We start from the raw sequence: 125,316 nt of genomic DNA on the forward strand, positions 1-125,316 counted from the left end.
ATACATGTTTTATATTTGTATATGATTCAAACAATTTTTAAATTAACAATTGTATAAAGAAACGAAAAAATATCCCGACCGGGCGACGTGCTTTTCATTTTTGTTAAAAATGATGGTTGTCAAATGTAAACATTACCTCTGTGCCTATGTTCGTCCTACGATCGAGTCTTTGGGATGGACGGGCGTGAGACCCTCTGATAGAGGTCAGTTATAAACATATCCTCTTGTTTTTGTTCTTTGAGAATTTAATCGTGTGTATTATAAAACATGCACCGCTAATAATCCACGTGTTGACAGTTACGCGTCACCACAAATACATTGTACATATCCATCGAACACAAGTGAATTTGTTTCATCTATCGATGGCGATATGGATCTAAGCGTAGATTATATAATCACATGGCTCCCAAGGATGTAATATCGTCAAGTCAGACGACATCTCAAACACATTGAGCTACTTGAAAAATCGGTGTTTTTGCCAACTTCGGCAAACTCAAGTGTGTAAGCGTGCGTCAGCTTCGCCTCGCTGCACAATAACGGTCACCGAGTTCACACATGTGGCCGTGTACAAATTCTTTATGTTATTACGCTATATATTAACTTTTAGCAAAATAAAAAAATGAATATATATTTAAAGTTCTGATCTGATTAAATAAAATTATCTCTGAAATTTACTTTGTTTGTCATGTTTATTTTACACTAAAACAAGGATTTATAAGTCTCATATACGTCCTTGACTAAAATATTGAACTTTTTTGTCTTCGCGGATGAATAATTCTACCTTACGTGAAGCGTCATCATTCGCTGTTCAATTGAGTAAGCTCCTCCCACTTTTTACCGACTTTTATTGAATAATTACGTCACTTTCAAATGACGATTTTATTGCATAAAATATAAATATAAAGTCGTGTGAGTGTAAATATAGGGATTGGATTTCGTTTTTATGTTAACCATGCTTGTATGGAGTAATTCTATAAGAATATTATTCAATATGGGCGCTAAGCCCCATAGAATATATTCTTAGAGGAATTGCTCCATACAAGCATGGTTAACATAAAAACGAAATCCAATCCCTATATATAATGTAATACGTACGATGTCACAGCATTTTATAGAATCAAATGCCTGTCGTATACATTCTATTAGTCTGATAATAATAATATTTGTTAATGTAATGTATATAAGAATTGACTGTTTGATTCCAAGTATGTGAAATTTCAATGAATTCTCTTGGACTATTTATAAATAAGAACAAAGACAGATTTTGAAGGTTTATTCTGAGGTTTTAGACTTTCGAAAACAGCACATATAAAGTTTTAATGAGTTGTTTTCGTCAAACACATAAAATTCAAAGTGTAACATAAGAAAATAGATTTATATGTACAGTATTATACCTACATGTACATTTTAAATACTCAGAAAGAATGCTCAAAAGTGAATATGATTTTACGGGCATTCTGTTAATTCCTTTGTCAAGACACGAGAAAAAGAATTCTACTGGTGACACGTAGTAAGAAATAAATTAATAAAATAGTTTACTTAAAGTTACAACATTGCCACTCCAGGGTATAAATTTAAACTTAGTTTATTAAAGTGCTTGGAGCGACAAAAATACCCTACCGATATCACGCGACTGCGCGATATAACAAACATGTCGCTCTGTCACATAAGCGAGGAAATAAAATTTGTCGCACTAAATTCCAAGCTGTAACGTAAGAAAATTATCTCATATTATATGCATATATTTCTACAACACAAATTACAATGCACCATACATTACATCAAATGTGTATTACAACAGGAACGCGCAGAGCGATTTTGTGAGGCCACCATATATTTTTCCTATTTCATAAAAAAACTCAACACTAGAGATTAATGCAGTATGAGGCAATTTCTTATATTTGTTCTTTTGGAATAAAACAGCATACACGTACGTGTATATCATATAGAGAATGGGGAGGGTAGGGGGTGTGTTCATTTTCCAAAAGGCGAAACAACAAAATGACATTAGCCAGTCACGGTATCCTATTAATATTAAACTCTAATGATTGATGAATTTGAGCTAAATTTCTTATCGACAATATCGCTTTTTTTCCCCAAATACAAATTAAATAATGAACTCTGCCATTACTATCTGAATAACAATCACTCATTTATTACCAAACACAGACAACCACGCACATGTGTCGACTATTAAATTCATTCATGTCTTTATTCCTCCAAAATTTGAAGAGTTACAATGAACGTATTATATTATGATGAACAGGAAAACAACAGAAACTTTAGGTAAATAAGGAGAACATTGGTACAGTGCAGAACAATCAAAATAATAAGTGATAACTATAAAATATGACAAAAAAAAACACCCACAAAAAAGGGAAAAAATACAGAGTGTAGGATGCATTGAGACATACTCTTACTAGTTAAACGTTAGCTGTGAAGCTTTTTCAGAATAAATGCAGCATTCTTTAGCAAATGACGCAAAGCATCGGTCCTCGTCAATAAAAATATCTTTCAATGTGGCTGGTGGACTGCCGAGGAGCATTGAGATTTGAACTTCCCTTGAGGAGTTGGTTAAAAAGGTGTAAACTTGTACTGGGTAGTCATTGACTATCTTCGTGAAAAAAACGTCACGGAGAGATAGCAATGCGCGACTACGACAGTCTAGCAAAGAATGTGCCACTGCATCGTATACATAATCATTGCACTGGGCACAAGAGAGTTCGCAATTTGGTGAAATGCACCATAGCTTAGCAACATTTTTAAACGTTCTATCAAGATATGGGTAACATTTAGATAAGAACCATATCGGCGAAGGACGCATATCACACTGGAGGTTTTTAAACCTCTCAAACTCTTCACAGACAGTGAGGCGTTCACTCCACTGTGAGGTGTACTCGCCAAGAAGGACAGCCTTAATGAGATGTTTCCAATAATGCTTCACTGGGAAAATCCCATCTTGCAAGAATTGGTACAAGAAGTCTTGCAATTCATATTTGTGAAAAATGTTCCAAATGTCGACAGCAAAACCATTTTCGCTACAGTAGGTACCAAAATATACATGAAAGAGACGTAGTATGAAGAGTCTCTTCGCAGTAAAGCGTATATCTGCTCTGCATAATGCAGAAAAGAAAAGTATGTTTCCGAAGTTTCGAAAGTTCAACATTTAACCGTCATGGATGTTAACCCAAGCATACTTAGGACAATATCTGATCTGGTGCGCCTTGGGAAAACCTTGAATAAGCTTAGCACACAAATGGTGTGAACTGTTTCAAGGCGGTTCCATTCAGTTTCAGATAGTGATGAGAACCAGAGTTCACATCCAAAAAAGGCTACCTGGCATAACTGAGTAACTACCGTCTTGTACAACTTTAGCAGCGGTCAATGGATTACTTCCAATACCAAATAAATTACAGTTTAACAAAGCAAAAATTGACTACGAAGCTTGTTAACTGTCTCATTGACGTCTGGACAACCTGGTTTGAATTTATTTAGAAATATACCGACATGCTTGGTATTTATAGATTCTGAGACAGTATCATTGCCGAGTTTCCACAGACGTTTTGCTTTCGAAAATTAACTTTTGCTTTCGTTAAAAACAATCACAGAAGACTTAGATGCATTGTAACTAAATCTCCATTTACAACTGTAATTGTAACAGATATCCATAAGACAGTCCAAACCACGTTTACAAAAAGACAGAAGGGTAATATCATCAGCTTGCGTTGGACAAGTTACATTTATATCTTGTATGATAAGAGAGTACTGAGATGAACATAAATCATTAAGTAGGTCATTAATGAAAACTGTGTACAGCCACGGAGAAATAATACTTCCCTGGCGTGTACCTTGGTGTATCTTGAACCAATTTGATACCAAACCTTGGTGCAATACAGCACTATACATGTTCGAATATAGAGAAACAATAATATTGATATACTTTGATTTAAAACCTAAGTTTTGAAGTTTGTAAAAAAGACCATTGTGCCAAACACAATCAAACGCTTTAGCAGCATCGAGAAAACATGTAAAAAGTTTGCTGTTATTTTCTTTTGCAAATGTAATAGATTCATTAACCAGAAATGACGTCATTGTACTACTGACGTGCTTTTGAAAGCCATTCTGTAGAGGATTTGGAATAAACAAATTTGTTTCTTCAAGTCTACCAAGCAAAATTTTTTCAAAAACTTTCAAAATTACTGGTAAAAGAGATATGGCACGATAACTGTTAGGGTCAGTTTTTGGCTTGTTGTGACCTTTATACAGTATACAAATCAGCCCCTTTGTAAGTACAGGAGGGACATATTCTACTCTAACGAAAGCATTAAAAAGAGCATGAAGACAGTTGTACAAGTTATCGTTGGCAAAAATCAAATGTTCGTACACAATGTTATCGTATCCAGCTGTTTTACCACGTGGTAAACATCTACATACCCTTTTAACAACCTGCAGTGGAATTTCATCAAAATCTTGAGACTTTACCGAATGACTGGCTAAAGTATTGGTAACCGATTTATTGATTTCGGCTTCGAAATTTGAATCAAAATGATCACATGTTGACAGAGAGTAAATGTTCTCAAAATACTGACCCCAGCAGGTGGTTAAAAGAGCAGGGTCTCTTACGACTGACCCATTAAAGTTCATTTCTGCACCGACAGCACCCGATGATGATTTACAGCGACGTTTAACCAAAGACCAAAATGAACTTTGACTAACGTCCGCACATTTTTCTATTTCGTTATTCAGGTCTATAACATGATCTTCTGAAATATGGCGATGTATTTTTCTAAATAAACACTTTGCATTTTTTGTAGAGTCTAAATGTAGCAGAGGAAGGATCGCGGGGTCGTCCTGCAGCTATCCATTCCTTACGCAGACGCCACATATTCCGATGGAGGTCCTTAAGGTGCTCGTTCCAATACGGTTTTAGGAACTTGCAGAATTTCCGTTTCACCAGAGATCTTTCAGACGTACTCTGTATACAGGTAACGAGTTCGTCAGTAAACTTATCAATGTCATCCTCACACGTAAGTTCTCGCGTGTTTGCTAATGTTGATTGCTCGATGGCTTCTTCTAAGCTTTCCCGATAAGCGGATACGTTCTCAGAAGTTCCAGTAGTAATCCACTTGTAAGAAAATCGCATCATCTTACTACAATGATGATCCATACGTTCCGGAAGAGGAATGCGTAGCTCACATAACAAAGGTCTGTGGTTTGAGACATCGAGGAATCCGTGTTCTAGTACAGCGCAATCACAAACAAGATCAACCTTAGACGAGTTGATGATGATATGATCTATAAGGGACGACGATCCATTATCCGACTGGACATACGAGAATAATGGGCCTCTACATACATCAGAGGTTGACAAAGCGCAAAGCTGATGCCGGTCCATGAGTCTCTGGAGCAACTGGCCACGATGATTTACATAATTAGGTACGCGTGGGCCACTCAACCGAGCATTAAAATCTCCCATAAGGATTACGGATCCATTAAGAGAAAAGTTTGTACATATATCATCGAGTTTCGAAATGTAATCCGTGAAGATATCTGCACCGTACCGAGATGTAGGAAGGTAAACTTGGATAAAATACCAAATATCAGTCCCTGTAACAAGTTTAACAATGGCGATCCTGTCATCGTCTGAATCAACAACGGATATCATATCACTGAGTTTTCTGTGCCACATTATAGCAACACCACCTTTACGACAGCGTTGATCCGCAAGCGTATGGAGAGAAAAGTCTGAAATGACGACTGCCTCGTAATCTTTGTGAATGCTATAGAACAGATGCCTGTTCTCCTCATAGAGCCAGTGCTCAGATATTCCACAGATATCGATGTGCTCTCTGTTCAAAGCCTCGTGTAGATGAGATGCAGCCGACATAATACCGGTTACATTCCATGACATAAACCGGATGTTCATCAACATGGCTAAAATGAGGCACAACAGGTAAACTATGTAAATAACCTTATACATTATCATTATTGTCAGATCGCGAGTTGTCATTGTAACCATAGAACTGATTATTTGAAATCCACTTGCGACACCGAATGCCTTTTGGCCAGAACCCAGACTCCTTTATCTTTGACATGTCGGCCGATATTACGTTGACACGAGCAGACACGGTAAATTTTCGTTTGCTTTTGAGCAGCCGAACAAATGTAACGCTCACATTACGAGACTCGAGGTATGTTCTAATATCATCTACGGAACAAAAGGCGAGTCGTTTTTTCTTCCGAGTCACTGCCACAAACCCACTTGAATCGACACTGCTGACCTTGTCAAATGGTTGTTTTGCAGGAAGCGAGAATGACGATCCAGATTTAGCACCGTGATCTTTACAAACTATTCCACGTGATGCTTCAGCATCTACATTCTCGTGGATAGGCAGATGTGATTCGACAGGATGAATGTTTGCACAATTAGCACTAATGACCGAGCGCCGAGGAGCTAGCTTAGATGTATCATCGTGACGCGATGGGGTTCCACAATCGGGAATATCCTTCTGGGGTTCGATGTGATTAGCGATAGAAGGGATATCGCTACATGGGACAGAAGTATTGTCAGAGGTCACAGGTGGAACATTGACCATTGAAGAAGTTTGAGTATTAAGAATTACAAATTGTTCCATCTCAGATAACTGAGTGCTGAGTTCCTGCGCGAATGCTTTCACCGCTATATCTGTAGTTTCTTTGGTCTTGTTAGAGACAGCTTTAACATCAGACTCAACTTGTCGTATACGTGACTTCAGCGAAGAAACACTGTCAACTACCGAGGAAGTGTTGTGCTTAACATGACTAATGTCGTTTTCTAGCACTGTCATTTTCTCTTTAGTAGCCTTGATATCACCGTGGATGGCCAAAGAACTTCCAAAACTTTTATCATTCAAGCGTGATAACCCAAGACTATTGTCCTCCAATGACTTGGAAATATCGGAAATCTCCTTAGTAACCGAATTCCTCGATTTCTCTAGATTTGTGACTTTAGAGGCGATGACACCAAGCTTTCCAGGAAAATCTTCAGATGAGGATATACTAAAGTGATCTGTGCCAAAGACATTGGCAATAGCATCACATGCCTTGCGAAGATCAGATTTAATGCTGGATATATCATGAGTCAAGCCCTTCTGAGTTTCTAAAATAGAATCAATTCTGGTGTTTGAAGTTTCTCTACACTCATGCAGCGATGAACGAAGACTAGCTAATTCAGCCTTTAACGAGTCGATGTCACTACGATTCACTGGGAGACACTCCTCGGTGTTATTCATGGTAACATTCAAAACAGAGATGTCAGGTTGACTAACGGACTGACGATTCATTTTCTGAGATGAGGAGAATACATCAGATAATTCGGATGCTGAGTCTCCATCGAGAAATTGTTGAAGAACATAGCAGTCTTTCGCATCCTTCTCCTGGGCTTGTCCCTTGTTAGTAGTTTTGCGGGTGACCAGTTTAGACGACGATGGACATCCGTCAATATCCTTAGCACGGTCATAAAGAATGGCCCGATACCAGGAGATCTTGCTTTCAGAATAGGAGATTTCAGAAAAGATGGCGATGACGTCACACAAAGGTACATCCGGGCGCTCAAAGGTACAACTCCGTATAGCCACACATAAACATAGAGGGAAAACAGCCGCTTGCGATGATTGTTTACATTTTATTGTAATAAATTGTACGACAATCCGAGAACTATTGCGTTATTTTAATTATAAAAAGGGTAAATAAATATATTTAACAATAATATTTAGATATAAACATCTGGTATTTATATATTTTACTCTGTTTATACTCCATTTTCTACCGCCACGAGAAAAAAAACACGGTCGCCATTAGACCTACGTATAAACATTGACAGAAGTTACAAAATTGACAACTGCAAATTAAATTCCAAGTTTCCCCAAATATTATACTGATATTTCAATAAGCAATTACTGTTTTCTAAGTCTTACTTGGTAAAACACCTACGATGTGTGATTATGACCAAATTAAAATTTGCCTTCGTAGATACCCCAAGCGCACTGCAGCCATTACATACAGTACTGCCGAGATCCCGAATTTCGTCATTTTTCATAGTCACAAAATTATGTATTCTGGTTAACTTTTTCGTCAGAAATTTTGGAATTTAGTTTATAACATTCAAATGAGTCATTTTATAGTTACTTTTTATCATATTTTTAAACAAAACTTCGAGTATTTTAGGATTCTCGAAGCCGTGCGCAATGTGTCCTGGTCGGCATTTATAGTAATTACGATCTGCATTGTAGCTATATTCATAAATCTAAATGTAGTCTATCTAACATGTATTCAAATTATTTAAAAGTAATATCACCTCAATTTGGGACTTCACATAACGGCACATGGAATAAAAGTGATTAAAAATAAAAAAAAAAATAAACTCATGAAATTGAACGATTTCACTATTTTATTTTTCGAGATATCGGCAGCCATACTGTACGTCTACGTACACATACATGTATATCTTCATTTATGTGTAACGGTGGTTTATACCATTCATTTAAAATAATATATACATGGGAAATAACGAAATATATATATTTTACAAGTACTTATTGAGATATGTGTTGGTAATGACGTATAAATATTATTAATTTCCCAACTATCGGCTGTTGCCCGAGGTGATCTACCAGCGAAGCCATGCACGAGCGGCCGTGGTCTGGCCAGGTAGTTCACATTTCGTTATATTTATATTAAATAGTGTTATGAACAGATTTTTCGTGTATAACAAAAATATGATACATTGAAATCATTTATCTATTCATAACTTTTTCACAACATGGATTTCTACGTGTGAACAAAAAGCGGGTACGTGTGACGGCCCGGCACCGCTTCGCAAGCTAGCTTCAACACTAAATCTAAACAAATATATTTAGCAATAAACAATTGTAAATATAAATGTCTGTAACCTCTGAAACAATAAGAAACTATTTTGAAATCAAAATTTGCAAGTATGAAAGTGTATACTTTTGTCAAAGTATCGATTGTGTAGCAGGGATGTACGTATCTGTTATTGTTTTTGTTAGTCGCCATACCGTGTTTGTACCTTTGAGGACCCGGATGTAAACTTTCTGTGACGTCACGCCATCTTTTCTGAAATCTCCTATAAGCCGCAATCTCTATTAACTTCGAGATGTATTCACTTTTAGGGAGGTGGAGTAAAGCACTGTCAAAATACGTAGCGGATGGGACCAAGTCCCGATTGGGATCATTCAACGATGACATGATAGTGTAAATGTCAAAAATGAGGAACAAAGTTTGTCAAAGGTGCCAATTTCATCAATAATTTCATTGTCCAAAGAACAGTTCAATAATTAGATATAGATATTCTCCACCGTACGACAACACTATATATACAACCGCTATCAGAGCGACGAATTAGTAGAGCGTGACGAAAATTTGGCGATTACCGTAGTCTATTTATAGTGACGCGGTACACATCAATATACAACGCAGGTATATATATATATTATATCAGTATATAGAACGTCAGCAAACAGGTAGTCAAAAGTTCATATTGCAAACACCATATCACTAGATCAGTTCAATATTCTTACCGAATCAGAAGAGGTTCGAAAAATGAAAACATGTCTCTTACTGCTCCTGACTCTCACGAAGAAAATATTCTCGGAGGTGATCACTGGAATTCAAAAATCCGCCATTCCGTTTTTTTCCGTTAATTTCTTATCGACAATATCGCTTTTTTCCCCAAATACAAATTAAATAATGAACTCTGCCATTACTATCTGAATAACAATCACTCATTTATTACCAAACACAGACAACCACGCACATGTGTCGACTATTAAATTGCTTTTAATATGTCAAATATGAAAGTTGTAAACGTACAAGTAGAAGTATTTTACTTACTCGTGCTAACGGTAAGATTAGCGTAATTAATGTTTTTACCCAAATTAGAATATCATGCTATTTATTAGATCAACTTAAATTCAGTCTTTGATTTGTTTGATGCATAAATCAAAATGTTACTAAAGCTCTGAAGAAATGTCCGTCATGATGGAATACGCCGGTTATGCTTGTTTTGCCTGCAGGTCGCCCGGTCGTCGCCCGGTCACGTGAACGAATCGAGCAGGGGTCTAGGTAATCCTAGTACTATACATGTATACTACATATATACGTATTCGTAGATCTACAATTTGAGTATTAATTCGAGTAAATGGTTATTCTGGATTTATGATTAGACATTTTCAGTTTCAAAACATTCCATTTACACCATTTCAAACATTCAAACAAGCATATATCTAACTTTGGATTAGATCATCAGTCAAAATGTTCGGATCAGTCTGGATTGAGATTTAGATAGTATATCTGGTCTGAATAAGGACCGAACGCAGCTGATTTCTTTCACAGAAACACTATCTTTTTACGATTAAAATCACAAAATAAGCATGAATATATCTAGAATGCGGTTTTTTATTTCAAACTTCTGCCAGAACGACACAAACACGGCACAGTTTTTGAGTAAAAATAAAATGTGGACGGTTGTCAGTGAGTAAAAATAAAATATGGACGGTTGTCAGTTATGTGATAATGGAGTTACAGTACCGAACTTATACCGAAAATAACATGTATATCTATATTGTTGCCTTTGAAACTTTATCCATAACGTTTACTAAAAAGCAGAAATACATCAATAATATTTCTGATATATATGTTTTTAAATTACAGTATAAGTGTAGGTTTAAAAAAAATTGTTATTTCAAAATTATACTAAATCCTTAAAATAGCCTATTCATTGTCCATCCTTTTGTATATAATACCGAGATTAAATAGTGTGATATAAGAACATACTTAATGATATTTAAATAAGTATATTTAGTGTGGTAATGCTGTAACCCTTCTTGTATGACTATACATGTATATTCGAAACGGTGAAAATACATGCTTAGAATTCTTACTAATATTACGGAAAATTGCTATATGCAGGGATTCCGTTATTACAGTACTTGACTGGAATAATTTTTAAGGTTAAACCTTTACTTGAAATAGTTCTTAGAACCATTTTTGTTTCTGAATAAGTCAACTTCCATTATTGTTTTACATGTGTACGACATATATATATGTAAGATATATTCCTAGGTATGATCAGGGATATTTTATTCCCATTTGCTTTTACATCTTCATTTCAAAAATAGAGGTGACAATAAAAAACCTAGAGCATAAATGTACGGGGTTTCCATAATTCAAATCACAATCCAATTAACGGATGTCCTAACCTGATTGACAGTAAGACAATACCAGATCTTCAGATTTTATTTCACTCTCAGACACACAAGTATGTAACAGGAGGTCACTATACATAATATAAACATGAAAGCATATTGGGCCCATAGCGTAACAGTGCATTACAATATGTATTAGTGATGTACATGCTCAATCAATAGTTTTTCATTTTTTTCAAAAACTTACATATATTTGTCAGAACAGTAATGTTACATATAGTAAACAGGCCTTTCATTTTGATAACACTATGGTTTCTATAATAGTAACTTGGTATATACATTTCTCGTAAAAGTTTCACCACATCATTACTGCGTTGAAACAAATAATGATATTCGTTTCCAATATTAGTAAAACATATAGATTACAAGTTCTATTTTAGTCCATCTTCCAGTTTCTATAGGTAAGTGCATGTTCAAGATTCTGAATTTTATGATGTTTTGTCCATCTATTGGCTTTAGTTTCACAAGATATTTTTCAAATTTAAAATTACTTTTAAAAATAGAATAAGTACGACCTCTTGATGAATTCTCTATATCATTAAACCATTTTTGTACAAATTGATCTTGTAATATTCTCTGTTTTATGTACATACATTCTGGAAGTCCCATATATAATTCAAACCAGTTTCTTCAAAAATATTTTTAACATTATGCATCCATTTGAATTCCATGATATTATTTGTTTGCAAGTTTAACATCAACTTATATATATTACTTGAAAGATTATCTGTAGTAATCAATTCGTGCCAGGACATAATAATTCTGTTTTTATCCTCTACATAGTGAGGGAATCTCCCTAAATACCCGATATTGTCCACCGAATAGCAAATTGCCCGCGGCAAGGTAATTACTGGTGAGTTCGATGAATGGCGTTGTGTACAGGTACACAACATCCTGATCCAGGTATTTCATCACAATCAAAACAAAGGCATGGCTAATTATATATCTATCTCAATGTTTCAATTTGAAAGCGACCACACGGTCTGAAAAAAAATGGTTACCGAAAAAAAAGTTTGCTTGTTCTTTTAATATCTCAATATCTCAATTATGTTATTTTCATAATATTTGATCCAGGCAACAGAAAAAAGGAAAATTCTCATTAATCTGCAGTGGTATATCATACTCATGTATTAGTCAATTTGTTTAATTTGTTATGAAATATATCGGCAGTATCCTCCGCCATCTTGAAACATAACAATGATTATTGTATTTATGTATTGGTTAAACCTATATGCTGTATTGCATTTGGAAAATAAAAAAAAAACTTAAAACTTGTCGGAAACCCATGGGTGATCGCACTACACTACGCTATACATACCACCCGTGATAAGTACAGCGTAGTGTAGTGCGATCACCCGTGGGTCTCCGACGATGCTTTTCCTATATAAACGTCGATGTAAGTGATAGCACACTAGGGCCGTTTTCGTTTATTCGGAACAACCGGTTCGACGTTTGTAAAAGTCTTTATTTCAAGTATAAATACTGACGGACTTGCAGTTTATGATACAGGCCTGTAATTAAAGGACTTTGTCAAGGCTCGTCTGAAAACAATATAGAATCACCAGGTCCGTCTTTTATTCATAAACGAGCAATACGGTCCAACCAGTCGAACCGCATAATCGAAAACGGCCCAGGTTATTCCGGTCGCGCGGAATACGGAGAGGTTAAGACGAAAAGTCAGTTAGAAGGTGATATCTTTTTCGCTACAACAGTAGCTAACTTTAACACGTGCCTATATTAATTAAGCGCGGTATTTAGGACGACGGCGGGAAAACATATAAGACGACCCGCGTTTTGAAAATTAACATTTTACTTATTTTAATCAAATTACTTAGACGGTAATGGTATGTGTAGTGTTACCGGTAAGTTAATAACTTTTGTGACTGTACAAAATTATCGATCTCATTTTACATTCCCACTGTATGACATTTACTGGTTGTGGTACCGTACATGTAAAAGTTATTGTCTGTGTGGTAGTTACTGGCCATTGTACCGTACATGTAAAAGTTACTAATCAAAATATATTTAAAATATTTTGTATAAAAAAAATCACTTTTCCTGTTTTGTCTTGCATATACACACTTATTGCCTCTTGGCGCTCTTTGTCCGAATCAAACGGTCTCGCACTTCGGAAATATTTTACGTGTGCCTTTATGTAACGACGCTTTTCATTGGTTGAAATAAAAATCCATTCGGATGTATGGATGTGTTGGCTGGATTTGTGTCGAGGTGTGCTAGTAAATTTAAATTAGACTTTTTGTGGGAGAATCGCTACAGAAAGCCACATACCACAGTAAGTTTAAATGTTCTTTGATCTTTTCTGATATATTTCTCCCCATAATTCAGCAAAATATAGTTCTAAATTTGGAACATAAGTGACGCTTGACCTGTTGCCTATTTTGACCCGCCATTTTGAATACACAATACACACATATGCACGAGTTATTATTTTACGTTTGATGTACGTTTCTAGTCCGAATCGAATGGATATTTGTTCTACGACTCAAAATTGGTTCCAACAAGTAACATATCTGTTTAGTTTATTGAGAAGTATGTCTGTTCCCTCGGCTCCTGATGATGCTGGGAATGTTGATGCTGTTTGTTCTCGATTAATCTACATTGAATTAATATGTTACTTCGTAACTGGTTAATAGCTACTGTTGTGAATCTGGAAAGCATGATTACACCTGATTTGCTGGTCATGAAATAAGATATAAGACATGACCAACGTAAGGAAGTGAAGAAAAGAGGCCGGTTCACTTATAGGCTATATAATCCCTATACAGGGTTTTTTGAGATTCCAAAACAACGTGGGTAAAGTAAATTTTACCGTCAATTAGTCCCACATTCCGGTAATTATAAGGTCATGAAACTCACGTCAAATGATGTCATAATCACCGGATGGTGGAACTAATTGATGGTAAATTGTACTTTACCCACGTCATTTTGGGATCTTAAAACCGATGTATTGGAATAACTTAAATTTGGTCGCTTGATAGATGTCTCTTGTTGGAATCAGTACTCACACCTTCTAAACTTCATTATGAAAAATCAAATTAGGTTGACCTACCTTTTGTATTTAGGTACTGAAATACACTGACTGCAGTAGTTTCCATATACTCCAGGCACACGTTGCTAGTGGAGATATTTTTACATACATTATTTAGTAACATCATTACTGGCAGGCGACCAGCATGGATTAAAACAAAATGTTTAATTTACAACCGATAATTGACCGTCACCGATCAAATAGCAGACGAAACCTCAACACTAAACCGAGTACACAACATGCCAACCATACAAAGATGGTTGCATTGGTATTTGGATATATATATGTAATATAATAATACATATGTACATCTTACAATTTAGATGCCAAGGTCGACGAGGAGACGGAACAGGTCTCGAAGCAGAGACTCTTCCTTTGAGTATAAACGAAGACGTGGTGATTATTACGAGGAGTCGAGACATCGTCGGTCTAGGAGCAGGAGTAGAAGGTAAAGCTCATTTTTATCAAAGTCCTGGCCCTGATTTCTCAAAACAAATTTAAGTAAAAAAAAAAACTTAAGTCATGAATTTTCAGATAAGTTCCATAAGGAGAGAAACTAAGTTTTGAAATCTGCACTTTTGTTTGGAGAAATCAGAGCCAATACAGTACTGCCAAAAATAATTTTTGCTTTTTTTTTGTATTTTGTAAAATTAATACTATTTGTATTTGTAAAATTAATACTAAGGCATTGAAAGAACTGCAATTGTCAAAATGTTAGTAGCGCTTGGTTGTGAATAACATATTAAATGCTTTTCTCGATTGGTGCGTATGAAAAATATGGCACATATAACTTAAGACGTGGATATGTCAAATTTTTTTTCTTGTTTTAGCCCACCATCATCAGATGGTGGGCTATTCAAATCGCTTTTTGTCCGTGGTCCGTCCGTCCGTCCGTTAACATTTCTTGTTACTGCTATTTCTCAGAAAGCACTGAAGGGATCTTTCTCAAATTTCATATGTAGGTTCCCCTAGGGCCCTAGTTGTGCATATTGCATTTTAGAACCGATCGCTTAACAAGATGGCCGCCAGGCCACCATCTTGGATTTTGATAGTTAAAGTTTGTTACCGCTATTTCTCAGAAAGAACTGAAGGGATCTCTCTCAAATTTCACATGTAGGTTCTTCTAGGGCTGTAGTTGTGCATATTGCATTTTGGGACGGATCGGTCAACAAGATGGCAGCCAGGCCGCCATCTTGGATTTTGGTAGGTTAAGTTTGTTACTGCTATTTCTCAGAAAGTACTGAAGGGATCTCTCTCAAATTTCACATGTAGGTTGTCCTAGAGGGCCGTGGAAAAACTTTGAAATGTACTCGTCCCTCGGACAAGTGCTTCATTAAAATCTACTCGTCCGAAAGACATTTTCACTTGCCCGCAATATTTTTCAGATAAATAAGTATATGTGACTATATATTATCATGTACTGTTTAAATGTAACCAATTGATTGTCAGGAATTATGTTGATACAGAAATAAAGATGGAATTCTGAAAATGTTTGTTTTATCATTTATTTTCATTTTAATTTACTCGTTCTCCACATCATCATCATCATCATCATCATCATCACTAGCCCTAGTAGGTAACTGTGGGAGTTGGAGATTGGTTCCACTTGCCACCTCCAAAAAAGTGTTTTAACAGTTTTTGAACTTGGTCCTGCTCTTGGTTTTTTGATTATATGTCACTTGTTTTGGATTGCATCATCCAATGTGCAATGGCTGGATCAGGATCAAAATCTGTCAAAGACACTTCTGAACTTCTAAGCCTCATAATGCTGGTAAGAGATCTTTGGTTTAATGTACATCTATGTACAGTTTTGATTTGTCTCATACTTAAAAACTACGTTCACATTTAGCAGAGGTTGGTGAAATAGTCAGCATGATTTGAATCAGTAACAAAATATTTGAGAGTGATTCTGGTTTTGACTGAAGAAGAGAGGAGTACAACTCAGTTGGATGTACAGACCTGACAGGTGACACACGAACCTTCAGTTCTAGCCATTCTTTCTTTGCTAACTCTTTCTCTTCTTCTGTCAAAACTGCAGAGAAAAACTCAACCAAACCTGACACTTCATCATCACCTAAATCAACAAGTTCTGTTCGGTTTGTAGGCCAGTGCCTGTAGTCAAATATACCAAACTCCTTCATAGGAGTTTCATCAAGAGACTTAAATCTCTTTTGAATCATAGCAACAGCTTTGTCAATGAACTCTCTAAAGTGCTTTGGAAAATTCATGGAAGATTTGGAGACTTCACATTGAAACTCGCTCTTTCCGCATGTGAGAATTGATTGTTCGGCATCAAAATTTGCTTTATATTTTGCCAAGAAATCCCCATCTCTCGTCTTCAGACTTTCCAATTTCAGCAAGCATGCTTCAATCTTTACCCTAACATCATTGATTGTCAAAAGGTCTGATTGAAACTGTTTGCTAAGATTGGAAATTTCTGACAGTACATCACACAAAAAATGTGCAAAGTTTAAAAATCTGCTTGACTTTATCTCCTTTAGCCGGCCCTTCACTTTTGCAGCCTCTTCGCCCTTCCCATTTGAAGCATTCTCAAAATGTGTAATTATAGTTGGTAGGCTGTTTATTACAGCATTCACAGCTCGAAAACGGGAAGCTATCCATCTGGTTTTCTGCAAATCTGTTTGCATAATTGGACTTTCATCCAATATGTCTGCTACTTCTTTCATTTCCCTTCTCCTTTTAGGAGAGTAGTGATAGAATTTATATATTTGATATATTGTATCTTGAAATTTGGTAATGTAGTCAACTGTTTTCACAGCATCTAACAAACCAAGCTCAAGGTTGTGAGCTACACAGTGTATTTTTTAAGTTTTGTTGCTCAACCTTATTTTTCAAGTTTTGTTGCAACGCCATTCTTTTTCCCCATCATAACGGATGCGCCATCAAAGTTGCACCCAATCAATTTAGATTTTAATTCATTCTCACCTATTCCTACAGATTCCAAACCTCTCACAACACCATCTAACACACCATTCGCATCTGCACTTTCAAGTGGTACTTTATCAACAAAATCAGTGGTTGGAATTCCATCAGAGATATATCTTACAAACACAGTCTCTTGTTCAATAACAGCACTATCAGTCGAGCCATCGGACAAAACACACATAAACCTACTATCATTCAAATTATCTTGTATCTTTTTTGTCTTAACATCTGCAATTGTGTCGATAAATTCCTTACATTTGTCTCTGTTTTTATACTGATTACCAAGGTCAACACCATTTTTTTCTTTCAGCTGGCATAAATGTTCGAATTTAGAGAATGTGTCTTGTTTTCCAACATATAAGGCGGTGTTAAAAAGGTTTCTCATTCGTCTCTGTGAGGCATCATCAAGTCTTTTTGTCATGTCTACAATTAATTTTGGTAGCGGCCGTGGTGTTTCAGCGGTTGCATTCTGGTTTTCCCATGTATCACTACACCTCCTGTGCATCTTCGATATTGCATGTGTTTTTAACGAGTCTTCGCGATATCGACCGTTCGATCCACAGCCAACATATAAGTTTGATTTCACATCTGCAACATTTGGAAAACTTCTACAGTACTTGCAGTACATGTTATCATTGATTTCATCATGGACAACCCATGGATAAAACTTGACCCATGATTTTTGAAATGTTCTGACACGTTTTTCGTCATACTTTTTGTTCTTGATTTTTACATGATCAGTGTCGTCATCGTCTCTTTCTCGTTTTCTATTTGTCATACATGATGTAGCATTCGTTTCTTTTTCAGGGACAGGAGCTGAGCCTGTATAAAGAACATAATGTATAATAATTAATTTGCGTGTGCATCGGAATTATTAAATTACCGATTCAGAATAACACGAGTAGCAGACGGTTTTACAAAAAAGCCAACATAAAATTATAATTACAAAATAATTATGTATGAAAGTGTTGTAAAAAAAGACATATTTTAAAAGGTCGGTATTTTAACTTACTTTCAAGTTTAGCAGGTGTTTTATTTTTAGCACCATTGTCTTCGTGTGAGCTTTTTTTTGCGCCGGACGTCAAAAAAAACTGCAGAAGATTTAGCTGCGACATCTTGTTATTCGATTTACCTCTAGATTCTTCATTACAGTATCAAGAGACCTCGGATTTTTTCATGTTACAATTCTGTACACACGCATGCGCATTGAAAACGAAAGTCTGGGATTTCCAAGAATGATGCAGAAAGCGAAAGCCTATCATTGCTTCGTCGTATTTCTAAGAAACTGTTACGAAAGTCAGACCTATATAAATAGCGAGAAACGATATACAGATTGCAGTTATATAATTAAGATGTAGGTCATAGTCGGTGTCAGATGTTTTACTCGTCCGACGGACAAGCGTGCTGTCAAAATTCACTCGTCCGATGGCGAAATCCACTCGTCTAGACGAGCGGACGAGTACATTTCACATGTAGGTTGTCCTAGAGCCCTAGTTGTGCATATTTCATTTTGGGACCAATCGGTCGACAAGATGGCTGTCAGGCCGCCATCTTGGATTTTGATTGTTAAAGTTTGTTACCGCTATTTCTCAGAAAGTAAAAGTTTGTTACCGCTATTTATCAGAAAGTACTGAAGGGGTCTATCTCAAATTTCACATGTAGGTTCCCCTAGGACCCTAGTTGTGCATATTGCATTTTGGGACAGATCGGTCAACAAGATAGCCGCCAGGGCGCCATCTTGGGTTTTGATAGTTGAAGTTTGTTACCGCTATTTTTCAGAAAGTACTGAAGGGATATGTTTCAAATTTCATGTGCAGGTTCCCTTAGGTCCCTAGTTATGCATGTTACATTTTGGGAACGATCGGTCAACAAGATGGCCGACAGGCCACCATTTTGAATTTTGATAATTGAAGTTTGTTAACGCTTTTTCTCAGAAAGTACTGAGGTGATCTGTCTCAAATTTTATATGTATGTTCTCCTAGGACCTGCATATTGCATTTTGGGACCGATCGGTCTACAAGATGGCCAACAGGTAGCCATCTTGGATTTTGATAATTGAAGTTTGTTAGTGGTATATATCTCAGAAAGTACTGAAAAGATCTTTCTCAAATTTCATATGTAGTAATATGTAGTAAAAGTTTGAAAGCAGAGAAAAGATCCCTCTTTCTATTGTCAGACGTAGATCAATCTTTGGTGGGCGCCAAGATCCCTCTGGGATCTCTTGTTTTCTTTGAAGAGATATTAATAAAATCGGTAATTTTAGTAATTGATATATGATTACAGAAGTTATTAATGAGTGTAAAGAAATCAGTGTTCCAGCTCATTTTTTCAATTAGGGGTTTTGGTACCCCTATAGCTTGCAAAATGGGGGTACAGTGCCATTTTAAGGGGTACACTATATTTGCATATTTTCTGACATGTGTATTTTGCCAACGGGAAAACTCCAATTAAAAACAGTGTTAGATATATATCTCTATTTATTTTAAACAACATTGCTGCTTCTTAAATTTGTGTGCAAGTTATTCTGTCAGATAAAATTTGAACAGACGACGTGCGATACATGTCTGCTGTGTTTTGTCAATTTCTTTACTTAAAAAACATGTTCTCAATATGCATCAAGTCCATCTTAAATTGCAATCAATTTACAAATTCATTTTGAAAGCAATTTTGAAAATATTTTGTATAGATCTACGGATTTTTCACCCTCCCAATCCTTGAATGTGCCGATCCTAAAAGGCATGTAAATATATCGCTGTATTATAGCTGATTATTGTAATGATTGGTATCACAAACACTTTTCTTGTTCAAAGAACCATATGGATTTGACGTTTGTTTTCATACTTTATGATAGTGCTAGACATACACAACTCTAGTTGTTATCACACGATTAAAAAATCTGCATTGTAAATTGCTTCCCGTAACACATGCAGGTATCGCAAAACACGTTTGGACACACTTACGATTTCTTCAATCAAAATCAGAGATGATAAAAACGATTATTACCAAATAATGGAAAATATTTAAGCGTGAATGCACGTGCAGGTTGTCAAATTTATGCATGCAATAACGCAAATTGTATGTGATTCACGCACGTTTTTGCCCTATCGGGAACACTGAGAAATGGCACTTAGAATCTAGAAATGATTAATTAGTTTTTAAAAAATGGCAACTCCGATTCTTTCCAGATTGATTGGTGTTGAAATTGTTATTTCAGAAATAAGAAATTTTAAATCAATATTCAGTTACCCCGGGGAAAAAAAGTTATTCAACTTATTGTCCTTGAATCAACTTTAAATAAAAAAAAAAATTCTTTTGTTTAATGCCAAAATTCAACATTGTATGTATATACTAGAACAGAAAAAAGGCGTATCCATGTTTAGTGTAACTGATTAATGAACAGAAAAGTTTTCAAATATGGCCGACATTTTCACCCACAACTTACATTTTAGTTCATTAATAAGTGCACCCTTTGTGATCTATTTAAGCACCCTGGGTGCTGATTACAGCAAATTCAGTAAATGTGGATATAAGTCCTGATGTCACACAGTTAATGTAAGTGTGAAAATAATTGCGAGTGTTAAAAATTGCAGACATCGTGAGAGTTGAACAAAATGGCTTGACATTCAGACCGGCAAGGACTGTGAGTGAGCCGGACCAAACAAGATTTTGCCAGGCCGAACATTAATGTGAATTTTTGAAGTAAACATAATTTCCTACTATTAGTATCCAGACAGCTGTTTTCATGATTATCTTATAGAGTTTACATTTTTGTCAGGTGTGGCACCTGCATAAAACTTCAGAGACACCATTTCTACCGGCTTCCGTTACTCAATAAGTGCCGAACGGTCGGTCCGGACCGGATTTCAAAATAAATGGACCAAGCCAAATTTTGCCAGACATGTCCGTCTCACCACCAAATTTCGCGATGTCTGATATTGTGAATTACATGTGTGAACACTTTGTGATGTTAATGGGAGCTTAGAAAGGCCTATGAAAGGGAATAATCATAAAGAATCCGTTTATATACAGACATTTAAAGCAAACGGTTATTGAACTGACATAACCAAATGTAAGTGATTATATCCTAAAGTAAAAAATCATAAAAAAAACTGTATGTGGCTAGTTTAATACTGAGGTTATCTTGTAGTATCAAGGTTTTTTAGCGATACAGGCCCCATGGGCCTCTTGTTAAATATTCATAATATTGAAAATCCTTCTTAGTGAATTTTTGAAATAATAAAATGTCATGATGAAATGAGCTTCAAAATTAGAGTTACTTCCCCTTAACTGTGGAAGCCATCTTCATGGGTGTAATTTGCTAGCATGAATCATATATCAAAGAACAGAAGGTAACCTGGTTTGGATAAATTTTCAGACCATACATTCTGTTAATATATAGGTTGATATTTATTTTATAATTTATATATAAAAACTATGAATAAACTTTAAAGAATTTCTAACTAAAGTTGATAGTTAAATTTGACTAAGGTCATACAAACATTTTTTGTGTTTCCAGTAACCCGACCAACGCTATAAAATCAGTGCCTACTCATAAACTTTTTATCAGATTTGTCCTGGAGCAAACAAATAAAAACCTAAATTTTGTTTGGTTTTGCACAAAATCATGAATTTTGGTAAAAATTCTATAAATTTAAGACACCAATAATCGCTTGGGATTCAAATCCATGTTTTATATAAGGTTGATTAAAGTGTATTTCAGTTTTTCACTGCAAGAAACTGGTGGAGGACTAGTTGTATAGTAGTGTCACTGTGGTCCAGAGGTGGAGGACTAGTTGTATAGTAGTGTCACTGTGGTCCAGAGGTGGAGGACTAGTTGTATAGTAGTGTCACTGAGGATCAGAGGTGGAGGACTAGTTGTATAGTAGTGTGACTGTGGCCCAGAGGTGGAGGACTAGTTGTATAGTAGTGTCACTGTGGATCAGAGGTGGAGGACTAGTTGTATAGTAGTGTCACTGTGGCCCAGAGGTGGAGGACTAGTTGTATAGTAGTGTCACTGTGGCCCAGAGGTGGAGGACTAGTTGTATAGTAGTGTCACTGTGGCCCAGAGGTGGAGGACTAGTTGTATAGTAGTGTCACTGTGGTCCAGAGGTGGAGGACTAGTTGTATAGTAGTGTCACTGTGGCCCAGAGGTGGAGGACTAGTTGTATAGTAGTGTCACTGTGGCCCAGAGGTGGAGGACTAGTTGTATAGTAGTGTCACTGTGGCCCAGAGGTGGAGGACTAGTTGTATAGTAGTGTCACTGTGACCCTGAGGTGGAGGACTAGTTGTATATAGTAGTGTCACTGTGGCCCAGAGGTGGAGGACTAGTTGTATAGTAGTGTCACTGTGGTCCAGAGGTGGAGGACTAGTTGTATAGTAGTGTCACTGTGGCCCAGAGGTGGAGGACTAGTTGTATAGTAGTGTCACTGTGGCCCAGAGGTGGAGGACTAGTTGTATAGTAGTGTCACTGTGGTCCAGAGGTGGAGGACTAGTTGTATAGTAGTGTCACTGTGGCCCAGAGGTGGAGGACTAGTTGTATAGTAGTGTCACTGTGGACCAGAGGTGGAGGACTAGTTGTATAGTAGTGTCACTGTGGCCCAGAGGTGGAGGACTAGTTGTATAGTAGTGTCACTGTGGCCAGAGGTGGAGGACTAGTTGTATAGTAGTGTCACTGTGGCCCAGAGGTGGAGGACTAGTTGTATAGTAGTGTCACTGTGGCCCAGAGGTGGAGGACTAGTTGTATAGTAGTGTCACTGTGGTCCAGAGGTGGAGGACTAGTTGTATAGTAGTGTCACTGTGGCCCAGAGGTGGAGGACTAGTTGTATAGTAGTGTCACTGTGGCCCAGAGGTGGAGGACTAGTTGTATAGTAGTGTCACTGTGGCCCAGAGGTGGAGGACTAGTTGTATAGTAGTGTCACTGTGGCCCAGAGGTGGAGGACTAGTTGTATAGTAGTGTCACTGTGGCCCAGAGGTGGAGGACTAGTTGTATAGTAGTGTCACTGTGGCCCAGAGGTGGAGGACTAGTTGTATAGTAGTGTACTGTGGCCCAGAGGTGGAGGACTAGTTGTATAGTAGTGTCACTGTGGCCCAGAGGTGGAGGACTAGTTGTATAGTAGTGTCACTGTGGCCCAGAGGTGGAGGACTAGTTGTATAGTAGTGTCACTGTGGCCCAGAGGTGGAGGACTAGTTGTATAGTAGTGTCACTGTGGCCCAGAGGTGGAGGACTAGTTGTATAGTAGTGTCACTGTGGCCCAGAGGTGGAGGACTAGTTGTATAGTAGTGTCACTGTGGCCCAGAGGTGGAGGACTAGTTGTATAGTAGTGTCACTGTGGCCCAGAGGTGGAGGACTAGTTGTATAGTAGTGTCACTGTGGTCCAGAGGTGGAGGACTAGTTGTATAGTAGTGTCACTGTGGCCCAGAGGTGGAGGACTAGTTGTATAGTAGTGTCACTGTGGCCCAGAGGTGGAGGACTAGTTGTATAGTAGTGTCACTGTGGCCCAGAGGTGGAGGACTAGTTGTATATAGTAGTGTCACTGTGGCCCAGAGGTGGAGGACTAGTTGTATAGTAGTGTCACTGTGGCCCAGAGGTGGAGGACTAGTTGTATAGTAGTGTCACTGTGGCCCAGAGGTGGAGGACTAGTTGTATAGTAGTGTCACTGTGGCCCAGAGGTGGAGGACTAGTTGTATAGTAGTGTCACTGTGGCCCAGAGGTGGAGGACTAGTTGTATAGTAGTGTCACTGTGGCCCAGAGGTGGAGGACTAGTTGTATAGTAGTGTCACTGTGGCCCAGAGGTGGAGGACTAGTTGTATAGTAGTGTGACTGTGGCCCAGAGGTGGAGGACTAGTTGTATAGTAGTGTGACTGTGGCCCAGAGGTGGAGGACTAGTTGTATAGTAGTGTCACTGTGGCCCAGAGGTGGAGGACTAGTTGTATAGTAGTGTCACTGTGGCCCAGAGGTGGAGGACTAGTTGTATAGTAGTGTCACTGTGGCCCAGAGGTGGAGGACTAGTTGTATAGTAGTGTCACTGTGGCCCAGAGGTGGAGGACTAGTTGTATAGTAGTGTGACTGTGGCCCAGAGGTGGAGGACTAGTTGTATAGTAGTGTCACTGTGGCCCAGAGGTGGAGGACTAGTTGTATAGTAGTGTCACTGTGGCCCAGAGGTGGAGGACTAGTTGTATAGTAGTGTCACTGTGGCCCAGAGGTGGAGGACTAGTTGTATAGTAGTGTCACTGTGGCCCAGAGGTGGAGGACTAGTTGTATAGTAGTGTCACTGTGGCCCAGAGGTGGAGGACTAGTTGTATAGTAGTGTCACTGTGGCCCAGAGGTGGAGGACTAGTTGTATAGTAGTGTCACTGTGGCCCAGAGGTGGAGGACTAGTTGTATAGTAGTGTCACTGTGGCCCAGAGGTGGAGGACTAGTTGTATAGTAGTGTCACTGTGGCCCAGAGGTGGAGGACTAGTTGTATAGTAGTGTCACTGTGGCCCAGAGGTGGAGGACTAGTTGTATAGTAGTGTCACTGTGGCCCAGAGGTGGAGGACTAGTTGTATAGTAGTAGTGTCACTGTGGCCCAGAGGTGGAGGACTAGTTGTATAGTAGTGTGACTGTGGCCCAGAGGTGGAGGACTAGTTGTATAGTAGTGTCACTGTGGTCCAGAGGTGGAGGACTAGTTGTATAGTAGTGTCACTGTGGCCCAGAGGTGGAGGACTAGTTGTATAGTAGTGTCACTGTGGCCCAGAGGTGGAGGACTAGTTGTATAGTAGTGTCACTGTGGCCCAGAGGTGGAGGACTAGTTGTATAGTAGTGTCACTGTGGCCCAGAGGTGGAGGACTAGTTGTATAGTAGTGTCACTGTGGCCCAGAGGTGGAGGACTAGTTGTATAGTAGTGTCACTGTGGCCCAGAGGTGGAGGACTATGTAGTTGTATAGTAGTGTCACTGTGGCCCAGAGGTGGAGGACTAGTTGTATAGTAGTGTCACTGTGGCCCAGAGGTGGAGGACTAGTTGTATAGTAGTGTGACTGTGGCCCAGAGGTGGAGGACTAGTTGTATAGTAGTGTCACTGTGGCCCAGAGGTGGAGGACTAGTTGTATAGTAGTGTGACTGTGGCCCAGAGGTGGAGGACTAGTTGTATAGTAGTGTCACTGTGGCCCAGAGGTGGAGGACTAGTTGTATAGTAGTGTCACTGTGGCCCAGAGGTGGCAGAGTGGAGGACTAGTTGTATAGTAGTGTCACTGTGGCCCAGAGGTGGAGGACTAGTTGTATAGTAGTGTCACTGTGGCCCAGAGGTGGAGGACTAGTTGTATAGTAGTGTCACTGTGGCCCAGAGGTGGAGGACTAGTTGTATAGTAGTGTGACTGTGGATCAGAGGTGGAGGACTAGTTGTATAGTAGTGTCACTGTGGCCCTGAGGTGGAGGACTAGTTGTATAGTAGTGTCACTGTGGCCCAGAGGTGGAGGACTAGTTGTATAGTAGTGTTACCATGGCCCAGAGGTGGAGGACTAGTTGTATAGTAGTGTGACTGTGGCCCAGAGGTGGAGGACTAGTTGTATAGTAGTGTCACTGTGGCCCAGAGGTGGAGGACTAGTTGTATAGTAGTGTGTCACTGTGGCCCAGAGGTGGAGGACTAGTTGTATAGTAGTGTGACTGTGGCCCAGAGGTGGAGGACTAGTTGTATAGTAGTGTCACTGTGGCCCAGAGGTGGAGGACTAGTTGTATAGTAGTGTCACTGTGGCCCAGAGGTGGAGGACTAGTTGTATAGTAGTGTCACTGTGGCCCAGACTGGTGGAGGACTAGTTGTATAGTAGTGTCACTGTGGCCCAGAGGTGGAGGACTAGTTGTATAGTAGTGTGACTGTGGCCCAGAGGTGGAGGACTAGTTGTATAGTAGTGTCACTGTGGCCCAGAGGTGGAGGACTAGTTGTATAGTAGTGTCACTGTGGCCCAGAGGTGGAGGACTAGTTGTATAGTAGTGTCACTGTGGCCCAGAGGTGGAGGACTAGTTGTATAGTAGTGTCACTGTGGCCAGAGGTGGAGGACTAGTTGTATAGTAGTGTCACTGTGGCCCAGAGGTGGAGGACTAGTTGTATAGTAGTGTCACTGTGGTCCAGAGGTGGAGGACTAGTTGTATAGTAGTGTCACTGTGGCCCAGAGGTGGAGGACTAGTTGTATAGTAGTGTCACTGTGGCCCAGAGGTGGAGGACTAGTTGTATAGTAGTGTCACTGTGGCCCAGAGGTGGAGGACTAGTTGTATAGTAGTGTCACTGTGGCCCAGAGGTGGAGGACTAGTTGTATAGTAGTGTCACTGTGGCCCAGAGGTGGAGGACTAGTTGTATAGTAGTGGACTGTGGCCCAGAGGTGGAGGACTAGTTGTATAGTAGTGTCACTGTGGCCCAGAGGTGGAGGACTAGTTGTATAGTAGTGTCACTGTGGCCCAGAGGTGGAGGACTAGTTGTATAGTAGTGTCACTGTGGCCCAGAGGTGGAGGACTAGTTGTATAGTAGTGTCACTGTGACCCAGAGGTGGAGGACTAGTTGTATAGTAGTGTCACTGTGGCCCAGAGGTGGAGGACTAGTTGTATAGTAGTGTCACTGTGGCCCAGAGGTGGAGGACTAGTTGTATAGTAGTGTCACTGTGGCCCAGAGGTGGAGGACTAGTTGTATAGTAGTGTCACTGTGGCCCAGAGGTGGAGGACTAGTTGTATAGTAGTGTCACTGTGGCCCAGAGGTGGAGGACTAGTTGTATAGTAGTGTCACTGTGGCCCAGAGGTGGAGGACTAGTTGTATAGTAGTGTCACTGTGGCCCAGAGGTGGAGGACTAGTTGTATAGTAGTGTCACTGTGGTCCAGAGGTGGAGGACTAGTTGTATAGTAGTGTCACTGTGGCCAGAGGTGGAGGACTAGTTGTATAGTAGTGTCACTGTGGCCCAGAGGTGGAGGACTAGTTGTATAGTAGTGTCACTGTGGCCCAGAGGTGGAGGACTAGTTGTATAGTAGTGTGACTGTGGCCCAGAGGTGGAGGACTAGTTGTATAGTAGTGTCACTGTGGCCCAGAGGTGGAGGACTAGTTGTATAGTAGTGTCACTGTGGCCCAGAGGTGGAGGACTAGTTGTATAGTAGTGTCACTGTGGCCCAGAGGTGGAGGACTAGTTGTATAGTAGTGTCACTGTGGCCCAGAGGTGGAGGACTAGTTGTATAGTAGTGTCACTGTGGCCCAGAGGTGGAGGACTAGTTGTATAGTAGTGTCACTGTGGCCCAGAGGTGGAGGACTAGTTGTATAGTAGTGTCACTGTGGCCCAGAGGTGGAGGACTAGTTGTATAGTAGTGTCACTGTGGCCCAGAGGTGGAGGACTAGTTGTATAGTAGTGTCACTGTGGCCCAGAGGTGGAGGACTAGTTGTATAGTAGTGTCACTGTGGCCCAGAGGTGGAGGACTAGTTGTATAGTAGTGTCACTGTGGCCCAGAGGTGGAGGACTAGTTGTATAGTAGTGTCACTGTGACCCAGAGGTGGAGGACTAGTTGTATAGTAGTGTTCACTGTGGCCCAGAGGTGGAGGACTAGTTGTATAGTAGTGTTGTGGCCATAGTGGGGACTAGTTGTATAGTAGTGTCCTGTGGCCAGAGGTGGAGGACTAGTTGTATAGTAGTGTCACTGTGGCCCAGAGGTGGAGGACTAGTTGTATAGTAGTGTCACTGTGGCCCAGAGGTGGAGGACTAGTTGTATAGTAGTGTCACTGTGGCCCAGAGGTGGAGGACTAGTTGTATAGTAGTGTCACTGTGGCCCAGAGGTGGAGGACTAGTTGTATAGTAGTGTCACTGTGGCCCAGAGGTGGAGGACTAGTTGTATAGTAGTGTCACTGTGGCCCAGAGGTGGAGGACTAGTTGTATAGTAGTGTCACTGTGGCCCAGAGGTGGAGGACTAGTTGTATAGTAGTGTCACTGTGGCCCAGAGGTGGAGGACTAGTTGTATAGTAGTGTCACTGTGGTCCCAGAGGTGGAGGACTAGTTGTATAGTAGTGTCACTGTGGCCCAGAGGTGGAGGACTAGTTGTATAGTAGTGTCACTGTGGCCCAGAGGTGGAGGACTAGTTGTATAGTAGTGTCACTGTGGCCCAGAGGTGGAGGACTAGTTGTATAGTAGTGTCACTGTGGCCCAGAGGTGGAGGACTAGTTGTATAGTAGTGTCACTGTGGCCCAGAGGTGGAGGACTAGTTGTATAGTAGTGTCACTGTGGCCCAGAGGTGGAGGACTAGTTGTATAGTAGTGTCACTGTGGCCCAGAGGTGGAGGACTAGTTGTATAGTAGTGTCACTGTGGCCCAGAGGTGGAGGACTAGTTGTATAGTAGTGTCACTGTGGCCCAGAGGTGGAGGACTAGTTGTATAGTAGTGTCACACTGTGTGCCCAGAGGTGGAGGACTAGTTGTATAGTAGTGTCACTGTGGCCCAGAGGTGGAGGACTAGTTGTATAGTAGTGTCACTGTGGCCCAGAGGTGGAGGACTAGTTGTATAGTAGTGTCACTGTGGCCCAGAGGTGGAGGACTAGTTGTATAGTAGTGTCACTGTGGCCCAGAGGTGGAGGACTAGTTGTATAGTAGTGTCACTGTGGCCCAGAGGTGGAGGACTAGTTGTATAGTAGTGTCACTGTGGTCCAGAGGTGGAGGACTAGTTGTATAGTAGTGTCACTGTGGCCCAGAGGTGGAGGACTAGTTGTATAGTAGTGTCACTGTGGCCCAGAGGTGGAGGACTAGTTGTATAGTAGTGTCACTGTGGCCAGAGGTGGAGGACTAGTTGTATAGTAGTGTCACTGTGGCCAGAGGTGGAGGACTAGTTGTATAGTAGTGTCACTGTGGCCCAGAGGTGGAGGACTAGTTGTATAGTAGTGTCACTGTGGCCCAGAGGTGGAGGACTAGTTGTATAGTAGTGTCACTGTGGCCCAGAGGTGGAGGACTAGTTGTATAGTAGTGTGACTGTGGCCCAGAGGTGGAGGACTAGTTGTATAGTAGTGTCACTGTGGCCCAGAGGTGGAGGACTAGTTGTATAGTAGTGTCACTGTGGCCCAGAGGTGGAGGACTAGTTGTATAGTAGTGTACTGTGGCCCAGAGTGTGGAGGACTAGTTGTATAGTAGTGTCACTGTGGCCCAGAGGTGGAGGACTAGTTGTATAGTAGTGTCACTGTGGTCCAGAGGTGGAGGACTAGTTGTATAGTAGTGTCACTGTGGCCCAGAGGTGGAGGACTAGTTGTATAGTAGTGTCACTGTGGCCCAGAGGTGGAGGACTAGTTGTATAGTAGTGTCACTGTGGTCCAGAGGTGGAGGACTAGTTGTATAGTAGTGTCACTGTGGCCCAGAGGTGGAGGACTAGTTGTATAGTAGTGTCACTGTGGCCCAGAGGTGGAGGACTAGTTGTATAGTAGTGTCACTGTGGCCCAGAGGTGGAGGACTAGTTGTATAGTAGTGTCACTGTGGCCCAGAGGTGGAGGACTAGTTGTATAGTAGTGTGTCACTGTGGTCCAGAGGTGGAGGACTAGTTGTATAGTAGTGTCACTGTGGCCCAGAGGTGGAGGACTAGTTGTATAGTAGTGTCACTGTGGCCCAGAGGTGGAGGACTAGTTGTATAGTAGTGTCACTGTGGTCCAGAGGTGGAGGACTAGTTGTATAGTAGTGTCACTGTGGCCCAGAGGTGGAGGACTAGTTGTATAGTAGTGTCACTGTGGCCCAGAGGTGGAGGACTAGTTGTATAGTAGTGTCACTGTGGCCCAGAGGTGGAGGACTAGTTGTATAGTAGTGTGACTGTGGCCCAGAGGTGGAGGACTAGTTGTATAGTAGTGTCACTGTGGCCCAGAGGTGGAGGACTAGTTGTATAGTAGTGTCACTGTGACCCAGAGGTGGAGGACTAGTTGTATAGTAGTGTCACTGTGGATCAGAGGTGGAGGACTAGTTGTATAGTAGTGTCACTGTGGCCCTGAGGTAGAGGACTAGTTGTATAGTAGTGTCACTGTGGCCCAGAGGTGGAGGACTAGTTGTATAGTAGTGTCACTGTGGCCCAGAGGTGGAGGACTAGTTGTATAGTAGTGTGACTGTGGCCCAGAGGTGGAGGACTAGTTGTATAGTAGTGTCACTGTGGCCCAGAGGTGGAGGACTAGTTGTATAGTAGTGTCACTGTGGATCAGAGGTGGAGGACTAGTTGTATAGTAGTGTCACTGTGGTCAGAGGTGGAGGACTAGTTGTATAGTAGTGTCACTGTGGTCCAGAGGTGGAGGACTAGTTGTATAGTAGTGTCACTGTGGCCCAGAGGTGTAGGGAGGACTAGTTGTATAGTAGTGTCACTGTGGCCCAGAGGTGGAGGACTAGTTGTATAGTAGTGTCACTGTGGCCCAGAGGTGGAGGACTAGTTGTATAGTAGTGTCACTGTGGCCCAGAGGTGGAGGACTAGTTGTATAGTAGTGTCACTGTGGCCCAGAGGTGGAGGACTAGTTGTATATAGTAGTGTGTCACTGTGGCCCAGAGGTGGAGGACTAGTTGTATAGTAGTGTCACTGTGGTCCAGAGGTGGAGGACTAGTTGTATAGTAGTGTCACTGTGGTCCAGAGGTGGAGGACTAGTTGTATAGTAGTGTCACTGTGGTCCAGAGGTGGAGGACTAGTTGTATAGTAGTGTCACTGTGGTCCAGAGGTGGAGGACTAGTTGTATAGTAGTGTCACTGTGGTCCAGAGGTGGAGGACTAGTTGTATAGTAGTGTCACTGTGGCCCAGAGGTGGAGGACTAGTTGTATAGTAGTGTGACTGTGGCCCAGAGGTGGAGGACTAGTTGTATAGTAGTGTGACTGTGGCCCAGAGGTGGAGGACTAGTTGTATAGTAGTGTCACTGTGGCCCAGAGGTGGAGGACTAGTTGTATAGTAGTGTGACTGTGGCCCAGAGGTGGAGGACTAGTTGTATAGTAGTGTGACTGTGGCCCAGAGGTGGAGGACTAGTTGTATAGTAGTGTCACTGTGGCCCAGAGGTGGAGGACTAGTTGTATAGTAGTGTCACTGTGGCCCAGAGGTGGAGGACTAGTTGTATAGTAGTGTGACTGTGGCCCAGAGGTGGAGGACTAGTTGTATAGTAGTGTGACTGTGGCCCAGAGGTGGAGGACTAGTTGTATAGTAGTGTACTGTGGCCAGAGGTGGAGGACTAGTTGTATAGTAGTGTCACTGTGGCCAGAGGTGGAGGACTAGTTGTAGTAGTAGTATTGTCACTGTGGCCCAGAGGTGGAGGACTAGTTGTATAGTAGTGTCACTGTGGCCCAGAGGTGGAGGACTAGTTGTATAGTGTGTCAGATGTGTCCAGAGTGTAGTATACTAGGTTGATAGTAGTCACAGATGTAGTCACAGAGGTATGATATGATAACAGATGTAGTCACAGAGGTCTGATATGATAACAGATGTAGTCACAGGTCTGATTTGATTAACAGATGTAGTCACAGATTTGATAGTGATAACAGATGTAGTCACAGAGGTCTGATATGATAACAGATGTAGTCACAGAGGTCTGATATGATTACAGATGTAGTTCACAGAGGTCTGATATGATAACAGATGTAGTCACAGAGGTTTGATACGATAACAGATGTAGTCACAGAGGTCTGATACGATAACAGATGTAGTCACAGAGGTCTGATACAATAACAGATGTAGTCACAGAGGTCTGATACGATAAGAGATGTAGTCACAGAAGTTTGTTATGATAACAGATGTAGTCACAGAGGTCTGGACGATAACAGATGTAGTCACAGAGGTCTGAAAGATAACAGATGTAGTCACAGAGTCTGAAGATAACAGATGTAGTCACAGAGGTTTGATTGATAACAGATGTAGTCACAGAGGTCTGACACGATAACAGATGTAGTCACAGAGGTCTGATACGATAAGAGATGTAGTCACAGAAGTTTGTTATGATAACAGATGTAGTCATAGAGGTTTGATATGATAACAGATGTAGTCACAGAGATTTGATAAGATAACAGATGTAGTCACAGAGGTTTGATATGATAACAGATGTAGTCACAGAGGTCTGATATGATAACAGATGTAGTCACAGAAGTTTGATATGATAACAGATGTAGTCATAGAGGTTTGATATGATAACAGATGTAGTCACAGAGATTTGATAAGATAACAGATGTAGTCACAGAGGTTTGATATGATAACAGATGTAGTCACAGAAGTTTGATATGATAACAGATGTAGTCATAGAGGTTTGATATGATAACAGATGTAGTCACAGAGATTTGATAAGATAACAGATGTAGTCACAGAGGTCTGACACAAAAACAGATGTAGTCACAGAGATTTGATAAGATAACAGATTATAATGTTTAGCTAACAGTCATGATAAATGTTAATTTTTACATTCTATTCAATGAAAAAAAAAAAAACTTTTTAGACATTGATCATGATCATGATCTTCACTGCAGTAGATGTAAGACATGGTGGTCAATTTATGAACTAGATTTAATACAGTCCAGAACGCAATACTATTGCAGAATTAAAGCCATTTAAATCTCCAATAGATAAAATGGAATGCAAATACTATTGCAATTTTAGTCTGCAGTAGTTTTTCCCCAAGCGATAGTACTGCAATGATTAGAATTGTAGGTGATTGTTACCCCGGTAGTTTTGTGTTTGGGATATTGTAACAATTACTAGAAGTTATTATTAAACGATGTCGCAGAGATGTCCTGTTTTCCTATCGTCATATCAACTTATCATCAATCTTGACATGTTGCTGTATAAAGTTTGAATTGTTTTAATGTTACAGTGGGGACAGGCGACGAAGGGAGCGTGACCATTATCATGACTACCAAGACAGTTACCGTGACCGCTCCTATACCCCGGAGAGAGATCGCTGGGACTATCACAGCCGCAGTCGCATCAGTCGTCACTACGATGAATCAGATCAAGGCAGCCACTACCGTTCCCGTGACAACAGTCATCACACTCGTAACCGCCCTAATCGTCGCCACAGAAGGCGGAGTTATCGCCATCGTAGACATACCACCTTCAGTTCTGACTCCAGCAAGGTAGGAGTTGTTCTATACCTGTTTAGGCCTTAACCCACCATAGCACAGGCAGAGTTAGGCTCTCACCACACAGTTACCTCCCCTTGACCACATAAAAACTTTTAACAGAGCAGCCCTCTTTACCTTACCAGGTAATGTTACAGTTGCACCAGAAATATTTTTCTTGGTATAAATTTATCATTTGCATGCATTAGATTTATTGTATGTTATACACAAGTTTGGCCCGACTTGTTGAAGGGAGGTAACTGCTGTTGTGACCATTATATAGATCTAGAACCTATATGAATCCCCTTACATAACACCTTATCAAATAAATGTGTACACTAAGCTTGTTATCAATTAAAACAATGTCAGGTTTTATTCTTGGCCAGCTCTTTTACAAGGATTTTTGTTTAAATTTCTTACTTAATTATTAACTCAAAAAGAACTAGCTATTATAGCTCTAAAGCTCCAAAATTGTTTTTGTTTATGTAGGAAAATTTTTATAATTATTAATTTTGCATCAATACGTTTGATTTTTTTTTTTTTTTTTTTTTTTAACTTTTCGGATTATAAAAAAATAAACTAGAAATATTGTCAGTGAAAATTATTATTTGATTTGTTCATGTTAAAACCTTCTCAAAGAGAGTCATTCATCATTAGATATGTTTTAATAATGGCAAGAAAATTAGAGAATGTATCTGTCAGCTATACATTGATAAGTGTGTCCCTGTTAGAACTTGCCCCGTCCCTATGTGCATGGTTTTCCCTGTATGTTGTTTCTCACAGCTGGACCTTGAGAGGTAAGTCAAACCTGTACTTGTGTCAGAATGTCAAATTTAGCGTAAGTTGTCTACTCTTTCATGATTGATTACAGTAGGCAGGTGTGTTACTATTAAGAAATGATAAGTGATCTTGTTAATGTGTAATTTTTAGGTGATGTAAGGATTCAGTGCCAGTGCACAGAATAACATGGGTGTGAGCTCCTACGGGAGACGTGTCAGTTGATCGTACATAAACAAGACATTGGCCAGAAAGTTATACAGGATATAAGGATCTCAGCTTATTTTTTGTTTCAATAGCTATAGATTAATAACACATTTAAAAATATAATAAGACATTTGATAGTATGATATATTAATTATTGATGGTGTGTATGTAAACAAGAAATTGACTGGGTTCACCATTTAACAAATTTTGATTGATTAAAGGTGATTTTTATTTTTTGCTTAAAGAGATTTGTATCAAATACATATATTATTCCGTGATATTTAAAAAACAAAAGAAAGAATCATTGTCTAATAGAGAGAAAATGTAAAATCTTTAATCATCATTAATTAAAATCTGACTGAATACTAAAACAGATTTATATCAAATAAAGCATTGATGACACAAAGGGGAAAAACCTTGATATATCAGAGAGCTATATATAGTTCTGCTTTACTATGGCTTATGGGTAGTTTTCTCTCCAGGAATGTAAAGTTGATTTTTGAATCCTGTTTTGAAGATAAAAATAAAGAGTTTTGGTAGCAAACGTCTCTGGCATATTTTTCATCATCTTCAACAACATTTTGATTGAAATTTTTTTAATTTATCAATAAACTATGGCATATTGTATGATAAACTAAAATTTGTAATTTTTGAGCTGAAGATATAGGCCTATAACACTTTATACATTTTTGGACCAAAATAAGAACAGTCCTTATTCTCCAAAATCTATATCCAACTTTTCCTCTATTTTTAGAGGTAGTTTCCCAAACAACCTACACTTATCTCCATACATTTATTAATAATTGAAGAAATAACTGCAAAATGTATATGATTATGTAAAATAAAAGATTATTATGATCCATAAATATTCAGTCTTACAAAACATTAAGACATGTGTCATGTGGTATTCTGGTGAAATTTTGGTGATCTAGTTCTTTTTCAATTATTATTTTGGATTTCATTATTTGCTGGGACACTATATTAAATTTATAAACTTTAGGCTTGCAAACCTAAAATTAGAAGTTTGTGGTTTTAGTTTTTTTTTTTTTTTTTTTTTGAGATTGTTGGTTGTTTTTTTTTTTTTTGGGGGGGGGGGGGGAAAGAAAGAGACATTGATGAAAGGAGAAAGATTATTGATTAAAATTGCCTGGCATTTGCCTGCTGAATCAGCACATAGTAAATCATGTGCTGTGAGGAGAAGTTTTTAGGGTGTAAAGTAGCGTAATTATCTGTGATTATTCTGGAAAATTTAAACACAATGTCAAATGGACGACAATCTGTCGTTACACTTTTTAGACCAAAAATGGAGGCCGTCATTACACGGCATCCCGTGATTACGAGAGGCTGGACCTCTTATTGATTATTTGTGCCTGGTAGACTGACGGTTCAGACATGTCTGTAATAAGTCCAGGGCTTTAGAGTTGGCGCACACATGTGCTTCATCTTGTATTCCAAAAACTTCATTATTTTCACTTTCCGAGATCAATACTGGGAGAGAGGAACTGTCAAGGTTATCTAGAGTAGGTCTCAGGGTTCAACTTTCATGTATTTTTGACGATTCTAATTCACTTCACTGACATTAAAGTCAGGGATATTGTTGGGACGAGCAGGACTTGATGAAAGTTTGTCGAGCTGTCCTATTGTCTGGGTGTCGACTAGACCGGAGGTTCCAGTAGTACAAAACTTGGTGTTCTGTACCCAGATATTATAACAGACAGTATCTGAGCCTTCTCAAATTGTTAATTATGACCTTGTGATGAAAGACAGTTGCAGAACTTGGACTTTGTTTATGAACAGTATGTTTGATATGGAATCTGTTGTTTCCATTCAAGAAAGGAACTTGTATTTGCTATATGGTGAAGGTTATCATAAGACTGCACAGTTTGTATGAAAAATAAAACTGACATATCATCGAGTGTCGTAGAAGACGGATGTGAAGATGTACACAGATAAAAACATTGCTGAACGAAGTTGAAAAAGTTTTAGCCTAAAGTCATAACCGTCATTCAGTGAAATCGCAAGTGATTTCTGAGCAATACTCAAGCATCTGATGAAATCAGCTACAGCATCACGGAGTGGAAACTATCAAGCATGTGAAATCAGTCAAGCATATGAAATCAGTCAAGCATGTGAAATCAGTCAAGCATCACATTGAATATACTGACATATCACAGTGGAATCTGTGGGTAGATTTAAACATTAGAATGAGACAACTTACTGAACTTCAAAGAATAAGACCAATTTGTAAGTGGTGTTTTAATACTGCTATGTTTGGTATCAAAGGTGACTGGTATCCAACAAAATCTGGAGGGATGTTGAGAATCAATGTCTTAGCGTAGTTATTGATTTTGTTATAGGAAAAAAAGATAAGTTTGGAGAGAAGCGAGGAAGAAAAGATAAACACACGATTCTGATGGCGACATTGGGCTAAAGTTACATTTAATAACGTAAACAAGTTCGATCATAATCAAATCATCTCAAGAAAAGGAATATATTCACCTGGGAATAGATGGAGGCTTATCGATTCGGTTGATATTGAGGATTTTCAGACTTTTAAAGAATTTCTACAGGCAGCAGAATATGAAGCAAATTATATCGACTAAAAACTAAAATTATAGAAGATAATTACAAAACAGATCTACAAGTACAGTTTCCTGTATGTCAACAGAATTTAATTTGTGGAAGGAGAATATAATTCGATTAACTCGACAGAATTCTACTGTGTGGAAGAAAAAACTTGAAATGGCAGCCATGTACATGACGGCGCAGTGATGTTTCTGTTAATGTTCTAGAAGATTATTGTTAACGTAGAAGTGACTTCAAGAATGAGTTTTCTGAGTAGTTATCGCATGACTCTCTAATGAACTACCTAAGGAAAGTAAACAAAATTGTCACCGCATGATTCTCTAATGAACTACCTAAGGAAAGTAAACAAAATTGTCATCGCATAATTCTCTAATGAACTACCTAAGGAAAGTAAACAAAATTGCCATCACATAATTCTCTAATGAACTACCTAAGAAAAGTAAACAAAATTGTCATCGCATAATTCTCTAATGAATTACCTAAGAAAAGTAAACAAGATTGTCATTGTGGTATTCAAACAAATAGAGGTATAGCTATACATTCAGAGAACAAATAATTAGTGTCGTGTTAAGAGATAGGGTTTATTTAGAGGGGGTGACAGTTATAACGTAGTAATGTACTTTGTAGATGAGGGGGAGGTAGAGGATGATACAATTTTGATATATATATATAAACCGGTCACATTGTATTTGGTAGATGAGTGGGAGTTAATGGAGTACCTCTCATCAATGGCCAGCTCTGTAGGTACTGAGCTAGTCACAAGCCATTGTTTACACACTTAGGCTAAGTCATTGTGTGGTTGCCATGGTTTCCTGGTTGTGGTTTGGAGGCATTCTTTAGTTTACTCTGACTCGACTGTAGAAATATTTGGCTGGCTGGCTGATCCTACCTTTGATATGCGTCTGTATTGCGTTTTAACTTCTCAAGTTGTGCCAGAAGTTATGACTGAGGAAGATACTTTTGACAAGTTTGGTAGATTGTTATGACTATAGATGATAAGGCTTTTATATCTCATCATATGGAATAAGTAGTTTTTGTATCTGAATCATATGGTGAGAAAACACATTAAAAGTCAACAGAACAAGTTTTTAGGAAAACCTAGAATTTTTATTCTGTGATGTAAAGAGAATTAACTTGATTCAGTAGATTGTTGGTCAGACTGGCTTTAGAATGTTTGCCTATTCCATGTCATAAAGCTCATAGAACCACATGGCATCCTTGATTCCAAAAAAGTGGCAACGAAAAAATTATCATTTCTAGGATTCCATCAAACGATTTAACTTGTGAAACTGAAACTACGTTAAGATACCATGAGACAGTCTTAGATAATGTGTATCTCTTGATTTTTTATCTATTTTTGGTTATATTTTCCCCGTTTTAGATAATGTGTATATAGATCTATCTTATATTTTTGTCCTCCTGGTTTAACTTTATGAGTTTGTGTCTATATCTTGGTCCATATGTCCAGAGTTGTACCCCTATTGACCCCCCTGTGATCCCCTTTCCTCCCCCTCCCCACCCCCAGTGTAGATAGACTGATGGGGAATGCCAGGAGGATGTCCCCCTCCCCAATACTAGGATTACACACCCAGATATCTCCTGGGACTGTTTTATAGGTAACAGCTACTTGGAGCTGGTCCAGGGGGCTCCTGAAGGGGAACTGACACAGGTATCCAGATATATAGGGGCTCCCAGTGGGGTTTACAGAGGCAAATGTCTAAAAATGAGATAGAACCATGGAGTAGTAATTTTGATATGGTTATCTGCTGATTTGATTTCATTAATTGCGACATAAAGCTTGATTCCAATGAATGAAGGATTGAAATTAAATAGCGGATTCACAGAAGGAAAGTGATCATGTACATGTAAATATGGGAAGGGGTATCAGGGTTATTGAATAGAGGCATATTTTATGATATATCCATGATACCTGAACTATTTATAAGTAAAGATAGACTTTGTGTACCAGTGTTACAGTAGACTGAATACTCTGTACTGGAATCAAGGACTAAAATAATGGTTATACAGATACTGTAGGATATGGTGTAGTGTGAGGGAGCCTGCCTACAGGAGCTTACTGTAGATACCAGGGAGATTACACAATTAACTGATCACTATGACCTTATCCCTGGTGTAATGTAACACTAGTCCTGATCTCCTGGTAATCAGTTACAGGGATCCCCTGGGAGTCCTCCCCTCACCTCCCTACCAACACCCCATGGGGAGCCTCAGGGGAGCCGTGGCAACCAGTAGCACTGATGATGCTGAAGTGGTGCAGAGATAGGGAGTGTTCTATTTATAGCCGGGGATGTTGAGGAGAGAATTACATACTTTATTTTCTCTGGGGCCAACATCCTCCCACTAAACACTGGAGGACTTATATCATTTGGGATCATCCTGGGATCATCCTTCTACATTTCGTAACTTTCTGGCCAGTAACTTTGGAACTTTCTACAAGCTTCCCCAGCGAGCTTTCCTAACTTTAGTGGAGTTTGTTTCGTCCTCAGCACCAGCTCTGTGTGGATGGTCTGACAGCACAGCCTGTTAAACACCGCTAACTTTTCCAGTTTTCTCTGATTGGATCTAGCTGTGATTGTGTTAACTTGGATTACTGTTTCCTGTCCTCTTTACTCTCCTCCATATTGGATTAACTTGACTGAGGGATTAACTTGAAGGAGGATTAATTTGACTGAGGATTTTCTCCTTTTATATATATATTTTTTTTTTCACATTTGTTTTATGTTGAGAAGTTGTTGTCTATATTTGTGGTAAGCTGTTAGAGGTTGTATCAGTACTAGAACTGATGTTGTTTCTGAGATGCGAGTAGATGGCCCTGGTCATGCGAGTATAAGGGAATGGGCCGTCATGCCTACCACACAAACCCTGTCAGCTGCGTCCAGTTCCTCTGGGTTTAATGGGTCGCTCACCAATAATTACGCTTACTACAAACATGACAATGACTACCAGACGTTCCCGGTAAGTCACAATCATAGCCACGCCGCCATTCTCTCTATACATTATGATTCACATGTTCTTTATCCTATCTGGACCAATCAGTCTAATTTGAGACTAGAGTTATCTCCCGTCTCGGTCGTTTACCATAACTGGTTATTCTGGTTCTCCATCTCGATGTTTGAGAAAATTATCATAAACAAAGCAGAAGGTGTAAAATTAATTTATGTTCTTGTATTTAAAAAAAAACCAAAACGATTTATACCTTATATGCTTTTAAAACATCAAACACCCCACTTCGAGCTTATCAGATTTTCTTCGATGACTGATTGGTCTGAATTTGCAATTTGAAATTCTGGTGCAGGATGGTAAAGTCTTTATTGATTGTTTGTTTAGTGTTATCAGTAAACACAGAAATCTCATTGTTTAACGCAATTTTGAGGCATATATATGTATTTTATCTGTCTTAGTTTTGTTTGGATTATTCTTTCTACTCAGTCATTTTGTCGTCTTGGATGTTTTTTGAAACCACATGGAATTAATTGTGGCAATAGGCTTTATATATATAACAAAGCAATTCTGGCTACATTCCACATTTCTGAGGTCATTGAGTGCTGTTTAAAGTTGATAAGATTCAGGTCACTTTGTCTTACATTCGCGTTAATGATCGTTTCCTGACCTACTTATAGGTGCTGTCAGGGATAAACAGGACTATAAGGAAGTTAGTAGTCCTTCTCCTGAATGGTTATCTCCCTTGTGTAAGATACCTGTACTTTGTCATTGTATATTATTGGCCATTTCTGATACAGAGTAGTCTCCCTTGTGTATGTAAGATTTAATTAGATTAGAAGGGAAGGACATACACAGTGGAAAAACCCAAAGGTGTTCTGGAATGTAGTGTTATCTTACCTATATAGCTGATGGGTTCCAGAAGGCTCATGTAGAGAACTTGTGGAGAAATGCTGGTCATAATAGTGAATGCAAATGATTTAGATCAAATGGTACTCGGTATGAATCTATGAAACCAGAAAATACAAGTGTTTAGATAAGGTAATAGTTCAGCAATGAAAGTTTGTAACTGTGTACCTTCTTTTATTCATCACCATGGAAACTCATTTCATAAGCGATGGCTTCTTATAAATTCAAGTTAAAGCTAACAATCATGGAATTGAAATTTCCAAAATGATGTTTTGAATTCAGTAAAAAGAATGATGTTTGTGTTAATATTTTATGGTATTGATTTTATAAGTTACATCAGAAAGTTGAACATTTCCTTTAATGTGTTGTGGAATATTACACTTTGTGTGTTATAGCTGAAGATAGCTTTTCACCATCGGCCTGTATTGTATCTACAGGGATTTCAGTAGAATTGGAAGGTGTCAACACTATTCACATGCACACATATTTTAACTACAAAATACTAATTAATCCACCACAACTAGGCCAAGTTTTAATAGGTTTTAAATGAAGTTTACCCCCCAGACCCTTATTTACATGTAAAATGAAATGTTCCATGTGTTTATCTAGACTTAGAAGAGTTCATTTATGGGGTTTGAAGGATTAATTTAAATACATTTGTTTTCGCTATACTTTCAATTTTGATAATTTACATGTGATGTATTTGGGTTTATCTGCATGTCTTAGGCTGTAGGAAGAAAATCAAAACCATATAACATCCTTATTGATCTTAGCAACATCAGAAACCCAGAATAACGAGTCAGTGTTGTGGCTTTAGCGGAGATTGTTGTCTAAATACAACTAAAAGAGAAAATGGTGCAAGATGACATCTAAACATTGGCAATACCATACATATGTTAAGATTGTGGTATATTTTGTTTGTTCTGTAGTGAAATTCAGTTGATACATTATAATCTTTTCATGAAGTTGCAGGGTTGTCAGATTTGTACAGTTGAATATTTTTTCTGCTTTGTTAGGTAATGTTTACAAACTGTTGGACAGGGTTGAATATTTTTCAGTTTCTTTGTCAATTCCAGAGAGACTTAGCTATCTTGTGGAGAAATGCTGGTCATAATAGTGAATGCAAATGATTTAGATCAAATGGTACTCGGTATGAATCTATGAAACCAGAAAATACAAGTGTTTAGATAAGGTAATATTGTTAGACGGAAAAAGTTTTGTCTGAAATTTCCAAAATGATGTTTTGAATTTTAAAAAGAATGAATTTAATATTTTATGGTATTGATTTTATAAGTTACATCAGAAAGTTGAACATTTCCTTTAATGTGTTGTGGAATATTACACTTTGTGTGTTATAGCTGAAGATAGCTTTTCACCATCGGCCTGTATTGTATCTACAGGGATTTCAGTAGAATTGGAAGGTGTCAACACTATTCACATGCACACATATTTTAACTACAAAATACTAATTAATCCACCACAACTAGGCCAAGTTTTAATAGGTTTTAAATGAAGTTTACCCCCCAGACCCTTATTTACATGTAAAATGAAATGTTCCATGTGTTTATCTAGACTTAGAAGAGTTCATTTATGGGGTTTGAAGGATTAATTTAAATACATTTGTTTTCGCTATACTTTCAATTTTGATAATTTACATGTGATGTATTTGGGTTTATCTGCATGTCTTAGGCTGTAGGAAGAAAATCAAAACCATATAACATCCTTATTGATCTTAGCAACATCAGAAACCCAGAATAACGAGTCAGTGTTGTGGCTTTAGCGGAGATTGTTGTCTAAATACAACTAAAAGAGAAAATGGTGCAAGATGACATCTAAACATTGGCAATACCATACATATGTTAAGATTGTGGTATATTTTGTTTGTTCTGTAGTGAAATTCAGTTGATACATTATAATCTTTTCATGAAGTTGCAGGGTTGTCAGATTTGTACAGTTGAATATTTTTTCTGCTTTGTTAGGTAATGTTTACAAACTGTTGGACAGGGTTGAATATTTTTCAGTTTCTTTGTCAATTCCAGAGACTTAGCTATCATATTGTTAGACGGAAAAAGTTTTGTCTGCTTTATTTGTTGAGTTCACAGACTATTGAACCAGTTTGAATAGTTTCCCGATATATACGTCGAGCTGACAAACTCTTGAATCTGTTTGACTTACTTTGAGCTGACAGTTGAGATGACAGACTGTTTGACAATGTTTGACTTACTTTGACCTATTTGGTTTAGATGTCGGTTTGACAATGTTTGACTTACTTTAACATGTTAGGTTGAGATGTCGGTTTGACAATGTTTGACTTACTTTAACATGTTAGGTTGAGATGTCGGTTTGACAATGTTTGACTTACTTTGACCTGCTAGGTTGAGATGTCGGTTTGACAATGTTTGACTTACTTTGACCTGCTAGGTTGAGATGTTGGTTTGACAATGTTTGACTTACTTTGACCTGCTAGATTTAGATGTGGGTTTGACAATGTCTGACTTACTTTGACATGTATGGTTTAGATGTCAGTTTGACAATGTTTGACTTACTTTGACATGTTAGGTTGAGATGTCGGTTTGACAATGTTTGACTTACTTTGACATGTTAGGTTGAGATGTCGGGTTTGACATGTTAGGTTGAGATGTCGGTTTGACAATGTTTGACTTACTTTGACATGTTAGGTTGAGATGTCGGTTTGACAATGTTTGACTTACTTTGACATGTTAGGTTGAGATGTCGGTTTGACAATGTTTGACTTACTTTGACCTGCTAGGTTGAGATGTTGGTTTGACAATGTTTGACTTACTTTGACTTGCTAGGTTGAGATGTCGGTTTGACAATGTTTGCCTTAGGCTTACTTTGAGCTGTTAAGTTACACTGACAGACCATGAAAACTGACAATATATGACTGTAAATCACCGATACATGTGCTGTGATGTTTTTGTTATTGCCAATAGTCTGCATGCCCACACTTGATGGTGTATGTGTGTCACTGTTGTCAGAGTACTCTAGTCCCAGCTGGTAATGGTTAGGACATACACACTGACGTCTATAAATAATGTCAAGGTGAAGGTTCTTCTCAGGCACCAAAAGGTCAAGGTCACTGATAACTTGATTAAGTAAGATGATCATGAATGGGTTGTAAAATATTTAGGTGTTAATATTAAAATGATAAAGCCATTCTCTTTTTTTTTTAATCTGTAACTATTCTCAACAGATATTTTTCTGCATTAAAGACAAAACTATAGTAAGTAAAATATTTCATGAAATGATGAATATGTGAATATATATATATATGCCTCAAATTTGAAGTTAAAAATGATTAAGAAGTATAAGTATAATTTATATAATCTAAGTAACCAATTTAAAAGGTAAAATTAAACAGATTTAAGCTGAAAATTGCTTCAGTATAAAATACAATGTATTGTAGGATGATAATCGATTGCATTACTATAGACGAATCAGATAATTAACTTTGATGAACATGTCTTGTTTATATTTGTATCAACTGACACTGTAATAATCACTCGCCTGGTCTGTCTAGCCCGCTGACCTTCATGTGACCCTTTAACCTTCAGCTGACCCTGCTGTTTCCAGGCAATGAGTCAGGCTTGAACCCAAGAAAATTATCTTTCATTCTTAGATCTTTTACTTTTTGAATTGATGTGGAATTTTCATCAAATTTGTTTCAATTTCAACAAATTTTTACTGCAAAAACAAATGAATTTGATGTCAGAAAAAGCCTATTTTAACGATCTACAAGAAGCAATCTCCAAAAATTTATTTACTAGATAATAGTAACAAAGATCTTAGCTGTTATGTTAACTAGATAATTATAACAAAGAGCTTAACTGTTTTGTTAAATAAATATTTGCAACAAAGATATGACCTGTTTTGAATTTGGTCTTGCTCTGATGCATTTGAAGCCTCCCAAAAAAGAAATGAAAATAAAAGTATAGAAATATTTTGTTGTTGTTGAGAAAGTGAAGGTAAAGGTCGTACGAAGGTCAAGGCCAGTGAGTGTGTGCTGATTTAGTTTAACACTGTTTCATGATGATGTGTATTTTTTGTGACACATTCGCCTCCCTTATCTATCTCATGTACGCCCTTCCACCTGACTTGCTGGTCGACAAAATGATCTACACTATTGGCTGGCATACGTTAAATCTGAATATGAATGAACGATGTTTGGGGTGTCCTCCGTGCCTCTCTCCTGTACCAACGATGATGACGATGTTTCGCTGTTGCGTGATTGCTGGGGTGCTGCCACCTGTTGGGTTTGGGGATGACGGAACAGGATGAAAGTGAGGCTGGGCCGAGAGTTGTGGACGATGACGAGGGCCATCTGATCTATCAGCCGGGCGATGTCCTCCAAGCACGATGTACTCCTCTTTTCGTAACGTTTAGCCTAGCCTATATCTAACACCATATGTCGCCCCTTTAGTCCTTCGATTGGCCTTCAATGTCTCCAGTACCTCATTTGGTCTCAATGATGTTGAATTACAATCGAAGGGGTAAAATTGAAGACAGATCATTGGGAGATGTTTCAGAGAGAACCGCCCCCTTTTATTTCATTGGATACTATTGATTACACGAATTACGCTTTCTAGTATTTATGGACCTATATATATATATATATATAATAGTACATGTATTGTTTGTAAAGTGGAATCTGCTGCATAGAGTTATCTCCCTTTATGCAATGATAACCATCCGGCTGTTATTGCTGCCAGATATATTATTATATTTTATAGAAATGAAGTTTTTCCTTATGTTTTGTTTACAGACGATAGTAAACTAATAACACATGTTTGGGGGTTTACATTATAATTGTGCCTTCAGCTCCTTTGATCAGAGTTGTATTCCTATCATCCTGAGCTGGAAACAATTTTGTGGGAAATTTTTCACAGGATGTTTCTCAAACAAATGGAAGCATTGCTCTTAGTAATATACCTTAGCTACTTCATGTAGGTTTAAAATTTACCCAACCTGGTAAAAAGATGTTTTCTATTTTGTGTTTTTTTTTCACCATGTGAATCGTTTATCATATGTATGTGTGTTGACTGGTGTGGTTCTTTGGTTTTCAGATGAAATTGTTTCAACCCTCGGTGAAGGAACCTTTGGCAAAGTGGTGGAGGTCAAGGACATGCAAAGGTAGGTCAAGGTCAAATTATTTATTTATGGCAGGTCAGGGTCATTTTACTTAGCTCTAGATTCCATGCCTAATACCTAGGCCAGGAGAAGAAGTTTTCATCAGTAAGCATATTTGGTACCATTGAAGGAGAACGGGTAATTAAGAAAAACCTGATACAAGTAAAAAGAAATATAATGCCAGTTCAAACTTGATGCACTAACTCATTAAAATTTCCACTTTGCTTGTTACTCAACAGTAACCAGTCATTGTTGAATGAGTGTCTGCCTTGTCTGACACAACATATTAAAAAGAAATGGATTGAAAAAGGACAATATGTTTTTGTCTGTACTTATCTGGTTCATACATTCCTAAACAACCTGATTTTAAAATCTTGTTTTGGAAAATTTGTCCACAAGAAAAAAAAAAAAAAAAAAATTAATCCAATTAAGAGATTAAATGTTAAATGCACTCTTTAACTTTTACTGGATGACTATCTTACTTACTTTATTACTGTTGTATTGTAAATTGATGAACATTTCATCTAGTGTTTAATACCCGGGATAAGGCTTTACTGGAGAACGTAAACATATGTTGTTGTGCATTGCACAATTATGACGTAAAGTTACTAATGGAAAATTATTGTGGTATGCTCTGATGGAGAGACTTTGAGGGTTTATGGGATACATTGATACTCCTATAATGTTATCCAGGATTCCACTGAAGCTATTTCTGGCCCTGATTTCTCGAAACAAACTTAAGTCAAAATTTGATTTAAGTCAATTTTATCAACATAAGTTACATAAGGAGAAAAACTTAAGTTTTGACTTAAGTCTGTACTTTTATTTCGAGAAATCGGAGCCTGAACTCTTACTGAGAGATAATGTTGATTCATGTGATTGTATCTCAGTCTTAGAGCTGGTTTAATGTGTATACCTCACCGTCATCAAATAGAGGAATTATATAAGTCAGAATTACATGTAAACTATTAGAGCTACAGGCTTCACGATGTTTCTATTGTTTTAACTAGCAGAGTAAAACAGAATGTTTCCAAAATCCAAGTAGAGCTACGTAATATTATTGTGATTTTAACTAGGAGAGCTATAGACCCCAGGATATTGGTTACCCTGATCAGGGTCATGTTACAGATCATATAAACAGGAATCCTGGTGTTGTGTTAACAGAGTTCTGGTGAAGTATGTAAGCCAGTTTGTGTGGGCGGTTTTCTTCAGGATGCAATAGACATGTTCAGATCCCTGGAGATTCCTGACAAATTTTAAGATCAGTTACATTGTTTATGGTGCTGAGTTCGAGGATTGAGAACATGCCAGGGTTTCAATGACAGAATGACTATTTAATGGTAGCAGCACAAGTTGGGTGGATGAATGGCTACTTTTTGTTCAAGGCTGCATGGAAAATTAAAACTATTTCTCAGTTTTAGCTTAATATTTATCTGGTAGGTCGTAGAGAAGTATGTAGCAGTATTATTAATTAATATATGATGGAGAAGTATGTAGCAGTATTATTAATTAATATATGATGGAGAAGTATGTAGCAGTATTATTAATTAATATATGATGGAGAAGTATGTAGCAGTATTATTAATTAATATATGATGGAGAAGTATGTAGCAGTATTATTAATTAATATATGATGGAGAAGTATGTAGCAGTATTACTAATTAATATATGATCAGACTTTGTTATGTACCAATGTAACCCTGACTTCTGAGAACAGAAAACTCATTCACCCCTGAGTTCTAAAATGGATTATTCCGGTCTATGAATAAGAAGAATCTAAATTCATCTTTCAGGAGTGAATGGGTTAAGATTTGAATGGAAAATAGATGATGATGTAAATATAGGTAGGTTATTAATATAGATTGGTGAATATTTTTTATACCATGTATATATAAAAAAAAAACTTGAATGTATTGAATGAGACAGCAGGATAAGCCATCTCCTTAGGTACAGAACCCAGGAGGAATGTTGTTTATAGAGGGGGGGGTGAAGTGAGATATGACTCACATGTAACATGGAGTGATAGAAATGTTAGACTGGACTCTACAAAACAGGACATACAAGATCTTTATATATAAAACACATCATTACTGTTGCTAATATTATAAACCCACATACCACCGTGACCTTGACCTCTCCCTACCAAACCTGTGTGTTTAGTCAATAGTAAAGTATTCAGCTTAATGGCTGTGGGGCTTTAGTGGTGTCGGAAGTGTTCTGAGTGGCTCAGCTGTCTGGGGCTATACTCATGTTCTCACTAGAATGTCATACATGATATTCTCTGTTTTCTGAATAGCAAAACACAGTAAATGCTTTTCATGCCTTATTATATGATGTTGGGGGACACACTAAGGTGTAGTTTTACCCTTGTCCATCCAGTCATCTCATGTCCTGTCCAATCTCTTTACAACTCGTTCCAATTCCATAAGGAATAGACTACAAACTAAAAGCTTCATAAGACTCCCCTCAAACTTGTTCTTCTGCCGCTATAGCCACCCCAGAGTAGCATGCCTCCAATGTGTGACTGATTTAATTAGCTTTAAAATTATTCATCAAGTTATTATTCTAGTGTTACATACATCACAGTAAAGAGAGGCTATAATATATTGTAACTTGTATATGGAACACTGGGAGAACTTACTATGTTACTGTCAGTCCTAGTAATAAGGCGAGAGTATGTTAACCTTGTCAGGAGAACTGGTAATGTTACCGACACCTTCACACCACTCCTAGCCCAGCAAGGTGTCAGTGCCCTCTGTAGGAATTCCAGGGGGAGATAATCAACCCATCACCAATCTGACAGAACAATGATCTCTCCCCCAGGAATATAGCCATCAACACCTTCTCAAAGTAAGGGGATCATTTAGTTTATAACATGGTAAGATAGACCAAGAAATTATTTCTGTATGTAATAAATATAATAGTATGGGGACCATTTATTTTCAGACAGATGTGGGGAATTTATGTCTTACAAATATTTCTAGTTCAAATATTGGCGAAGAAGACAGAAAGTTTTAATGGTCAGGTTTGCGAATGATAGTTAGCAATGTTTTTCCTGAATCTGTTTAGACAATCAATACAGATAAAGCCTTACTGGTCATACCACTTACTATAAACAAAGTGGGATTGATGTAGAGGATGGAGAACTGTATACAGGAACTGGTTATTGGAGCCATCTTATATTAGGTCAATCTGATTTGTGGTGCTTATTATTGTTGTCTGGAGTCAAGTCTGTTATCTTTTGGTATGTTAATAAAGCATAGTGTAGACTGTAAAAAAATGCTTTCTGGAGTAATATGGCTTCCATTCTGGTGTTTTAATGCTATGATTATTTCTTATCATTTGTTATCCATTCATATCAAAAATATTCCTTCTCAAATCATCAATACTTCCAGCGTCTGAGAATAGATATAAGAACCAATGTTATATAAATCATCATATTCTATTGCAAGACAAACTGTTATTGAATATTGATTGTTTCTTGGCTATGTAGAAAGTTATCAATTTTTGTTTAGGCTAAAATGGAGGATCTTGTCAAAAGAAAAGTTATCAATTTTTGCCTGGGCTGAAGTGAATGATATTGTGATAGAAAAGTTATCAAATTTTGTCTGGGCTGAGTGAATGACCTTGTAACAGAAAAAATATCAATTTTTGTTTGGGCTGAAGTGAATTATATTGTTATTGAAAAGTTAACAATTTTTGTCTGGGCTGAAGTGAATGATGTTGTAATAGAAAAGTTATCAATTTTTTGTCTTGGCTGGAGTGAATGATATTGTTATAGAAAGTAAAACAGATAGAATAAAAAAAGTATCAGACATATTAAAAGAGGAGTTCTAAGTGTAAAATGCATAGCAAAACAACATCAGAGAGTTTATGAAGATGTTAGACTGTCCATGATTTATACAGGCAGTAGATGTAATGGCTATTTATAGAAATATGCCAGCAATGTTTTCATTCTGTATACATGTACCTGCTTCATTATTCAGCAGGGCCCCAGGTCACAAGCCCCCTTCCCCCCTCCACATGCTCCCCCCTCACTTTTGACGTCAGTATCCCCATAAAATCTGCATGCCTGATTTATGTTGCAGACATTTGCTGCAACTGATCGTTATAATGTACATCTATATTCAGAAGTCTGCTTTTGTCTGTCTATAAACCTGAAGGTTTTTTGAAGCTGGCTGCAGAAATATGACAAATGGCTAAACAAAAACACAGATCTGTTAAACCATTACGAGTATCCCCTAAATGTCGAATGGAGGGTATTATGTTTCTACTATTATAGTTTAATATCAGGGTGTTCTAGGTTATGTATAGTCAATTGATGTAGTTCTTCATGGCATTGTAATAGTCAAGTCCATTTCTGTTGTGAATTGCTCAAAATTAGGATAAAACAATTGCCATTATTTACAATAAAGGTGAAAGGTCATAGGTGAATGTGATGATATCTGTGGCAATTGTTATTACTAACTTAGGGCAAGTCTTATAAGATAACGCAGGGACCATACAGTCAGTGTGATGATCTCTGTGTGGAATACTATATCACAGGGACCATACAGTCAGTGTGATGATCTCTGTGTGGAATACTATATCACAGGGACCATACAGTCAGTGTGATGATCTCTGTGTGGAATACTATATCACAGGGACCATACAGTCAGTGTGATGATCTCTGTGTGGAATACTTTATCACAGGGACCATACAGTCAGTGTGATGATCTCTGTGTGGAATACTATATCACAGGGACCATACAGTCAGTGTGATGATCTCTGTGTGGAATACTATATCACAGGGACCATACAGTCAGTGTGATGATCTCTGTGTGGAATACTTTTTCACAGGGACCATACAGTCAGTGTGATGATCTCTGTGTGGAATACTTTATCACAGGGACCAGGGACTTTATCTCAGGGACTTTATCTCAGTATCATGATCTCTGTGTGGAATACTTTATCACTGGGACCATACAGTCAGTATGATGATCTCTGTGTGGAATACTATATCACAGGGATCATACAGTCAGTGTGATGATCTCTGTGTGGAATACCATATCACAGGGACCATACAGTCATTGTGATGATCTCTGTGTGGAATACTATATCACAGGGACCATACAGTCACTACGATGATCTCTGTGTGGAATACTATATCATAGGGACCATACAGACAGTATCATGATCTCAGACATTTGCTGCAACTGATCGTTATAATGTACATCTATATTCAGAAGTCTGCTTTTGTCTGTCTATAAACCTGAAGGTTTTTTTGAAGCTGGCTGCAGAAATATGACAAATGGCTAAACAAAAACACAGATCTGTTAAACCATTACGAGTTTCCCCTAAATGTCGAATGAAAATGGAGGGTATCATGTTTCTACTATTATAGTTTAATATCGGGTGTTCTAGGTTATGTATAGTCAATTGATGTAGTTCTTCATAGCATTGTAATAGTCAAGTCCATTTCTGTTGTGAATTGCTCAAAATTAGGATAAAACAATCGCCATTATTTACAATAAAGGTGAAAGGTCATAGGTGAATGTGATGATATCTGTGGCAATTGTTATTACTAACTTAGGGCAAGTCTTATAAGATAACGCAGGGACCATACAGTCAGTGTGATGATCTCTGTGTGGAATACTATATCACAGGGACCATACAGTCAGTGTGATGATCTCTGTGTGGAATACTATATCACAGGGACCATACAGTCAGTATGATGATCTCTGTGTGGAATACTATATCACAGGGACCATACAGTCAGTGTGATGATCTCTGTGTGGAATACTATATCACAGGGACCATACAGTCAGTATGATGATCTCTGTGTGGAGTACTATATCACAGGGATCATACAGTCAGTATGATGATCTCTGTGTGGAATACTATATCACAGGGACCATACAGTCAGTGTGATGATCTCTGTGTGGAATACTATATCACAGGGACCATACAGTCAGTGTGATGATCTCTGTGTGGAATACTATATCACAGGGACCATACAGTCAGTGTGATGATCTCTGTGTGGAATACTTTTCACAGGGACCATACATTCAGTGTGATGATCTCTGTGTGGAATACTATATCACAGGGACCATACAGTCTGTGTGATGATCTCTGTGTGGAATACTATATCACAGGGACCATACAGTCAGTGTGATGATCTCTGTGTGGAATACTTTATCACAGGGACCATACAGTCAGTGTGATGATCTCTATGGAATACTATATCACAGGGACCATACACAGGGACCATACAGTCAGTGTGATGATCTCTGTGTGGAATACTATATCACAGGGACCATACAGTCAGTGTGATGATCTCTGTGTGGAATACTATATCACAGGGACCATACAGTCAGTGTGATGATCTCTGTGTGGAATACTTTATCACAGGGACCATACAGTCAGTGTGATGATCTCTGTGTGGAATACTATATCACAGGGACCATACAGTCAGTATGATGATCTCTGTGTGGAATACTATATCACAGGGACCATACAGTCAGTGTGATGATCTCTGTGTGGAATACTATATCACAGGGACCATACAGTCAGTGTGATGATCTCTGTGTGGAATACTATATCACAGGGACCATACAGTCAGTATGATGATCTCTGTGTGGAATACTATATCACAGGGATCATACAGTCAGTGTGATGATCTCTGTGTGGAGTACTATATCACAGGGATCATACAGTCAGTGTGATGATCTCTGTGTGGAGTACTATATCACAGGGATCATACAGTCAGTGTGATGATCTCTGTGTGGAATACTATATCACAGGGACCATACAGTCAGTGTGATGATCTCTGTGTGGAATACTATATCACAGGGACCATACAGTCAGTGTGATGATCTCTGTGTGGAATACTATATCACAGGGACCATACAGTCAGTATGATGATATCTGTGTGGAATACTATATCACAGGGACCATACAGACAGTATGATGATCTCAGTGTGGAATACTATATCACAGGGACCATACAGCCAGTATGATGATCTCTGTGTGGAGTACTATATCACAGGGACCATACAGTCAGTATGATGATCTCTGTGTGGAATACTATATCACAGGGACCATACAGTCACTACGATGATCTCTGTGTGGAATACTATATCACAGGGACCATACAGTCACTACGATGATCTCTGTGTGGAATATATACATAGGGACCATACAGACAGTGTGATGATCTCTGTGTGGAATACTATATGACAGGGACCATACACAGGGACCATACAGTCAGTGTGATGATCTCTGTGTGGAATACTATATGACAGGGACCATACACAGGGACCATACAGTCAGTATGATGATCTCTGTGTGGAGTACTATATCACAGGGACCATACAGTCAGTATGTGATCTCTGTGTGGAATATATCACAGGGACCATACAGTCAGTGTGATGATCTCTGTGTGGAATACTATATCACAGGGACCATACAGTCAGTATGATGATCTCTGTGTGGAATACTATATCACAGGGACCATACAGTCAGTATGATGATCTCTGTGTGGAATACTATATCACAGGGACCATACAGTCAGTATGATGATCTCTGTGTGGAATACTATATCACAGGGACCATACAGTCAGTATGATGATCTCTGTGTGGAATACTATATCACAGGGACCATACAGTCAGTATGATGATCTCTGTGTGGAATACTTTATCACAGGGACCATACAGTCAGTATGATGATCTCTGTGTGGAATACTTTATCACAGGGACCATACAGTCAGTATGATGATCTCTGTGTGGAATACTTTATCACAGGGACCATACAGTCAGTATGATGATCTCTGTGTGGAATACTATATCACAGGGACCATACAGTCAGTATGATGATCTCTGTGTGGAATACTATATCACAGGGACCATACAGCCAGTATGATGATCTCTGTGTGGAATACTATACCACAGGAACCATACAGTCAGTGTGATGATCACTGTGTGGAATACTATATCACAGGGACCATACAGCCAGTATGATGATCTCTGTGTGGAATACTATACCACAGGAACCATACAGTCAGTGTGATGATCACTGTGTGGAATACTATATCACAGGGACCATACACAGGGACCATACAGTCAGTATGATGATCTCTGTGTGGAATATATATCACAGGGACCATACACAGGGACCATACAGCCAGTATGATGATCTCTGTGTGGAATATATATCACAGGGACCATACACAGGGACCATACAGTCAGTATGATGATCTCTGTGTGGAATACTATATCACAGGGACCATACCGTCAGTGTGATGATCTCTGTGTCGATTTCTCCAAAGGGAGCCATACTGAGTTTACAAGTTTTAAATCTATGACAGATTCTGATGTGTGCTGTTCTGTAGTCAACCATTGATGTTTGAAGGTCTTAAGATGTAGAAATATTTTGGAATTGTATACAGAATAACATTCTTTACATACTTTACATGCTGGCCAGCTGTCTTTAGATTGAAATCATCAATGAAGGAGTTTCTAATTAAATTGGTGTCAGATGATGATAAAGATATCATTCTCAAACTAAGGGTTGATTATTTAGAAATTTGGAAAATCTGGTTCTTAAAAATGTGATGTATTTAGGTGAGTCTCATTGTATATGAACGTTGATGATTTATAGATGGTGAATTGGCAGGGTACGTCAGATGGAGTTGATGATCAGTGTATAAACATGTAGACGGGAGGGTACTGTAGGAGGTGGTAGGTGTAGTTAGGTCAGGTTTATGTAAACAGCAGATGGTTCTGTGTAATTCTGTGTAGGGTGAGCAGATGATTCTGGGAGGATGTACAAACTAATGATGGAGAAACATACATCATATTTAGGCCACTCTTGCTGGAATAGCAAAAATCTGCTGACCTAGGCCCCATACTGTACAGTACGGTCTACAAATTAATGATGGAGACATCATATTTAGGCCACTCTTACTGGAATAGAATCAAAGTGCCAAGGCCACTCATAGATGCTGTGAATGAAGGACTCAAACGAAGGAATAAAGAAATTGGTTTTTCATTTAAATATTGAATTAAGTATACTATTAAAGTGTGCAGTGTTAAATTTCGGTGGTAACTGTTACTAGATCTGTATTTACATCACTATGTAAGTTGACCAGACTTGATGTAGCTGCTGTTATAAGTCTGTGTTGGCTCGTGTTACAACACTGTGGTAACTGTTACTATCTGTATTTACATCACTATGTAAGTTGACCAGACTTGATGTAGCTGCTGTTATAAGTCTGTGTTGACTGGTGTTACAACACTGTGGTAACTGTTACTATCTGTATTTACATCACTATGTAAGTTGACCAGACTTGATGTAGCTGCTGTTATAAGTCTGTGTTGACTGGTGTTACAACACTGTGGTAACTGTTACTATCTGTATTTACATCACTATGTAAGTTGACCAGACTTGATGTAGCTGCTGTTATAAGTCTGTGTTGACTGGTGTTACAACACTGTGGTAACTGTTACTATCTGTATCACATCACTATGTAAGTTGACCAGACTTGATGTAGCTGCTGTTATAAGTCTGTGTTGACTGGTGTTACAACACTGTGGTAACTGTTACTATCTGTATTTACATCACTATGTAAGTTGACCAGACTTGATGTAGCTGCTGTTATAAGTCTGTGTTGACTGGTGTTATAACACTGTGGTAACTGTTACTATCTGTATTTACATCACTATGTAAGTTGACCAGACTTGATGTAGCTGCTGTTATAAGTCTGTGTTGACTGGTGTTACAACACTGTGGTAACTGTTACTATCTGTATTTACATCACTATGTAAGTTGACCAGACTTGATGTAGCTGCTGTTATAAGTCTGTGTTGACTGGTGTTACAACACTGTGGTAACTGTTACTATCTGTATTTACATCACTATGTAAGTTGACCAGACTTGATGTAGCTGCTGTTATAAGTCTGTGTTGACTGGTGTTACAACACTGTGGTAACTGTTACGACCTGTATCACATCACTATGTAAGTTGACCAGACTTGATGTAGCTGCTGTTATAAGTCTGTGTTGACTGGTGTTACAACACTGTGGTAACTGTTACTATCTGTATTTACATCACTATGTAAGTTGACCAGACTTGATGTAGCTGCTGTTGTAAGTCTGTGTTGACTGGTGTTACAACACTGTGGTAACTGTTACTATCTGTATTTACATCACTATGTAAGTTGACCAGACTTGATGTAGCTGCTGTTATAAGTCTGTGTTGACTGGTGTTACAACACTGTGGTAACTGTTACTATCTGTATTTACAACACTATGTAAGTTGACCAGACTTGATGTAGCTGCTGTTATAAGTCTGTGTTGACTGGTGTTACAACACTGTGGTAACTGTTACTATCTGTATTTACATCACCATGTAAGTTGACCAGACTTGATGTAGCTGCTGTTATAAGTCTGTGTTGACTGGTGTTAAACACTGTTGTAACTGTTACTATCTGTATTTACATCACTATGTAAGTTGACCAGACTTGATGTAGCTGCTGTTGTTAGTCTGTGTTGACTGGTGTTAAACACTGTGGTAACTGTTACTATCTTTATTTACATCACTATGTAAGTTGACCAGACTTGATGTAGCTGCTGTTGTAAGTCTGTGTTGACTGGTGTTACAACACTGTGGTAACTGTTACTATCTGTATTTACAACACTATGTAAGTTGACCAGACTTGATGTAGCTGCTGTTATAAGTCTGTGTTGACTGGAGTGACAACACTGTGGTAACTGTTACTATCTGTATTTACATCACTATGTAAGTTGACCAGACTTGATGTAGCTGCTGTTGTAAGTCTGTGTTGACTGGTGTTACAACACTGTGGTAACTGTTACTATCTGTATTTACATCACTATGTAAGTTGACCAGACTTGATGTAGCTGCTGTTATAAGTCTGTGTTGACTGGTGTTACAACACTGTGGTAACTGTTACGACCTGTATCACATCACTATGTAAGTTGACCAGACTTGATGTAGCTGCTGTTATAAGTCTGTGTTGACTGGTGTTACAACACTGTGGTAACTGTTACTATCTGTATTTACATCACTATGTAAGTTGACCAGACTTGATGTAGCTGCTGTTGTAAGTCTGTGTTGACTGGTGTTACAACACTGTGGTAACTGTTACTATCTGTATTTACATCACTATGTAAGTTGACCAGACTTGATGTAGCTGCTGTTATAAGTCTGTGTTGACTGGTGTTACAACACTGTGGTAACTGTTACTATCTGTATTTACAACACTATGTAAGTTGACCAGACTTGATGTAGCTGCTGTTATAAGTCTGTGTTGACTGGTGTTACAACACTGTGGTAACTGTTACTATCTGTATTTACATCACCATGTAAGTTGACCAGACTTGATGTAGCTGCTGTTATAAGTCTGTGTTGACTGGTGTTAAACACTGTTGTAACTGTTACTATCTGTATTTACATCACTATGTAAGTTGACCAGACTTGATGTAGCTGCTGTTGTAAGTCTGTGTTGACTGGTGTTAAACACTGTGGTAACTGTTACTATCTTTATTAGCCCACCATCATCAGATGGTGGGCTATTCAAATCGCCTTTCGTCCGTGGTCCGTCGTCCGTCCGTCCTTCCGTCCGTCCGTCCGTCCTTCCGTCCGTCCGTCCGTCCGTTAACAATTCTTGTTACCGCTATTTCTCTAAAAGTACTGAAGGGATCTTTCTCAAATTTCATATGTAGGTTCCCCTAGGACCCTAGTTGTGCATATTGTATTTTGGGACTGATCGGTCAACAAGATGGCCGCCAGGCAGCCATCTTGGATTTTGATAGTTAAAGTTTGTTACCGCTATTTCTCAGAAAGTACTGAAGGGATCTTTCTCAAATTTCATATGTAGGTTTCCCTAGGACCCTAGTTGTGCATATTGCATTTTGGGACTGATCGGTCTACAAGATGGCCGACCAGCCGCCATCTTGGATTTTGATAGTTAAAGTTTGTTACGGCTAATTCTCAGAAAGTACTGAAGGGATCTTTCTCAAATTTCATATGTAGGTTCCCCTAGGACCCTAGTAGTGCATATTGCATTTTGGGACTGATCGGTCAACAAGATGGCCGACCGGTGGCCATCTTGGATTTTGATAGTTAAAGTTTGTTACCGCTATTTCTCAGAAAGCACTGAAGGGATCTTTCTCAAATTTCATATGTATGTTCCCCTAGGACCCTAGTTGTGCATATTGCATTTTGGGACTGATCGGTCAACAAGATGGCCGACCGGCGGCCATCTTGGATTTTGATAGTTAAAGTTTGTTACGGCTATTTCTCAGAAAGTACTGAACGGATCTTTCTCAAATTTCATATGTAGGTTCCCCTAGGACCCTAGTTGTGCATATTGCATTTTGGGACTGATCGGTCAACAAGATGGCCGCCAGGTAGCCATCTTGGATTTTGATAGGTAAAGTTTGTTACCGCTATTTCTCAGAAAGCACTGAAGGGATCTTTCTCAAATTTCATATGTAGGTTCCCCTAGGACCCTAGTTGTGCATATTGTTTTTTGGGACTGATCGGTCAACAAGATGGCCGCCAGGCAGCCATCTTGGATTTTGATAGTTAAAGTTTGTTACCGCTATCTCTCATAAAGTATTGAAGGGATCTTTCTCAAATTTCGTATGTAGGTTCCCGTAGGACCCTAGTTGTGCATATTGCATTTTGGGACTGATCGGTCAACAAGATGGCCGACCAGCCGCCATCTTGGATTTTGATAGTTAAAGTTTGTTACCGCTAATTCTCAGAAAGTACTGAAGGGATCTTTCTCAAATTTCATATGTAGGTTCCCCTAGGACCCCAGTTGTGCATATTGCATTTTGGGACTGATCGGTCAACAAGATGGCCGACCGGTGGCCATCTTGGATTTTGATAGTTAAAGTTTGTTACGGCTATTTCTTAGAAAGTATTGAAGGGATTGTTCTCAAATTTCATATGTAGGTTCCCCTAGGACCCTTGTAGTGCATATTGCATTTTGGGACTGATCGGTCAACAAGATGGCCGCCAGGTAGCCATCTTGGATTTTGATAGTTAAAGTTTGTTACCGCTATTTCTCAGAAAGTACTGAAGGGATCTTTCTCAAATTTCATATGTAGGTTCCCCTAGGACCCCAGTTGTGCATATTGCATTTTGGGACTGATCGGTCAACAAGATGGCCGCCAGGTAGCCATCTTGGATTTTGATAGTTAAAGTTTGTTACCGCTAATTCTCAGAAAGTACTGAAGGGATTTTTCTCAAATTTCATATGTAGGTTCCCCTAGGACCCCAGTTGTGCATATTGCATTTTGGGACTGATCGGTCAACAAGATGGCCGACCGGTGGCCATCTTGGATTTTGATAGTTAAAGTTTGTTACCACTATTTCTCAGAAAGCACTGAAGGGATCTTTCTCAAATTTCATATGTAGGTTCCCCTAGGACCCCAGTTCTGCATATTGCATTTTGGGACTGATCGGTCAACAAGATGGCCGACCGGTGGCCATCTTGGATTTTGATAGTTAAAGTTTGTTACCGCTATTTCTCAGAAAGTATTGAAGGGATTATTCTCAAATATCATATGTAGGTTCCTCTAGGACCCTAGTTCTGCCTATTGCATTTTGCGACCACCATCTTGGATTTTGATAGTTTAAAGTTTGAAAAGCAGAAAAAAGAATTGTAAGTTTGAAAAGCAGAGAAAAGATCCCTCTTTCATTTGTCAGACATAGATCAATCTTTGGTGGGCGCCAAGATCCCTCTGGTAACTGTTACTATCTGTATTTACATCACTATGTAAGTTGACCAGACTTGATGTAGCTGCTGTTATAAGTCTGTGTTGACTGGAGTTACAACACTGTGGTAACTGTTACTATCTGTATTTACATCACTATGTAAGTTGACCAGACTTGATGTAGCTGCTGTTATAAGTCTGTGTTGACTGGAGTGACAACACTGTGGTAACTGTTACTATCTGTATTTACATCACTATGTAAGTTGACCAGACTTGATGTAGCTGCTGTTATAAGTCTGTGTTGACTGGTGTTAAACACTGTGGTAACTGTTACTATCTGTATTTACATCACTATGTAAGTTGACCAGACTTGATGTAGCTGCTGTTATAAGTCTGTGTTGACTGGTGTTACAACACTGTGGTAACTGTTACTATCTGTATTTACATCACTATGTACAGTCTATATCACTTCATCACATGTACTCAGTAAGATACAGATTGGGCCCACTTCAGAAAATATTCTCAACTGAATCTGGTAAAATGCTGTCAGTATGTACATGTCTGATCAGCAAACTTATAAATATTAGAAAATAATATTTAGATAAGCTGAAGTGTTTCCTCAATTCAGAAATATGTTGTTACCATGGTAACAGAATCTCCGTCAAATGGATGTCCTAGGGGTTTCCAGTGATCAGGGGAGGAGATAACTCTGCTGAATTAAGTGGGATGGACACAAGGGGAGATAACTGCTGTATAGGTTATAAATGGATTGGACACTTGACATTTATGTACGTATGGTACCGTGTGGAGGAGGGACTTGTAGGTCACAGTGCTCTTTTGTGGCTGCTTATATAAACTGTTTTGGACATTAATAGTATATTCTGCTATGTTTGGGCCAGGGGTAATTTGATATTTTCTGGAAGATATTTAAATAATTGTATTCACTCCAGTTAAGGTCATTAATTGTATATTGTCTTGGGTAAAACATTCCACAATGATTGAGTTTCATGTTCCAAGACTGTTTTCTCACCTGTTTAACATAGAATGGTACAGGGATATATGTAAACAAATACTATTGGTTCATGAATTTTGAGGATTAAATGCTTAGAAAATAGAGAAAGTCTCATTGACCACTACACATGGAAACATTTGGCATGACTTATTATGATTAATTTACAGTGCATTTCCTTCAGACCTATATATAGATCCTTTGAAACACTAGAGATAGTTTAGTATGTGTTTCCACTGCTGTGTGTTAAAGGCCGGGCACGACCTACTTAAAAAACCGGGTGGTTGGCAATTAAGCCGATAAGGAAGAAGGGCGGGACTATACTTATAGTGCATAGAGACCAGCCTCTGGTACAGCTTGTAAACACTACCACATGGGTCTAAACCACATGGTCAGTGTATACTGTAGATGGTGAGGGAAGATTACTGCTAGCATAGAATAAAATTGTTTTATAAGTGGTATAAGATATTTGTTTGGTATGATAGTGTTTAAAGTTCTATTAAAGAAGTATTTTTTGTAGCCTTTTATTTTAATAAAGCAAATTTAAAATCGTACATCATTAAATAAAGTTCCTTTTGTTAGTTATGGAATTATAATAAATGTTTTTATAATCAGGCTGCATACGATCAAACCTACTTTAGAAAACAACTGAAGAGTTATATATGCATTTTCTTTATAACAATATAATACCAAATTCAACCTGTATAAGGAATGTGCAATGATGAACAATTTTGAATATGTAATCCAAAGCTGAAATGGATGTAATGTATTTAATAGATTACACTCCCTTCACAACATTCCTCTGTAACATGAAACTGAAATTCCATGCCCTTTATTTTCCATCCGGTCAATGCTAAAGACTGACCATCAGTCTCCCTCGAGACACTTAGTAAGGGGTTATAGATAACAAAACTAGGGCATCGTCTGATGGTGATGGAAATTCCCAGAGTTTGTGCAACTTTTGATGCTTGAACACAAACAGGAGACAAAATATATAAGGATTTAGAAATAAGAGTGAACAATGGAAACACCAAGGAAGTAATATGATTTGTGATTTAACAATTAAGGCAAAGATGAGCTTGTGAGTTGGGATTGTTGAAGAATAAGACAGATATGGCGGGAAACGACATAACACAAAAAGGATATGTAAAAGCTGATAATACAAAGGAATGGTTAAATGTTGATGGTTTTGGATACTCCTTAACCACATGAATTTATTCTTTGATGAGAATCACCTCTCATGTAGAAACAAAAAGTGGTTGGTCATCAATGTGTTATAGTGTGAAATCATACCGGCCTTTGGGTGAAATATGAACCATTGACTAGAAGCTCTGTGTTGTATTTGATTTGTATCATTAACATTACTGGATTATGGATAGTACATAACTATGGTATTTACTCTGGTAATTGGATAAAACCTGTGTGAGATTCTGGATATTAGCGCCAAAACTGAGATAAGGTAGGGTAACTTGTTACTCAGCATGCGTAGCCTAGACCATAGCAACAGTGTGTCTGTAAACATCCGCTATAAACTTCCGGTGAGATCAACGGCAAATTCAAACTTTGATTGACAGGACCCTTATCTTGCCAAATAATTCTATAAATTGAAATAACTACTAAAAGATAATTTTGATAAGAAAACCATTTACATATTCAGATTCCTTACTAAAATATGAATTGCCATGACAGAATTTAATATAAAGGTGTTAATGAAAAACATGAAATAAAAGAAAATCTTTCTCTGAAGTGAGAGCTGCCAAAATTTTGTATTTCCAGCCATTTTCTCAAGTTGTCTCCCTTTTATACCCCGTGCCCGGCCTTTAAGGGATGGGTATATATACTGGGAGGTGTTGGGGGGGGGGGGGGGGGGGGTGAGGTTTACTGAACCTAAAACTGACAATTATAGAGTTTACTGTCTCATGTGTTATCAGAATCGTGAGGTGTGAACATAAAGTACAAACAATACTGTAGGTATATAGACTCTAACTGTGTATTTTGGGTAAACCTAGATAATGTGTTGCCATCCTGAGAAGTAGTTTTACTTACATAAAGTATACATTATATCATCTGTGTATCTTAATGGGAGATAGGCTTGGAAGGTAGGGAATGTTTATACTGGCATTCATCTGATTATGAACTACACCTGAAAAGTATCAAATTCATATTCATTGTCAAAAATATTTTCAGAAATATTGTCATTTAATCCTCATTGAGTTGTTCTCACTAAGAGTGTTCCATTTTGAGGTGTTCTCCACATGGTTTGAAATGATTGTATGCTATGTACCACATGTTGAACAATTTGGCTAACGTTTTGACCCGTCAGATTTCTTAGAAGTTTGGATTCAAGTTGAGGGTTATTATGTTGTGTATATGTTTATTTATATGTGAGAATTGATTCGAGCAAATCTGAGTCTGTTTACTTACACGTGAGAATAGATTACAGAAAACCCGAGTCTGTTTACTTACATGAAAACACTTGAATCTGCCACACAAAAATCCCCGAGTGGTTCTCTCTCGATCAAAAATATATCTGTCATAATTATCAATTTAAAAGGGGAAAACACACTTAAAACTAATTATTCGGCGGAGAAATGCTTTTGAAGGAAATGAAAGAAGGTTGATTCAAGAGACTCATTATTGACAAGTGTTAGGATATGAATCATGACAAATTCAGCAGAATGTTTACAATGATGACTCTCAGTTTTCCTTCAGTTGTGTTTATATTGGCTGGTGTAGCTTCGAAATGTGTTCCATGTCCAAAATTCAATTTGTAGATAAAAGATTTGTCTGAGGTGTAGGTTAGGGTCGTTTTATGTCCTTATAACTGCCAGGGTCACTTCAACTCATGCCAGATATTGGAGGTTAAGGAAATCCGGAGTAGCCGGAGAAAAAACCATTGACCTATGGTTAGTTCCCATTAACTGTCCCATCTGGTTTCAGAGGTGGAAGGCACATAAGTGATAAAGGTGAAATGAGTTCTTATATAATACTGTATCTAGGAGAAATCTTTATTTACCCTCTCATGAAAAGTTATGAATTGATGCAAACAGGATTAATTGTATACGGACATCCATTGTTTAGCAACAATGGCAAAAATAATGATGAGGGCCTATCTGTGTAAGTGTACGTGGAGTAGATAATGTAATCTCTGTACCATCTGTGGAGGTACTGGGCCCTGACAGACTGGATGGTACTGGGAGGCTGACAGGGAGGCTGTGTGTACATCATGTCAGATCTACACTGGTACCACACTCTCCTGGCACATCCTCAGAATACCCAGGAATTAAAGCATTTTACATGTGTATCTATTCTGGTTGTGTTAACTGTTATCTGGGTTTAGGCAAGATTAATGTTTCTTATCCTCCTGAAAACATTTCTATTAAACCAACTCTGGAATTCACAAAGATTGAATGACTATAGACAAAGTGATTGTACATGTATTTGAGATAATAGGCTGAGCCTAAAATAACTGATTGGTTTTTAACGGCTGTTATTTATCGGCAGTGTGACTAGCTGATTCTTTTAATAGGTAATTTCCTTTTATGTCCCCATAAAATTCTCATTTTTAGGATTCAGGGAAATTAAAGAATTATCTCTTTTTAATACTGACCACAAGATGATCTGGCTTCAATATAACTGGACATGATTCCTTGTCATTATAGCTTCATAATTGGACTGTTGGGTCATTAAAAGTGTCTTCTTCTGATGTCTGGAGGTTTAGTGTACACAAATGTATATATCCTCTCCCTATTGGATATCAAAGCTTAAGTCATTTATTCTATGTTAAGTGAAAATGTGCTCTGTTGATTTGGCAAACTAGTTTTCAATTTCTACATGAATATTACACATTTAACAATTTATCTAAGTTCTATATATACATTTACAGTATCTGGTGGCATTTATTATTTACATCGCTTAAGTATTCAGGATTTGTTTTGCATGAAATTGATTTGTAAAATTAACTGAAATGACCACGAGTGTCAGCTGGTTAAAATTGTTTTTGTGTTTACCTGAATCTTTTATATAATACAACATGTCCTGGAGAAAAAAGCTGTTCTTAGGTGATGATAATTCTTCCTGCTACACCCAACATTAATGAGTACAAACCCTCTACCAAGTTAGTGTTATCAAAAAAAGAAATTATCAGTGGGAGGGAGATTGTGTCCCATGTCTGACACCATGGTTTATATATAGAAGTGATAGATTCTGCTGCTTAAAATGTAGCCAAAAGGGAAATGGGACAAATGCCTGTTGTCGGGGTAATATGACTTCAGCGGCATACTTCATTGAGATAATACAATGAGAAGGACAATAATTCTGATGTTAACAGGAGACACATCACAAACACACCACAATCCCCAAAAACGCTCACTCGTATTCAAAATACATTACTTTCAGACCAACACCGCAGCCACCCAAAACACATACTCACCTTCAGACCAACATATCGCAGCCTCCCAAAACACATACTCACCTGCAGACCAACATATCGCAGCCTCCAAAAACACATACTCACTTTCAGACCAACATACCGCAGCCTCCCAAAACACATACTCACCTTCAGACCAACATATCGCAGCCTCCCAAAACACATACTCACCTTCAGACCAACATACCGCAGCCTCCCAAAACACATACTCACCTTCAGACCAACATACCGCAGCCTCCCAAAACACATACTCACCTTCAGACCAACATACCGCAGCCTCCCAAAACAGATAGTCACCTTCAGACCAACATACTGCAGCCTCCCAAAACACATACTCACCTTCAGACCAACATATCGCAGCCTCCCAAAGCACATACTCACCTTCAGACCAACATACCGCAGCCTCCCAAAACACATACTCACCTTCAGACCAACATATCGCAGCCTCCCAAAGCACATACTCACCTTCAGACCAACATACCGCAGCCTCCCAAAACACATACTCACCTTCAGACCAACATACCGCAGCCTCCCAAAACTGATAGTCACCTTCAGACCAACATACCGCAGCCTCCCAAACACATACTCACCTTCAGACCAACATACCGCAGCCTCCCAAAGCACATACTCACCTTCAGACCAACATACCGCAGCCTCCCAAAACACATACTCACCTTCAGACCAACATACCGCAGCCTCCCAAACTGATAGTCACCTTCAGACCAACATACCACAGCCTCCCAAACACATACTCACCTTCAGACCAACATACCGCAGCCTTCCAAAACACATACTTACCTTGAGACCAACATACTGGAGCCTCACAAAACATACTCACCTGCAGACCAACATACCGCAGCCTCCCAAAACACATACTCACCTTCAGACCAACATACCGCAGCCTCCCAAAACACATACTCACCTTCAGACCAACATGCCGCAGCCTCCCCAAACACATACTCACCTTCAGACCAACATACCGCAGCCTCCCAAATTACATACTCATCTTCAGACTAACATACTGCAGCCTCCCAAACACATACTCACCTTCAGACCAACATACCGCAGCCACCCAAAACACATACTCACCTTCAGACCAACATACCGCAGCCTCCCAAAACACATACTCACCTTCAGACCGACATACTGCAGCCTCCCAAAACACATACTCACCTTTAGACCAACATACCGCAGCCTCCCAAAACACATTCTCACCTTCACAACAACATACCGCAGCCTCTCAAAACATATATTCACCTTCAGACCAACATTCCGCAGCCTCCCAAAACACATACTCACTTTCAGACCAGCATACCGCAGCCTCCCAAAACACACTCACTTTCAGACCAGCATACCTCAGCCTCCCAAAACACATACTCACTTTTAGACCAATATACTGCAGCCTCCCAAAACACATACTCACCTTCAGACCAACATACCGCAGCCTCCCAAAACAGATAGTCACCTTCAGACCAACATATCGCAGCCTTCCAAAACACATACTCACCTTCAGACCAACATACCGCAGCCTCCCAAAACACATACTCACCACACAGTGTCTGTTTTATACATGGATAGATAACCAAAATAATGTTAAAAGTCAAACAAAACATGAATGTTTTAATGTGATAAAGAGAAATTTGCCAATGAGTTGAAGATAAGATTTAATTAATATTGATATATACATGTAGTAGGAATATCTATACAGCAGTGTTAACATTTTGTGAATATTGCTGAGCTTACACTTAATGGGTTCTGAGTTTGGATCTAACACAAAGTGTGTAAGCTAAATTATGATAAATATTGTGTTCAACATTCATTGTTTCATCATGGACAAGAAAAGATTGAGATCAATAAAAAGATAAATTCAAATAAATGGAAAATTAAGATTAAAGACAAAGTTGAAAAATCAATGGAAATTCTGGTTTTAAAAAGATTTTGATCTATACACATGGCTCTGTGTACATCTATATGTATGTGTGGCTCTGTGTACATCTATATGTATGTGTGGCTGTGTGTACATCTATATGTATGTGCGGCTCTGTGTACATCTATATGTATGTGTGGCTCTGTGTACATCTATATGTATGTGTGGTGCCTTATTCCTGGAGACCTCAGTGTTTGTACAATAACTGTGATATAGTGATAAGGAACTAGGGGTTAAAAGTGTTAGCAAATTTATTTCTGACACAAATTTCAGGGTGTAACTAAACCGTGATTTACAAAGTTTTATTTGTGTTTGTTGAATGGCTGTTAACATCCAGTGTCATTTAGGGTCAAATGTTAAGATTAAAAGACAGCAATAGTATAACTTAGGATCATATTCTACAAACCTTCAATGTTGTTTCTATGGGCATTTAAAATGTATTTTAATGGCTTATTGGTACTAAGAAAGGAATCTGCTAAGATCGTTATCCACTCAGACAGGAATCCACTCAGACAGGAATCCACTCAGATAGGAATCCACTCACACAGGAATCCACTCAGATAGGAATCCACTCAGATAGGAATCCACTCAGATAGGATTCCACTCAGACAGGAATCCACTCAGATAGGAATCCACTCACACAGGAATCCACTCAGATAGGAATCCACTTAGATAGGAATCCACTCAGATAGTATTCCACTCAGATAGGATTCCACTTAGACAGGAATCCACTCAGATAGGAATCCACTCAGATGGGATTCCACTAAGACAGGAATCCACTAAGATAATATTCCACTCAGATAGGAATCCACTCAGATAGGATTCCACTAAGATAGGAATCTAGTCTGATAGGATTCCACTAATATAGGAATCCACTAAGACAGGAATCCACTAAGACAGGAATCCACTAATATAGGAATCCACTCAGATAGGATTCCACTTAGATAGGAATCCACTAAAATAGGAATTCACTCGGACAGGAATCCACTTAGATTGGAATCCACTAAGATAGGATTCCACTAATATAGGATTTCACTAAGATAGGAATCCACTAAAATAGGAATTCACTCGGACAGGAATCCACTTAGATAGGAATCCACTAAGATAGAATTGCACTATAACAGAAATCTACCCAGACAGAAATCCAATCAGATAGGAATCTGCTAAGATGAAGTGTTTGACAGTTATGTTATGCTATAATTAAAGATGTCCTGATGTGCTGTTCATGTTCTCTCTATCTTTATCATTATAGGAATGGAGAACGGTTAGCACTGAAGATCATCAAAAACATAGAGAAGTACCGAGAGGCTGCCAAACTGGAAATAAATGTCCTGGAAAAACTCAGAGCCAAAGACCCTGACGGACAGTAGTAAGTATCAGACTAAATGTTCAGTTAATGTTTCATCAACTACACATCATTTCCAAATTATACAAAAATATATAAATAACAGTCTCAACCTTCTAGAGTCGTCTGTTTATCTGTAAAACAATGTTAATGTTGGATAAATCTGGAATATAAAAGACTAGGTGACAGTAACCTGTGTGAAGTCACCTGTGTGACCTTGATTATGACTTCAGTGACCTTGGTTCTACATAAAATGATATTGATTCTAAGTCAAGGTTTGTTTAGTTTGTCCATATATATAAAGTTTTAACGTAAGAAAACATTTAGACTTGATATATATTTTACCATCTTTATTAGAATATGAAAACAAATTGTACCGATTTACTTACAGTCTATGTGTGAACACAGTCGAGTGGTTTGACTACCATGGACACGTGTGTATAGCGTTTGAGATGTTAGGTCTCAGTGTGTTTGATTTCCTGGTAAGTACTCACACCTTCTTACATCTTAATCAGGATAAATGCCAACTGGACAACAATAACTTCAACATGGAGCTCTAATTTATTTACGTGCGCTAATGTTTCATGTTACATATGTTGTTTAGTTGGCATTCATCCTCCCATAATTGCCAACTGATTGCAGATCATGCTTAAAACAACTAAATCATTTTACAGGTCATTATAAAGATGGATAATGTTTAACAACAAAAGCGTTTTCCCCATAAGCCATTTTTGAACTAAGCAAGATTTTTGTTTAGATTTGACTACTAGAAATTTTCAAAACAATTTGTATAATATAGTTTATATTGTTTTACAGAAAGACAACCACTATATCCCATACCCTATAGAACATGTACGTCACATGGCCTACCAGCTGTGTTACTCTGTCAACTGTAAGTATCACATGTCTACTGTCACTGGGGGAGGGGAGGGGGCGTCACAGGGGAGGGGGAGGGGACAGGGGAGGGGAAGATGACAGACAACCACCTATATCCCATACCCTATAGAACATGTACGTCACATGGCCTACCAGCTGTGTTACTCTGTCAACTGTAAGTATCACATGTCTACTGTCACTGGGGAGAGGGGCATCACGGGAGGGAGGGGGGTCACAGGGGAGGGGGAGGACAGACAACCACTATAATCCCATACCCTATAGAACATGTACATCACATGGGACGTACAGCTGGGTCAACTGTAAGGTATCACACTGTCAACTGTCAGAGGGCGTCACAGGGGAGGGGGGCATCACAGGGGAGGGGGAGGGGACGTGTCACAGGGGAGGGGAAGAGGACAGGACAACCACTATATCCCATACCCTATAGATCATGTACATCACATGGCCTACCAGCTGTGTGTTACTCTGTCAACTGAATCAATGTATCGCATGTCTATACTGTCACTGGGGGGGGGACGTCACAGGGGGGCGTCACAGGGGGAGGGGGGAGGGGGAGGGGGGAGGGGACAGACAACCACTATATCCCATACCCTATAGAACATGTACGTCACATGGCCTACCAGCTGTGTTACTCTGTCAACTGTAAGTATCACATGTCTACTGTCACTGGGGGAGGGGACGTCACAGGGGAGGGGAGGGGGCATCACAGGGGAGGAGGAGGGGATGTCACAGGGGAGGGGGAGGGGACGTGTCACAGGGGAAGATGACAGACAACCACTATATCCCATACCCTATAGAACATGTACGTCACATGGCCTACCAGCTGTGTTACTCTGTCAACTGTAAGTATCACATGTCTACTGTCACTGGGGGGAGGGGACGTCACAGGGGAGGGGGAGGGGATGTCACAGGGGAGGGGGAGGGGATGTCACGGGGGCGGGGGAGGGGACGTGTCACAGGGGAAGAAGGACAGACAACCACTATATCCCATACCCTATAGAATCATGTACATCACATGGCCTATACCATGCTGTGTTACTCTGTCAACTGTAAGAATCGCATGTCTACTGTCACTGGGGGAGGGGGGAGGGGGAGGGGCGTCACAGGGGGAGGGGGAGGGGACAGACAACCACTATATCCCATACCTTATAGAAGGTGTACGTCACATGGCCTACCAGCTGTGTTACTCTGTCAACTGTAAGTATCACATGTCTACTGTCACTGGGGGATGGGATGTCACAGGGGAGGGTAGGGGAGGGGACGTCACAGGGAAGGGGGAGGGGACGTCACCGGGGAGGAAGAGGGGACGTCGCAGGGGAAGGGGAGAGGATGTCACAGGGGAGGGGGAGGGGACAACCACTACATAGTGTTTGTATGGGAAAAGCATGTCAACTGTAAGTAAATCATGTCTCACTTTGGGGGCACCATAATCAGATACAAACCAGACCAAGCCATAGAAAATTGGTTATAATTCAAAACACTGTTAACTCGATTTCAAGTGACCATGAACTTGTGAAATCTGACAGGTATAAATCTATATTGATGGAGGTTAACTTGTAATTGATTATAAAGTACAGGGGATTCAGGTGATCTGGGTTAAACAGGATGTCTTGTAAAACAGTGGCGGTTTGGTTACTGATGGGTTTCATCGGAACTGAATATCTCCTGGTGTTGTAGTATCAACACTATTGGTTCGGTAGGGAAATAACGTTCAATGATCAGATACATTTTGATTATGAACAAAAAGGAAACTATCTTTGTACCTTAGACTTCAGGCTTTACCCTCATCAGTTTGTAAAAGAAAATACTTACGAACACTGAAAAACATTCAGTTTATTTTAGATTGTCAGAGACATTTCCCCACAAATTAAAAAGCAAAAAATCCACTGAAGTCTCTAATATGATATACTGAAGAAACAAGTGGTAAACCAAAGTTTAAAAAAAAGTTTTCTCTATCCCACAAATAGTAATATTGAATCAACTTCTGAGTACATTTCCACTGACACAAACACTGCTTGTTTAGGATAGGCTATGAATGAAATGAGAATGTACAGATGTCTAGGTTAAACTGTAAATCTGATTACCAACGCCAGTCTACATCATAGATCTTTTGAGTCCATATGGTGGAACTTATACAATTATAAATACATTTGTTAGTGAAATTCGTCAGTAATAACTTACAGGAACATCCCATGATGATATCTAGTATACACATTGATGAGTCACTGATGCAACAAATAAAATAAGATAAATACTAATTCTATTTTGCCATTATTGGTAATGGTGAATAGCATTTTGGGTGTTTTATCTTTGAATTTGTAGACACAATGTAATTATGTTTACTGTTTTCATGTGCTATAGGAACATATTAGATAAAAATTTCAATGTGAAATTTTGAATTAAAACCTGAATTTTTAAAAACGTTGGGATACTATACAATGGCTGCTATAAATTTATATTTCTACCGTTGATGCTAGTCCTACTGAAGTTAACACAGAGTTAGCCTTTATTTACACAAATAAAATATGTATAATAAAACACAGAATTAAAAACATCTTTCATTATATGAAAAAAATAAATAGAAATTCCTTCAGATCTGACTGAGTAGTTACGTTAGTCACAGTCATAAAGCCAGTTGTTAACACCATGTAAACACACAGGTCCTTACATACCTCTAGATAACACTTGGCAGCTGGTGTCTGTTAAAACTAAGGAATCCTATCAAAGCTTCTTAAAGCCTAATTCATAAAAAAAACTGTAAGTTTGATAAACCTGGATTTATGTCAGAGAGGGTGAAGGGAGATGGCCTCAGATACAGGTAGTAGGGGTGTTGAGGGGAGGTATGGGGGGAGATAGGGTGATGACAGGTGGAAATGGCCTCAGATACAGGGAGTAGGGGTGTTGAGGGGAGGTATGGGGGAGATAGGGTGATGACAGGTGGAAATGGCCTCAGATACAAGGGGTAAGGGTGTGTTGAGGGGAGGTATGGGGGGAGATAGGTGATGACAGGTGGAAATGGCCTCAGATACAGGGGTAGGGGTGTTGAGGGGAGGTATGGGGGGAGGGAGATAGGGTGATGACAGGGGAAATGGCCTCAGATACAAGGGGTAGGGGTGTTGAGGGGAGGGAGGTATGGGGGAGATAGGGTGATGACAGGTGGAAATGGCCTCAGAGGGGGTAGGGGTGTTGAGGGGAGGTATGGGGGGAGATAGGGTGATGACAGGTGTGAAATGGCCTCAGATACAGGGGTAGGGTGTGTTGAGGGGAGGTATGGGGGGAGATAGGGTGATGACAGGTGGAAATGGCCTCAGATACAAGGGGTAGGGGTGTTGAGGGAGGTATGGGGGGAGATAGGGTGATGACAGGTGGAAATGGCCTCAGATACAAGGGGGGTAGGGGTGTTGAGGGGAGGTATGGGGGGGGGAGATAGGGTGATGACAGGTGGAAATGGCCTCAGATACAAGGGGTAGGGGTGTTGAGGGGAGGTATGGGGGAGATAGGGTGATGACAGGTGGAAATGGTCCTCAGATACTCAGATAGGGGTGATGGAAAGGACCAGGTGGAAATGGGGGAGGCCTCCAGATAATACATAGATTGTAGGGTGAGGGGAGGTATGGGGGAGATAGGGTGATGACAGGTGGAAATGGCCTCAGATACAAGGGGTAGGGGTGTTGAGGGGAGGTATGGGGGAGATAGGGTGATGACAGGTGGAAATGGCCTCAGATACAAGGGGTAGGGGTGTTGAGGGGAGGTATGGGGGAGATAGGGTGATGACAGGTGGAAATGGCCTCAGATACAAGGGGTAGGTATGGGTGTTGAGGGGAGGTATGGGGGGAGATAGGGTGATGACAGGTGGAAATGGCCTCAGATACAAGGGGTAGGGGTGTTGAGGGGAGGTATGGGGGGAGATAGGGTGATGACAGGTGGAAATGGCCTCAGATACAAGGGGTAGGGGTGTTGAGGGGAGGTATGGGGGAGATAGGGTGATGACAGGTGGAAATGGCCTCAGATACAAGGGGTAGGGGTGTTGAGGGGAGGTATGGGGGGAGATAGGGTGATGACAGGTGGAAATGGCCTCAGATACAAGGCGGTAGGGGTGTTGAGGGGAGGTATGGGGGGATAGGGTGATGACAGGTGGAAATGGCCTCAGATACAGGGATTAGGGGTGTTGAGGGGAGGTATGGGGGAGATAGGGTGATGACAGGTGGAAATGGCCTCAGATACAAGGAGTAGGGGTGTTGAGGGGAGGTATGGGGGGAGATAGGGTGATGACAGGTGGAAATGGCCTCAGATACAAGGGGTAGGGGTGTTGAGGGGAGGTATGGGGGGAGATAGGGTGATGACAGGTGGAAATGGCCTCAGATACAGGGGGTAGGGGTGTTGAGGGGAGGTATGGGGGGAGATAGGGTGATGACAGGTGGAAATGGCCTCAGATACAGGGGGTAGGGGTGTTGAGGGGAGGTATGGGGGGAGATAGGGTGATGACAGGTGGAAATGGCCTCAGATACAAGGGGTAGGGGTGTTGAGGGGAGGTATGGGGGGAGATAGGGTGATGACAGGTGGAAATGGCCTCAGATACAAGGGGTAGGGGTGTTGAGGGGATGGTATGGGGGGGGGGATAGGGTGATGACAGGTGGAAATGGCCTCAGATACAAGGGGTAGGGGTGTTGAGGGGAGGTATGGGGGGGATAGGGTGATGACAGGTGGAAATGGCCTCAGATACAAGGGGTAGGGGGTGAGGAATGGGAGATAGGGTGAACAGGGGTGGCCTCAGATACAAGGGGTAGGGGTGTTGAGGGGAGGTATGGGGGGAGATAGGGTGATGACAGGTGGAAATGGCCTCAGATACATAGTGTCTGGTGATAGTGTGTGATGTCTATATAGAGTGGGAGAAGACGATAAAATAGTAAATGGATTCAGGATAGTTGCAGGTAGAAATATGTAGGGGGTGGGGGGAAGTATTAAAAATTGATGAAGAAGATGATGATGAAGATGATGATAATGAACTTGTAGATGTAGTATGGTCTTGTTATGTTTGACAGTTTTACATGAAAATCAGCTGACACACACTGATCTGAAACCAGAGAACATACTGTTTGTTAACTCAGAGGCTGATGTCTCCTTCAATGCACGGAAGGTAAGTAAAGGGTTAATAAAGATTAAAAATTAACAAATATTAAAGGTAAACAAAGGTTAAAGGTTTAAATGGTTAACAAAGGTTAAAGGTTAAAATGGTTAACAGAGATTAAAGCTTAAAATGGTAAACAAAGGTTAAAATGGTTAAAGATAAAAGGTTCAAATGGTTAACAAAGGTGAAAGGTTCAAATGGTTAACAAAGGTGAAAGGTTCAAATGGTTAACAAAGGTGAAAGGTTCAAATGGTTTACAAAGGTTAAAGGGTCAAATGGTTAACAAAGGTTAAAGGGTCAAATGGTTAACAAAGGTTAAAGGTTAACAAAGGTTAAAGGTTAACAAAACTCATTATCTTTCATTAAAAGAACTACTTATTAGATGACTTATTTATTTCAAACATAAAAGCTGGTGATATGTGACACTCACTTAGATGCTACTCTCTTGACTATTTTATGCTTTCTTGATTGTTGATTTTAAAGTTTTCATAGCCAGCAAACTTCGAAAGATGTTTCTGAGAGATCTGGTATTTATCTGACTGAATGAAGCCCTGTAATGTATAACAATAATACTTGTACTTACAGAAGAGGGATGAGTTTACAGTGAAGAACACGGACATTCGTCTCATTGACTTTGGATCGGCTACATTTGACCACGAACACCATAGTACTATAGTATCTACACGTCACTACAGAGCTCCCGAGGTCATCTTAGGTAGGTATAACTAAATATCAGCTCGACATATCGCCTTCATAGCAAGGTCTACTCCCTCTCATTACAGTAAAACCTGTGTATAACAAACACCTACAACAACATTTGTTCATGAGCAGTATTAGAAGAAAAAGAATCTTGTTAAAGCTAATGAGACTGAAATTGGCTTGGCTGGTCACAGCCCTGTGATGTTTGGAGCGTGGGCTGTATCATATTTGAGTTATAATACTAAACATTGATGTTTTCAGAACTTGGCTGGTCACAGCCCTGTGATGTTTGGAGCGTGGGCTGTATCATATTTGAGTTATAATACTAAACATTGATGTTTTCAGAACTTGGCTGGTCACAGCCCTGTGATGTTTGGAGCTTTGACCAGTATCATATTTGAGTTATAATACTAAACATTGATGTTTTCAGAAATTGGCTGGTCACAGCCCTGTGATGTTTGGAGCGTGGGCTGTATCATATTTGAGTTATAATACTAAACATTGATGTTTTCAGAACTTGGCTGGTCACAGCCCTGTGATGTTTGGAGCGTTGACAGTATCATATTTGAGTTATAATACTAAACATTGATGTTTTTAGAACTTGGCTGGTCACAGCCCTGTGATGTTTGGAGCGTGGGCTGTATCATATTTGAGTTATAATACTAAACATTGATGTTTTCAGAACTTGGCTGGTCACAGCCCTGTGATGTTTGGAGCGTGGGCTGTATCATATTTGAGTTATAATACTAAACATTGATGTTTTTAGAACTTGGCTGGTCACAGCCCTGTGATGTTTGGAGCTGTGGGCTGTATCATATTTGAGTTATAATACTAAACTAAATTGATGTTTTCAGAACTTGGCTGGTCACAGCCCTGTGATGTTTGGAGCGTTGGCTGTATCATATTTGAGTTATAATACTAAACATTGATGTTTTCTAGAACTTGGCTGGTCACAGCCCTGTGATGTTTGGAGTGTTGACAGTATCATATTTGAGTTATAATACTAAACATTGATGTTTTCAGAACTTGGCTGGTCACAGCCCTGTGATGTTTGGAGCATTGGACAGTATCATATTTGAGTTATAATACTAAACATTGATGTTTTAGAACTTGGCTGTTCACAGCCCTGTTGATGTTTGGAGCGTGGGCTGTATCATATTTGAGTTATAATACTAAACATTGATGTTTTCAGAACTTGGCTGGTCACAGCCCTCAGCCGAGGGATGTTTGGAGCATGAAGCAGTATCCATATTTGGCTGGGTCACTTTTATAACATGTCATGTAAATGGAGTTGACAGAACACAGTAACATAATGCAAAGGGCAGTATAACATCTAACAGATGTTTTTCACAAAGTATAAAAAGTAACATACTGTTACTTTTATAAAAGTCATGGGCAGATTAGGGGTTTTGACAGTAAGCCATTACAGGCATTTGGCTCAAATAACTCTCACATATTTACAAAATTGCCCCAGTCATTGGTAAAAGTAAACAGAAAAAAAAAAAAAAATAGGTATTTGTGGTTCATTAGTATATTCATAAATTAATATGTATGCTATATAATACAGACACACGATAAACAAAAACACTTAGCTATTCCTGATTAAGGGTCAACTGATTTATTTGATACCTGTATATTACAGACACATGATAACAAGGAACACTTAGCTATGATGGAGAGAATCCTTGGATCACTGCCTTACCGCATGGTGAAAAAAACAAAGTAAGTATTGAATGCCTGCTCAAAGATAGACACAACCTTCTTGGGCTCAGTCCTCATAGGCTTTCTGGTAAAGGGATTTAGTTTGTATATGGTAAAGGCTACTGATTATCTAAAAGAAAAATGGTAGAAACTGTTAGATCACTGAAGCCCTGTATTTTTGGTCAGTTTGGGAGCATAAAAAAAATCTAATCATTGTGAGTTATAGTAATTTATAAGGATAGCTATTATTTAGGACAAGCAAACTTCTACACAAATAGGGTTTGATTGTAGGAGACAATGACTAGGAAAAAAAGATAACGTTCTCCTGTACATTCCGTAATGAATCTTTAAGTTTGATATATGAAATACTTCTTATATGGTTCGATATCATAATTGTATGGGGATGTAGATCTTATGGTTGGTCTAATGGTCACCGATTCATAAGGTTATTTGACAGATAAATAATTTTTATAACACATGTTTAATAATAGCTGATAAAGTAGATATAACTTCTGTCCTTTTTATTAGCAGAATTAAAATAGCTGATAAAGTAGGATTGTCTTGTGTCCGTCACATAAACATGGTGATGGAAGTAATTTCTTGTTAGCCTTGAAGAAAAATAGACCAAGAAATAAAAGTTTGTGGAGTGGATTAGGGATAGGAAAGTGTCCGTGTTTGACCTACTGAAGTATAGCTTAGTACATGAGTTGATTTATTTGTGCCTGAACTTGAGTCCTCACTGTTACTTTACTGTCATCGAGTCAAGATACTTTTCAAAACATAATTACACTTTGAAATTGCCCCCCTCTATTTTGTAATTTTTGTAAGGTACTATTCCTGATTAAGGGTCAACTGATTTATTTGATACCTGTCCACTATATTACAGACACATGATAACAAGGAACACTTAGCTATGATGGAGAGAATCCTTGGATCACTGCCTTACCGCATGGTGAAAAAAACAAAGTAAGTATTGAATGCCTGCTCAAAGATAGACACAACCTTCTTGGGCTCAGTCCTCATAGGCTTTCTGGTAAAGGGATTTAGTTTGTATATGGTAAAGGCTACTGATTATCTAAAAGAAAAATGGTAGAACCCGTTAGATCACTGAAGCACATAGATCAGTTGGGATAAAAATCTAATCATTGTGAGTTATAGTAATTTATAAGGATAGCTATTATTTAGGACAAGCAAACTTCTACACAAATAGGGTTTGATTGTAGGAGACAATGACATAGGAAAAGAAGATAACGTTCTCCTGTACATTCCGTAATGAATCTTTAAGTTTGATATATGAAATACTTCTTATATGGTTCGATATCATAATTGTATGGGGATGTAGATCTTATTGGTTTGTCTTTGGGGTCACCTGATTCATGGATATTTGACAGATTATATTTTTATAACAGATGTTTATACTGAATAGCTGATAAAGTAGGAGTTTTTGTGTCTTTTTATAGCAGATGTTTATAATAGCTGATAAAGTAGGAAGGTCTTGTGTCCGTCCCAGAAATTGGTGATGGAAGTAATTTCTTGGGTAGTTGAAGGGGTTAAGTCCCAGAAATCGGTGGTGGAGTGATTTAGGGGGAGTAGGAAAGTGTCCGTGTTGACCTACTGAAGTGTTTAGCTACATGAGATGATTTATTTGTGCCTGAACTTGTGTCTCTCTTTACTTTATCAACCATCGAGTCAACCAATACTTTTCAAACTTACCCTTTGAAATTGAATTCCCCTCTTATTTGAAATTTTGTAATTCTTGTCAAAATTCACATACAATCCAAAGAAAGCAATGTGTAAGATGTACTAAGCATTTCTGCTCACCTTTTACTGCTGTGTTGAGGCAGGAATTAAAGTTTATAAAATCCAGAATATTTGATTTGCCCATTATCAGAATTTTTGTCAGCTGATAAATATTACAATGAATTCTTATATTCATTCCTATTTGTATTACTCTAGTCTTCTCTGTGGTTGACGAAGTGTCCAGTGACGACTGAATGTACATATATAAACACATGTAGATATGTATGGGAATATTGCACATGCCGACTGACCTATGTGGCTTGACCTTTGCTCTTATGACCTTTCACCCACAAAAATTAATTTACAGTCTGTCCTGTATAATCTCTGATTTGTCCATTTTGATAATATGATGGATTTTTCTCTATTAAATCTGGTTTCTTTTATTGTTATGAATTATTTTAGTTAAACAACTATTTTCAAAATTTTGAAATGATTTGAAATGTATGTAAAAAAATTGTATGTCTTCAGTCGTCCTTGAGGATAATTGAACAATTCTTGAATATTTAAACTTGTTAAATTCAGATGATACCATCACATGTGACGATCTCGTTGCAATTTTTTTTGCAAAAGTTTACTTTATAACCTGATCAGGTCTGTGCAGAATGTATTTTGGATTTGTGCAGAATGTCCAATAACTACTTCAGTGTCATCCTATAGCTTATAGAGGATTGTAAAATATAAGTTATTCAGGATGTTACAGAATGTATTTTAAGATATTTACTGCTTATTCAGGGCTATGCAGAATGCTCTATAACTTAATCAGAGATGTACAGAATGTGTTATGAAATGGCAGTACGAAAAGTGGGTTGTACAAAAATTACAAGTGAATGTAAATATACAGAATTTTAATTTGTCTCCCCACACATACACCTAGTCATGTATGCTCTCTCTCTCCTCCCTATCAAAGAACAAATAATTTCTGGCACGGCCGCCTAGATTGGGACCATACGTCGTCCGCGGGGCGCTATGTGAGAGAGAACTGTCGGCCATTATATGTAAGTATCGTGCCACCGCCCGCCTGCTCCTCGACCGCCTGCCACTGTCTGCCTCTGCATTGTGTACCGTTTTCCACAGTCTTGTACAATTCATTAGATACTTATAGAGAATGTGTTTTATTTAAAAAAGAATTAAGATCCTATTTTGGACGATCTGACAGGAACTAAAATTTGGTTATCTCTTAATGATGTAACAAAAAAAAAGGTCCAATTAAAATTATACAATTTAACATGGAGAAAGAAAAAAAAGAAAAGAAATGTTTGCAGTTTCCAAAATTAACTTGAAGAAAGAAAAATGAAATGATTTGGTACAGTGACCAGAATGGGATCTTTGAATGCTTAATTTTGCTTTTGATAGGCATGTATTAAAATAAGGTGCTCTGCCGACAAATTCCTGAATGATACACAGCTTTGGAATGGAGGATTTTTAATTCTTATATCTGAAGAAATTTCTCCTGTGAAAAGTTCCAAAAGATGTTGATGGAAATGGTCTGCAGTAAGGCTAGCATGTTTGTGTAGCCGAGCATAACGTTAGTGTAATGGTATACACAAACCCAGGATTAACACTTCAAACTACCTCTCGCTCCTCAAGAAATGATTGATCTCTGGGGTACAACATCGTACAAAAACAAGCAAAATTTACAAAATGATGAGTCCTGGAATTAAACTTATGAGACTATGAAGAAAGTTAAATGAGATATTAGAGCTTGATGACAGAAAAATAAAGTAAAACTTCATACATGTGAATTGGAATTAACATAAATTCTATTTAAGGACAAAGGGAGGTAATTTGATGTTGTTCTAGACAGTGTATGCTGAAGCATGTAAGCCTGTTCTGTCTCTCACCAAGCTCTTTTTGTTACCCCTCTTAAGGAAGTCCAAGTATTTCTACAAGGGGCGTTTAGACTGGGATTCGAAAAGTTCCTCAGGGCGTTACGTCAGGGAGAGCTGCAAACCCTTGGAGGTAAGGTTGCCCACCGTTACCACGACAACATCCCTTGTCATCAAAATATTATTGTCCATTATGCAGAAATTGCATAGTTGTGAATAAATACTTTGATGATGATTTTCCACTTGTATCAATAAAATCAGAAGGAAGAAAAAAAATCCCTTTTTTGATTTTCCACTTGTATCAATAAAATCAGAAAGAAGAAAAAAAATCCCTTTTTTGTAATTCCTGTCCTCCATATTTGATACAGGCTTCAGAGACAACACTACCAAGTATAACTGTTTATATAACACCTCTCGTTATCTTCATGTCCCCTTATAACGAAGGTTGGAGAAACATGTTCCAGAACAATTATAGTAAAATGAATATCTAAAAGTGACTACAGAAATACAAAGGCGCCTTATACTTATCTTTTTTTTTTTTTTCATCATTAAAAAACCCGTAAAATTTCAAAAGCTTTCAGTTTAATTTGATGCACCGTTAACTATTGATATAACCTTATATTACCCAGTCAATCTTTGTATGCATTGATATCCATGTAATGCTTTTCAGTATAGTCGTTGTAGCACACACATTAAGTTTTATTTTCATTTTAAATCAAAAGTAATTTTCAGTTCACAGTAGAAGGTATTAGAAATATATTATGCATGTTTACTTTATATGAATTTGTACTTACGCTATATGTGTATATATGATATTACAGAAGTACTGATATAAGATATTTTAGGATTTTGTAACTTTGTCTTATCAATGTGACTATTGATAATGTGTTGTATATTGAAAGCATTCTTTGTTCTTACCAACACTATCCTGATGAAATTGATATAGCCGTAAAATATATTTTTGCAATGTTGTTAGTGACAAATGTAATCAATGCTACAACTTAAAGAAAAGTCAAACCTGAACCTAGTCAAGCATAAGGCCCGGATGGCTTGATCAAAGCTAACATGTGAGTGATTCATGAGTAGGTTAAAGACTTTGGCAGGGATCTCGGTATTTTTAGGGCCTTGTCGATTTGATTGTAGCATTGTTTTCCATCTTTGGTTTGAAGATTTGAACTGAAAAAGAAGGCACAATTTCATTGAAACATAGCAACGTTTTGTTTGCCATGAGTCACTATACTTGTGATGAATAATTACATAATAATTTCCAACACAAATCACCATCCACTTGCCAACAGTCATGAATGACAGATTATATGATAACGTGATATTAGCCACAACTAAAATTAAATCAAAACATAATTTATGGGTAATAGCAGACAGAATGCTCTTAGAGGAGGTTAGAGATCTTTCTAATGCTCAGCGGAGCTATTTTCCTGCCCAAAAACCTTATTTAAATGAATTCAGCCACATACTAACCAGATTAAACTTCACAACCCAGGAGTTCTCTCCCTTTGAATGTTGTGTACCTATTCTTTCTATTTCGTTTGTTACCTTTTCTTGAATGGTTTGGAATTTTTATTTCATTAAACCCGAGAAGTCCTTCAGTTCAGAAAATGGCACAACTGTTGAAAAATTAAATGAATATTTTCATCCATTGCTAAGATGTAAAACAATTTAACATATTGATAAAATTATTCTGTATTTGCGTATTACAGAGTTATCTATCCTTGTGAGTAGCGCAACATCATACATTTCAATGAAAACAGCATGAATTTTGAGCACAGAATAATTACATCACCTTCGATACCTACCCGCAAGGGAGGTAGCTCTGTATTGCAAAAACGGAATAGATTTGCGGTGTTTCATACAAACGTATTATCTGCCTGAACTGAAGTTCTCCACTCAGCTCTGTGACATAGTTCTACAGTGTGAGCTGTACATGCTGCCGACGATGTGGCCAGAATCCTGGGATGCCGTGATATTGTGTGCAGTAATTTACCTTGCCTTGGATGTTTTTGAATGCGGGTGGTTCAGCGATTTTCCATGGATTTTTTTGTGGTTCAGCGATTTTCCTTGGATTTTTTTGTGGTTCAGCGATTTTCCTGGATGTTTTGTGGTTCAGCGATTCGGCTTGCCTGGCATGTCTACTAATTCTGCATTGGACCAGAATGATGAATGTGCATTGTTGAGGGTTGTTTTCTCTAGGCGAAAGAAGGCATGCATTTTATTGGTCTCGAAGTAATACTAATATTGTAGCTAGATCAAGTGTTGACCGTCCTAAGGTTAGTATCCTAGTTACACACAACAGTTAAATGGATCAGTCACTTTGGCTTATAACACAATTTAATGGTAACAGAATTAAGTTGTATGGTGTTTTTGATCAAGATCAAACTCATGTTTTTGTTTTTAGAGACCTCGGACAGACTCAAGTTTTAGAGAAAGATAAGATTTATTCAATTTTAAATGATTGCCTATGAAAGTAAATTGTTCTCAATATTTAATCCGTTTTGTTGTTCAAAGAATAATAGATGTATTGTTTGTGAAAAAAAAAAAAAACCAAAAAAAAAACCATCAATTTGCTGTTTCCAGTTAGAGGTAGTTTTGGAAATATTCGTACAGAACACCAAGGATAATCCAAACAATCAAAGAATGATGAAATTGTTCAAGTTTTCCTCAAAGTTTCTGAATTTCTGAGTGTTTGATCTTGAACTTTGACATCACTATTCTGTATCACATGCGACTGTGTAAAGTCTATGCTGAAAATAGTGAGTGTTGTAATGTAATCATGGGATATCAAACTACAGATATGCTTTAAAGGCTTTGATCTAAATAAAAAAAAATTGATATCCAAGAAATTGTAAAAATGATCTTTTTCTTAAATACCATGTTTAAAGGAACTTTTAAATGTTTGTAAAAGAAAATTAGTGTACAAAAATTTGAGATAAGAAAACAAAATTAATAGTTGAGAACTGTTGAGTGATATACGCCCTTGTATATAGTGTTTTGTGTTGTGTTTCAGCATTACTTACGAGACAAGGGCCCAGAACATCGACAGCTGATTGAGTTGACGGAGATGATGCTCGAGTATATACCAGAGGAACGTATCACCTTACGCGAGGCTATGAACCATCCCTTTTTTGCTCCATGTCGTAAATTTTACGCTGATCGACTTCCCCTGGATGTTCCTGCAGACAAGAACAAATCGCCTGTGGAGGACGGAAAGATGGCTGAGTTAACGGTGCCAGCAAACGGCTCTCAAAGGGACAGTTCGAAATCCAGGTCAAGGTCAACCGCCAAATCCCGGGAAGATTCTGGAGAGACGAACCACGCAGAACAAAGTCACAGTAATCTTAGCTCAAGTCAAGAAGCAGCACAGAATTCTGAAAATATCCAAAAAATTGAGGAGAAATCTCCAGAAGTTGTTCAGAAGAAAGAGGAAAAAATTCCAGAAGATGTTGTTGTTCAAAGGAAAGAGGAGAAAGTTCCAGAAGTTGTTCAGAAGAAAGAGCCGACTCCTCCTAAGAAGGTGCACACTGAGAAATCCAGTGGATATGTCCCTTTCAGAGAGAGGAAAAGGAAAGCAGCAGAAGCTCAGGCCAAAATGTCTCCTCCCAAAGATCCAAATAAACCAAGATCGTGGCGCCTCAAACTCGAGATGGAAATGGCCAACGATGGCGATAAATCTAAAAAAGACGACGAAGTCCAGAATCCACCAGAAGAGCCAACAACAAAGTCAACTGAACCAGAGGTTCTCAGTATCAAAGCTTGGCGACAGAAAAAGGAGTTAGAGGTGGCCGAACCAGAACATCTTGAATTGACCACACCAAAAAAGGAGGAAGAGGAAAAATCGATGGAACCACCAACAAAATATGATGCCTACGCTCGGAGGAAGTCGTGGAGACAGAAGATGGAGGAGGAGAAAATGGAACATCAACAACAAAAACAGGCCGAGGCAGAGGAGCAAGAACACCTGTCTCCCGAACGACTACAGGTCAAACCAACATCTCCCGCTCAAATGGACAAAGGCTCGGCCATCAGGACCTGGCGTCAGATGTTTGGCTCAGAGGACAGAGGATCACATAAGGAGGGGTCCAGTACTAAGATGGAAAAGCCTGTCAGCTTTGACAGCTTTGATGAGTCAACTAGTCGAAAGGCATCAATGTCAGAAAGAGGTGAATCACCTGGATTTGATCCGGAGGAGACTGTGGCCGAACGTCTGCAGCGTCGTCGAAGAGAGCGGGGAGGAGGCGATCGTAGAAAGTCGGGACATGTTTCTGGGCATGAGGATGAACCTGAAGTGGAATCAGCCCCTAAAAGGGAAGAGAAACCTTTGTCAGCTTACCAACTCCTCAAACTGGCTCTAGCCAAACCTCTGTCTGTGGATCGGTCCAAGTCCGAACTCAACCATCACCAGCAGAAACAAGAGGCACCCAAAGGGCCAGTACAGGATCTCAAGGTCGAGGTGGCTGAAAGATCATGGTCAGAACCAGAGAAGATTCCAGTGGAAAGGAAAGAGAAGAAACAGGAGGAGGATCCTTTAAAGTTGTTACTGAGTCAGTCGTTCACTCCTAGCACTTTCATGCATGCTACTCCACACCAGCCTATCAGCCCTATCGTGGAGGTTCCTTCCTCTGCCGAGGCCCCGGACACATCCCCGCCGGGAGGGAATGCGTTTTCGTTTGAAGCTGATGTATCTTTTGATGAAGGTGAAGGAACCATTGAACCAGAGCAGAACTCGACAGTAGAAGATCCGACTGAGGAGACTTTTTTATCCCAGGGTGCTGACTGTGAGCAGGAGGCAGTCAGAGACACCATTGAAACCATTGTAGAAATGAATCCTGCTGGCCCTGTGATGTCCGTGACAATACCCCCGCCGGAGATGGTCGTCGCTGGACCCAGTCCCGTAATTGCCGTTAGTGACCCCACACCCGACACTGTCACCGTGGTACTAGAGCAGCCAGCAGCTGTAGTGTATGATCCCTCAGACGTTAGAAATACGGCCACCCTGCCGACACAAACCATGGTGCTGGAACCGTCACCCATACAGAAACCTCCGATCGTAGCGTATACCGCAGTCCTGTCCGATACTCCGCTGGACAGCGACACACAGGCCAAGGTGGAAGAAGCCCAGACTAAGGCCCAGAAGAAACATGCCAGTAAACGTGCTCACAGGAAGCGGACTAAAAAACAGGCGCCACCGTCGTCATCAGATCAGTGTTTTTTATCTGAGGTGGGCCTTGACCCTGATCCTGACCCCGAGGAGGGGAGTAAACTGGTGCTTCACAACTCGCCTCGGGTTCACGCTTCTCCTCTGCCTTCTGGGATCGCTGTTAGTAGTATTTTCACAGGCAAGTCTCCGACCAGTCCTGTAGCCCCCGAAGCCAATCTCAGCCTGGCAGATTCCGTTCAGAGTATACATAGGACTAATTCAGGGACTGTAGAGAATAATTGTGTGTCAGCCATATTGCCTTCTAGTTGTGATAACACGTCTGAACGTGACCCGGTCTTTGCTGTGCCTGACGGAGGACACCAATCAAATCCTTCCAATGGGATGGAGACTGTATGACAGTGACCAATCATCTAGAAGGTGGATATCATACTTACTTTGGTGTGGGCATGGAGTACACAACATGTTCAGCATGATAGATATAGCAGTGTGCAGGAAATACATGGGTTCAGCATGCCTTTTGTTTGGCATGGTTATACACTGTGTTTCTGCATGTCTACAGTGTGGGCTTGGACAGCACATCAGCAGCATGGCTCTCATAACCAGCAGCCTTAGCAATGGAGGCATTACTTACATAGGTAGAGCATGCTGTGTTTAGTGAATGGAAATTCTAATTGTAGAACAGAAAATCTATGGAATGGTAAAAGTTACCATCTATTGTATATTTATATTTTACTGTGATAGGAAGTGCATGTATCATATGCAGAGCATAAATAAGAATTGGGGGGAACTTTTCAGTCACAGAAAAGGAAGTATTTTATATCCAAATTTCATGTCTGAAAGGAGGAATGTGAAGCTACTTAAAGAGTAATATATGGGGCTCTAAATGGTTATATAATGAAATTAAGTTGTTATATTATACAGAGTTAACTCCCCCTTTGACCAGAAATGGATTACTACCTCATTTGTTTTATACAGAGTTAACTCCCCCTTTGACCAGAAATGGATTATTACCTCATTTGTTTTATACAGAGTTAACTCCCCCTTTGACCAGAAATGGATTATTACCTCATTTGTTTTATACAGAGTTAACTCCCGCTGTGACCAGAAATGGATTATTACCTCGTTAACTCCCGCTGTGACCAGAAATGGATTATTACCTCATTTGTTTTATACAGAGTTAACTCCCCCTTTGACCAGAATTGGAAGATAACCTTGTTTGTTTACTGTAAAATAAATGAAGATCACAAAAATCCTGATATAAGAAGTTTGTGGACAGCAAAATTAAGTTGTACCTTTATGTATATATTTGAATTGAAGTTTGGTATACAGGAAAGTGTGTTTTTTTTATTATACCTAGAGTTAGCTTAATGTCTTTGCTGTGATGAATGGCTTGTTAATTAAGACGATACAACAGCACGGGATATTATACTTAGTATAGAACAGCATAAAATATCATACTTAGGATAGAACAGCATGAGATATTATACTTAGGATAGAACAGCATGGGATATCATATTTAGGATAGAACAGCATGGGATATTATAGGATTGTTTGACAATGTAAATACCCTCAAATGAACCTCAACTATGAACTCAATTAAAGTGAAGATCCTGATTATTTGAAGATTTTTGTTGGTTCCCATCTCACTTGTCACTATATAGTCAAGTAAATATAGCTTGAATAATTGGATAATTTGATAATTTGAAGCAAAAATCATGGACTCTCTGTTTAATGAGATTAGACTGTATTTGACAAAAAGGTATAAAAAATAAATAACTGGGTTATGTTCTCAAAGCTGGATTGGTAACTTAAAGACATTTTTTGTGCATTATTAAGGTAAAAGCACTCCATGTTCCATATTTGAAAACTTTCTTCGGTGTCCAGACTTGTATAATCAACTTACATGAAACTAGAACTATTCACTGCACAGCTATTGATCTGTAGATGAAATAAAACTTACATTAACAAGATTGTGTGGGTTTAATCTTGTTGAGTTTGGTTTTTGTTATTTTCATAAAAAGCATGACCATATATATGTACTAAGTGTTTTACATCTATTTATATACCATAAGCTACAGGAGCAACAAAAATCAAAATGAGTTCATGTTTAAGAAAACTTTTGAAATTTTTACTTAAAAAGTTCCAATATGTAGAAACGTTTCATGGGATTTTAATAGTGTTTAATGGTAATGTAGAGAATTGTATAGATACATATTAAAAATAGATGTAAAATACTGAAGAAGGCATGATCTGTATCAAATATTGGAAAAGTTGTACCTGGTAACTTTTAAAGCAGGATTGTACCTGTCATGAGCAGGTTAACCCAAGGATCTACTGATCAAGGTGGAAGGTAACACTAGGTTGTCTATAGAACAAAGAATGCTTTCATCATCTCTTGTTTTACATGTTCTCTAATAATGTCTGGACTGATATTGTACAGTTGAAACTATATCTCAAACCAGTACACCAAATATTCTAACTCCCCTCATCCAGATATTGGTATGATTGCGATGGCAAGTTTGAATATACAATTCATTACTCAAAGGTTTGAACATAAGTTAAGCTTGATTTAGTCTTATGCACAGTAAACAAACTTATTTTCATGGCGTCTTAACTTCACATTTTTCCCCGTAAAAAAATGGCATATATGTGATTCTACTATAAATGTGTTTGAAACATTTTTGCAATAATTCATTCTTGCATTTTCTAATTGCACACAGAATTGAGTCGTCCATGAAAATAAGCTGGTGTATAGTATGGAGTTATTTCTGAATGCCATCACTGACACCGTTTTTTCGTTCTGTACAATTTGTTATATGACTAATGCCAGGTCCATTGTTTTCCACAGAGGTACCTTCGAGACCCAGAAAATCCTGATCATCGCGACTTGTTTGATCTCATCAATCAGATGCTTGAATATGACCCCACTGAACGATTAACCCTAAAACAGGCTATGACTCACCGCGTCTTCGCTAAATATCACGTCAAACCAGAAGGAGAGGCTTCGAAAGACAAGGACGACGACCGCGAACGCTCACACAGCCTCAGCAGATGAACTGAACTGTGACAAGAGTTTTACTGACTCAGTAAATACCTTACCGTTACCATACCTACCATGTATGAAACCTTGTCAACAGTCAGCGCTGGTCAAAGTCAGTTACAATTGACGGGGTAAATAGTTGGCGCTGGTCCAGTTGACTAACTGAATCTCCCGTAAGAATGACCAGTCCCTGCTGGTGTGACCTGTTGGCAATTCTTGTTGATTGTAAAGCTGGAATGTGTGTAGGCAGGGTAATCTGATGTAGATTACTGGTAAAAAGGGAGGCTGAATGTGTGTAGGCAGGGTACTCTGATGTAGATTACTGGTAGGAAGGCTGAATGTGTGTAGGCAGGGTACTCTGATGTAGATTACTGGTAAGAAGGAAGGCTGAATGTTTGATGTACCAGCCAAGGTGATGGTTACTTGCGTCGACAATTGTCAGAAATGGAATGTTAGATTACAGTAAAGAGAGATTTCTGTTCCTATATTTGTGACTGCAGACCAATAGTGGTCTAAGTTCGGCCACTTCTCTGACCAACAATGGTGTGAAGCTGACCACTTCTCTGACCGACAGTGATCTGAAGTTGACCACTTGTCTGACCTCTGTTATGAAGCTCATACTGCCACTGTTGAATGCCCTCCTATCTGTGCGAGTACAATGCTGACCTTGTATCTATGTGAGTATGACGCTGATGGAGTACATTAGTGCTATGTTTACCCCCCAGATGTGTGTGAGATGGTGTGATAGGTGATTACTGGTATTATAGACATGTGCAATATAATTAATGGTATGAGCTTGATGCTTGAGACAATGCATTTAATGGTCGGATGTTTTGTCAGACATTTGTGTGTAGTGACAGAGTTGATAGAGACGCGTTACTGCCTCGTTGTGTTCTATCGTTTGTGATGTCATAGCTGTGTATGATAGCAGTGCAGCAATAATGTCTGTAACATTACTACTGTATCACTAGTCAGAATTGTCGCCTCAATTATGACCAGTAACTGGTTGCCAGGGCGATAAACGGTCACCTGGGCAATAACTAGTCGCTTTGGTCACCTGGAAGACGACTAATTGCTTTGGTTATCTTAGCGATGACTAGTTGGAAAGTGCTGCTGGAGTCACATCTGAGCAAGGGCTTGTTAAAGGACTAGTTGCTAAGGTGATAAAGGACTAGTTGCCAAGACGATAACTTTTAGATACAAATCGTGCTGGGATTGTCCTGTCTTTGTTACTCTACTTACAACGCTGTGTGCTGTGAAGTTTATCCCATTGCGGGCATTAGCTTTAGATAATTCATCTTTATTTTTCTCTTGATTAAATTAATTTTATTAGTGATATTTCAATGTACAGTAAAGCCTACTAAAACTTAATCTGTATTGACTGGAAATCTCAAAATACATGTTTATTTTACTTCTGTGAATTATGTCCTCATATGAGAGCATGTCTACTGCCACAGAGTGTTATTTATTACATATTTATGTCATGTTGTTCACCAATCAATGTCGTACTGACACCTCCTGCTACACACTTAACACTGGTTGTGATATTTAACTATTTTATTATAAACATAGATATCATTGTGTACAAATGCACACTTATTTAATGTTAGGCAAAATTATAGCAATATTTTAATAAGTTAAAAGTTAATGTTTTAATATTTTACTTTGCAAACTATTTTACCAAGTTTCTTTTGGATAAGAAAATGTATTTTATGTTGTGTAACATTAAAGTGATCAACGAATCAATGACACACATGTAAGCTGGTTCCCCATTGGCGGGATGTGCTCATGTAAACCTGGATCTGATTGGTTGAGTAAAAAGAGTAATATTCAAGTATACATGTAAACTTTAAACTGATTGGTTACAAGAACACATGTTAATTTTGATTTGATTGGTTTAATCCCAGCACAAGATTTTTTTCAATCACTGCATACCTTATAAGGTGATGGCATAAGTATACACAATGAGATGTCCTAGGGAGGTTGTGTTTGTATGTTGTACATTTCACTCCAGGGTAGACGACACTCGAGTAATTTATTGGTGCTAAACGGTCTGTATCATCCTGTATATAACTTCATCAATATGTGCAAATTAAATGTGTGTATAATAAAATTGTTTCATTGCCCACTGTGAGTTTTATGTTGGAATTTCTGTACAGTTCTTCCTACATGTTTGTGACATAATAGGTGACTATAAGACAAGTTTCAGTTTATCAGTAATCTGTTTATGTTCTTGGGACAGCAAACCTTGAGAATCTTGTATATCCAGAAAACCAGATCACAAATATCTATAGATTATTAAAAAGAAATTCTGTAGTTAAAATTGTTAATATTTTGACCCATAAGTAATTGGCAATATGGTAGAAATCAAGTGCCAAAGCCACTCATAGATGCTGTGAATGAACGACTCGAACAAAGAAATAGTTTTATCATTTATATTGAATATAGTATACTAAGTGTGCACTGTTGAATTTTGGAGTTAAACAGAAGATATTGATGGTTATATATTATGTGATATTTATAAGGTTTTTCAAGAACGATAAGTTGAATAACTCATTTTCCCAAAATAAGTGAAATAAATTCTATATTTAAATTTCTTTTTTCTGAAATTCAACATCAATAAATCCGGCTGTTGATAGGATTTTAAACTAACAATCAATTATATCTGAGAAAACGCCCTTAATCATGTCGGTTAGCCCTTAATCATGTTGGTGACCAAGCTAATACTATAAACCATTTTCCCTGACGACCTGATTTCACGTTTTCATGGTTCATTACCTTTCACAGAGATTCATTTTTGTGATTCAGTTTAAATGGTCTACCTCACAAGGGATTCAATCTTTTTCATGGCGTTTATTTTCACAAATTCTAACCCATCTTCGAAATACATGACCTGAAAACAAGTTGGTTTATAGTAATACCAATGTGGCAGTGATCTACAGTATTGTTAGCTCACCTGGCCTCGAAGGGCCGGTGAGCTTATGTCATGGCGCGGCGTCCGTCGTCCGTCCGTCGTCCATCTGTCCGTCAACATTTCCTTTAAATCGCTACTTGTCATAGAGTTCTGTATGGATTGTAACCTAATTTGGCCACAAACATCCTTGGGGGAGGGGGAACAGAACTTGTATAAATTTTGGCTCTGACCCCCGGGGGCAGGAGGGGCGGGGCCCAATAGGGGAAATAGAGGTAAATCCTATAAATCGCTACTTGTCCTAGAGTTCTGCATGGATTGTAACCAAATTTGGCCACAAACATCCTTGGGGGAGGGGGAACAGAACTTGTATAAATTTTGGCTCTGATCCCCCGGGGGCAGGAGGGGCAGGGACCAATAGGGGAAATAGAGGTAAATCCTATAAATTGCTACTAGTCAAAGAGTTCTATATGGATTGTAACCAAATTTGGCCACAAACATCCTTGGGGGAAGGGGAACAGAACTTGTATAAATTTTGGCTCTGGCCCCCCGGGAGCAGGAGGGGTGGGGCCCAATAGGGGAAATAGAGGTAAATCCTATAAATCACAACTTGTCCTAGAGTTCTGCATGGATTGTAAGTAAATTTGGCTACAAACATCCCTTAGGGATGAGGGACAGAACTTGTATAAATTTTGTCTGGCCCCCCGGGAGCAGGAGGGGTGGGGCCCAATAGGGGAAATAGAGGTAAATCCTATAAATCACAACTTGTCCTAGAGTTCTGCATGGATTGTAAGTAAATTTGGCCACAAACATCCCTTAGGGATGAGGGACAGAACTTGTATAAATTTTGGCTCTGATCCCCCGGGGGCAGGAGGGGCGTTCCAATAGGGGAAATAGAGGTAAATCCTATAAATCGCTACTTGTCCTAGAGTTCTGCATGGATTGTAACCAAATTTGGCCACAAACATGCTTGGGGGAGGGGGAACAGAACTTGTATAAATTTTGGCTCTGATCCCCCGGGGGCAGGAGAGGCGGGGCCCAATAGGGGAAATAGAGGTAAATCCTATAAATCGCTACTTGTCCTAGAGTTCTGCATGGATTGTAACCAAATTTGGCCACAAACATCCTTGGGGGAGGGGGAACAGAACTTGTATAAATTTTGTCTCCGACCACATGGGGGCAGGAGGGGCGCGGCCCAATAGGGGAAATAGAGGTAAATCCTTTAAATCGCTACTAGTCCTAGAGTTCTGCATGGATTGTAACCAAATTTAACCACAAACATCCTTTGGGGAAGGCGAACAGAACTTGTATAAATTTTGGCTCTGGCCCCCTGAGGGCAGGACGGATGGGGCCCAATAGGGGAAATAGAGGTAAATCCTATAAATCGCTACTTGTCATAGAGTTTTGCTTGGATTGTGACCAAATTTGGCCATAAACATCCTTGGGGGAGGGGGAACAGAACTTGTATAAATTTTGGCTCTGGCCCCCTGAGGGCAGGACGGATGGGGCCCAATAGGGGAAATAGAGGTAAATCCTATAAATCGCTACTTGTCATAGAGTTTTGCTTGGATTGTGACCAAATTTGGCCATAAACATCCTTGGGGGAGGGGGAACAGAACTTGTATAAATTTTGGCTCTGACCCCCTGGGGGCAGGAGTGGTGGGGCTCAATAGGGGATTTAGAGGTTAATATTAAAATTACTTCAGAAAAGAAACAATGAACCTGTATTCAGAACATTACTTGGCATTACAAACCAGATGAGCGATACAGGCCCTCTGGGCCTCTTGTTATACCCCTATGAAATAGTTTCTATATAAACTCTATTGATACAAATGCCAATAAATAAACTGTTCCATCGAGCGGTCCAAAGAACTGTTAAAATGTGCTGTTGGACAGGAGTGACACCTACAATTTGTGACGTCAATGCATTGTTTTGAGTCAATGGGTATAACAAAACAGTTATCGGCTGGGTTTTCGATCAACAGATGATTTGTTGGACCCTGACACAAACTGTTGCCCTCTACCTTCAGCCTCAGGCAACAGTTTAATGTCTTTGGGTCCAACAAATCAGCTGTTGTCTTCAATCCCAGCCAACAACTGTATAATGCCATTGTGGCAGTGATTGGACTTATTTATTAAGTGTACTGTCGCTATTTCTCAGAAATGTCTCACTGATGAACCAAATTAATTAAGAACTCAACTGATCTCAAATTAGGTGTGTTCCATTTGTAGATCTCATTTTATCGCTGACCAGAAAACAACATGGCCAACAGAAGGCCATTTTGATAACTGCATTAAGTTTCTTCTTGCCATAACTTCTATATAAGGTTTTATAGTATTAAATTATTATTTTTCAATTGCCATTTCTTAGTTACCCATGACCCCTTATGCTTCTTTTCTTTACCCATTTCAAAGAATATTGTTGAAACTAGTTACCCATGAAACTGGGAATATACTGTATAAACAAAAAGTTGATGAATTTATAATAAATATAGCACTACATATTGTTAATCGGGTGTAATTATCCCCAGGATAGCTATGATCCATATAAACACAAGGTTATGCACACTTTTATTATAAAAGTGTGTTTAAATTTACCAGTCATTCATCACAGTTCCTATCGTAAAACACTACGGTTTTTCACCACACCAACGGACCACCTTCACCCGCCGGTGATAAATTCTAAACCTCAAGGGGACAGGTAACCTCTTTAAATCTCTGTAGGCTAATAACTTGTCCAGCCGTCTTTCTTCAGCCTTTGTGATGGTACTACTTCTGTCGCCGCTTGCTTTGACTACTCATGCAATAGAGATAGACATATGACCATTCTAATGGAACTGATTAATCATTACATATTAGTTTTGTCTAACACAACCTTGGCATTTTTGTTTGTGGATATTTTTTTTTATTTTTTTTTTCGCTAAAGACAGCTTCTAACAACAGGTCTGAATTTAACAGTATTGGAAACTAAGGAGTCAGTAAAATTGGACATGGACTCATCACTTGATACCACCAGGGGTTCAGATCAACTTATAATTACGATCTATACACCACCTGGTCTATCTCATAGTTAAACCAACTGGAGGCACAGCTGAACAAAAGAGCTAATTTAGTTGTTTGATCTACAATTCAAAATGAGCTGTATAGCGAGTAAACTGTGGGTGACTGTTTGGCTTTGAAGTTGAGCGTCCTCTTTCCAGTCTTCAAAGAAAATCTTGCAGGCCTGTGATTGGTTCAGATGTTTTCACTGAGCTGCCGTCATTTTTACTATGAGACAGTCCAGGGGTGTAGAGATTGTCAGTGATCGGAACCCCTTGAGTATCGAGAATGGACCTGGATGTGTAAATTTTGAACCATTTTTTTTTTTTAACATCTTGACAATCTTGCTATACTTTTATTGTGAATATGGATCAGGCACCTATTCCTCAAAGCAAAGTTAAGCCTAATATGGAATAAAGTCAATCATTTCTTTGCTTAAGCTACTGAATAGAAAGACTTTGATTTTATTGAATTTGATTTACTTGATTTTAGTTTTGATTTACTTTTTGTTACGTAAAATTATAATCAGAATCTGCCAAGACTTAAGGATCTATATATATATAGGTTAGTTTCAATCTTAGAAAACTGACTTAAAATGCTCAACCAATATGTATAATAGTGCCTTACACAAGTAGCTACATAAAACGAAATTAATGCGTGCCATAAAAAAATATTCAATGAGCTTTATAAAACATATCTAAACAGTGAACACAAGAGGTAAGAAGTAACCCCGGTTTTAAAGACATATGTCACATTACACAACGTTTACTGCTTAGTTTGGGTCAATTTCACAGTGTAAAATATCGTGGATTTACAAATTGTTACACATCTTGATGGGGTTCATTTTCAACGTATTATTCTCTTGCATTTTTATACGACAGGATGATATATGTTCAATCATGAATTTGATAAATTTAGTGAATTCGGATAATTTACACATAATATAAGCAGTCTGAGAAAGTACATCCATGAAGCCTCATAGGACATTTAGGATATATAGCTATTTCAAATTGCATAGACCCAGATTAATTTTCCATTAGACCACAATTTTTCTATCATTGGCATATTGACTTGGTCCTAAATAAATAAACAATCCTCATCGTTATTTTACTAAGATTGTTTATTTACTGATTGTAATTACTGCATTATTTGGGTCTATTCAATGTTAGTAGGCTATTAGTTATTTTATTATAAAAAATAAATTTAAGGCATACAATATTAATGGTTAGTGTTACATGAGCATTGGAGAATTGCTTAGACATTCTGGTCCTACACTATCAAGACCTTTTTGCATAGAACAGAAAGAGGTTTCCTGTAGACTCGGTCAATCGTTACTTTCCGCACACTGAATTAGCGAAATTAAATACCTGGAATATTAGAAACATATACTGTTTAGAGAGATACCTGATTACTGTTCGATTTAACAGACTTAATTTGTGGTACATAGTTAATTATAAATGATACCTGTGTTATAACAGATTTTAACTTGTGGTACATTTAATAAATGATATCTGTGGTTTAACAGACTTACTTTGTGGGTACTTATTAAGAAATGATAACTTGATGTATAAAAGGACTTACTTTGTGGTACATATTGAAATTTATGACTATTGTGGTATACCAGACGTACTTTGTGGTACATGATTGATTATAAATGATAATTGTGGTTTTACGACTTACTTGTGGGTACTATTGATTAATTTATAATTTGTGGTACTAATACAGATCTGTACTTGTGGTACAGGTTGTTTTTATGATACATTGTGGTTTAACATGTTGACTTGTGAGTATCATTTTGTTAATTTATGTTAATTGTGGTTTTAACGAAAGTACTTTGTGGTTCCTTGTTGATTATAAATGATATATGTGTTGTATCAGTCTTGATCGTTTGTGGTAACGGGTGGTTTTTTAATGAGTAACTTGGTGATAACAGACTTACTTTGTGGTACGGTTGATTAATAAATGGATAACTGTGGTATAACAGACTTACTTTGTGGTACATATTGATTATAAATGTTTTGTGTGGTATAACAGACTTACTTTGTGGTACATGTTGAATATATAATGATTAATTGTGGTATTAAACTGATTACTTTGTGGATAGTTGATTATAATGATATTGTGGTATAAAAGACTTACATTTGTGGTAACATATTGATTATAAATGATAATTGTGGTTATAACAGACTTACTATGTGTGTACATGTTGATTATAAATGATAATTGTGGTATTAAACAGACTTACTTTGTGGTACATTGTTGATTATAAATGATAATTCGTGGTATAACAGGTCTTACTTTGTGGTAACATGTTGAATATAATTGATAAGTTGTGTATACAACATGACTTACGTTGTTGGTACATGTTGATTATAAATGATATGTTTATGGTATATCAGACTTACTTTGTGGTACGGTGGATTATAAATGATAATGTGGTTATAACAGAACTTACTTTGTGGTAACATGTTGATTATAATTGAAAAATGTGGTATAACAGACTTACTTTGTGGGGTACATGTTGAATTATATATGATAAATTGTGGTATAACAGACTTACTTTGATGGTACGGTTGATTTAAATGATATTGTGGTTAACAGACTTACTTTGATGGTACATATTGTTTATAAATGATAATTGTGGTATAACAGTCGTACTTTGTGGTACAGGTTGATTCATAATGTTAATTGTGTATATACATGACTTTACTTTGTGGTACATGTTGATTATATATGTTAATGTGGTATAAACAGACATACTTTGTGGTACATGTTGGAATATAAATGATAAATTGTGTATACACAGACTTACTTTGTGGATCATGTTGATTATAAATGATAATTGTGGTTATAAAGACTGTACTTTGTGGTACATGTTGATTAAAATGATAATGTGGTTATAAACAGACTTACTTTGTGGTAACATGTTGTATTATAAATGAGAACTGGTGGTATAACAGACTTACTTTTGTGGTTCATGTTGATTATAATATGATTATTGTGGTATTACTCAGACTTACTTCTGTGGTACAGGGTTGATTATAATATGATAATTTGTGTATAACAGACATACTTTGTGGTTCATTATTGATTATAAATGATAATTGTGGTGATATAACAGACTTACTTTGTGGTACATATTGATTAAAAATGATAATTGTGTATAACTGACTTACTTTGTGGTAATGTTGATTATAAATGATAATGTGGTATAACAGACTTACTTTGTGGTTCATGTTGATTATAAATGATAATTGTGTGTTATAACAGACATACTTTGTGGTACATGTTGATTATAAATGTTAATTGTGGGTAAAACAGACTTACTCTTTGTGGTACCACGGTTGATTATAAATTGATCAATTTGTGGTTATAACAGATTTACTTTGTGGTTCGTACGTTGTTAATAATTGATTAATGTGGGTATAAAACAGGACATTAACTTGTGGTTCATTGTTGATTTATAATTGATAATTGTTGGTATACACAGATTATCTTTGTGGTATACGGTTGATTATAATGATAATTGTGGTATAACAGATTTTACTTTGTGGTACATATTGATTATTAAATTGATCATTGTGGAATAACGACATACTTTGTGGTACAGGTTGGATTATAATGATACTGTGGTTTAACAGACTTTTTCGTGGTATCGGTTGATTAAAATGATAATTGTGGTATAACAAGACTTACTTTGTGGTACATGTTGATTATAAATGATATTTTGTGGTATAACAGACTTACTTTGTGGTACATCTTAATTATAAATGATAATTTATGTATAACAGACTTTACTTTGTGGTACAGGTTGATTATAAAATGATAATTAGTGGTATAACAGACTTACTTTCGTGTACCGGTTGATTATATAATGTTATTTTGGGGTTTAACAAGACATACTTTGTGGTACATGTTGATTATAAATGGATTAATTGTGGTATAAAACAGACTTACTTTGTAGGTAACGGTATGATTATAAATGATAATTGTGGTATAACAGATTACTTTGTGGTAATATGATTATAAAATTGATAATTGTGGTATACAGACTTAATTTGTGGTACATATAATTTTAAATGAATAATTGTGGTATAACAGTCTTACTTTGTGGTACAGGTTGATTATAAATGATTTTTGTGGTATAACAGATTATTTGTGGTACATTGCTTGATTATATTGATAATTGTGGTATAACAGAGCTTACTTTGTTGGGGTACATATTGATTATAAATGATAACTGTGGTTTTTAAAGACTTACTTCGTGGTACAGGTTGATTATAACTGTTAATTGTGGTTTAACAGATTTACTTTTGGTACATATTGATTATAAATGATAATGTGGTATAACAGGATTACTTTGTGGTACATATAATTTAATTGAATATACTGTGGTTTAACTGACTTACTTTGTGGTACGTGTTTGATTATAAATGTTAATTGTGGTTATGACAGATTTAACTTGGGGTACGTATTGATTATAAATGATAAATTGTGGTATAACAGACTTACTTGTGGGTACTTATTAAATTTTATTGATAATTGTGGTATATACAGAAGCTTACTTTGTGGTACAGAGTTAATTATAAAGATAATATGTGGCTATAACAGACATTACTTTGTGGTACAGGTGATTATAAATGATAATGTGTTTTAACAGTCCTACTTAGTGGTTACAGGTTGATTATAAAATGATAAATTGTGGTATAACACGACTTACTTTGGTGGTACCGGTTGATTATAAATGATAATTGTGGTATACAGACTTACTTTGTGGTACATATTAATTTTAAATGATAATTGTCGGTTACAGACTTACTTTGTGGTACAGGGTTGATTATTAAATGATACTATGTGGTTTAAACAGACAGTACCTTTTTCTTTTTAGTGGTACAGGTTGATTGATAAATTATAATTGTGGTTAAATCAGACTTACTTTGTGGTACCAGGTTGTTTATAAATGATAATTGGGTATAACAGATACTTTGTGGTACATGTTGATTATAAATGTAATTGTTGGTATAACTGACTTACTTTGTGGAACATATTGAATATAAATGGTTAATTGGGGTATAACAGACTTACTTTGTGGTACAAGTGATTATAAATGATTAATTGTTGTATAAACAGAATACCTTTGTGGTACAGGTTGATTTAAAATGATAAACTGTGGTTTACCGACTTACTTCGTGGTACAGTTTGATTTAAATGATAATTGTTGGTATAACAGACATTATCTTTGGTGGGTAACCGGGTTGATTATAAATGAGTATTGTGGTATAACAGAATCTTTGTGGTTTAATATTATTTTAAATAATAATTGTGGTTATAACAGACTTACTTTGTGGTACCGGTTGCTTATAAATGCGTCTGTGTAATTGTGGGTATAAACAGACCTTACTTGGGTGGTACAGGTTGATTATAAAATGATAACTTGTGGTATAATAGACGTACTTCGTGGTACAGGTGATTATTAAAATGATAATTTGTGGTATAAACGACATACTTTGTGGTTACATGTTGATTTTAAATGTATTATTTGTGGTACTAACAGACTTAAACTTTGTGGTACCGGTTGATTATAAATGATAATTCGTGGTAATAACAGACTTACTTTGTGGTTACAGGTTTGATTATACAATGATAACTGGTGGTTTTAACAGACTTACTTTGTGGTACGGTTGAAAAAACCATAACATATTATACCCTCAACCAAGGTTGTTTAAAAATAAAAACAAAAAAAAATTTTAACCATACAACTTATATTTACTTAATCAACTAACATCTCAAATATTAAACCCTCCAACCAAATATTCCCCTAATCAACACCATCACCATATTATACCCCTACAACAACTATTAACTTATCTAAACCAAATCACCAATATTACACCCCTTCAACAAATATAACCTTAATAAACACCCATCACAATATTTTAACACCTCAACAAATATTACCTTAATCAACACCCATCACCCATAATAAAACCCCTAAACCAACTATTACCTTATTCAACACCATCACCACTACACCCCCCCCCCCCAAACCCCACCAAAAACAGACCCCCCCCTTTATTAAATTACCTCCCCCCCCCCCCCCTTTTTTACTGTATACAGACTATACTTTGTGGTACAGGTTGATTATAAATGATAATTGTGGTATAACAGACTTACTTCGTGTGTACAAGGTTGATTATAAATGATAATTGTGGTATAACAGAACTTACTTTGTGGTACAGGTTGATTATAAATGATAATCTTGTGGTACTTAACAGACTTACTTTGTGGTACAATCTTACTTTGTGGGTTGATTATAAATGATAATTGTGGGTATAAACTGACTTATTTGTGGTTAACAGCGATGATTATAAAATGATAATATGTGGTATAACAGACTTACTTTGTGGTACAGGTTGATTATAAATGATAATTGTGGTATAACAGACTTACTTTGTGGTAACAGTTGATTATAAATGATAATTGTGGTATAACAGACTTACTTTGTGGTACATATTGAATATAAATGATAAATTGTGGTATAAAACAGACATTTACTTTGTGGTACTACAGGTTGAATATAAATGATAATTGTGGTATAACAAACTTACTTTGTGGTACATATTGAATATATAATTGATAATTGTGGTATAACAAACTTACTTTGTGGTACCATATTGAATATAAATGATAATTGTGGTATAACAGACCTTACTTTGTGGGTAAATACAGTGTTCAATCTACAATTATTTTTCGTGGGTCCTTTTCAATGTTTTTTGTAAAAACAATGGGTCCCACAGTGTTATAGATACCCATTCCAGAAATTTCATGGGTCCTTTTAAAATTCTGTGAGTCCAGGACTCGGGATGCGCAAGTAGATGATCACTGTATACATATTGATTATAAATGATAATTGTGGTTTTATAACAGACTTACTTTGTGGTAACCGGTGATTATAAATGATAATTGTGGTACAACAGACTTACTTTGTGGTACATATTGATAATAAATGATAATTGTGGTTCAAAACAGACTTACTTCGTTCGTGGTACATATTAATAAATGATAATTCTGGTATAAACAGACTTACTTCGTGTTGTCTGATCTCCTTCTCGTCGTGGTGATCCTTCAGGTGTTTTAACTGTTCCTGGGCCTGTCAATGTCAATAAATCAAAGCTACATATAATTGCCTATAATATATGTATTTCTTATACGTTGTTATGTAATAAATCATACATATTGCCTAATATGTACTTTTCTTATACGTTGTTATGTACAAATCATACAAAGTTCACACAGTGTCAAACCAGTCTTAGTAACTCTAATAATATCACTTTACACATATTTAACCCTATATGCATCCCTTCCTCTTTTTTTGTGGCCTCATTTTCACTGACATTGAATTAAATGCAGTTTGAAAATATGGAAAATCTTAGGTTTCCTTATTTGATTTCTTTTTTCATATTGATTTATGACTATTTGGTGCAATACCCATCAATTCATTTTTCAAATTGCTTGGGCACTTATTGGGTTGTGTAGGTCACAATCAGGAAATATCAAAAGTTCAAGGATTTCTATTTTATAATTTTACACTGTTTCACAGATGTCACCGAATTAGATGACATTCTCTGTACAGGGGAAAAAAGGGAAAAGATTTTATATGCAACTCTCATCGGATGTTTGAATATCTCTGGCTATTTACAAGAAAACAGCAGTCATGCCAACACAGAGATAATTATATGGTAAAGATCTGCCCAAGAGCAATCTGATTAAAATACAGATCTTTATTACCGGTATCACTACGTTGGATAAGAGGATCTGAGAACATCTTATTAGGGGTCACGTCAAGATGAGACCTTTTGAAATGGCCAATCAAATTTACACTGCCAGAATCTTGACTGGGGACGAAATAGTTTGAAAAAGCTGTCAAAATTATTTTCGTGTATGCAGTCATACATCGGCCCAGAAGTGCACAACAAAGCTAATTGTTTATAGGTATACTGGGGCGAAAAGACATTTTCAATTGATGTTGTAAGGTGTAGAAACTGCATTTGCTCTGAATTACAAGCCGTGGTATAAAGGTCATCTTGGAACGTGAACCCTTATGGGGATATTGTCAGAATCCTATATTGAATGGAGTGGTTATAAGGATCTGTGTTTTAATCAGATTGACCCAAGAGCCACAACAAATCTAGGAGAGTCTATATAAGATAATTACCAGTTTTCTCATGTACTGCTCTTCATGTGCAGCTTCCATCTTGCCAAAACTGCCACCGGCATCCCTGTAAACAGATAGCACTATTGTAAGTGTTTGCCTTAAAATAACTAAAGGTCAAGGTCAATCTTTTGAACAAACTTGGTAGCCACTCATCCCAGAATGTTTTTTTCTTTCTTAATAAACAGAATATCTGAATGGGCTGAAAGATGTATGTTTGTTAATATGTTTATAGAAGGTCAGAATGGCAATTTTCATTTAAAATCGGTTTAAATCAAATTGAAACTACAAAACTATGGGAAAATATTTTCTTTTCCCTTCAACATTAGTTTTTGGGGAGCTATAGTTAATGTAACAATAGAAATGTGATGTCAGGAGCTACCTTAAATGTAGTTGTGCCATGCCCATTGTTTTATGATGAGCAGATTCTATTCTAAATCAAAATATTGGACGATATCAATCCTGATGACTTACCTGATGGAGCCTCCGGTGCCACCGCCCTGTAACAATAAATTTTGTATGTTTATATCCTAACACAATGACAAAATTTTTATCATGTTTATATCTATCATTTTCAAAGGGAACTTACTTCAACGGCTCACAGCCAATTTTTTTTGCTAATATCTATAGAAAGATAAATTATTCTAATCTATCCCACCTTCTCAAATTTTGTAAATCCTGTAGGTATTTACTTCTAGAAGAGTCAGCAATATTGATTACTTCATGAAATACATTTCTTTTTCTTCTGTGTTAATCATATAAGCACTTTTGATATTGGAAATTCAGAAAACAAATACTGGATAAAAAAATACAAGGCAATAACCACCACAGCCAACACAATTCACAGTACTATGACAGTACTTTACATTTCTACTGATGCTGATGTTACCTTTCCTGCACCAGAGCCTGCCTCTCCTGTGCTCATGGCCCGCACACTGAAGGAATAATAAAATGTTCTTTAGCAAATGATTCAGTTTCTCAAAAGTAACAACTGTTTTATTTCATGACTACAAATCTTCAACAATTATGGATTTGTCGATCATTGTGCACATGGAATCAGAAACATTTCGGATTATTTTTTGGTGGAATTTATTAAAGATGCTCCATCGCTGACAAATGTTTTTTTTTTTTTTCTTTCAAAAACATGATCAGACGATTTAGTATTTTTCTTCAGTTACAAAAGTTACTTAATTTACACCATTACCACCATTTAAAAGTCTGAGCTTCTAATTTTACTTCAAGATAAAAATATTGAAAATAATTAATTGCATCACAAAAAAATTCCATGGCAATATGTCCTATATATATGGAAGGCAGTACTGATTGCGCATGCACTGAAAGCAAAATCAGTTATCTTTAATTATTTTTTGTGTTAATTAGACATTATCAAGGACGTATATGAGAAGGATAAGTCACACTGAGTTTTGGGCAAAGACAGCGCAGGCGCTTTTGTGTTTGTGCACTGACCGTGACGTTGGGCGACGACTGATTTCCTTTGATATCCCGCCGCCGCAGCCTTTGATGTAGCATGGGGGGTGCGAGGGTTACCGTCTTACTTTCTTAAGCGTGCTGCCATTTCATGAGCGGTCGTATTTTTTTAACGATAGTTTAAGACATTTCTTCTAAATCTTCCGTCTTTAAAGCAAGTTATAAACGTTGTGAAATTTAATTTACTTTACATTGGCGTTTCGTTTGACTCGATAAGACAAGTATTTGTTGAGAAAAACGGTTTTTATTCCCGGTTCATAAGCGTCTCGCGTGGTGTTTAGTAGTGTAAAGAGACAGACACGAATCCTTCTCATCCTTTATATACACGATAAACACCAATTATTGTGATGCAAATGATTGGTACCATTAGTTAATGCTCTGTCGGCGGTGGAGCATTTTTAAATAATTTGCATTTGACTAATTTATCACTCATTTTGTCACTTTCATCTTCATGAAAAAACAGATGGACGCGTTAAAATCCGTCCAATGACGTCTGTCATTACAGTTAAGCATCGTAGAAATAGTCTACCCGTTAGTAGCCTAAACAAATCTACTGTTAAATCCGTTACGTGCTTTCTGCGATGTCCTTCACCCGTTCGTTTCAAGGAGAGATATTCATTATTTGACAGGAAGATAATTTAAGTACCAGCCTATTTTTCAGACATATTAAAACTTGAAGATGTCAATTGCTATAGTTCATGTTAAGTAAGAGGTTGCATATTTTACCCGAACGTTCCAAACGTCCTAATAAAACTTGGAAGTCGCAGTGCCATGTTTTTCCAGTTCTGTATCAACGAGGTATAAGAGTTCCTCTCAGGGGCGATAACCGCGCGCCTACATATGAATACGGGAATTTTCGTACCGGAGAATTTTCGTACCGGGAATTTTCGTACCGGAGAATTTTCGTACCGGGGAAATTTCGTACCGCAAAACTATTGATATACTTACATGATATAATGTTGTGTTATTAATGCTGTGGATGTATTGAGTTACTCTATGAATTACAATGGACGATTTCTTTTGCGTACAGTATTTAGCTTTTCAGACATCGCGGCAAGTCAGTGCTTGGTAGTAACATATTACATGACGTATCTAACAGTACTTAGTTTGACATAAATTCAAGTCGTAGATTATCTGCTGAACCAAGTAGATTTTCTGGTGAACCATGATTTAAAAATCATACAAAATGCCATTTATTTTAGAAACATGTCTTAAAGAAAATGTAGCTAAGTCACCGGTCGGTTGAGGAAACCGCCTTGTCAATCACCTGTATTATATTGACTGACACGTGTGGTGAGAGCTCGCCAGCCAATGATATTCAATGGGGGAGGAGTCATACACTTCACGTGCCTGTCAATTATACCTGACTGACTGATTGATCAAAGGAACAGCCACGTGCACGGGAGCACGTCAGTATTAAACTGTGTTCTACAATCAACTGTTTTTGATCGTTACATATATATGTATGTTGAATTTATATATAGCTATGGTCATCCTGTTTTTTCACAGTACCTCGCAAGTTGAAATATGCGCCAGTAAATTATATTTTTTCTAATGTGTAAATTGACGCAATCCGTTTATTCTCAATCTGCATTGTCTCTCTATTGAACTTCTGTTCGAAAGTTACTTTCTAGGGGTTACAGACCTGTTTTACAAAAAGTAGAAAGGCTTTGGCACAAGCAACCGGTTACTAGAAAGTAATTTTGTGATACATACATCTTCGTTATGTATAGGGTTTTCGGTTATTCAAGGATTTACAAGTCCTTGGTTTATTGAAAGATGCTCCACCGCTGACAAATGACAAACTATATCCTATATGAAATTAAGTACTGATTGCGCATGCACTAAGGGCAAAATAAATTATTTTATATTACTTTTCGTGTTAATTAGACATATATATACACAATTAAACACCAATTATTGTTCAAGTGATTAATATCATTTATGCTCTGTCGGCGGTGGAGCATCTTTAACATCCTCCTTTAATTAAAAATGACGATCTATTCTTTTTACAAGACAGTCCAAAAAAAGGGAAAATCAGCTTTTAAAATGATTACACGTGTACACTATATTTATCATACATTTGTATTTGATTACATTGTATATGATTTACTTTTGATAAAACAAAAATTACAGTAAGAATTGGTGCAAGCAATCAGTTACTAATGAAGATCATTTTGTGTGATACCTAAGTCTATACATCCTATGTCTGTAAAAACGAAATACTTTACAAATACATTAAAAGTGTAAGTGCCCTGTAAGATCATAAACAGACTCGAAGATGTTTCATAATAAATTTTACACAAAATTATTAAGCTGTTAAACCCTGTAAAATATATCAAAGGACAATTTTATTTAGGCATTAGCTAGGCATGTAAATATACCCTAATACTTGATTAAGAGTTGTGTGGGGTTTTTCAGTAAAACTACTAGATTAGTGAAAAATAAAGAATATGCGTATACATTGTTTCAAGCAGCGTTTGACAGATAATTTTATTCATGCAAGTAAGAATACATTTTATGCAGTGTCACCGGCCCAGTTCTTCCGAATTTATAGACATGTATAATGTATATTGATATAATGAAAATGGCAAAGTGCTGAACAATAAAAAAATAACAGTTAAAATTTAAATAGTAAGCAATGATTGAGGTTTATGCATGTTGTCATAACTAAGGACAGGCAAACATTTCCAACAATTTTTAGTGCTGTACTGTAACGATAATGACATGCATAGAAAGAATAGTATTCATTGTAAAGATTAGATAGACTTCTTTAAACATTTTTCTGATTAATGTGTGCTATATTGGTTCAAGTATTTGAAGAAATAACTCAGTAACCATTATATTATTCAATGTGAGAAATTGATACATACGTGTACGTTTTGGAAGGACATTTGACAGTGACATGTTTTCTTCAAAATCGTTTAATAGATCAAACTTTTATTATTATTTTGCTTAATTTAAACATAGAAACTATTCTTTATGCTGTCCTAAATAGACTTATTACTTGCCGAAATTTATGTCTCTGTTTCGTGCATTATATTTGATTAAGAGAAAAACATCAAGCTATTGAGATATTGACCCATGTCCATCTTTAGCTGCTAATCATGATAACATTTTCATCAGTTTCATTTTGTTCTATATATGTACTTGGAATTCATTAAACAAGCACCCAATTAAACCCCAAGGGCTCTAGATGACAACGTAATTACTACAACGACACTGACACGTGCCAGCAAGTTAACAACACATGTACATAGAGACTACGTAGTTTCGTAAACTGAATAATATAAACAGGTTTGTAATCGCCTGAAATAATCAAAATAATGTTGTTGACAAGACTAATCATCAATAAAATTAAATGGAACACTAAAAACGAAATAAAAATTTTCGGTACGAAAATACCCGGACGAAAATTCCCCGGTACGAAAATGTCTCCGGTACGAAAATGTTTCGGTACGAAAATTCCCGACACAGATTATATAATAATCATGGACCAGGGGCGTAAGAAGTGGGGTTGGGGGTGGGGGGGGGGGGGGGGTTGGTTGCCCCATTCCCCCGCCCGTTCCCCAGGACATGTGTTTTTTGCCCCCTCCCCCTCATTTTCGCCTTTGACACTCCCCTCCTCCCCCCCCCCCTCCGCCCGTTCCACAGGACATGTGTTTTTGCTACACACACCCCCACCTCCATTTTCGCCGACTGAAATGTTCTAAAAATGCACAACCGAAAGAGAAAAGGGTCCTCCTGCACGTTTTCGTATTCCATTTTAGAAAATTTTCCTAAAACTTTCAATCACATAATCAGAGATTTAAAATAGTTATAATTATATTTAAATCTCTGACACAATGTTCAAACTTTTAATAGTACAAATTCAATGCACATGATTAAACTATTTCAAAAAATGTCTCTAAAAAAGATTTATTTGTTTACTCAATATATGTCTTAAAGAAAGATGCTCCACCGTCGACAAAGCATTAATGGTATTCTTCATATTGAACAATAATTGGAGTTTAATCATGTATATATATGTCTAATTAACACAAAAAATAATATAAAATAATTTATTTCGCCTTTGGTGCAAGCGCAACCAGTACTTCCTTCCATATAAGATATAGTGACACGGATTTTTTTTCGGGATGCAATTAATTATTTTTCATATTTTTAACTTGAAGTAAAATTAGAAGCTCAAACTTTTCAATGGTGGTAATGGTGTAAAGTAAGTAACTTTTGTAACGTTGAAGAAAAATACTAAATCGTCTACTCCTGTTTTTGATAGTGAAAAAATACCATTTATCAGCGGTGGAGCATCTTTAACAAGACAAATTAATTCATTATTATTTTGAGTTACACAACAATATGCCGATGGTGTCACTGTGAAGCTGGTATGTTCAGATCTAGTCCGCTAAACCTGCCTATATTATTAGGCTTTTTTTTTTTTTTTTTTTTTGCCTAATATATATTAGGCAAAAAAAAAAATTAAAAAAGCCTAATAATATAGGCAGGTTTTAGCGGACTAGTTCAGATCACGCAGGGTTGCATAATGATATAACGACATTCACAATTATCATTTCTAAATACAGGTAACTTTAAATTCATGTTAAGAACGCTTTAATATAATTAAAAATACATCGTAAAACACATCTTAGCCATCTTAAATCGTAATATTTTTTTCCAAGGGGAGACCTCCGGAGCCACAAAAATATCAAAATCTCGCGCCTTGGCGCTCGCAAAATCATCAAAATGCATTGTAAAACTACGGTGGTTGGGAGCGGACATGAAATAAAAAAAATTTTGCGTGTACACGCAAAAGTATTGCGTTTGAACGCAATAGTATTGCGTGCGAACGAAATAATTTTTGCGTGCGTACGAAATAATTATTGCGTGTGAACGCAATATAGTATTGCGTGCGAACGCAATAATGATTGCGTGTGAACGCTATTATATTGCGTGCGAACGAAATAATTATTGCGTGCGTACGAAATAATTATTGCGTGCGAATACTATTGCGTTCGCACGCAATAATTTTTGCGTTCACACGCAATAATTATTGCGTTCGCATGCAATAGTATTTCGTTCGCACGCAATAATTATTGCGTTCGCACACAATACTATTTCGTTCACACGCAATAATTATACCGTTCGCAAGAAATAATATTGAGTTCACACGCAATAATTATTGCGTTTCACGCAATAATCACCAATACTATTGCGTTCGCATGCAATAATTTTTATTTATTTCATTTCCGCTCCCAGCCACCGTAATCTACGGTGGCTGGGAGCGGACATGAAATAAATATAATTATTGCATGCGAACGCAATAGTATTGCGTGCAAACGCAAAAGTCAATGTAAAAGAAAAAAAATCACCCAACATAAAATCTTTTTTTTTTGTCCTACATTAAAAAAAATATTTTTCGTGTCACTTCTGTGCCGCCGTAGCAATTGGATATCTTACAATTATAATTTATAGATGGATATAGAGGCATTATTTTGCCTGTGTCGATATTTACTAAAATTGTATGTGCCTTAATTTTCATACTGACGAATCATAAAGAGCTTTTCATGTAATTTGATAATTTGACTTCCCTTAAGATTTGTAGAGCAACGCTCAATTTGAAAGTCATACAATGTACTATTATTTGATTCTTTTGTCCATCCGAAGTCTTTGCAGACATATACATTGATCATTTTTGTTCTTCTGAACTGTCTTCTGTTCTGCTGATATAATCCAGAGCTCGCGGACATTTGCAGACTAAAATAATCTGTCAGCATGTCTTGGTAATAATATATTATCCTTGGTATCAGAGAATATAACCAAAACATATGTTAGGCCTGTAACACCGTGTCCAACCGTACTTTGGAGATTGCGGTTGAAGTAACGCAGAGTTTGCGGTTATCACCGGAAGGTGATGGAAAATTGAGAGGGTAGGTCCACGAAATTGTCAAATAACGAAATTCTAGAGAATCTGTCAAAAAAAAACTGAGTCGCTCACGGATTGTAGCTTACATTGAAGAATTCAAGGCATGTTTCGCATATTGTCGATGTTTTTTGTGGAGTTCAAACACTCCACGACAAAAATCGAAATCCGATTTTTTTGTAAACAAATCAAAATTTCATAATGTTTTAAGCCATATTATTTTATATAAACACTTTCCATTTGTGTGTTGATGTTCTAAAACACCCCGACTGAATGACATTTGTTTGTGTCAAGAAATTTCCATGAAATACTGAATTAAAATTTTTGAAGGATGAGGTTGCGGTTGCATAAAGTAAAAAATATCTTCTTCTTCTTATGTGTACGGGACGCCGTCAAAGTATGACGATTATGTCACGGGGGACCTGTAGGGGTGCAGGGTGTGGGTGTGAAAGGATTAGATTTGTGTGATTTTTTTTTTTTTTTTTTTTAGTATATAGATAAAAGGTGTGTGCAGAACTATTTTGTGAGGGCTTCAAGGGCTACGTTGGAAATATGTGCCTTGAAGTCCTCGAGTGTAGTGCATTGTACTGCTGCTACAGGGAGGAGATTCCATTGTGTTATTGTTTGTGGGAAAAATGAATATTTGTATGTGTCCTTTGTAGCAGAGATTTGTCTGAAGCAGTGTGGATTGGAGTGTCTGGTTCTGTGGTGCAACTATATTGTGTATTATTTTGTAGAAAAGTATCAATCTTGTGTGTAGCCGTCGTGTCTGTAGTGTTGGCCAGTTGAGTTGATGTATCATGTTTGTAACTGAACTGGTGTCGTGATATTTGTTGTGAACATATCTTGCTGCTCTGCGTTGTGTTTTTTCTATCTGTTGAATTTGGTGTGTGTTGTGGGGGTCCCATATGGAAGAGCAGTATTCCAGTTTGGGTCGAACTAGTGCTTTGTATGCGTGTGCTTTTATGTGTGGTGAATTAATTTTTAAGTTGCGCTTTAAAAACCCTAGTGATCTGTTTGCATTTGCGGTGATATTATTTATGTGCAAGTCCCATTTTAGGTTTTTTTGTAGTGTTAGTCCTAGATATTTGCTTGAGTTTACTTGCTCGAGTGTGTGATTGTGGAGTGTGTAGTTGTGGTGTATTTTGTTGCGTTTTGGTGTAACACTGATTATGTTGCATTTATCTGGGTGAAATTTCATTAGCCAGTCTGTTTCCCATTGTGCTGCTGCGTCCAGATCTTTCTGTAGTTTTATTGTGTCGTCTTTGTTGTTTATTGTTTTGTATATAATACTGTCGTCTGCGAATAGTCTTAGTGTGCTGTACTGCATGTATTGATGGAAATCGTTAATGTATATGAGAAACAGAATTGGACCCAAACATGTTCCTTGAGGGACTCCTGAAGTTACTTGTATTTTATTTGATTGTTTTCCCTCAAGTACTACTGTTTGGGTGCGTTGTGAGAGAAAGTCTGTGATCCATTTGTGTGTGTTGCCTGTTATGCCGTAGTATTTTAATTTGTATTGTAGGCGTTTGTGTGGGACTTTGTCAAAGGCTTTGGCAAAGTCCATGATAATAATGTCTGTCTGTTTGTTGCTGTTATTATTGTTTGCGAGGTCGTGTATGAATGTAGCAAGTTGTGTCTCGCATGATCTGGATGATCTGAAGCCGTGTTGTAAGTTGTATAATATGTTGTTGTTCTCCAGATGTGACATTGTGGCGCTTGTAATGATATGTTCCATGAGTTTGCATGTGATACAGGTGAGTGATATGGGTCTGTAGTTAGTGGGGTTGTATCTGTCGCCTTTCTTGTATATGGGGTTAACGTTTGCGTGTTTCCAATCTGTTGGTAATGTGCCTGTATTTAGTGAGTAAGTGAAAAGTTTGGTAAGTATGGGTGCTGTTATGTCCCTAAGTTCTTTTAGTAGTCTGCCGTGTATATTGTCTGGTCCTGTTGCTTTGTGTGGGTTGATGTTTTTGAGGAGGTTTCTATTCCTTGTTGTGTTATGTTTATTTCAGGCATGACTGGGTGTGGTGATGGTCCTTTATCTGGTATGGGGTGATCCTGTTCTGTTGTGAAGGCTGATTTAAATTGTTCATTTAGTATGTTTGCCTTACAAGTGGTGTCTGTCATTAGGTGTCCATCCTTTCTTAGTGCTGTGATATCTGTGTTCTCTTTTCTTGTTGTTTTGATGTATGAGAATAATTTTTTGGGGTTGTATTTTCTTCTTTTTTGTGGTGACTCTTGTTGTTGCTCATCTATTGGTAGGTCTTTTATCATTTTCTCTATGTAGTTTAGATATGCATTTCTAGTGCGTTTTTTGTAGTTCTGATTTGCATGCTTTGTATTTCTGTTTGAGCTCTTGGTCTTGTTTGTTTTTGTTCTGTACGTGTAATTTTTTACAATTCTTCATGAGTTGACGGATGGGTTTTGTTATCCATGGTAGTTTAGATTTGTATGTGATGTGTTTTTTTGGTATGTTTTTAATCTACTGAGTCATTAAGTGTGTTCTTAAAAAGGTTCCAGAGGTCATCTATTGTTTGGTTTGTTGGTTCGTCCAGTTTCGTGTTGATGTGGGTCAGGTCATTTCTAATATTGTCCCAGTTAGCTTTACCGTATAGGGGGATGTCCCTGGGCTGCTTCCTAATTTTCTTGAGTCGCACGTCAATTTCAGTGAATATGATGTCATGATCAGCTTTCCCTATGGGTGGTGATGTTTCAGTCTTGTTGACAATTGAAGGGCGGTTTGTTAGTGTTAGGTCAAGAATGTGGTCACCTCTAGTTGTGTTGGTAGTCATTTGTGTGAGAGAGTTGTCGTCTATGATATCAAGTAGCTGTTGGTGAAGTTTTGTGTCTGTTTTACCTGGAATTGTTGTGTTGTTTTGCCAATCTATGTGTGGTAAGTTGAAATCTCCGCTAATGAAAGTAATTGTGTTGTTGTTATGTCCTAGTCTTTTCATGGAGATTTCTAATTGGTCAAGTGAATGTCCTTTGTCTGAGGGTGGTCTGTAGTACGATCCTATTGTGAGGTTATGTGAGTTTGCCATGGAGATGTTGATGAAAATGGATTCGTTATCGGTGTCAAGTTCTTGAATTTGTTCTGAGCGGTATTTGTTTGTGACTGCAATTAGTACCCCCCCGTGACTTTGTCCCTTTTTATTCTGTTTGCGGTCTTTCCTATATACTGTGTATTCTTGGATCGGGAAGTACTCGTAGGACGATGTTGTGTTGTTTAGCCACGTTTCTGTGCCTATGATGATGTCTGGTTTTAAGGAGTGTAGTATTTGTTCGAGGTCTGGTTTTTTGTTGGAGATAGATTGGAAGTTAATAGTTGCTATGCGGATTGGCTGGTTGAATTTATTTTTCCTAGTGACATCTTTGTTGTGTTTGATTGGAGAGGAGGATGCTGTAGGAGGTCCTGGGCTGGTGGGGATGTTCTGCGTGTTAAGGTCTGTATCCGTGTCTAGTTGTGAGAATCTATTTGATGTATTTATACTAGTGTTGTTGTCAAATAGTGTAGATGAAAAGTTTGGTAGTCCGCACTGTATGCAATCCCAAGAGACTCCACTGTGGTCCATATATTTGAGGAATGAAGGATTCATTCCTTGGCAGTCTACATGGTACCAGGTATTGCACGAATCGCAACATATAGCACTGGATTTCCACGTGACTGCCTTATTGCAGGTACCACAGGGGTATCGTGGGGTTCTCGGACCAGGGTTGAGTTCTGTATCTGCAGATATTGAGAGTAGAAGAATGAATATGTATGTACAGCTGGGTTTAATTGTTTTATGTTTGAGTCTGTGAAGTAGAGATGGATATGCTGCCAGGTAGCAGTGAAGTTGTGTGTGGTCGTAGTTTTGGCTAGGCCTAGGGGAGAGATTGTGAAGTGTCGAGTGTTTTTTGTCTGTTTGGTGAGTTATCCAATAGGATAGGAGTGATATGGCTAGTGTAAGTGATGTAATCCTCATTGTGTTTGCTGTATGTGGTTGTCTGTATGCGTAATGTTGTTTACAACTAGGGTTGTATAGAGAAATAGAAACCGGAAGTTGTCAAGCGACGATGTGCAAGATGGCGGGAGATATAGATGGGGTTCAATCGAGTATAAGGAATGGTTGATTTGGAAGAAGTATAAGGCTATAAGAGGGAAAGGATATGTTGAAGAAAAGAAGTGATGTATGGCAAGTACGAGGGATGGTTATGGGTAGCCAGACAGTCAGAAAAAGTTGTGAAAATAGCGAAAATTTACCGTGCTCGTAGAAAGACGTCAGGGTGGTCACGCATGCGCCTACAGGTCTGAATGCAATAGATTCTACTAAACAGGGTTCTGAACCTAAATAATAAACAAATTTTAATTTGCCTGGCACAAATGAACTGACGATTTCAAAGTGCCGATCAATTGTAGTTAGTGTTGTTTTTAACATGTGTATATGAATTCGAAAATGGCGGCAGGTGATCCCGCCGTCCCCGATACCGTACCCGATCCCCGTACCAGGATTTATGTTTATTACAGATTACTCGACAATAAAACAAGCTACGATAATAATGTTGGTACGGTTGGATTTGGAATTCAATTTTACATCATTGTGTCAAATATCAACGCACAATTTTCTTTATTTTTCTCATAATTGCAAAATATTAGTTTTTCAAGAGGTGATTTCTTGTACGCCGCAATCAACCGTGAAATTTCATTAATTTTGGTGCATACTAGCTATTTAAAGGCTTTTCATAATATTTGTTGTATTCTCGTAATCAATTATACACATATGAGACATATTTGAATTGAATTTGCAAAGAAATTTTAAAGATTATAACAGTAGTTGCATATGCAAAATCTTGCCTTTATCATGTTACATGTATCACGGCGATGGCGTACAAGCAGTCTCTCAAGATCCCCGAACCCGTACCACGGAGTTCTAACTCTAGTTATACTTACATTCAGTGTTTTATGTAGAACTTTACATGTATACAACGACGAGGACGTGGTTCATTTAGAAATCTTATATTTATTTTATTTTAAATTTCTTATAATTATATCAGATATATGGTACTAAAAAATAACCCACCAAAAACCTAGGTCAAATTATCCACTGATTGTCTAATATTGTAGAGGGAAACGTATGTTCCGCCAATAGATGTAAGTGAAACAGGAAGCCGTAGATTATTTAGATTTAACCTAGAAAGTGAAAATTGCATATACCGGGGTACAAGTTAAACGAGATATCAGTGATCAACCTGTAGGTAGTAGCAATAAAAAAAGAAGTAGGTTATCATTACCAAAAAGACACAAGGTTAAGATTAACGAGTTAAATGTTAGATCTTTCTGACGATAGGCCAACACCAATTAAACCAGCAGTAACCAAAACAAAACATATCGGGATGGATAACGGTAAAAGTACTATAAGTTTTAAAGAGAAAGGTGATATTTTAATGGATAAAAACTGTGCGAAAAACACAATGTGCTATGTTCAAGATTTATTAAAAAAAACTATTCCCAAGTATAGGCGGAATGCAGGATACAGGTTATGTTCCAGTGTTAAAAAACAATAGGTGGGATTACGCTTTAAAAATGAAACCAAACATATTGCCAGCAGCACAAATTCATCATACAGGTGAGGATCATTGGGGTATTTTCAGTAAAAGAGAACAACGATGGGGATATTTATTTACTTGATAGTTTAGTAGGTAATGTAAAACAAAAATGCAGATTTCATTAGCAATATTTTGATTAAAAAGAATATATTGATGGGCATAATAAAAGCAAGGACATATAAACATAATTATTAAAATTCTTCATAAAATGTTTAACTATGTATGTATGGAATATAGTTTTCTAAACGGCAAGGTAAGCGAAATAGTTTTAATCTTGTCAAATGTATAATACGTATACATTTTACTACATGGAACTTGGCGCATTGCAAAACATTGGAAAAATCTGAGAAATCGTCCATAGACGTTAAAAAATCGCCTTAGAAATTACATTTTATTGTGTCAACCGATTGAGGAACCTGTAAGCACTGGCAAAAATTTCGTATCGGGCATGTGACTGCTCGTGATGAGCATCAACACTGTTCAAAGGAATGTAGGTCACATGCCTGTATAACAAAACAAACAGACAGAATCAAAATAAATCCAATATGTACATAATTGACATTATGTACATATTTTAGCACTTAAGTACGAAAATGATGTACTTAAGTGTGAAAAAAGAGACACTTAAGTGGACATAAAAGTTACTTAAATTTTTAAAGTTATGTACTTAAGTAGTTTTGGTATTTTATCCTGAAACGGCCTTCCATATAGAACCACGTCTTCGTCGTTGTAAACATGTAACGTTCTACATAAAACTGTATGTAATATATATACTAGAGTTAGCTCCCCGTGGTACGGGTTCGGGGATCTCGAGACTGCTTGTACGCCATCGCCGTGATACATGATAAAGGCAAGATTTTGCATATGTATCAACTGAGATCTTTAAAATTCCTTTGCAATTTCAATCAAATATGTTTAATTGATTACGAGAATACAACAAATATTATGAAAAGCCTTTAAATAGCTGGTATGCACCAAAATTAATGAAATTTCACGGTTGATTGCGGCGTACAAGAAATCACCTCTTGAAAAACTAATATTTGCAATTATGAGAAAAATAAAGAAAATTGTGCGTTGATATTTGACACAATGATGTAAAATTGAATTCCAAATCCAACCGTACCAACATTATTATCGTAGCTTGTTTTATTGTCGAGTAATCTGTAATAAACATAAATCCTGGTACGGGGATCGGGTACGGTATCGGGGACGGCGTACACGAAATCACCTCCACCCCATGCGTTCACTCGACCTAAATGGGTTTTGAGAATTTTCCTGTATTTTTTATCTATACGGTGAATAGCTTGATAACATTTCCAGAAATTAATGCATATTCAATTAGCAATGAAACAACGTAGCAAGTATCTTTTGTATCCTAAGCTTAAAATTTATACTGTACGAAACTTGCGGTAGTCATTGCACGCTTTTATGTCTCGTTCAACGAGACGCTTGATACGCACATGTCTGTCGTAGTCAACAAGACTCTGGTTGAACGAGACTACTCATGAATGGCGATTGTTGTAAGGAAGCATGGTTTCTCCAACCGATCGCGAACTAAGGTACGTTACGTTAATAAATAAACATATTTCAAAATGCAAATGCTTTAATTAGATGTTTGAGTCAGTGAATATACTAAAGTTATGATCAACCGCTGCTGATGTAAATCGTAACAGCGTCGAATACCTTTGCAGATTCATGCATGACTAATGGAGATGAACAAATAACTGAAATCAAACAAACAAAGGAAGAAAAATGACCTAGGAGTTATTTTTGATAAGGACCTTAAATTTAACAAGCATATATCTGAGAGTATATCCAAAGCTAATAGATTGATTGGTATCATCAGAAGAAGTTTTGATTATTTAGATAAGGACATAACTTAAAGGATATGGAGTGAGTGATAGGGCTACTAACTGGATAACAAATTTTCTTAGCAATAGATGCCAAAAGGTCATTGTAAATGGAGAAACATCAAAGATATATCCTGTATTAAGCGGCATACCCCAGGGAAGCGTCCTTGGACCAATTTTATTTGTACTCTACATTAATGATTTACCAGAAAATACAGAATCCCAGTCGCCACTTTTTGCAGACGATACAAAATTATACAGAGAAATCAGAAGCATAGATGATATAAAAACATTTTGCAAAGTGACTTGATAAATCTTGAAAAATGGTCTGAAAAGTGGTTACTTAAATTTCATCCAAATAAATGTAAAGTCCTTGCGATTAAATCCAAAGAAAAGAGAGTATATAGTATGTCTGGAACAACAGGCGAGCAATTAGATCTTGATAATATTACATCAGAAAAGGATATTGGAGTAACAGTGGATGAAGATTTAAATTTTAGAACACACATCCAATTAGGAGTAAATAAAGCAAACAGCATTTTAGGACTGATAAGAAGAACCTTTACCTTCCTGGATGAAAAAATGTTTAAACTACTGTTTAAGGCTCTCGTGAGACCCCACCTGGAATATGCCTCAAGTGTGTGGAGTCCTTATATGACAAAGGACATAGAACTTATTGAGAACGTCCAACGAAGAGCTACAAAGCTCATACCAGGCTTTAAAGACTTGCCATACCCAGAGCGTCTACAGAGACTAAATCTGCCTACCCTAGAACATCGTAGGAAAAGAGGGGACCTGATAAATGTTTTCAAAATCCTGAAAAATATTTATGATGAGCGCGTCACATCGTCTATTTTCCAAATGGATACCAACAGCAGGACAAGAGGACACTCCTTAAAAATATTCAAAAAACGATGTAACACTGATATTCGAAAACATTTTTTCAGTTTTCGAGTTGTAGATACCTGGAACAATTTACCCCAGCATGTTATAGATGCAACAGATGTCAAGAAATTTGAAATTCTTTTAGACAATCATTGGAGAAACTGTCAACAAATATTTTAACTTTTATATATGCTTATTAACTCAAATGAACACTAAATTACATGTATATATTATATGTATACTGTATACTCTACATAGAACGATTAGAAGAATATGGATACAAAGAACATTTATAATTACACTAGAAGTAGTAATCACTGTATCATTGAATTCATGTAATATTGATATGGATATAGAGGCTAAAAGCCTGCATCCATTATATGTCGTATTAAATCGTATTAAAAGACATGTTCACAATCCTGTACAAATCACTCATTAGGCCTCATGTGGAATATTCGAGCTGTGTTTGGAACCCAATATATAAAAAGGATATTATTCGGATTGAAAACGTGCAACGCAGGGCAACAAAACTTGTCAAGACCATGAAAAATTTGACCTACAGTGAACGGCTCAGAAGTTTAGGAATACCAACATTACAATATCGGCGAAAGAGGAATGATATGGTACAAACATATCGAATTATAAAGGACATTGACAGAGTCGATAAAAATGATATGTTTTATGTGGAAGATCGAACAGGAAACCAGAGGAAACAGTTACAAGCTTAGGAAAAAAAGATGCCATTTGAATTGTAGAAAAAAAATGTTTTTCCAATAGAGTGGTGCATGATTGGAATACATTACCTAACACAGTGGTGGAATCAAAAGTCTTAAATAGTTTCAAAAGCAGTTTGAATGACCACTGGAAGAAAACATGGAGCTGAAATTCCATCCTAATTGTTATTAGTCAACTACAACTGGATCAACATAGTCTATAACAAGAACAAAAGAACTTCTAGAGATTTAGTGGGGTTACCTCGCTAATCTTGATTTACGAATTACGACTATATCATTATATAGTGATGTGAGGATTTAGTTAGGGTTATCTTGCTAATTCTTACAAAAGAAAGATCTGACCTGAATATGAGGTTTTTCTAAGGAATGGATTTGTATGCCATATAAATATAAACGTAATAGGAAGGAAATGAACGGACTACAAAGGATAGACTTTTTTTATCATTTTATTGTTTTTAACAACTCTCTCTTTGCATGCGCAAACCAGAAAGTGAATAATGAACATTTATTAAGGACAGTCATATTAGCTTGAAGCTATCATCAAGACTGGAAAAACAGTGCGAAACAGTGCGAATAAAATAACAAGCCATACTATAACGTTAATCTGTTTCCAGGATGATTTCTAGTAAAAGCGAAGTATCTTGAAACATATATCGGCGAATTTCGCTAAAAATATATTGCAACATTGAATCAAAGTACTGAAAGTACTAAATGGCTCGGTCTAGATGATTGGAGGAATATATTTCTAAAGTCAACACTTTTTTTTTTTGACAATAAGAAATAAATTTTGCTAGTGTTCCTTCCAGTTTGGACTTTTGAGGATTTCTTGGACACCAAGGTGTTAAATAAGAAACACATACTAAACTCTTGGGAGCCCATTCTAATATTTCCTATGATGTTATATGCCAAATGATTTTATAGCATCTTTAACCTTTTCCTTGTTAATTCGATGTCAATTAAAATATCCATTCTGAATTGCTATTCTCATCAAGTTCCTGGCACCAAAGTATCAGTTAACAAGTATTATTATACCTCACTTTTATTTAGAATGTTCTGATTGGATTAAACTTGATCACATGACATTGAATAAGTTAGATGTTTCCCCGGAATTGGAAGGCGAGGGAGGGAAATAACCCCAGGGAAATAACCCCCGAGGGAAATAACCCCAGGGAAATAACCCTTTGGAAGCTCCGCACGTGACCGGAAGTTGACGTCATCTGCAACGTCAACCAACAATGGCAAAGCTGTTGTTTATTTTTTTGTAGCCCAACGAATTTAACAACGTTGTTGTTGGGAAATATCTTCATGGATTTTTTTAACAGAGATTTTTTTTCTTTTGATTTTGTTCGGTATAATAAAATAATTATGTCCCTATATGTCGGGATACATCTAGAATTGTCTCCCTGGAAAGAGTTATTTTCTCTCGGGCTTCGCCCTCGAGAAAATAACTCTTTCCAGGGAGACAATTCTAGATGTATCCCTCCACAGAGGGCCATAATTGTATATTGTTTTGCAGCAGAGACAGACAAGAGGCATATACAAAGATGTATTAACATACCTTTATTTCCCTATGAACGTGGAAAATGCAGTCGGATATCACCGATGTCGTTTTGCCTGTCCACTGAAATCTACAGGTTAAACACTTTGTGTGGATATTGTGTACCCCATACCCGGACCCGGACTGGAAACACCATATACCCGGTGTCTGTACACTAAACGCTACAATATCAATGTGGTAACGGTCAAGTACAACATTAGAGTCTCCATTTAAGTTAGATTCTTCAATTAATGATATATGCATCTCAAATAAAGGTTCTTCTAAGAACCTAAACCGTGAAACTTAATTTATACAGAGTCTGAGTACAGAATTTCAGTGTAGTATCGGGTAAGGGCGAGTACACCAAAAAGGTACCCATCATCAATTACAATATGGCGGATTATACGAACAAGAGTCGAGTGCTGGATAAAAAAAGTGTGATTCCTCGCTTAGCTGTTGGATTGGATTAATGAAAGAGTTATCAGAGATAGCCTATTTGTATTTGCAATGGGAAAATATCACCAGAAAGTGAAATGAATTTAATGCATACAAAATTTGTTACAAGGGAATATGAGTGCTTTTGACCTAGAATTTTACTGGACAGGCAAAACGACATCGGTGATATCTGACTGCATTTCCACGTTCATAGTGAAATAAAGGTATGTTAATATATTATTTCCTGTCTGAAGTTGTGTTTTCCATGTCGAAAATTTATTTAAGAATATATTTGTATTAAATATGTACATATTTATCAATGTTTGACGGAATAGGGCGACTTTTGTAGAGGCAGGTGTACCTCTTCCAAGCGAGCCGTTGGTTCCCTTGTCCTTTTATATAGTATATAGTACACATGTATACACAGCAGACTTTCGTTACCCATGGTTACCCCCCTTATGCTTAGCAGAGTATGTACAAATTTAGAATACACGGAAATTACAAAATAGCAGACCGAGACATACACACTTTCTGCCTTTTTCAAAATTCATAATATTTGGTTTTCTCATGATTTTAGTGAGAAAATGTAAGGATAAATAAGAAAAATAATTTCAAATTTATATGCCTCAATGTAAAACAAATTACATGCATGATATGTGTTAGGAATGAAAGTTGTATCTTGTTTTATATGTTATATAACTGTCTGATAAAAATTTGGAAAAATAAAATAAATACCAAAAAAAAAAAAAAAAATGTCCTTTAATTTTCATACTTTAAATGATATGATCTAGATTTAAGGTACTAACAACAAAATACATACATTTAATTTGTCTTGTTTGAATTTAAACACATACCGAGTTTACATACAGTTTACAAGGTGCAGAACTTATCCAAACATAACTGATAAGTGGATTATCTCCCCTTAGAGTATAAACTTTATTATAAAAGAAAACTCTGAAACAAATTTTCTTGCCATAATCAGTGGCATCAATACCAGAACAGTTGATACTGTAATGTGAAGATGTCACAGTTCATGATAAGGTACATGTATGTACCGAGTGGTTGTATAATTTTGCTAGGTAATAATCTATGTACCGTAGTGATGTTCCTGTACTGTCAATTTCTAGCAGTTTCTTAAGACTCTTCCAGACTATCACAACTAGAGATCTTGTAGTGTTACTGGATATCATGTCAAACATTTAAAACAAATTGATCACAAGTAAGTTTTCCTTGTTCACCTTATTAGTTAATCACATTTAAATATCTATTCAGTTGATTTGCGGGGAAATGTGCTTGCTGTACATATACTCGCAGCAAGTCTGCTTTTCTAGATTGGCTGTCATTCGAATCCTGTATCAGTTACATACACCATTCCATTTCCCATGTGACAGTGATCATCTGCTCAGTCTGATGATCTAGTTGCACTACCCCATTCCATGTGATTTCCATCTCCATCGTGGCAGGATCAGCCGTCTAACAACCTCTGCGACACCAGTAGATACATCACAGTAGTCACCTAAGAAACAACAAAACAAATAGAGCAGAGTCAACCAAACATTGACATGTGTGTTTGTAAGTTTGTGACTTGCCTTTTTTTTAAACTTTATTTTGAATACATATTGTTAAAAAGAAATCATAGATGCTCCACCGCCGACAGAGCATAATCGATACTCATCATTTTAACAATATTTGGTGTTTAATCGTGTATATGTACATGTATGTCTAATTAACACAAAATATAATATAAAATAATTTTTTGTACATCGGCAATCAGACTCCATTGAGGACATAGTGTCAGAATTTTTCCGGGATGCAATTAATTATTTTCAATATTTTTATCTAAAATCAGAAGCTCAAACTTTTCAATGGTGGTATTGTTGTAAAGTATGTAACTTTTGTAACTGAAGAAAAATCCCAATTCGTATGGTTCTGTTTTTGATAGAGAAAAAATACAATTTGTCAGTGGTGGAGCATCTTTAAAACTTCCAATTTTATATGATTGTAACTTTGTGGAATTGTATTCACGATAGATCTCAAATTAACATGATAATTAAAACATTGTAACTAAGTCCTGCACGGTAGAAGTAATACACCTTACCTAAAGTGCTTGTTCATAAGCAGTCCAGCTTCAAGTTGTCTACATGGATTCCTAGGATATCCGAGGTTCGTAGGATGGCGTTCGGAACCGTTCCCATTGGAGTCTGGAGATCTGTGACCTGAATATGCTGGATATTTAGGTCTATTGGTCCTAGTTTACACGACACATTCGTCTTCTCCTGCATTTTGATGAAAGCTTCCTGACCTACTGAGGCAGCCATCACACGGAGGAAGCGTTCCCGTAGTAACGTTCTGTTTACCTGATGCTTCACCATATCCGTCTCCATGGTTACTGTAACAAAGTTGTAAAACATAGCGATATTAAATGATAAGGGCCAGAATGTCTGATTATTTTGTCAAAAATATGTGTATATCAGAGCAATTTATCACAATGATAATGGTCCAAAGCAAAAGTAGAAATCTCCCAACAACATTCAAGGTGTTATTTTAAAGATGCTCCACCGCCGACAGAGCATAAATTGTATTCATCCTTTGAACAATAATTGGTGTTTAATCATGTATACATGTATATATGTCTAATTAACACAAAAAAATAATATAAAATAATTTATTTCGCCTTTGGTGCATGCACAATCAGTACTTCATTCCATATAGGATATAGTGACACAGAATTTTTTCGGGATGCAATTAATTATTTTTCATATTTTTAACTTGAAGTAGAATTAGAAGCTTTAACTTTTCAATGGTGGTAATGATGTAAAGTAAGTAACTTTTGTAACTGAAGAAAAATACTAAATCGTCTGCTCCTGTTTTTGGTAGTGAAAAAAATACCATTTGTCAGCGGTGGAGCATCTTTAACAAAATTGATTTATTCTGACAATATCACATGTTTGAGTCACTTGGTTTTAATTTAGGATTTTAGGCCTTTTGTCTCAAGCTTCCTAAAAAGGTATTTATATCTATCGTTGGGCTAGATCTGGTCCATCACCGGTATGACTATGTATGAATTAAGGTACCCCTGTTAGCTCATGCATGTAGAACAACCAACTCTACAGAACTATTCCACTAGTTATTATTCCAGTCTGATTGCTATCTAGATATTTCCTGATTTTCTCCCCTCCTGTTACAAATTTGGTGAGTTTGTTTCAAGTGTTGGAAAAAGTGCACAGGAATACTCAAACTAGATCTACTATTGATCTGTTCTAAAATTGTACTTTGTTTTATTATACATATAGTTTGATATCTCAAAATAAGGTACAGTATTCAGCATAGTTAGTGTCCGCATGAGCAACCGCCATTTGCCCGACTCTAAAGGACTCTATGTGTTATACAGTCAAACAAGCAAGTGTTCCTTGTTAACGCTTCATACCATGGTGGTATGGTTATTTGGTGAAAGAAATGCTTGGTAAACAGAAATGTGCATTCAACAATAATACCTATAAGGTTTCACCTGATGCATTCTTGATACACTTTTTAGCCCACCATCAGATGGTGGGTTATTCAAATCACCTTTTGCCGTGGTCCATCGTCGGTCCATAAGCAATGCTTGTTACCGTTATTTCTCAGAAAGTACTTAACAGTGGTCTGTCTCAATTAAATTTCATATGTACTGTATTCGACAAAATAAGTGCGGGCAGGCCCATGTCCCTAAAAGCCCCCCTTTTCCTTATTGAGGCCTCAATTTCAATTGCCCAGGCATAAATAAGGACCAAAACTACATACAACGGTATACATTTGCGAAAATTTTGACTTAATTATTAATAGCACCTTTTCATTTTTATTAATTTTATAAGCGCCTTATATTGGGTAGAATATGTAGGTTTCCCTAGGGCCCTAGAATGTAATGCTGATTTTGAGCCATTTGATATTGTTATCTGTCACAAATGACGTTGATTACTATAATGATTTTGAATTATAATTGTAGTGATGAGTATAAACAATTATTTAAAGCAGACAAGTGCTAGATTTTGAGAATTTCAAGAGGCCAAATATTTACAATCGTGATCTAAAAAAATGACATTGATAAAGATATTCCATTATTAACTCATCCAAAATAATATTAATATTTAGTTCTAGACA

At 37.8% G+C, this 125,316-nt stretch overlaps 4 protein-coding genes across 4 annotated transcripts; 1 reads left to right on the plus strand and 3 right to left on the minus strand.

Annotated features, from left to right (window-relative positions):
• Positions 1–4,786: 4,786 nt before the first annotated feature.
• On the minus strand, positions 4,787–5,887 carry LOC138308754 (uncharacterized). The gene has a single exon (XM_069249776.1). The coding sequence runs from the start codon at positions 5,885–5,887 to the stop codon at positions 4,787–4,789; it is 1,101 nt and encodes a 366-aa protein (XP_069105877.1).
• Positions 5,888–13,445: 7,558 nt separating this feature from the next.
• LOC138309868 (uncharacterized) lies at positions 13,446–88,434 on the plus strand. The gene is made up of 15 exons (XM_069251111.1): positions 13,446–13,557; positions 14,637–14,761; positions 33,043–33,304; positions 45,024–45,108; positions 45,814–45,880; positions 68,223–68,339; positions 68,707–68,797; positions 69,132–69,207; positions 74,255–74,349; positions 74,926–75,055; positions 75,301–75,361; positions 76,654–76,761; positions 79,448–79,535; positions 83,389–85,956; positions 88,388–88,434. Exons 1-14 carry the CDS (start codon positions 13,465–13,467, stop codon positions 85,933–85,935), a joined length of 3,945 nt encoding a protein of 1,314 aa, XP_069107212.1. The 5' UTR covers positions 13,446–13,464; the 3' UTR covers positions 85,936–85,956; positions 88,388–88,434.
• A 242-nt stretch (positions 88,435–88,676) lies between these two features.
• LOC138308755 (ATPase inhibitor B, mitochondrial-like) lies at positions 88,677–105,053 on the minus strand. Its single transcript, XM_069249778.1, has 6 exons — positions 104,956–105,053; positions 103,631–103,676; positions 103,216–103,241; positions 102,745–102,808; positions 101,565–101,679; positions 88,677–88,810 (listed from the first exon to the last, which is right to left on the minus strand). Exons 1-6 carry the CDS (start codon positions 105,000–105,002, stop codon positions 88,677–88,679), a joined length of 432 nt encoding a protein of 143 aa, XP_069105879.1. The 5' UTR covers positions 105,003–105,053.
• A 7,090-nt stretch (positions 105,054–112,143) lies between these two features.
• LOC138309338 (uncharacterized) lies at positions 112,144–114,436 on the minus strand. The gene has a single exon (XM_069250515.1). The coding sequence runs from the start codon at positions 114,115–114,117 to the stop codon at positions 112,630–112,632; it is 1,488 nt and encodes a 495-aa protein (XP_069106616.1). The 5' UTR covers positions 114,118–114,436; the 3' UTR covers positions 112,144–112,629.
• Positions 114,437–125,316: the final 10,880 nt, after the last annotated feature.

This window comes from Argopecten irradians, chromosome 15 (assembly GCF_041381155.1).
Source record: "Argopecten irradians isolate NY chromosome 15, Ai_NY, whole genome shotgun sequence".
NCBI classification, from domain to species: Eukaryota; Metazoa; Mollusca; class Bivalvia; order Pectinida; family Pectinidae; genus Argopecten; species Argopecten irradians.

Excerpts from the sequence above, each read along its gene's own strand:
- LOC138308754 (XM_069249776.1), bottom strand. The coding sequence starts at position 5,887 with ATGTCGGCTGCATCTCATCTACACGAGGCTTTGAACAGAGAGCACATC.
- LOC138309868 (XM_069251111.1), top strand. The coding sequence starts at position 13,465 with ATGGATGTGTTGGCTGGATTTGTGTCGAGGTGTGCTAGTAAATTTAAA. Across the intron at positions 13,558-14,636 it reads ACAGAAAGCCACATACCACA|ATGCCAAGGTCGACGAGGAG; the intron begins GTAAGTTTAAAT and ends CTTACAATTTAG. Across the intron at positions 75,362-76,653 it reads TGTATCATATTTGAGTTATA|TGATTTATTTGATACCTGTA; the intron begins ATACTAAACATT and ends TTAAGGGTCAAC.
- LOC138308755 (XM_069249778.1), bottom strand. The coding sequence starts at position 105,002 with ATGGCACTGCGACTTCCAAGTTTTATTAGGACGTTTGGAACGTTCGG. Across the intron at positions 103,677-104,955 it reads AGGACGTTTGGAACGTTCGG|TGTGCGGGCCATGAGCACAG; the intron begins GTAAAATATGCA and ends TTATTCCTTCAG. Across the intron at positions 101,680-102,744 it reads AGCAGTACATGAGAAAACTG|GCCCAGGAACAGTTAAAACA; the intron begins GTAATTATCTTA and ends TGACATTGACAG.
- LOC138309338 (XM_069250515.1), bottom strand. The coding sequence starts at position 114,117 with ATGAGGATTACATCACTTACACTAGCCATATCACTCCTATCCTATTGG.